Source organism: Mesoplodon bidens, assembly GCF_964165515.1.
Source record: "Mesoplodon bidens genome assembly, chromosome: 7".
NCBI lineage: Eukaryota > Metazoa > Chordata > Mammalia > Artiodactyla > Ziphiidae > Mesoplodon > Mesoplodon bidens.
The window spans coordinates 46,461,069-46,605,247 of record NC_138164.1 but is presented as its reverse complement, the minus strand read 5'-3'; the positions used below and the strand labels follow the sequence as shown (position 1 = coordinate 46,605,247).

Here is a 144,179-nt window from a genome sequence, read left to right as displayed (position 1 = left end):
GAAAGCTGAAATTTAGCACAAGAATGCTGGGAGGGTATGATGGCGGAGAACAAATGTTTCAACCAGACTCTGCTTTACTCTGTGAGCTGGTTAAGATTGTCTTGGGAAGAAATGTGTACCTGTGGTATCAGGAGGCTGGAGGCCATGGCCCCCTCAGTTGCCCCAGCCTTGCCCCTTCATCCAAAAGGGAAATTTTAAAAGTCATTGGATTTCCCTATAGAAAAAGGGGTGATGCATGTGTAATATGGCAAAGATAGTGGGGGATCCAGAGGACATCAGAGCTGGTCCTTCTGATAATGGCACCCTGGCTGGAGCCTGAGGACTGTAGTAGGGCAAGTAAGGTCCAGCCCAGGGAGCACCACCTCAGGAGTTTCGCCTGGAGTGCTGACAGGAGAAAAGCAATGTGAGCCGTGCATTGAAGATACAGGGAAGTGATCTCCAAGACAGATGCAAACAAATCATGGAGACATGATAGATAAGATGTTGGAAGATGGTAAATAACAGTCAGGAAGGACGTGGGCCTTGTGCTCAACTAGTAATCCAGAGAAGAATGAGAATGAAGAACTTCCAGTTTGTTACAAGACTTGAGGAAATATGAGTAGGACATTAGAAAGAAGCACACTGGCCCAGGAGGAAGCAAATCAGGGGAGGATTACACTGGTGTCTGGGAATCATTGTCTTAGATTAGAGCTTGTCAAAATTAGAATGATGCCTCTTTCTGGGTCTGAGTCATATTTTATTTCTCGTAGGTGTAATGAGATGAACACGTAGGGCAGATAACTGTCTAGAGGATTTCTTGGTCCCTTTGGTTCTCATCCAGGGCAAAGCTAAGCAACATTCAAATATTCCCAACACAGTTTACATTCCTTGGGAAAGATGGGGTTCCCTGTGGTCCAGGTAGTCCAGGTCCCTGACTTGGTCTCATGAGTAAACATGGTGGGGTGAAGGGGCCGTTGTCAACCATCCACAGCCACTGGTCACGAGGGTGCGTGGAGGGCCACTCCAAAGAGGACTGCTGTGCTGTCCACACCCCTTCCGCTACTTTCCTCAGGGCAGAAATCATGGGCCAGTGGTCACATCCTGTTGCACTTCTTTTACTCTCTTTGGAGGCATTCATTGCTGGAAATCCACTCCCCACTTTCTCACGTCATTCAGTCATTTCTTCTTTGATAGAATCATTAGAGAGCCACAAGTGCAATTTCTAGACACCAAGTCAAGCATTGCAAGTTCTCTTCCTTTGTTACTTTAGGTACTCTGTCTCCCTGGAAGGGACACAGTTCCTTGCAGGGCCATGCTCAGAACAATAGACAACAGTAACGGTCAGCTCTTTTCACTTTTTTCTCCTGCAAAAGAAAGCCATCCTGTCATGGCGATATCAGAATCTTCAAGCCTTAAATGTATTCCTCAAGAGTCTCCCATGAGTCACTGTGTCCTGGTTTGCAGAGATAGTCTCTGTTAGTGCCTATTGTCTCAGATTAATTGTTAACAGTCAGTGACAATTAGCAAATAGTTTTATTTTTGAAAGTGACCTGGCTTACATAGTAACTTATATGGTACCCCCTACCTTAAAAGCCATGTGTAACAAGGCTATTGAGAGGCCTAAGTGATCTCCATTTTTTCTGTTACAATTAATATAAGTGGAAGAGAAGAACACCAAGTCTATGAAGAATCAGAAAACAGAACAAACGAAGAACGCCCCACAGGATACCATGACCATGAGTAGCACCTGAGGCCTAAGCCGCAGACTCAGAGGGACAGCGGGAAAAACTCATGAGCAGTTCCATGAATATAAGTGAAGAAAATAATGGTACCTACCTCATAGAGTTGTTTTCAGGATTAAATGATTAATGTTGAAAGGGGCTTGGATCAGTTCTGGGCATGTGTAAAGTGCTTAATACATTTTAACTCTTCTGGCTTAACCAAGAAAATTCATAATAATTTATACTTTTCAGAAGACAGAAAGATGAGTTAATATATTATTGCCAAGGCCACACATTATTAACACATTAATAAGTAAGATTACCAGTCAGAAATACAGTTTTAAAGATCAAGGTTTAATTTTATACCTTATAAATGATATAGCAAAAATTTTTTGAAGTCTGTGTGTCTTTCAAGATTCCTTTGTCAGAAATAACTGTTGCAAGGATAGTTTTGATGTAGAAAACCATCTGTATTTGTTGCAGCTGCAAGAGAAGAAGTGATAGTCTCTGCTTACCTTGGCAGGACTTCTTTCACCAGCAATTGGGAGGCCGTGTAGTTTTTCTAAGGCTAAGCCCTGTAATTCCACTACATAGCACTGAAAGAAAGAGAGACGGGTTTGATAAGTTCTTACCAAAAGGAAAAGGAAAGGCCAAAGTAGGATAATGAACATGGAATATTGAGTGTATAATCTTTTTTATCTAAAGTCCCCCATTTTGTTATAGTTAATACTTTATCTGAATTTCTATCTGCATGAGTTCCTTTTTGCCTTACTCTTCAGATTTCTCTGTCCAATATGAACTACCTGTTTAGTATCCAGGTGAGAACATTTGTGGGATTCTTTAAGGTTACAATTCATGCACCATTTTAAATATCTGAGGACTTCCCTGGTGGCGCAGTGGTTAAGAATCTGCCTGCCAATGCAGGGGACACAGGTTTAATCCCTCGTCTGGGAGGATCCCACATGCCACGGGGCAACTAAGCCTGCGCGCCACAACTACTGAGCCTGCGTTCTAGAGCCCGCAAGCCACAAATACTGAGCCCACGTGCCTAGAGCCCGTGCTCCACAACAAGAGAAGCCACTGCAATGAGAAGCCGATGCTTGCCACAACTAGAGAAAGCCTGCGTGCAACAGTGAGGACCCAACGCAGCCAAAAATAAATAAATAAATAAATAAAGGAAGGGTGTTTTAAAAAAATAAAACAAAATATTTGAAAATCACTATTATATTTAGCATCTTTACAATACCTTTTTAAAAAATTTAAGTGCTCATGGATTGGAAGAATTAGTATTGTTAAAACGTCCATACTACCCAAAGCAATCTACTGAATCAGTGTAATCCCTATCAAAATTCCAATGCCATTTTTCACAGAAATAGAACAAACAATCCTAAAATTCATATGAAACCACAAAAGACCCCAAATAGCCAAAACAATGTTGAGAATAAAGAATAAAGTTGAAGGCATCACACTTCCTCATTTCAAACTATATGACAAAACTATAGTAACGAAAAGAGTATGGTGTGGACATTAAAAAAAGACACATAGATCAATGGACCAGGATAGAGAGCCCAGATATAAACCTACGCATGTTTGGTCAATTATTTATGACAAAGGAGCCAAGAATATATAATGGGGAAAGGATAAATGGTGTTTGAAAACTGGGCAAACTTTCTTCCAAAAGAATGAAACTCGATCACTATCTTATACCATTAACTTAACTTGACTCAGATGGATTAAAGCGTGAATGTAAGACCCAAAGCCATAAAACTCCTGGAAAAAAACATAGATAGTAAGCTCCTTTCGGTCTTGGAAAGATTTTTTTGAATTTAACACCAAAAAGCAACAAAAGCAAAAATAAACAAGTGGGACTACATCAAACTAAGTAGCTTCTGCACAGCAAAGGAAACCATCAACAAAATGAAAAAGTAGCTACCAAATGAGAGGAAATATTTGCAAATCATATATCTGATAAGGGGTTAATATCCAAAATATATAAAGAACTCATTCAATTCAATAGCAAAAAAAAAAAAATCTGACTTTAAAATGGGCAGAGGATCTGACTAGACACTTTTTCTAAAGAAGACATATAAATGACCAACAAACACATGTGAAGGTGCTCCAACATCACTAGTCATCAGGGAAATACAAATAAAAACCACAATGAGATATCATTCCACTCCTGTTACAATGGCTCTTATAAAAAAGACAAGAAATAGCAAGTGTTGGCAAAGATGTGGAGAAAAGGAAACCCTTGTGCACTGTTGGTAGGAATATAAATTGGGAGAGCCACTATGGAAAACAGTATGGAGGATATTTTAAAATTAAAAATAGAACTACCAAAAACATTAGTTCTAAAAATAGAACTAAATGATCTAGCAATTCCACTTCTGGGTATTTATCTGAAGGAAATGAAAACATTAACTTGAAAAGATATATGCAGCCCCATGTTCACTGTAGCATTATTTATAATAGTCAAGACATGGAATCAACCTAGGTGTCCCTTGATGGATGAATGGATAAAGAAAATGTTATTTATATACAACATATATATATGTGTGTATATGCATATACATATACACACATATACACACAGTGGAATATTATTCAGCCGTAAAAAAGAAGGAAATTTTGTCATTTGCAACAACATGGATGGAACTTAAGAGCATTTGGCTAAGTAAAATAAGTCAGATGGAAAAAAACAAATACCACATGATCTCACTTATATGCTGAATCTAAAAAAAATCAAAAGCTGGGGCTTCCCTGGTGGCGCAGTGGTTGGGAGTCCGCCTGCCAATGCAGGGGACACGGGTTCGAGCCCTGGTCCGGGAAGATCCCACATGCCGCGGAGCAGCTGGGCCCGTGCGCCGCAAATACTGAGCCTGCACTCTGGAGCCCACGTGCCACAACTACTGAAACCCGCAGGCCCAGAGTCCGTGCTCTGCAGCAAGAGAAGCCACCGCAATGAGAAGCCCGCGCACCGCAACGAAGAGGAGCCCCGGCTCGCCACAACTAGAGAAAGCCTGTGTGCAGCAACAAAGACCCAACGCAGCCTAAATAAATAAAATCTATTAAAAAAAAAAAAAAATCAAAAGCTGAACTCATGGATACAGAGAACAGATTAATGGTTGCCAGAGGCAGGGAGTGGGAGATGAGTAAAAGGAGTGAAGGGCGTCAAAGGGTACAGACTTCCAGTTATAAAATAATTAAGTCCTGGGCTTCCCTGGTGGCGCAGTGGTTGAGAGTCCTCCTGCCAATGCAGGGGACATGGGTTCGTGCCCCAGCCCAGGAAGATCCCACATGCCGTGGAGTGGCTAGGCCCGTGAGCCATGGCCGCTGAGACTGCGTGTCCAGAGCCTGTTGCTCCGCAACGGGAGAGGCCACAACAGTGAGAGGCCCACGTACCACAAAAAAATAAAATAAAGTAATAATAATAATAATTAAGTCCTGGGGATGTAATGTACAGCATGGCAACTATAGTTAATAATACTGTATTGTGTATTTGAAAGTTGCTAAGAGAATAAATCTTAACAGTTCTCACCTCAAGAAAAAAAATTGTAACCACGTGTGGTGATGGATATTATCTATACTTCTTGTGGTGATCATTTCACAATACAGTTGTCCCACAGTATCTGCAGAGGATCCATTCCAAGACCCCTGTGGATACCAAAATGCTCAGATGCTGAAGTCCCTTATATAAAATGGCGTAGTATTTGCACAGAACCTAAGCACTTCCTCCCATGTACTTTAAATCATCTCTAGTTTACTTATAATACCTAATAAAATGTAAATGCTATGTAAATAGTTGCCAGAGCACAACAAATTCAAGTTCTGCTTTTTGGAACTTCCTAGGAATTTTGGTTTTCAAATATTTTAGATCCAAGTTTGGTTAAGTCCTCAGATATGAAACCGTGGATATGGAGGGCCGACTCTATATACAAATATTGAATCATTATGTTGTACACATGAAACTAATATAATGTTATATGTCAATTATATCCCAGCATTAATTAATTGAACATGTTACCTTACAGGGTACAGAAAGAATTCGGCACCATGGACCCTTTCTTTCTCCCCTTATTGGGACTACACATCATACAACAATTTCAATTTGATGGGTAAGTATTGAAGAGTACACTGCTACCCCATGTCAAATCATGACACAGAAAGGGCACCACTTGACTAGTCTCAGCCGTGTCAGACAATACACACATCAACTAAAAAATCAACAAAATATTTGGAAATTACTAGAATGATTTAAGAAACAATGTGTGTATAACCAATTCACTTTGCTGTATACCTGAAACTAACACCACATTGTAAATCAACTATACTTCAATAAAAAATTTTTAAAAAGAAACAATGTGTGCTATGACCATATCTTTTGTTGAGCAGTTTTAGAATTTATGTAATTTTGTTCATTTGAAGGATCAGTGGCAGAATAATTAAACTTAATATATTACTTTACCATCTAAAACTTTTAAAGTATCCCCCCTCTGGAAGCCCCCCACAAGCAACCCAGGAAACAGGATATTACTAACACCACAGAAGCCCCTTGTGTCCCTCTCTCTGCTGCATGCTTCTCCCTGCCCTTTCTCCAAAGGTAAACTCCTTCCCAAACTTTGTGTTATCATTCCCTTGTTTTTTTTAAAATTGTTTTTTTAATCACATATGCATATCCATAAACAGTATATTTTTAAGATTTTTCCGGTTTTTGAACTTTCTGTAAATAGATTTCTATTGTATGGATTCACTAGTCATTTGTTTATTTGGGTCAACAATATGTTCTTTAGACATAGGCATGTTGATGACAGTTTCAGGATTTCTTTCATTTTCAATGCTGAAGACTATTGCCAAGAATGAATGTATCACAGCTTATTTCAACATTTGGGTTTTTTCTGTTTTGCTATTACAGTGTTGCTTCTGGCAATCTTGTGCAAATATCCCAGTACAAGAGTTCAAATGGTACAGACCTAGAAGTGAAATAAAATATGATTATGTTGAACTTTAGTTGGTAATACCAAATTATCTTTCCAAACTGGTTATATATATATATATATATATATATATATATTTACAATACATATTTATATATTTTATATATTTATATTCCCACAAGTAGTGGATACATGGCCCCCTTGCTCCACATCCTAGGTCATATTTGTTTTTTATGTCAAGTTGGTGAGTGATAAATAGTATCACGTTGTAGGTTAAATTTGCTTTTTCCTGATTGTCAGTGAGATTCCCCATTCTTACATATTGATGAGCCATTTGTACTTCCTCTTCTGTGAAACTTATATTTATTTCTTTTTCCTTTTTTATTGATTAGTAGGAGTTCTTTATATACTTCATATAAAGCCTTTTGATTATGTATGTTACAAATATCTTCCCCCAGTTTGTGGCTTTTATTTTCATGTTTTCAGTCATTTTTATGGGAGTAATGTATTTGGTTTTATATTTAACAAACTTATGATTCAACAAAATTATAATGTACAGGTATGCACTAATTCTTTTAAAATGCTTTATTTCCCTTTATTTATCAATTTTTAGAGTAAAAAGTTTAATCCCAGCAACTGCAAAGTTGTCTAATAAATTTGCTTTTTTTAAAAGTTTCTTTATGGTATCTTTTGATGAACACTAATGCTTACCTTTGTTGTAGCTTTTTTTCAATTAAGAACCATCTTTTAAAGTGGAAAATTATCTTATTCATTCTCTGACAACCAACTTCTATAACTTATTAATGTATTTGCTCAAGGTACAGAATATATATAACCCATGACATAGCTATCTTTGCAAGCACTGTGGGAAGTAAACTTTAATTTTTCTCTCAAGAGAGTTTTCTTAAAAAGCCAGTACTTTTTTTTTTTTTTTTTTTTTTTTAGGCCATGCTGTGCGTTCATGCAGGATCCTAGTTCCCCAGCCAGGGATCAGACCCTTGCCCCCTGCAGTGGGAGCTGAGAATCTTAACCACTGGACTGCCAGGGAAGTTTCAAGCCAGTGCTTTTTAAAAGAGTTTGGTTTGCTTCCTATTTTCACCTGGGAAATCTTTGAAACTTTCAACTTAGTTTCAAAGGTATAGCTGGTAGTCTGTACCCTTTGGAAGTGGATTACCTTCTGGTGTGCTGGAATCAGCTCATACTAGCTCAGGAGAGCTAACTTAAATTTTCAGGGATTTTGCAAGGCAACTGTTAAGTCTCCGTCATTTGAAATTAGCCATGGTGGCAGTATTTACACCATGGAAATTGACAAACACTTAAGTCAGGGTTTTTGTTTTTTGTTTTCTGTTTTTTCTTCCAGAGAGCCACCTCTTAATTCCCAGCGCATGCCTGGGACTACTTCTAATTCCAAGTTCCACAGGTCCTTTCCTTTGTTCTTCTAGGCACTGACAAACCAATCCTTGAGGCAAGGGCAGCTTCTGCAAATACACAGCTTCAGCACCAGAAAGGCTGGATTCCCCATTCCCTATCCTTCAGTTCACTCAGGGAGATTAAAAGAGAATATTACCTTCAAACAACTTAAGAAATATTAAATTCTTGTGTACACTCTTGATTATATGACTGCATTTTCTCCCCAAGAAAACAAACATGGGGGGCAAATGCATACATCAGAAAAGGAAACATTTTTTACACAGCTGCTCTGAGCTTCCTGAGACCAGGACCTACACTTACCTATATGTTTATCTGGTAGAGGGCAGCAGCTCCCTAATACTGAGGCGAGGCAACCTGCTAGGAGGTGGGTGGTTTCTGCTCTGGGGGGCTCCTCACTCTTCCCATGCTCCAAGAGTGCGGGAAAACACCCTCCACTGGACTGCAAGTATCATAAAGAAATGACCGACTTCCTAGAATCACACACAAGTCTAACACAACTCACTATCAAACCTAGAAACAGCCATTTAAGAGAACAGATCTACCACGTTTCTCCTCTCAGTCAACCACTGGTGGCTCACAGGTAAGACTGCACCTGCATTCTTCTGGCAGAAACCACAAGACAGCAATCAACAACAACAATGACTGGACTTCCCTGGTGGTCCAGTGCTTAAGACTCCATTTTTCCAATGCAGGGGATGTGGGTTTGATCCCTGGTTGGGGAGCTGGGATCCTACATGCCACATGGCGTGGCCAAAAAAAACCAACAACAATAACTGCAACACAACCAAACCCAATCATTATCCTACCTTTAAACGACTATAGCATTTCTCAGCATTTCTCAGCATAAAAGCATTATTCTGAGCTGGTTAGAACCAGTTCACAGAGACAGAGAGATTCCCTATATAGACCCAAATAAGATTAATCTGAGTTCCCCTTTCCTTGTTCAAATTTGGGCTTAATACAGAGTCACTGTTCTCAGATCTTCATATAATCAACTTACTGGTGACACACCATTTGTTAATTTAGATGAACTAACACCCTCAAGGTTATCTGTTTAAGTAAGCATCCTTTTGATGCAAAGAGACATAGACATCTTTAGGAAAACAAATAAGTATTAGCTAAGTTGAAGTGGTTGTCAAAGATCTCTCCTCCCAGTATCCTCCACTAAAGCCAGATGGTTTTTCAAGACAGTCTGCTAAAATCTCAGGGGACAGTTAATTCTAAGTTACACAGATTGTTGTAGAAAACAGATAAAGAATGAAGTTGGGCAGCCATTTTAAAGAAGCTAGAGTAACTTGGTTCTAAAACAAGAGATGGACAATACAAGAAAACAATAGTCCCATTTCAATTCCAAAGGTGCAAAAAATTCAAAACACAGCATAGTGTTGCCAAACCAAATATGAGCATTAAAAGTGCCTCATAATTGGTGAGGTTTATTCTTGGAATGCCAACATTCCAAGAATCAATGTAATTCACCACAATGATGGCTTAAAGGAGAAAATAATATTATCTCAACTGATTTTTAAAAAGCATTTGATAAAGCTGATGGCATATTTATGGTTTCTTTTTAAAAATCCTTTAGAAAACTACATATCAAAGTGAAATTTCTTTATTTTATAAGGTTATTTGCCAAAAAGCTACAGCACATATTTTATTTAATGGAAAAACCTTTAATTCATTGCCATTCAGGATTTGGAATGAGAAAAGGAATGCTACTATCACCACTGTTGTGTAACACAGCTCTGGTAGCCCTGGCCAATGCCACAGAAAATTTCTAAAGAGATACAAGGATTGGAAAGGCAGAGACGAAACTGTCATATTTGCAGTTAGTATAATCTTCAACCTCAAAAAGCACACAAAATCAACAAACTCTAGAATTACTAAGGAAATTTAATAAGGTTGCCCAACACTTGATCCAAAAGCCAAAAGCATTGCTCCATAGCAGAAATAACAAAATGGAAAATATGATTAATAATAATAAACAATTCATGGTAACAACATAACTATAAAGTTCCTAAGGACTGTTTTCACCAGTAATACACAGCACCACATGGAGATTTCAAACCTCTAATAAACACCTTAAAAGATTATTCAAACAAATGGAGAGAAGTTCCTGGCTCACTGATGGGATGACTTAATATTGTAGACATGTTGATTCTACCCCAAATTAATCCAGAAATTTAATGCAATTCTAATGAAAATTCTAGTTGAATTTTCCCAGAACTGAAGAAAATTACTCCAAAATTCATAACAGAAGTAAAGGTTCATGCATACAAAAGTCAATCCTAAAAATGGAGAATATTAAGAAGAGGCACTTACCATACGAGGTGTTAAGACGTACAGAAGAGCACAGTAAAAAACAGTAGTATTTGCTCAACAAAAGATATATTGACCAATGGGATAGAATAGAGAGTACAGAGCTAGGGTCACACATATAGGACATTAGTATACCATCAAGGAGACATCACAAATCATTGAAGATAGGATGGGTTACTTAATAGTTTTGGAAAGAGAAAAATAAAACTGGATCCTTACCTAATACGTATACAAATGTTGACTCCAGAAGTATTAAATATGTAAACATGAAGGTAAAACTATAAAGTTAATAGAAAAGAATATCAAATAATATATTTGTGATGTGGAGATGAGGAAAAAATCCTTAAACAAAACTTCAAAAGCACAAAACATAAGACATAAAATGCTATTTCATTACATGAAAATTAAGAATTTATTTTCAGATAGAGAATGGGAAAAGACAACGTCTAAATTACGGCAAAGGATTAATATTTCAAATATACAAGGAACTGCTGTGAATCATTAAGAAAAAGACGGCAACCCCAATAGAAAAATGGGTGAAAGGTACACAAAAAATAGTTTACAGACAACACACAATAAGTAATAAGCTCACAGAGGGATGCACAAATCATTAGTAACCAGAAAAATGCAAATGAAACAAGCAGACGTTACATGCATTAGATCAGAAAAAAGATGACATCTGCAATGTGCCATGCATATCAAAGGAGTGATATTGCTGGTGTGCATATCCTTGTTTTCACTGTGAAGTGTCACTCTGCTGTCCAGGAGGGCAGCCCTGCCCACATGCCCTCCAACAGTTTTGAGGATTTCTATAGCTCAGTGCCATTGCCTTGGCATGACCCAGCTATCCGCTTTTCCAGTCTAAAAGCTTCCATCAAAAAAGAATTTTGCTTCAAATACACAGATTAATGTCTAAATAATAAATAAAGTGTTACAGGGTTGCTCTCACAGGACACAGTGACAATCTCTGATGTCTCTTTTGTTGTTGTTTTTTAAAAAAACTCCCCTGTTAGAAATAACTTTTCTGGATACAGTTTTTGTGATCCTATCTGCTATTCTTGCAGCTCCAGGAGAGAGGGAATATTTTCGATTTCTTATCTTGAGGAGACTTCTTTTGCCAGAGACGAGTAGGGCCTGTAGTTTTCAAGGTCAAGTGCTGGAAACACATTGTTTAACACTGAAAGAGATGCAGTCCTGAGAGAAAAAGAAATCATATGGAAAAGAAAAGGTCAGAATAGGATTATTAACAGATGGAATATGGCACATGAAGATTAGGAACATCTTTTTTCCTCTTATCTTCCATTATAAATTTTTTATGTGACTCTGACACGTTTATCGATTCTTATCTTATAATTGTTGTTAATTTGGGTGCATTATTTATGTGTACGTATGTGTTTGCATATTTAGTGTTGTTGTGGTGAGATGTGTGTGTAAAGAGAGAGAGGCATATACAGGTCAACTATATTATAAATAGACATTTGCTATTTTTCCTTATCTCATCCTTGGAATCCCAATCAGGACAGGAACTGGGTTGTTGGTTTCCTTCATCATCATACTCAGTACCTAGGAAAATGCCTAGACACAGGCAGACTTAATGAATCTTATTGGACAAACATGTTCACTGAAGAAAATCGAAAATTTTTAAATAAGTATAAAGATGAAAATAAAAGCAATACTAATTTCATCAGCCTAGATGGGGCAGGGGCGGGGGTGGGGGTGGGGCCGGAGTGCAGGAAGAACCTCTGTAGAAATGTCATGTTTCCAATCTATTGTCTCAGTGCATGTAGACATATGAACCCATAAACAAAAACAGGGTGTTATAATACTATCATTTTATGTTCTGCTTTTTCACTCCACAGCTTATCATAATCATTTTTGCATGTTACTACCCTTACCTACCACAAAGTCAATGGCAAAGCCGAAATTCAAATCCAGCCTGTGAAGACTGAGCATTTGGATTCTTAGCCATAGGTTATAGAGTTGACACCTGAACTTGGCAGCCGTTATAGCACATAAACAAATAACTGGACGATATATTTTAATTCAATTTCATTAAATACTGATTAGCTTAATAATACCTCTCCAGTGGAATGTTACCCGCATGAGAGCACTGATCTTGTCTATCTCAGATTCCCAGGGCCCAGAACAGTTCCTGCCACATACTGGGGGGAATCATTAAACGGGTGTTGAAGAGTGAATAAAAGGACTAACGAGTTCTGTAGGCATCTTTACTGGAAGAATAAATTGAGGTTTTTAGAGACTCTTTGTTAGACTATTTTGGACAGTCCCAAGTCCATCCTGCAGAGAATAAAGGATGATCTCAGTGCACTGGCTCCCTCCCAGGTCAGATGGTTCAGGAACTAGGCACGCTGGCCAGCCTGAGTTATTGTCCATTTGCCCAACCCTTTCAGGAAACGTATCAGTGGGTCATTGACGGGAGATTTTGCAAATATGGTTTCAACAGAGTGGTTTGACAGGACTCCACAGGTAATAAATGTGTGTGTAAACCAAGCACACTATTCTCAGAGAGGACCTGGGTCTTCTTTCCCATAATTACAGATTTCAAAAAGCAAACCTGGGAAACTAGAGAATGGTGAAAGTGCTCCCTACGCACCCGAGAGTGAAAAACAGGCTGTTGAGTGATGCTTCTTTTCCATCACCCACAGCTGAGGACACAGTGGCTCCAAGTACCCCACATCCTAGAGAGGGCATCCAGGAAGCAGGGCCAGACCTCATGAAACTCCCAAGGCTGACAAAGAGGCAGCAGTGCCGGCCTCTGCAATCAACATCTCTCTAACCCATTCCACCTCTGGTCCACTTAGGAAACGCCAGAGGAAAGGGGGGGAGAGACGGCAGTGTTGCCAGTCTTGTGGGGAGTGCAGTATTTGTGGACATAGGTGATTTCCTCAGATTGGTTCAGGGTGCCAAGAAGAATAGAAGAATGCCTGTTCAGTTCTCAGCTGGGTGCATGCTCACTGCAAACGCTCCCAGCTCATTCTGGTGCCCCTATCAAAGCAGAAGGGAGTGTGGTGAGGGAGTTCTTGAGAGAGTTGACATGTGTAGGAGCCGGTGACTGTTCTGGGGATTTCTAAAGGATGGAGCACCCATGCCAGCAGAGTTTAAAGAGGCAGTGGTGGAGTGTGACTAGGAAGGAGATGGGGTGAGCTCTTTCCCATCTGCCATCTCTGCAGGAAGAGAAGAGGCCCTCAGTCATTCTGGGGGCTCCACTGGAATCCACTGGAAAGACCCCTGAGGTTAGAGTAAAGGCAGTGCTGCGCCAGGTGAGGCGACACCTCAGCTAGGGAGGGAGCTTGGAACATGGACCGTCATCAGGACCGGTTGTGGATAACCTGCTCCTCTCTGGGGAGGTCCTCCATAGCTGAAGGGCTGGTATGAAGCTGAACCTCACCTCAGGAGCACCCCCATCACACCTGATGATTAATAATAGCTCAAAGCTTATTATTATTTCTTCTCAGTAAATATAGTGAGAGAGAGAGAACTTGCATAGGTTTACACTTAAGTCTCATATTTCATCATTTCTAAGACACACGTTTCTTGATTATACGTTTCTGAAATTAGGACGTGCCTTACATTCACTAATGACCAGGCAGCATTCATGAAATTGTTGTCATTGTTTTAGGATTAATTTTGTGCATGCTTTCCTTTTTGTTTATACACAAGAGTGATGTAAGATTAAAATCTGTGTCTAAGTTTAAAAGAACTCTCTCAGTAAGTGTAAAATAAAAATTCAGAGTGATAAGAAAACATTATGTCTGAATCTAAATGGTAGCATCTTTTTTCTTGATAGTGTATAAATAGTAACACATCTTTCAGTCTAGGGGTCTTAGACTCAGAGAAATACAGTGTGTCCTTTTTCCCCTCCTCTAGTCTCACAGAGTGTTCTCTGCTAACTTGCCCCTCTGATAATCAGCACAGTACTTTGGAAATTCAAAATATTCATTTATTTCTCCCAAGGCTTCTCATCAGCTACCACAATGTCTAACAGTTTATTTGCACATGGCATTTCTAATTTTCATTTCTATGAGAGAGTGTGCACAGTATCTTTGGAGAAAACTAAATATTTTCTATGATGAAGTAAAATTACATCGTTTTGGCTGGTGTCCGTATGATATTTGTACAGATTTAGTAGTCACCTCAAAGTGACTCATTACCACATTCTGCAGATCCAAACCACATCCATACTTTCTACAACTCCCAAACCCTCCCCCCCAGTTCTGTCCACTTCTGAACAACACTCTTCTCAGACTTTATTCATTCATTTCAACAAATATTTATACAGCAGCTACTATTTGTGAGGCCCTATGACAGGCACTGTGGATACAATGACAACACACAATAAAAGAGACAGGCCTTTGCCCTTGGGTTCCCTACCTACTGGCTCTAAAGACAGACAAGAAAACAGGCAAACACACTGGAGTGTGACGAGTCCTGGGGACACTCACCTACAGCAAGAGCAGGTACAACCAGATTCCTGCAGGTCCCTGTCATCCATCTCAAATGTGCTGCATCCCCTGACCCCACTCTCTTCACCCTCATTCCTTTCTCAGAGCCAGAGAAGTTTCTGCTCCCCTTGGGGTTAACCATCCTTTGTGGGCTTGATCCCTCTGCCTCTTGCTTCCCCTTGACTCTGCTCTTATTCCTTCTTCTTTATCTTTATTATCTCCCTCTTCCTTAGCTCCTTCCTGTTCCTTATAACTAGCCTGAACGTCTTTGAAAGAAAACCTTTCTTGTATTAGTAAAATAAAAAATTAGGTCAAGTTATTCATTTATTTGTTTTCAATAAGCATTTGTTGAGATGCCATTATATGCCAGGTACTGGATATTAGGGGTGAATAAGAGAGAAATGGTCACTTCTCTCACTGATTCTATAATACAAGGGAGGAAGATGGACCAAAAGAAAATCCAAACAAAAATCAGAAGAATAAGCCAAAAATTTAGTAAAAGAATCCCACATGTTAAAAATTGGTAAAATGTAGGGCTTCCCTGGTGGCGCAGTGGTTGAGAGTCCGCCTGCCGATGCAGGGGACACGGGTTCGTGCCCTGGTCTGGGAAGATCCCACATGCCACGGAGCGGCTGGGCCCGTGAGCCATGGCCTCTGAGCCTGCGCGTCCGGAGCCTGTGCTCCACAATGGGAGAGGCCACAACAGTGAGAGGCCCGCATACCGCAAAAAAAAAAAAAAAAAAAAAAAAAATTGGTAAAATGTAAAGAATAACCAGAGTAGGTCAGCCAGGATGATCAGGAAGTCCTCTCTCAAGAAAGAGTGAATTCGGGAGAGCCACACAGGTGAGACACTCCCATCCATGTGAAAAGCAAGCAGAGGAGTGTGTGGGCAGAGAAAATGTCACCTGCAAACGTTCTGTGCCAAATAATATCTTGGTTTGTTGGTGATACTAGAGAGTGGGGAGCTTGGGAGGGGGTAGCGTGAGATGCTGCTGGAGGGTGGCCAGGGACAGATCACACTGGGCTTTGTAAGCCATGATAAGCACCTGGATTATATTCTAAGGGACATGGGAATCCATGGAAGGATTTTAATCAGGGGAGAGACATGATCTGAGTATAGTTCGTATGCTAGACTGAGAGGTAGGGTCACTACATGCTCTGTTTTGCCCAGGACAGTTCCAGTTTATTGCTGTCATCCAGGTATAATTATCAATAATGCCCCTTTCACAATGGAAAGTGACTTGGCTTAGATGATAAAGTATACAGTCACACTTAAACAGAGGCAGAAGCCATGAAGATGGGGAGACTCCTGAGACAGCTGTTGCAGGAACCCAGGTGAGAACAGGTGCAGCCAGGGGCACTGAGGTGCACATGAGACCAAGCTAATGGGCTAGAGGTGAATTTTGGAAGTAGAATCACAGGGCTTGCTAGTGGATTGGATGTAGAGGTAAAAACAAGGGAAGCATCAAGCACATTTCCCAATATCTGGGGTGAGCCACAGAGGGAAGAGTTGTGTCATTTGATGAATTGGAGGGGCCTGGGGGTGAAGAGTTCTAGAGGGAGATGAGTGTTCCCTTTGGACATGCAGAGTGTGAGATCTCTGGAAGCCATCCAATCAGCGGTTTCAGGAGGCCAATCAGATCAACAAGCACGGAGCTCGGAAACCAGGTTCTGAGGGGGAGATATAAGTTTCAGAGCCGTCAGCATGTAGATACTATTTGCTGTGTTTGTTGGGGAGAATACAGAGAAATAAAAAGTGCGAGGCCAGAGCCAAGGCTGAGGGACACTTAGAGTCTGGGGAGATGAAAAGACCCAGCTAAGGAGATAAAGGAAAACTGAAGGGAAGCAAAAGGAGAGTGTGGTACTATGAAGCCAAGAGAGAACCTTCCAGGAAGGAGGGAGAGGACAACTGGGCTGAGCACGGCTCAGAGGCCTCCTGATAGGAGGAGAGAAACATGTCAGTTGTTTTGGCAACATGGAGGTCAGTGGTGACCAGAGCTGTTTGGCTGAGTGGTGGGGACAGAGGTCAGGCTGGTGGGGGTTCAAGTGTGAGTCAGAAGCGAGGAATCAGAAAGTGCAGATGGGCAGGTTTTCAACAAGTCTGACTATAAAGAGGAAGAGGAAAACGTGCAAGAGTGAAGAGTGATGTGGATTGAAGTCAGGGTTGTCAATGTGGTGCTTTATTGGGAAAGCTGTTACTGACGGTCTGGACTCTGCAAGGTTTTGCCCATGTGAGGAACAAGTACATTCTCCTCCCTGGCGTGAGTGTCACTGGGTGTCCTGTGCAAGAGAAGACCACCACAGGAGCTGGGCGGAAGGAAAGCACAAACCAGGAAGTGTTTGAGTCCTGCAACGTCCCTCCTGCGCCCTCAAAGGACAGAGATTAACACCGTGCCCAGCTGGCACAGGAGAAATGTTCACAGGGTCCAGTTCCAGTATCCCAAGCGGGGCAAGGAAGGGTGGATGTGGAGCTCAGAGTAAATAAACTGATAACCGGCACACACTCCTGCTCTGAACGTGGGATTCAGGAGCACTCCTAAGGGGAGACGATTCATGATCTCTGTAGGGGAAAGACAAGTTTAATTTCCTTGTCAAGGAGGAAGAAAAAGTGTGTCTATAAGGTAGTTAGTCACAGGAGAACTTTCTCATACAGGTCCCATCAGAAGGCACTGTCAGAGGTGTACGTAGAGGAGGCTTAAGGAGGATTCAGGCTGTGTCTCAGAAAAGTGGGCCTGACAAAATAAAGCAGGAGCAGGGTAACTGGGATTAGGGAGAGTGCGGTGGCAGATTGGCTGGCGAGAACAGGCTCACAGCACTGCTGAGTTTAGGGTTCTAGTGGTAAAGTCTCAACAGACCCCACGTTGTAAGGAGACTCCTGTTATGACAATGTTCACTATTAGATTTCTATCCCAGGTGCTGAAGGTATGGATTTTTGCAAAATGAGGGGAAAGAAAGGAAAAGTAGGAGAAAGGATGACTTGAAAGTTTGGATAAAGCAAGTTCTCCAAATTATTGTAAATAGGAAAAATTTAATAATCACCCTTTTTATTACTTGAAATAAAAGTTGGATACAGAAGTCTAGTCACCATTCTTTTTTTTTTTTTTTTTCTTTTTCGCTGCATTGGGTCGTCATTGCTGTGCGCGGGCTTTCTCTAGTTGCGGCGAGCAGGGGCTACTCTTTGTTGCGTTAGGCAGGCTTCTCATTGCAGTGGCTTCTTTTGTTGTGGAGCACAGGCTCTAGGCATGTGGGCTTCAGTACTTGTGGCTCGCAAGCTCAACAGTTGTGGCTCACGGGCTCTAGAGCGCAGGCTCAGTAGTTGTGGCGCACAGGCTTAGTTGCTCCGCGGCATGTGGGATCTTCCCGGACCAGGGCTCAAACCTGTGTCCCCTGCATTGGCAGGTGGATTCTTAATCACTGTGCCACCACGGAAGCCCCTATTCACCACGCTTTAAAGTGTTAGATCATTTTAGTTCTTGGAATCTGTAATCTGAAAAAACCAAACACCAAAACCAAAGTTTTTATCCAAGGAAGAAGGTTATTGGTTTATCTAGGAATTTGTGATTTATTGAGTCACTCATAATTCCTGTGCTCTAACAGGCCCAAACCCCTTTTATTAGACACTGTTTTCCTCAATAAGAAGTAACATGCTGGGACTTCCGTGGCAGTCCAGTGGTTAAGACTTGGAGCTTTCACTGCCGTGGGCCTGGGTTGAATCCCTGGCAGGGAGAACTAAGATCCCACAAGCCGTGCAGCATGACTGGAAAAAAAAAGTAACATGCTGCTGGCTTTCCTCTGTTGGGAAGGGTCCAGGGAGAGAAAATGACTTCTTCTCAAGGACCTGATACATATCCAAGGCAATACAAAACCTCCTGATACTTGATCTTGATGTTGTGCCTATGCCTCCGTTTCTTGACATGTTTATTCCTGGACACTTGCATAAGGCAAGGAATATAGAGTGAAGGGAAACTGCTTTGGAGGCACTTCTGGATGGCACAGACAGAAATTGGTTCATAGATGGATTTGTAGGTGTTGCTGAGAAATGAACAGAAGATCAAGGTGCAGTTGCTGGAGCAGGATTCCACGATCCAGTCCTCCCGAGGCTGTGTCCCCTGCCCGCACACAGACACCACTGAGGACGAACTAAGGGGACTAGACCCCAGGGCAGAGAAGCTGACAGGACACAACTGCCAGGGCGTGAAGAGGCCTGAATACAGAAGGGCCTAGAAAGAGCACCACTGTAACCAGAGGGGCCTGGAGGGGAGCGGGTCTGATTAGGGGAAGGGGTGGAGCAGGGTGTCTGCCCTGTATGATGCTGAGACTGTGGCCCCGACACCCAAGACACAGGCACAGACTCGGCCTTCATGTGGGTGTCCAGCCATCACCCCTTGGGAACTAACAGGCTGTCCTTATATCAAAGAATAACACACGGTTTTCAACATTCAATCTCTTAAGCATTTATTAGACCTGCTGGCTTCTGTGGACAGAGAACACACTAGCTCAGCGTCCCTGCCCTTGGGGGCTCACAGCCCCATCGTCTCCTGAGCAGAGTGAGAAGTAGCTCAGTACTTGTCGGGCAGGCCTGCAGGTCTGAAGTGATTGGGGTCTTTGCCGCTCCGGCCCCATTTATTGGCCTCCTGGTCGGCCCTCGAGTCCTCCAGTCCGTGGCCACTGTCTCCATGCTTAAAAAGGTCTGTGACTCTCTGAATATTCTCTCTGGCATCACTAGAATGGAGGAGGGCAGGTAGGGGATTACTCCAGGGCTGACGAGCAACAGCCCACCCTCCCCATCTCTCCTCTTTCCAAGGAATCAAGGACTCTGACAGGAGCTAGGAAGGAGGGGATGAAGCCTGAGGCTGCCCGGGCTCAGCCCACCTCAGCCCTGCGGGTCCCCTTATGCTGGGTGAACAGCACCCGTGCGGGAGGCTTGGGAATCGTCTGTGCCACCAGCCTTGCTCTGCTCTTCAGCCACTCAGACCCCACACAGGACACAGAGGGTGAGGGTGGATAAGAGGAGGAGAGGCCACAGCCCTACAGGAAGTCCTCCAGGGCTTCGCCCCTCCTGCCTGTCCGAGGCTCTCACACTCATCCCTGCATCCTCAGGGCCCCTGGTACCTGATCACTTCAGCAGCCCAGGCGCCCCCAGGTCCCCTTCGGGCAGCATCATAGTTGCCCCGGGCATGGAAGTACTTGTCTGAATTTTTGTAATTGGCTTCTCTCATGTCAGAGTAGGCTCTCCACATGTCTTTAGTCCCTGGGAGGAAAGCACATAGAGAAAGGATTATCAGGTGGACAGAAAACTGTGCCACACCTCAGAGAAGAATCAAGGAATGAAAAATCTTCCACTGACTCAGTTTCATCCTGTGGCTAAAGCACCATGAGTGCCATAGGTTGAGAAGAGCATACTTCGTGCCTAGTTTCCTGCTCCTGGTAACTCGAATGAGAGTCGTTACAGGGGGAGGAGCACAGCTGTGTTGGACCTGGTTGTTGGGCCCCGATGATGCTCTCTCTGGACTGCATCTCACTCAGGGCTCTATGTGATACGTTTAAAGGAGAGAAGGGAGCTCTCATTATAGGGCAGGATTCCTCAGCTTCATACTATTGAAATTTTAAGCCAGATAATTCTGTGTTGTTCAGGACTGTCTGGGGTATTGTAACACATTTAACAGCATCTCTCACTTCTACCCACTAATGGGCAACCTATTCCCCAAGTGTGACAAACAAGAACGTTTCCAAACATTGCCAAATATCTCCAGGACACAAAATTGCCTTGGCCCCGAACCACTGTTATAAAAGGAAGCTGCATAGGCTAAGATCCAGGGGACTTGGGTGAGTGAGCAGGTGACATGGAGGACAGATTCTGAGAAAGGGGCAGACGTGCAGCACCTCTGCCCTGACGCCTAAGAAATGTATTTCTGCTGCACGAATGCACTAAATGTGACTTGATTCCCCTGCCTGTTAGGCATGTGAATGGCATCCTGAGAATTTTCTAGTGGCCGGTATTGATGATGTGGGCTGCCTGAGGAAGCAAGCCCTCGAGCAGTGGGTCTTTTCCTCAGCCTGGTTACACTTTCCAATCAGCTGGGAGATACTGAAAGTCCCATGAGACCTACCTCACACCCCAGGCCAGTTACCTCACACTCTCTGGCGTGCGTCTCAGGCATCAATAGTTTTCATTGCTCCCCAGGTGAATCCAACATGCAGCTGTGATTGATAAGCCCCCAGCTTGAGGAAGTGGTACTGGACAAGTCTGCCCAGCAAGAGCTTTGGCCTCATGCACAGCTGGGTTCAAACTTCTCTCCTGCCACCTGCTGACTGGCTCTTAGTCCCTGGGCAACAGACTCGGCTGCTCTAAGCCTTGGTTTTCTCCCCTTCAGGTGGGGGAAGATGCCTCCCTCACGGAGGTATTCTGCAGGTAAGTAGGTGACCAACTGTCCCAGCCTAACCAGAACTGCCCCTGTTTTCCTGGAACTGCCCCAGTTAGCACTGAAAGTGTCCTGGAAAACTCCTCAGACCTGGGCAAAGCAAGAGAGTTGGTCACCCTGAAGTGCATGTAAGGGCCGAGTTCCTACTGGAAGCTTGATATATGTTATTAGGTTCCCCCCCACCGCCCCCGGTCACACATGCTTTTTTTTGTTTTGTTTTGTTTTTTTGCCAGTTAAAAGGCTAGAAAAGAGTAGGAAACAGACTAAACCAGGGACAGTGTCACTGAGTATAGGAAGCAGGAGCAAGAGCTAAGCTGAAGGTCCCTGAATTATCCAATTAGGAAGTGGAAGGTAAGAAGGAAGAGAAGAAGAAGAGGGAAGGAAGGAAGGAAGGAAGAGAGCAAGGGAGGGAGGAAGGGAGAAATGAGTGGAGGGAGAGAAGAAGAGAAGGGAAATAGATGGATAGCTTTCATCCTACTTCATGCAATTGGTCTGAGGGAAATGCTGTACCATTTCAAGACTTATTTTATGTCTTCCATTCAAACTTCCATTTCAGCTGGGAATGATGACTGTTCTTCCTCTAGTAACTGATAAACATAAATCCTGTGGTTTTTAAACAGTCTGAAAAAAAGCTCCCCAAACACCTGGCACATTCTACCACATAGGGCAGCACCGCCTAAGACAGTAGCTCCAACCCTTAAGAGTGCTCATGGTGAATCTCAGAGGCCCTTGGGTGTCATCCCCCCTCCACCAGCCTTACCTTCATAAGCCTCACCAAGGAAGGAAAACCATCCGCTGTGGACTTCCAGCACCAAGGAGCAGAGAATGAGGCCTGTGAAAAGCTTCATTGTGCTGAAATGAAAAGAGAGGGTCAGGGAGACACGGACAAGCCTTGTACACCCACCTTGGGATTTGTATGTCAAGGAGAGCCCGGCTGTTCTTTCCACTTGTTCTCATTAGACTCTCAGTGGTCCACCTAGGGAACATTGCAGTAGGACCTCACTCGGAGCCACTAGCCCTCAGCTCTGAACCCACCAACCCTGAACCCAAGACTGTCTAAGAGGTCACCAAGGTGTCTATGGTGGAAGAGGAGGGCAGCTGGGACCTAGTTGTGTCTTGCTAAAGCAGCCTGTAATTAATCAAAAAGCATTTCCCATGCACCACTCTGCCAGCACTGACCTCATACAGGACAGATACAAAACAGAAGAACTAAAGTAAGTGTGTTCAAAGAAATCACTCCTTGGAGAAGTTTCTCACCTGAACCAGGTGGAGCAGACCTGCTGGGGACAGGTGGCTGTATTTATACTGAGCCATCCCTGCTGGGGTCATGGGGTGAGAAGGAAAGCTGGACTGGTGCCTGGGGGAGAGTCCCTGCAGGTCATTTCTCCTACAAAACTGAAAAGGGTAACTTACTGGAGACCAGTGGCTGTCCTCATCCACAGGTCATATTTCTCATTGTGCAACCCTGAGAAAATAGGTAGGCCTGTTCTGCCTGGTGGCCACTGTCAGGGGTGGAGGGGCTGAGGCCCAGGCCACCTGGGCTGTGGAGAAGAGGGTGTGGAGCTCCAGGAAGGAGGCCCCCAGGCTGCTGGAAGGTGTGTGGTTAGAGGATACTCCTCCAGCCTGGACCTTGCTTTCCTGGTCGTTTCCTCAGGATGGTCCCTTCTGGACCAGACAGCAGCTGTGTCAGAAATTAAATCCTTTGAACTCATGTGTAAATACCTTGAGCTTCAAAACTGACAGGCCACCCCACCGAATGTCGTGGGTGCTCTGAGCACTTTCCACCACTCTGTGTACCTGTGCTGAGCTTTCAGCTCCAAGGCAATAGAGAGCCCTCTCAACCTCCTAGCCAACAGGAGGTGTATTATCTAAGCTGGCTCTTGAGATGGGGGTAATCCTAGTAGAGGGGAGTTCCTGCTAGTTCCTGCATCCTGGAGATGCATCATAGTGGGAGTGAGAGTGTTTTGGTGCAAGGGGCTAGTGTGTAAACTCTAAGAAACCTCTAATAGGACATAGGGGTGTAACAGCTGTTATGGAAAATGGCAGCCCAAATGGGGAAGTGCCAGGCTCCTAGTCAGGGGAATGGTCGAGGTGTCTGCTGTATTTTCCTGGTAGGGGTGTATGTGGGGTGTCACTGTGAGTCAAAAATATCAGCAGGGTCCTCCCAGCAGATGAGGCCTGTGTATGTATGTGCAGAGCTTTCAACTCTCAAGAGAAAATCCCTTGTGCCTCATCCTCACCTGGGGATTAAAAAGAAACGAAATTGAGTTATTTGTAGTGAGGTGGATGGACCTAGAGTCTGTCATACAGAGTGAAGTAAGTCAGAAAGAGAAAAACAAATACCGTCTGCTAACACATATATATGGAATCTAAGAAGAAAAAAAAATGTCATGAAGAACCTAGGGGTAAGACGGGAATAAAGGCACAGACCTACTAGAGTATGGACTTGAGGATATGGGGAGGGGGAAGGGGAAGCTGTGACAAAGTGAGAGAGTGGCATGGACATACATACACTACCAAACGTAAAAGAGATAGCTAGTGGGAAGCAGCCGCATAGCACAGGGAGATGAGCTTGGTGCTTTGTGACCAACTGGATGGGTGGGATAGGGAGGGTGGGAGGGAGGGAGACATAAGAGGGAGGAGATATGGGAACATATGTATATGTATAACTGATTCACTTTGTTATAAAGCAGAAACTAACACACCATTGTAAAGCAATTATACTCCAATAAAGATGTAAAAAAAAAAAAAGTACAAGAAATGCAAACAATTTCTCAAGTCCAGTTGCCTTATAGGACTATTTTAAAAAACCTCTTCCAAGGACCAATTTAAATTTAAATGAACACAAACCATGTCTGTCTTGTCACCTTTGTACATGTAGTGCTTATCATGCTATCTGGTAAATAACAGGCACTCTTTCATTACTTTATTCATTCTACAGTTACTTGCTGAGCTGTCCCTACATGCCAGCACTCACCCGGGTGCTGGATGTCTCTAGTCACATGGCGTTTATGTTGTAGTGATTAATCAATAAGTATATAACACAAATAGTGACATCCCTCATTATCTAAATCTAATCCATTCCTGACAGTGTGTTGCGGAGCAGTGGTTTTTTAGGGGTCAATGGTAGCAAATTTTTGAATATCAATTATATTACAAGAGAAAAAATAATAATCCCTCCCTAGCCAATTTTTACAAATAATATCAGAAATACTCAAACACCTGTTTAACAATCTATCAATAATATCTACACAATATAAAACAAAATACCAATTGCCTAATTTTTTAATAATTAATAAGCCCATTTGTTGGTGTTTTGTGTGAAATCCACGCTAATACTCTAGAAAGGTGAATACAAATTCTGTTTTCTTCCTATACGGCAACAAATATGCACCATAAATCTTAAAAATTAAAAAATTTTTAAAGATAATGTCAATAATTTTTGTATAATAAAATATACAGGAATATTGGCGACAGAATAACTTTAAAAATACACATCTAAGAGTAATCTCTGTCCAAATTCAAGGAGCTGGGTGACAGTCTTTTCTACCTGGCACTGGAAATTCTGTATACACATGGTTGTAAACAATGGTCTGAAGTTATAGGTGATGCAATTATTGAAACACACACACACGCACACACAAACATGTTAAATGGACGACTGTTTATATTGCCTTTACTTTTTACCACCCTGATAATATGAGACTGTGTTTGCAGTTAAATTTTTGAATAGTCATTAATGTTTAATGTGTCTTGATCACTCTGGCATTGGGCATCACTGTTGTCTGCAGGGTCTAAACCTAAGGGTGGCCTTAGGTAGTGATATTGACACACATCACACATATCACATACCAGAGAGATAGCAGAGTATCTGGGAATAAATGCAGGTAAGTCAGTGGATTTGGTGGTGGGACCTTGTGGAAGTTCATTTCTTTTTTTTTAAATAAATTTATTTATTTTATTTTATTTATTTTATTTTTGGCTGCATTGGGTCTTCATTGCTGTGCGTTGGCTTTTCTCTGGTTGCAGCGAGCAGGGGTTACTCTTCGTTGTGGTGCACGAGCTTCTCATTGTGGTGGCTTCTCTTGTTGCAGAGCACTGGCTCTAGACATGTGGGCTTCAGTAGTTACGGCACATGGGCTCAGTAGTTGTGACACACAGGCTTAGTCACTCCGTGGCATGTGGGATCCTCCCAGACCAGGGCTTGAACCCGTGTCCTCTGCATTGGCAGGTGGACTCCCAACAATTGCGCCACCAGGGAAGCCCTGGAAGTTCATTTCTGATTGCTTTTATTTTTCAGTGAAATATGGAGCAAAGTCATCAACTGAGAGGAGGATGGAGGAGGAATAGGTGTTGGAAGTTTCAGGAGAGAAGTGAAAAATCATCATCTAGGAGAACGGCACAGGGAATGAACTGAGGAAGTGTAGTCAGATTGCAAGGCAGCTCGAGGTTAATGACCATGAATTGAAAGTGAGGCTAGTCACTGTGGTTGTGTGTTTTTCTCTGACCACATTCAGTTGCCAAAGTGTAGACTTGAAGTAAGTGGGGAATTGGATATCACCACTCATTAAATACTTGTTGAATTATTGGATGAATTAATACATGCAAAGGTCAAAGGAGGATTCATTTAAAGATGAGGGACGGTTAAAGTATAGAGGGAGAGAGTTAACAAAGGGAGAGTGAGGGACTGAGAGTGAAAGATGAACATAACAGATACTCCAAGGTCCAAGAGTCCACAGGACCACTAGGGATGTGGTTGCCCAGGTGTAGTAGGAGCAGGTCTTTCTCTAATAAGGGAAGGAAAGGAGAGAGGATGAGGAAGATGTATTTTGTGATGGAGGAGAGAGAACTGAGGGAAACCAGGAACACCTGTCTTTACCTGTCACAGGACTCATCACTCTCTACCTGTGTGCATTTCTGAGTTTGGCACCACAGTGCACAAAACCCAGGGTTAAGAACCTTGTCTGACTTATTGACAGGAAATCTGCTGTATCTCTAACACCTAGCACAGCACTCCAACTATAACAGGTTCTTTTTATTGATTGAATGAATCAATAAGTGAATGAAGGAGGAGACTGTTAGAGGTCTTGTGTAGGTGGAGTTTGGAAGTTAAGAAGAATGAAAAAGCTTTGAAATGATGCGCACTGTGTAGTATCAGTCATTTAGAGATGAATACGGACATTGTTTTTTTTTTTTTTTTTTTGCGGTACGCAGGCCTCCCACTGTTGTGGCCTCTCCCGTTGCGGAGCACAGGCTCCGGACGCGCAGGCCCAGCGGCCATGGCTCACGGGCCCAGCCGCTCCGCAGCACGTGGGATCCTCCCAGACCGGGGCACGAACCCGTGTCCCCTGCATCGGCAGGCGGACTCTCAACCACTGCGCCACCAGGGAAGCCCCCGGACATTGTTTATGTGCAGTGAAAACCCAGCCTACTTGAATGGCTGGACTTACTGTCAAAAAAATATATCCAGAAAACAAACCCTTCTCACCACCTCTACAGCTTCCAACTCATTATTCTGCACCATCATCTAGATTATTGTGATGAATCCCTAACTGGCTTCCATATTTCCACCCTGGCTCCCAACTAGTCTCTTCTCAATACAGCAACCAGACTGTTACAACACAAGATAAATCATGTCACTCTCTGCTCAAGAGGATCTCAGTTTTACCCATAGCTGAAGCCAAAGCCCTGCAATGGCTTACAATACTCTGCTCTGCCTCACGCACACCTCATGGCCTATGTCTCTCCTCTCACTCCTTTCCCTCCATCCACCACACTGGTCTCCTCCCTGATCTTTAAACACTCCAGGCGGGGCTTCCCTTCCCTGGTGGCGCAGTGGTTGAGAGTCCACCTGCCGATGCAGGGGACAAGGGTTCGTGCCCCGGTCCATGAGGATCCCACATGCCACGCGGAGCGGCTGGGCCCGTGAGCCATGGCCGATGAGCCTGCGCGTCCGGGGTTGTGCTGTGCAACGGGAGAGGCCACAACAGTGAGAGGTCTGTGTACGGGGGGGGGCGGGGGGGGAACACTCCAGGCACATTTCACCCCAGGGGCTTAGTTATTTATTCCTTTCATCTGGAACATTCTTTTCCCAGATATTTGCATATTGGGGCTTTGGGAAGAGCAAGATCTTAAATTTCAGGATGCAGGAAGGTTCAACGATATAATTAACGGTCACTAAGAGTGCTGGCAGCAAATATGTTGAAATGAGGGTTGTAAGTGACATGAGGAAATTTTCCAGGAAGGTGGGAGAGGACTGGGGAGATCTATCAGCAAATATAATAGAGACATGCTTTGCCCTCAAATATTGCTAATCAGATTGTCTATTTCAGAAGCATCCTGTGGGCGTTTGAAGAATGCAGAGTCGTGGGCCAGAATCTTGAAGGTTCTGATTCAGCAAGTTTGAATGCCTGTGTTTCAAAATCTCCCTGTTTTGGAAATCACTTGTGTAGAGAACATTGGTAAGGCTGGAGAGAGAGCAGTAAAGAATTTGACAGGGACTTTGGAGAAGACACTTCAAAGAGCATCGGGGGTAAATTCTGTGGAAATGGCAGTGGAGGAAAAAGAGGAGGGAGACCCCCCTCTTTCCCATTCTATTGTTCCGGAATTGCAGGAGGTGTACCCCAGGGGAGAAGGTGACAATAAAGTGGAATCGATATGGGAAAGGCAAGTTTCAGGTTTTTCTAACAGGGAAAAGAAATAGGCAAAGATAAAGGGGAGTACTCACCACAGAGCCTTCTCACCCAGGGCTCAGAGGAAAGGCAGGTAGAATGTAAAGAGGTCTGAGGCTGACCCATAGAGCAATTAGTTTTTGTTAAGTGAAAGAAGGGACAGGATGACAGGGGTAAAGGAAATAGTGGTTTAGCGTATTGTTTAGTGACGGCAGGCTGGGATCATTTACTGCTTTGGGCTGAGTGCGCAGTGCTGTGCTGTGGAAGGCTGATACTTATGAGCCAGTAGAACTGCCCCCCACTCCAAAGTCCAAAAGGACTGTAAAATGAAACAATGGGGTTGCCTTTCTGATCTCCCCCTCCTACTAATAACAGAAGTTCTAGAGAGAATAGAACAACAAAGAAGCAGGGTAGGAAAGAGAGGTTAGAGAGAGTAGGTAAGGTATACTCCCAACACATGTTTACTATGAAATATTTATGAGAAGTTGGTCTTTCAAGTTGACCCACAGTGTTCAAACTTAGTGTCCATAGGCCTAATAGGCCAGGTCTTTCTACCATCCGAGATCTCTAATTACTGGGAAGAGGACCCCAATTTTCTCCTTAGGACAGGGGTGCTCTATTTATTTATAAATTCATCTTTTATAGAGTCACAGCCAATTCATTCTTTCTCACATGTATACCAGGTCTCCTGGGAATGCCTCTCTTTTACTCATTAAGAAAACAATCCACTTCCATACAAATGAACTTATCTACAAAACAGAAATAGTGTTACAGATATAGAAAACAAACTATGGTTACCAGGGGGTTAGGAGTGGGGGAGGGATAAAATTGGGAGATTGGAATTGACATGTACACACTACTATATATAAAATAGATAACTAATAAGTACCTATTGTATAGCACAGGGAACTCTACTCAATACTCAGTAACGGCCTATATGGGAAAAGAATCTAGAAAAGAGTGGATACATGTTTATGTATAACTGATTCACTTTGCTGTACACCTGAAACTAACACAACATTTTAAATCAACTATCCTCCAATAAAAATTTTTTAAAAAGAAAGAAACAATCCACTTCCAAACTCCTTTCTGATGGAGAAGCTGTAGAGAATATAAATGGCTTACTCAAGTACCAGAACCAAGAATGCACACAAAGCCTTGGCCGGTGCCCTTTCTACTCCAGCCCCTTGCCTCCATAGCTAAACAAATTCTCTCTTCTGAGAACTGGCAAACCTCTTAAAAATATGATGGATGGTTTATGGTAATTCCAGGTTGCATTATTTGGTTTGGGAGAACGCCACTGGACACAGCAATCTGAGCTTCTGGCAGTAGAAACCAGAACTTTGCCCATTGCATCTTTCCATGCTTATCTCGGATAGAAAGATTCATTACAAAACACCAGAATACCTTCCCAGTAGAGATTGTGGCACTGAGTTCCCATCACAGACCCTAAAACCCAGCCACCTGGACTTAGAGGCAGTGTTAAGAGCCAAGCCCTGGATTTGGATGCACCTAGCATGACTTCTGCTCTGTCATATACTCATATTGTGGAAGAGCATTTACTGACCTGGAGAAGCATAGTTAACATCTAAGGAGAAAATAATGTAATAGAATATGATCCCATGTTTGTTAAAAGACATTCTCTCACTGTGAAACATAAGCTAGGAAGTTGTATATCAAATGGTATCCATGTTTCTAGGTAGTGAGAAGTGTTCATCTTATTCTGGGTTTTTAGGATTTCCTACAATATGTTCATCAACTATTCAACCTTCAATGCAACAGCCACTACGCTAGATGTTGGGCATATATTGCAGGGAGAGGGGACAAGAAATAACCAGGTCCAGGCTATGCCTTCATGAAAATGAGACTTATAATTGGGGAGAAAAATGATTATACATGCATAGAGAGAAAGCTCATACTTATTTTATGATAAAATCAGTAAGATTCCAATAAATAAAATGGAAAGACTATGTACAAAAAGTATAGTGAAAGAAAAGAGAAGGCAAGGTGTCACTCATCCCCCTAAGATTGTTATCTCCCCCAAAGAACAACAATCCTCAGATATTAACTTCATGACTCATTCCCATCCTTCCTCCTTAAAATTAATAAAATCAGAAATGGCTCAGGTGTCAAAGGTTTCCTGCCCCTTTACTTCCTCCAGCCAGTAGGCTCTCCATTACTGCAGTAGGGAGGACAGGGGAAATGATTTTCCACCTGTTTCTTCTACTTAACATGCTCATCATTAAGCACGTAAAAGGACCAACAATTTTTTTTTGATAAATTTATTTATTTATTTTTGGCTGCATTGGGTCTTTGTTGCTGCACACAGGCTTTCTTTAGTTGAGGTGAGCGGGGGCTACTCTTCGCTGCGGTGCATAGACTTCTCATTGCAGTGGCTTCTCTTGTTGCGGAGCATGGGCTCTAGGTGCTCTGGCTTCAGTAGTTGTGCAGGCTCAGTAGTTGTGGTGCATGGGCTTGGTTGCTCCGTGGCATGTGGGATCTTCCCAGACCAGGGCTCGAACCCGTGACCCCTGAGTTGGCAGGCAGATTTTTAACCACTGCGCCACCAGGGAAGTCCAGGACCAACAATTTACTTAAGGATATGGACTCCTAATTCTGTTTGGTGTGTGTCCCTTCTTGCAAAGCCCACACCCCTCATTAGAGAGAACACTCTCCTACTAGCATAGAGTTTCCAGTCTGCATCCTCCAGGCACCAGGAAATCCCGGTTTGAACCTGTCTGTACTTAGTTCTGAGTCTCTTCCCCCAAAGGCTGTTGTATTGCTCCTCTGAAGCCTCCTGGATTCTAACTGATGGAATGGATCAAGATAATGGACGTGCAGGGGAGCATTGTGGGGTTATGTCACCAGCCCCCTGTTAGCAACAGCAAGGCCACCCTCAGGGCCGGCAACTGGTGTTGTCAACATACCAAAAAGCTCTGCACTGTGTTTTAAAATATTTTATTTTCTTTCTTTTTAGACACTTGCAAAAGGAAGTACTGAATCATAGACAATGCAAAGCTCCAAATCTCTTGTGGAATTGTGTAATATTGGTGAAACTAAGAACTCATTTGGGGAGGGGATAATTTTGTTGTTGTTGTTTTTATTGAAGTAGAGTTGATTTACAATATTGTGTTAGTTTCTGATGTATGGCAAAGTGATTCAGTTATACACATATATATTTGTATATATACATATATTCTTTTTCATACTCTTTTCCATTATGGGTTATTACAGGATATTGAATATGGTTCCTATACAGTATACAGTGCTATACAGTGTATACAGTAGGACATTGTTGTTTATCTATTTTATATATAGTAATGTGTATCTGCTAATCCCAAACTCCTAATTTATCCCTTCCCCCACCCCCTTTCCCCTTTGGTAACCATGAGTTTGATTTCTATGTCCGTGAGTCTGTTTCTATTTTGTAAATAAGTTCATTTGTATGATATTTTAGACTCCATATGTGTGATATCATGTGGGAGGGGAAATTTTTTAAGTCCCAATAATTCTTCTTATGTTTAGTTTATCTTTCAAGTGATTAACAGTAAGTATATCTTATGAATCATATTAAACCTTCTGTACTTGCTAGGCTCTTCAAATTGTTAAGCATGTTTTTCAATTTTATAAAATAGAAAAGCTTTTCATTTTAGATGAACAATAAAATGTTATGTCAAAAAGAGAGTCCTTTTCCTTCTACATTCATTGGCAGGAAAATCCAACTTGGGAAATTTACTGCTTATGATTGAGCAAAGTCAAACATTTAGATTTACGGGAGAGTCTGTCTCAACCTGATTAACAAAATAAGGAGTGCTTGTTTAGCTCTCTGTGTCCTAAACATCCTGGCCTCCCTGGTTTCTCTTAGTCTTTCTTCTGAGAAATGTGACTTACAACACAGTGAGTGGTTCAATAAACAAAGTATGTCCAGATCCAAGTGATTTGCCTTCCAATTTTCTTTGAACTAACTTGATTCTCTGCCTAAATGGAGACTCACATCTCTCTTGATACATTGCGTCTTTCCATACTCCCAGCAGTGTATCCTCTGGTCAGACTTGCTGGATGAGCATACTGCCCAGAAACAGAGACCCCACTTCTCCGAAGCCCCCAGCCTGATTCAGGAGCTCCAGGCTCACCGGTTACTTCCAGGGATGGGGAACTCACAGCATGGAGAACTGACCCCAGGTCAGAAGGGAAGCTGGGGCAGGTGCCACTCAGAGAAAGACTGGGGATAATGATGTGAGCCCCTGCTTGGCCTACCTGCCCTTCTTGGCGCACAGACCTACCCACCTCCAGGACCTGTACACTTGAGAAAGGCCTGGAATTACTGGCATTTGGACCAGTCAGAAGGTTTTAGGGTCAAGGAAAAACAGTCATGGCTTCCTGTGGTCCAGCTGGCTACCGCATGTCCTAAAATGTGCTTCCCAACTTCCACCAAGACTTCCCTTTTCCCCAACTCTAATCCTGTGAGATCCCTCAGACAGATGGGGAGTCATCAACTGGGGAAGGAAATACGTTGTGCTTCCTCAGACCTTCACCCCAATCCCATCCCAACTCCAATGAGATTTATAAGCCCTAAGAATCTGAAAAAGAATAGATACATGTATATACATAACTGAATCACTTTGCTGTACACCTGAAACTATCACAACATTGTTAATCAGCTCTACTCCGATACAAAATAAAAAGTTAAAAAAAAATAAATCCTGACTTTTTGTAATGCGTCAGGGCTAACACCTCACCCAGCCTCTCAACTAGTATTCCCGCCTGGCTGACTCAGGATGCTTCCTATCCCTCTGATGATGTGTGTGGGGTTTTTTGTTGTTGTTTCTGTTTTTCCTGTTTTCAACATTTTGGCTTTCTTTTCTTCTTGAAATACTTGTAACAATAAGACGATTTCTGTTTAAAATATAGGTTTTGGGCTTCCCTGGTGGCGCGGTGGTTGAGAGTCCGCCTGCCGATGCAGGGGACGTGGGTTCGTGCCCCGGTCCGGGAGGATCCCGCATGCCGCGGAGCGGCTGGGCCCGTGAGCCATGGCCGCTGAGCCTGTGCGTCCGGAGCCTGTGCTCCGCAACGGGAGAGGCCACGGCAGTGAGAGGCCCGCGTACCACAAAAAAATAAAAATAAAAAATAAAATAAAATATAGGTTTTATTATTATTCAGGTATGGATGGTAAGGCCAACAGATCAGGAGACAACTGCCATTAAAAAGACAGTTTGTTAGTCACAGATCCCCAAAGAAGGGGGCACATCACACCAAGGGGGACGGGGTGGCCACACGAGGAAGCACCCAGGGTGGGCCAGGGGACAGAGAGAGTGGGAGGAACCATGACAAACGCCTTCATTGTGGTTTCTGTGGGAGGACCAGTGAGGCAGGGTGAGCGGGTTTAGGACTGGCTCCTTGGAATACTTTCAGATCTCGCTCGGCATAGGGGCTGGTTCCCAGTTGTCTGGTACCTGGCTCTGGTGTGATCAGGGCAGGTGGATAGTGGCCCAGAGCGTGAGGGAGCAATAAAGGAGGTGGTTGAAGTGTGAGCTCTGGATTGGTTGGTTTGTATTTGAAAGGCTCACTCATCACAGGTTAGTTTACCATCAATCTGTAAGAATTGGCTACCTCTGGGAGCAGCAGGCCCTCCAGGGGCAGGGAGGCCCCAGGATGCAAAGGCATCAAAAACACAGGTACAGAATATGGAAAACATGTTTAACACAACTTCTGAGGCATCCTTGGAGTGGCTCAGGCATCCCGCTGCTGTCAGATGAGCCGGGCTGCATGAGGCTCTTGTCAGTGGATGTTGGATCCTTGCCTGGCTTGCTTTATCTTGATGTGAATCCCTGTAATCTCTACTCTTCTACCTAAATGTCTCCAGTCTCAATCCACACCCAGCGGTCCACTCTTCCCCCTCGGCAGAATGGTCGAGGACCTAGTGAACGCCTCAACGGCACGTTCAACTATGCTCTAGAGTTCTTGTCAGTCAAAGCGCAAGTGCCTCCTCCTTTCTCGGCTTTTACACATTGTTGTCCCCAGCCTGCCACTCCACAATCACAACCCAAAAAGTGCACTCTCTATGTCCTCCGCCACCCTGCGTCCATCCCGCGGAAGCTTCCATTCCTACATCCTCAGTGTGTTCCATCCACTGTTCACACTCTTCTTTCCCCGGTCTGCACCACACCTCAAGTAACAATCCGGTCACTTTGATGCCACAGAGCACTGGCTGCACTACTTGTGCCTGTGCAGGGAGGATGAGATCGGATGCCCATTGGGTCCTCACCATCTCTGCCACATCTCTCATGAACCGTCCCCAGGTGCAGTCCAACACCATTTTAACATTGCCTGTAGGATGGTGACATGGAGGATGGTACACACACTTCTCCATGGGTACCCATTGCTTGATGTGAAATTGTTTCATCCAGACCTGGGTTAAGGACGATCTCCAAAGCTGTATGGCTCTACTTCTCTGGTGCCTATTATGGACGTAACTGGTGCTGCAAACATCTCTCAGTTCTCTTGGTCCCTGGGGATGCCCTCTGGCCCAAAGACAGAGACAGCAGTCACAGTTGTCCCCCTCCTTGGGGTAAGTCCCAAGATCACGCATCTTAGAGACCAGTGCATGTCTTCTCTTGGCCCTTACTTTTTTAAATGTACTTATTCACGGACCTTTATTCATCCATAAAAAATAAATCTGTTGTGTCCCTAAAAAAATTCCACTGGGAATTTTTGATTAGCATTGCAATGAATTTATAAATTAATCCAAGGAGAACTGATATCTTTACTAAGTTAAAACATCCTCTCCATGAACGTGACATACACCCCCCACTTTTTATCCTTTAACAAACTTAAATTTTCTCTGTAAATATTTGTGTATTTTTAAAGTTTTCCCTAGATAGTTAATGTTTTTGGTACTATTTTGTATTGTATTTTTTTAACTGTTAAGAATTGGTGTTGGGACTTCCCTGGTGGCGCAGTGGTCAGTAATCCGCCTGCCAACATGGGTTTGAGCCCTGGTCCAGGAAGATCCCACATGCTGTGGAGCAATTAAGCCCGTGCGCCACAACTACTGAGCCTGTGCTCTAGAGCCCACGAGCTACAACTACTGAGCCCGTGAGCCACAACTACTGAAGCCTGCACACCTAGAGCCTGTGCTCCGCAAAAAGAGAAGCCACCGCAGTGAGAAGCCTGTGCACTGCACTGAAGCGTAGCCCGCGCTCGCTGCAACCTAGAGAAAGCCCGCAGGCAGCAAAAAAGACCCAACGCAGCCCAAAAAAACAACAAAAAAAGAATTGGTGTAGTGAAACTCAATTGATTTTTTATGTGAAACATGGCAATCTCACTGAATTCTCTTAATGGCTTCATTACTGTGCCATTTGATTCTGATGGGTTTTCTACGTAAAATGCTGCATCATTTAGAAATAATGATAGTTTCATTTCTTCTCCTCCATTTCTTATCCTCCTCATGTTTCTTGTCTTAGCAATGGGCAGGTCCTCCAGGAGAATGTGAAACTGAGGTGATCAGAATAGGACATCCATGTCTCATTCTTGGCCTTCTTGAGAACGCACCTAAAGTTTCTTCTTTACACATAATATTTGCTGTAGAGCAATGATTCTCAAGCTTTTTTGTCTCAGGGTCCCATTATACTCTTAAAAATTATTGAGGACCTCAAAAAACTTTTATTTATCCTGACTCTATCAGGATTTAACACACTGGAAGGAAAAAATGTTTAAGCATTTAAAAACACAATAATATATTGTGCTGTTATGAAGTTTTATGAGGATTGAGTTAATTTATGAAAAACCCTTTGCAGAGTATCTAAAAAATGGTCAAATAAATAAATGAATAAATAAAAACACAATAATAAATCCATTATGTTAACATAAATAATATATTTTAATGAAAATAATCTTTTTCCAAAACAAAAAAATTAATAACAGAAATAGTAGCTTTATATTTTTGAAAATTTTTAAATATCTAGCTTAATAGAAGATAGCTGGATTCTCATGTCTGATCCTGCACTCAATCTGTCACAATACATTATTTGGGTTGAAGTATACAAAAAAGTTCACATCACACAGATACAACATATAGGTAGAAAACAGGAGAGCATTTTAATAGCATTTTAAGATAATTCAGGCAATTCTTTGATACGATACCAAAACTTGACTAGTGGTAGTTTCTTAAAGGTCAGTTGCAATGTAGAAATCTAAAACCATATCAATGAATATTTCATACCCAGTACACTCATGAAAAAAAATGAGAATGAAAAAGGAAAAGAATATCTTAGTGCTACTGTGAAAATAGTTTTGATCTCACAGACTCCCCTGAAAGGGTCTTAAGAGACCCTCAGGTTTCCCTAGAACACACTGTGAGAACTGCTGCTATAGATTATTGGTATTTAACCTTTATCGAGTCAAAAAACTTCTCATTATTTTAGAATACCTCTCTTTTTTTTTTTGTCATAATAGGTGTGAACCCTTATGAAATGCATGGCTGAGAGGCTGAGAGGGCTTTCTCTGCCCTGGAGCGGAGAGCTCAGCACAGGTACACAGAGTGGTGGAAAGTGCTCAGAGCACCCACGACATTCGGTGGGGTGGCCTGTCAGTTTTGAAGCTCAAGGGATTTACACATGAGTTCAAAGGATTTAATTTCTGACACAGCTGCTGTCTGGTCCAGAAGGGACCATCCTGAGGAAACGACCAGGAAAGCAAGGTCCAGGCTGGAGGAGTATCCTCTAACCACACACCTTCCAGCAGCCTGGGGGCCTCCTTCCCGGAGCTCCACACCCTCTTCTCCACAGCCCAGGTGGCCTGGGCCTCAGCCCCTCCACCCCTGACAGTGGCCACCAGGCAGAACAGGCCTACCTATTTTCTCAGGGTTGCACAATGAGAAATATGACCTGTGGATGAGGACAGCCACTGGTCTCCAGTAAGTTACCCTTTTCAGTTTTGTAGGAGAAATGACCTGCAGGGACTCTCCCCCAGGCACCAGTCCAGCTTTCCTTCTCACCCCATGACCCCAGCAGGGATGGCTCAGTATAAATACAGCCACCTGTCCCCAGCAGGTCTGCTCCACCTGGTTCAGGTGAGAAACTTCTCCAAGGAGTGATTTCTTTGAACACACTTACTTTAAATTAATTCTTCTGTTTTGTATCTGTCCTGTATGAGGTCAGTGCTGGCAGAGTGGTGCATGGGAAATGCTTTTTGATTAATTACAGGCTGCTTTAGCAAGACACAACTAGGTCCCAGCTGCCCTCCTCTTCCACCATAGACACCTTGGTGACCTCTTAGACAGTCTTGGGTTCAGGGTTGGTGGGTTCAGAGCTGAGGGCTAGTGGCTCCGAGTGAGGTCCTACTGCAATGTTCCCTAGGTGGACCACTGAGAGTCTAATGAGAACAAGTGGAAAGAACAGCCGGGCTCTCCTTGACATACAAATCCCAAGGTGGGTGTACAAGGCTTGTCCGTGTCTCCCTGACCCTCTCTTTTCATTTCAGCACAATGAAGCTTTTCACAGGCCTCATTCTCTGCTCCTTGGTGCTGGAAGTCCACAGCGGATGGTTTTCCTTCCTTGGTGAGGCTTATGAAGGTAAGGCTGGTGGAGGGGGGATGACACCCAAGGGCCTCTGAGATTCACCATGAGCACTCTTAAGGGTTGGAGCTACTGTCTTAGGCGGTGCTGCCCTATGTGGTAGAATGTGCCAGGTGTTTGGGGAGCTTTTTTTCAGACCGATTGAAAACCACAGGATTTATGTCTATCAGTTACTAGAGGAAGAACAGTCATCATTCCCAGCTGAAATGGAAGTTTGAATGGAAGACATAAAATAAGTCTTGAAATGGTACAGCATTTCCCTCAGACCAATTGCATGAAGTAGGATGAAAGCTATCCATCTATTTCCCTTCTCTTCTTCTCTCCCTCCACTCATTTCTCCCTTCCTCCCTCCCTTGCTCTCTTCCTTCCTTCCTTCCTTCCCTCTTCTTCTTCTCTTCCTTCTTACCTTCCACTTCCTAATTGGATAATTCAGGGACCTTCAGCTTAGCTCTTGCTCCTGCTTCCTATACTCAGTGACACTGTCCCTGGTTTAGTCTGTTTCCTACTCTTTTCTAGCCTTTTAACTGGCAAAAAAAAAAAAAAAAAAAATGCATGTGTGACCGGGGGCGGTGGGGGGGAACCTAACAACATATATCAAGCTTCCAGTAGGAACTCGGCCCTTACTTGCACTTCAGGGTGACCAACTCTCTTGCTTTGCCCAGGTCTGAGGAGTTTTCCAGGACACTTTCAGCGCTAACTGGGGCAGTTCCAGGAAAACAGGGGCAGTTCTGGTTAGGCTGGGACAGTTGGTCACCTACTTACCTGCAGAATACCTCCGTGAGGGAGGCATCTTCCCCCACCTGAAGGGGAGAAAACCAAGGCTTAGAGCAGCCGAGTCTGTTGCCCAGGGACTAAGAGCCAGTCAGCAGGTGGCAGGAGAGAAGTTTGAACCCAGCTGTGCATGAGGCCAAAGCTCTTGCTGGGCAGACTTGTCCCAGTACCACTTCCTCAAGCTGGGGGCTTATCAATCACAGCTGCATGTTGGATTCACCTGGGGAGCAATGAAAACTATTGATGCCTGAGACGCACCCCAGAGAGTGTGAGGTAACTGGCCTGGGGTGTGAGGTAGGTCTCATGGGACTTTCAGTATCTCCCCAGCTGATTGGAAAGTGTAACCAGGCTGAGGAAAAGACCCACTGCTCGAGGGCTTGCTTCCTCAGGCAGCCCACATCATCAATACCGGCCACTAGAAAGTTCTCAGGATGCCATTCACATGCCTAACAGGCAGGGGAATCAAGTCACATTTAGTGCATTCGCGCAGCAGAAATACATTTCTTAGGCGTCAGGGCAGAGGTGCTGCACGTCTGCCCCTTTCTCAGAATCTGTCCTCCATGTCACCTGCTCACTCACCCAAGTCCCCTGGATCTTAGCCTATGCAGCTTCCTTTTATAACAGTGGTTCGGGGCCAAGGCAATTTTGTGTCCTGGAGATATTTGGCAATGTTTGGAAACGTTCTTGTTTGTCACACTTGGGGAATAGGTTGCCCATTAGTGGGTAGAAGTGAGAGATGCTGTTAAATGTGTTACAATACCCCAGACAGCCCTGAACAACACAGAATTATCTGGCTTAAAATTTCAATAGTATGAAGCTGAGGAATCCTGCCCTATAATGATAGTTCCCTGCTCTCCTTTAAACATATCACATAGAGCCCTGAGTGAGATGCAGTCCAGAGAGAGCATCATCGGGGCCCAATAACCAGGTCCAACACAACTGTGCTCCTCCCCCTGTAACGACTCTCATTCGAGTTACCAGGAGCAGGAAACTAGGCACGAAGTATGCTCTTCTCAACCTATGGCACTCATGGTGCTTTAGCCACAGGATGAAACTGAGTCGGTGGAAGATTTTTCATTCCTTGATTCTTCTCTGAGGTGTGGCACAGTTTTCTGTCCACCTGACAATCCTTTCTCTATGTGCTTTCCTCCCAGGGACTAAAGACATGTGGAGAGCCTACTCTGACATGAGAGAAGCCAATTACAAAAATTCAGACAAGTACTTCCATGCCCGGGGCAACTATGATGCTGCCCGAAGGGGACCTGGGGGCGCCTGGGCTGCTGAAGTGATCAGGTACCAGGGGCCCTGAGGATGCAGGGATGAGTGTGAGAGCCTCGGACAGGCAGGAGGGGCGAAGTCCTGGAGGACTTCCTGTAGGGCTGTGGCCTCTCCTCCTCGTATCCACCCTCACCCTCTGTGTCCTGTGTGGGGTCTGAGTGGCTGAAGAGCAGAGCAAGGCTGGTGGCACAGACGATTCCCAAGCCTCCCCCATGGGTGCTGTTCACCCAGCATAAGGGGACCCGCAGGGCTGAGGTGGACTGAGCCCGGGCAGCCTCAGGCTTCATCCCCTCCTTCCTAGCTCCTGTCAGAGTCCTTGATTCCTTGGAAAGAGGAGAGATGGGGAGGGTGGGCTGTTGCTCGTCAGCCCTGGAGTAATCCCCTACCTGCCCTCCTCCATTCCAGTGATGCCAGAGAGAATATTCAGAGAGTCACAGACCTTTTTAAGCATGGAGACAGTGGCCACGGACTGGAGGACTCGAGGGCCGACCAGGAGGCCAATAAATGGGGCCGGAGCGGCAAAGACCCCAATCACTTCAGACCTGCAGGCCTGCCCGACAAGTACTGAGCTACTTCTCACTCTGCTCAGGAGACGATGGGGCTGTGAGCCCCCAAGGGCAGGGACGCTGAGCTAGTGTGCTCTCTGTCCACAGAAGCCAGCAGATCTAATAAATGCTTAAGAGATTGAATGTTGAAAACCGTGTGTTATTCTTTGATATAAGGACAGCCTGTTAGTTCCCAAGGGGTGATGGCTGGACACCCACATGAAGGCTGAGTCTGTGCCTGTGTCTTGGGTGTCGGGGCCACAGTCTCAGCATCATACAGGGCAGACACCCTGCTCCACCCCTTCCCCTAATCAGACCCGCTCCCCTCCAGGCCCCTCTGGTTACAGTGGTGCTCTTTCTAGGCCCTTCTGTATTCAGGCCTCTTCACGCCCTGGCAGTTGTGTCCTGTCAGCTTCTCTGCCCTGGGGTCTAGTCCCCTTAGTTCGTCCTCAGTGGTGTCTGTGTGCGGGCAGGGGACACAGCCTCGGGAGGACTGGATCGTGGAATCCTGCTCCAGCAACTGCACCTTGATCTTCTGTTCATTTCTCAGCAACACCTACAAATCCATCTATGAACCAATTTCTGTCTGTGCCATCCAGAAGTGCCTCCAAAGCAGTTTCCCTTCACTCTATATTCCTTGCCTTATGCAAGTGTCCAGGAATAAACATGTCAAGAAACGGAGGCATAGGCACAACATCAAGATCAAGTATCAGGAGGTTTTGTATTGCCTTGGATATGTATCACGTCCTTGAGAAGAAGTCATTTTCTCTCCCTGGACCCTTCCCAACAGAGGAAAGCCAGCAGCATGTTACTTTTTTTTTCCAGTCATGCTGCACGGCTTGTGGGATCTTAGTTCTCCCTGCCAGGGATTCAACCCAGGCCCACGGCAGTGAAAGCTCCAAGTCTTAACCACTGGACTGCCACGGAAGTCCCAGCATGTTACTTCTTATTGAGGAAAACAGTGTCTAATAAAAGGGGATTGGGCCTGTTAGAGCACAGGAATTATGAGTGACTCAATAAATCACAAATTCCTAGATAAACCAATAACCTTCTTCCTTGGATAAAAACTTTGGTTTTGGTGTTTGGTTTTTTCAGATTACAGATTCCAAGAACTAAAATGATCTAACACTTTAAAGCGTGGTGAATAGGGGCTTCCGTGGTGGCACAGTGATTAAGAATCCACCTGCCAATGCAGGGGACACAGGTTTGAGCCCTGGTCCGGGAAGATCCCACATGCCGCGGAGCAACTAAGCCTGTGCGCCACAACTACTGAGCCTGCACTCTAGAGCCCGTGAGCCACAACTGCTGAGCTTGCGAGCCACAAGTACTGAAGCCCACATGCCTAGAGCCTGTGCTCCACAACAAAAGAAGCCACTGCAATGAGAAGCCTGCCTAACGCAACAAAGAGTAGCCCCTGCTCGCTGCAACTAGAGAAAGCCCGCGCACAGCAATGACGACCCAATGCAGCGAAAAAGAAAAAAAAAAAAAAAAAGAATGGTGACTAGACTTCTGTATCCAACTTTTATTTCAAGTAATAAAAAGGGTGATTATTAAATTTTTCCTATTTACAATAATTTGGAGAACTTGCTTTATCCAAACTTTCAAGTCATCCTTTCTCCTACTTTTCCTTTCTTTCCCCTCATTTTGCAAAAATCCATACCTTCAGCACCTGGGATAGAAATCTAATAGTGAACATTGTCATAACAGGAGTCTCCTTACAACGTGGGGTCTGTTGAGACTTTACCACTAGAACCCTAAACTCAGCAGTGCTGTGAGCCTGTTCTCGCCAGCCAATCTGCCACCGCACTCTCCCTAATCCCAGTTACCCTGCTCCTGCTTTATTTTGTCAGACCCACTTTTCTGAGACACAGACTGAATCCTCCTTAAGCCTCCTCTACGTACACCTCTGACAGTGCCTTCTGATGGGACCTGTATGAGAAAGTTCTCCTGTGACTAACTACCTTATAGACACACTTTTTCTTCCTCCTTGACAAGGAAATTAAACTTGTCTTTCCCCTACAGAGATCATGAATCGTCTCCCCTTAGGAGTACTCCTGAATCCCACGTTCAGAGCAGGAGTGTGTGCCGGTTATCAGTTTATTTACTCTGAGCTCCACATCCACCCTTCCTTGCCCCGCTTGTGATACTGGAACTGGACCCTGTGAACATTTCTCCTGTGCCAGCTGGGCACGGTGTTAATCTCTGTCCTTTGAGGGCGCAGGAGGGACGTTGCAGGACTCAAACACTTCCTGGTTTGTGCTTTCCTTCCGCCCAGCTCCTGTGGTGGTCTTCTCTTGCACAGGACACCCAGTGACACTCACGCCAGGGAGGAGAATGTACTTGTTCCTCACATGGGCAAAACCTTGCAGAGTCCAGACCGTCAGTAACAGCTTTCCCAATAAAGCACCACATTGAAAACCCTGACTTCAATCCACATCACTCTTCACTCTTGCACGTTTTCCTCTTCCTCTTTATAGTCAGACTTGTTGAAAACCTGCCCATCTGCACTTTCTGATTCCTCGCTTCTGACTCACACTTGAACCCCCACCAGCCTGACCTCTGTCCCCACCACTCAGCCAAACAGCTCTGGTCACCACTGACCTCCATGTTGCCAAAACAACTGACATGTTTCTCTCCTCCTATCAGGAGGCCTCTGAGCCGTGCTCAGCCCAGTTGTCCTCTCCCTCCTTCCTGGAAGGTTCTCTCTTGGCTTCATAGTACCACACTCTCCTTTTGCTTCCCTTCAGTTTTCCTTTATCTCCTTAGCTGGGTCTTTTCATCTCCCCAGACTCTAAGTGTCCCTCAGCCTTGGCTCTGGCCTCGCACTTTTTATTTCTCTGTATTCTCCCCAACAAACACAGCAAATAGTATCTACATGCTGACGGCTCTGAAACTTATATCTCCCCCTCAGAACCTGGTTTCCAAGCTCCGTGCTTGTTGATCTGATTGGCCTCCTGAAACCGCTGATTGGATGGCTTCCAGAGATCTCACACTCTGCATGTCCAAAGGGAACACTCATCTCTCTCCAGAACTCTTCACCCCCAGGCCCTTCCAATTCAGCAAATGACACAACTCTTCCCTCTGTGGCTCACCCCAGATATTGGGAAATGTGTTTGATGCTTCCCTTGCCTTTACCTCCACATCCAATCCACTAGCAAGCCCTGTGATTCTACTTCCAAAATTCATCTCTAGCCCATTAGCTTGGTCTCATGTGCACCTCAGTGCCCCTGGCCACACCGGTTCTCACCTGGGTTCCTGCAACAGCTGTCTCAGTAGTCTCCCCATCTTCATGGCTTCTGCCTCTGCTTAAGTGTGACTGTATAGTTTATCATCTAAACCAAGTCACTTTCCATTGTGAAAGGGACATTATTGATAATTATATGTGGATGACAGGAATAAACTGGAACTGTTCTGATCAAAATAGGCCTGTCTGTCTAGCATTCAGACTGATCTTTGCAAACCAAAATCTGATCATGTGTCCCTTCTGCTTAAAACCCTTTAGCAGATCTGGTCCCTGGTCACCTTCCAGCATCATCTCATGCCACACCCTCCCAGCTCACTGCTCTCCAGCCACACTGGTCTTCCCTCAGTCCTAACAACAAGTCAAGCTCTAATTTACCAGGGTGTCTACACATGATATTGCCTTTGCCTAGAACACTCTTCCCACCTCCCCTTCACATGGCTGCTTCCATCTTCCCTGTACCTCTCACTTGAAATCCCTCTTCGGAAAGGCCTTCTCTGACTACTCTGAGTGACCTACCATGACTATTCTTTCTTTCTTAGCAATTATCAATATGTGGGATGATTTTATTCATTTCTCGGTTTACTTTTTCTGTTATTTGGGTGGTTTTTTGGTTTTGATTGTTTTCTTGGTCTGTCTTCCAGCCTAGATTGTAACAATTTCTGTCTCATTTATCTAGCACCAAGAAAAGTATCTGGCACATAATAGGACTTCAACAAACACTTATTGAATACATGAACGATTGAGAGAATTTATTTTTTAACTTACTAGTAAGAAGGGAATTTTTTCAAGGTAAGAGAAATGCATTATATTTCTTATAAAACATATTTCCATTATATATATATATATATATATATATATATATATATATATATATATACCACATTTTCTTTATCTATTTATCCATTGATGGACATTTAAGTACTTAGGTTTCTTTCATATCTTGGCTGTTGTAAATAATGCTGCAGTTAACATAGGGGTGCATGTATCTTTAAAAAAATTTTTTTAATTGAGGTATAGTTGATGTATATTATGTAAGTTTCAGGTGTACAACACAGTGATTCACAATTTTTAAAGGTTATACTGCATTTATAGTTATTATAAAGTATTAGCTACTATTCCCTGTGCATCCTTATAGTTTTTTTTTGTTTTGTTTTGTTTTTGCATTACATGGGCCTCTCCCGTTGCGGAGCACAGGCTCCAGACACGCAGGCTCAGCGGCCACAGCTCATGGGCCCAGCCGCTCCACGGCATGTGGGATCTTCCCGGACCGGGGCACGAACCCGTGTCCCCTGCATCGGCAGGCGGACTCTCAACCACTGCGCCACCAGGGAAGCCCCATCCTTGTAGTTTTATACATAGTAGTTTATACTTCTCAATCCCCTACCCCTATCATGCCCTTCCCTCTCTCTACTAGTAACCACTAATTTGTTTTCTATATCATGAGTCTGTTGGGTTTTTTTTTTGTTGTTGTTATATTCAAGTTTGTTTTATTTTTTAGATTCCACATGTAAGTATATAAAAGTTCTCATCACAAGAAAAAAATTTCGTCACTGTGTATGGTAATTGATGTTAATTAAACTTATTGGGGTGATCATTTCACAATATGTACAAGTATCAAAACATTATGCTGTATAACTGAAACTAATGTAATGTGCTAATTATATCTCAATTAAAATAATAATAATAATAAAGGCCATTCTAATCAGCATCCAGAATCACTGGAAGAGAGGGACCAGAGAGCCTGAGCTTGTGTTTGATCCAGCTGGAGTCAAGTCCCCAGGCACAGAAAGTTTATTTAAGTCTAAATAAACTGAGAACAGAACAAGCTGTGAGACTGTCACCTGGGATCCTCCCAGAAATGCAAAATCTCAAGTTCTACCTCAGATCTACTATGCAGCCAGGACCAGTTACATAATGTGTGGTACCAGTGACAAATAAAAATGTGTGGACCTTGTTCAGAAATTATTAAAAATTCTAAGATGGTGAAAGCAGGGTATTAACCAAGCACTGGGCCGTGCTAAGCATGGGGCTCTGCACAGCTGCACAAGCCTCATGCCACAAAGATGGGCAGTTTCCTAGGAAAAGCTACACAGACAGCCAGGGGATTAAAAACTCTGATACAAAGTCACTAAACCCAGGCTTTGCCTATTAGTATCAGATAAAATCATGCTTAGATTGCTAGAAGAATATATCAACTTGAATATTCAGATTGATTCAGAGTCGTCCATCTGGAATAATGTATTATTACCTGGGGAAGATGGGAAAACTACAATCAGGGAAAACATTCTCTGTACTTAGGACACGGCGGTGCCAGTTAGTATTTTTCTGAACCCTCTAGGAAGAAATGCCAAGCAGGAATTTTCCAGGCCTCTCTTGTGGTTTGTATTTGATCCACTAGACCGGGGTTGACTGGAAACTCCAGGCTGGTCGCCTCTGCACAGCAGCGTTGTGTTGTAATTCTGTACTGTTACTCAAGAAGTTTCATTGTATCCAGATTTCTTCTAAATGAAGAGGAGGGAAAAGCTGGGTTTTGCTCTGACCTTACTCTAAAGTTACTGTTCCTGGCGCAAGGGATGATTTCAGTCCCTTGTTGTGCCACAGAATCGTTAAAATGGTAAATTTTATGGTATCTGTAGTTTACAATTTAAAAAAACAACTTGACATGTGGAACCTGAAGAAACAGAACCCTGGTGGAATTTCAGCAGGTGGGCCCTGGGGCAAAGGGCAGCTCAGGGTTGATTGAGCAGGGGCACAACTGGAGGGCAAGTGCAGAGCGTGTCCAAGAACAGAGAGCCCAGGATGAGAGACAAACTTGGCCTCTGAAACTGAAAACAAGAGTCCGGGAACAAGTCACAGAGGGTCTTGTCGACAAAAAAATTTTAATCAGCAGTCAATCTAAGAAAGAAATAGAGAATTTTATTCCAGCCAATATGAAGATTATAACTCAGGAGACAGTCTTTCAGAAAGCTCTGAGGGGAATTCCCTGGTGGTCCAGTGGTTAGGACTCTGCTCTTTCACAGCCGAGGATGTGGGTTCGATCCCTGGTCAGGGAACTAAGATCCTGCAAGGCGTTCCACCCATTAGAGGTCAAAGCAGTTATATAAGTTTTTGAGGCAAAGGGTTATACATCAAAGTGACATATTGACTATGTAGTCCAACAGGCAAGCAGTGGGTCATTGTGACTCCTTACAGGATTAAAAGGAAATGTTAACTCCTAAAGAGTTACCTTGCTGGGGGCTTCCCTGGTGGCGCAGTGGTTGAGAGTCCGCCTGCCAATGCAGAGGACGCGGGTTCGTGCCTCGGTCTGGTAAGATCCCACATGCCACGGAGCGGCTGGGCCCGTGAGCCATGGCCACTGAGCCTGTGCGTCCAGAGCCTGTGCGTCCAGAGCCTGTGCTCCGCAACGGGAGAGGCCACAATAGTGAGAGGCCCGTGTACCACACACACAAAAAAATAAATAAAAATAACTTTTAAAAAAAGGGTTACCTTGCTGGTGCCAGGAGGAAATTGCTTTTTTTTTTCTTTTTGGCAAGTAGGCATTCCTGTGTCTTTTAAGGGAACCTAGGTAATGTGTAATACAGATGCACAATGTACACTAAAGGGGAGGGGATAGTGGTTCAAAAAGCAGAGAAAATTTTACGTTAGATTTTTTTCTTGTCCTGCCTTAAAATAATTTTGTTTCATCAGTTTAAATGTCAATTTCAAGGATTTGGGCTTTATTTTGAAAGCAGAGGAGAGCCACCGAAAGTTTCTGATTGGGAAGTGGCTTAAGGCTGTGCCTCAGAGGACAAGGATTCTGACAATATATCTCCAATTAACTTCCCATGAGACCCAGGGAATCACTCTTTCTCAGGGGCCTAGGTTTATCTACAAACTAGGATAACTCTACATCTAAATTTAGGAATAACGTGGGGGTAGGAGACAAGCTGAAGGAGGTTAAATTAGTCCTTAGATCTACAAGTTCCAGGTCTGGGGCAGGATCCCAGCGTCTGTATTTTTAAAGAGCTCCTGTGATGATTCTGATGCATGGCAAGCTCATGAATCACCTGACTGGGCGGTACCTAATGCTGGTTCCATTGTGATGTGCTGAGACTCAGTGGTGGTGGTGGGGAAGGCAGCCTTTAGAAGTGTTAACGAGAAAACCACAGGCCCAAAATGGTGCCACTTGTGCTCTCATACCAAGCCTAGACTTAATACTTGGCTTAGTTGCAGTTTCAACCCTCCCCAGAAATGTAATCTTAACCAGTGGAATTTTCTGGTCGGCACCAAAGAGGTAATCTGCATGTGGGCCCTCTCCATCCACGCACCCCCCCACACCAGAAGAGGTAACATGCATGATAAAAGTTTTGATGATCCCTTTCCCCCAAAAAGAAGATATCCTGACCTAGAAATAATCTTTTTTCTTTTGTTAATAACTCCCTTGTCCCACCTTTCTTCCTATAAAAGCTCTCTGTTTCGTACACCCACTCAGAGCATTCTTCTAGTTGCTAGATGTGATGCTGTTTGATTCATGAGTCGTTGAATAAAGCCAACTAGATCTTCAAATGTACTGTTGAATTTTGTTTTTTTAACAGAAGTGAAGAAAGTTCCCTGAAGACTGATGTAATTGTCTCGGCAAGAAGTAATGAGAATGTGGGATGGTGGCAATAGAGAATGGAAAAATATATGACTAATGGAAAACACTACCAATGTAGAATTGAGGGAATTTACCTAGTAATTGGAAGTGAGGGTTGAGGAAGGGGGCAAGGATGATGACAAGGTTTTGAGCCTTGGCCAGAGCAGTGACAAATTAAACACATGCAAGGAAATTATTTCAATTTTGGTCTTCCCACTCTCTTTCATTCATGAAAACCAATGTACATGGGTCTGATCACTACTGGGTGAAACGATATTCCAAATCTTTCAAATGACAACTAATATTTATTACCCAGGCACTATGCCACAGGCACCATGCTCTGCATTTTAGTCTCATTTAATTGTCACTATGAGGTACCTCTGGTTCACATTCATTATCTCATTTAATCCTCAAACTACCCCCAAGGGGACTGCTACTATTATCCATATTTGACAGATGAGGAAGCTGAAACTTGGAGAAACAAAGGAACTCACCTAAGATCATCTAGATAAAGAGCAGACCTTCAAAGCCACTCTGCCTCAGAACCTGCCAACTAAAATCTGGCATTGCCATCTACCTCTACAGGGATTAAATCATGAGCCACTGTGCCTGCTGACCTTCAACACCCCCTGAAAGGAGGTCAGGGTGGAGATCAGGAATGAGGCACTCTGTGATCTGGGAAAAACTGGCAAAACAGGTCTTCATATAGTTAGATATTTTCAGGAGAAGATTTTATGAGCTCCAATTCTTGCATCTACTCACATCTAGAAAAGTACTAAGATCATTAACTGTGACATCTGCTCCTCCTGACTAGCAGCAAGCCTCTGTCCAATTGCATGCTTGACTGCACGCACCACCCCCTTTCACTATAATCATTTACAACAGTGACCTTCCCCCAACCTCTTTGGAGCAGTTTCTCAGAGATATCTGAAATGCAGTCTCCCGGGCGGTAGTCCTCATTTTGCCCCAAATAAAACTTAACTCATGGGCTTCCCTGGTGGCGCAGTGGTTGAGAGACCCCCTGCCGATGCAGGGGACACGGGTTTGTGCCCCGGTCCTGGAAGATCCCACGTGCCGCGGAATGGCTGGGCCCGTGGGCCATGGCCACTGAGCCTGCACATCCTATGATACCCTGAAGCCCTGTTAAACACCAGTCAAGTCTGGATGCAAAAATAAAGTGAGGCAACCATGAATCAATCTATCATTTTTAGGCAAGTGAAAGATTACAAGTTGTATTTGAAAACACTGCCTAATATCCAAGTAGACTGTTCAAATTTAAATGTTTAACTGAATGGGATTTTTGTTTGTTTTCCTTAGAAAATAAATTCAGATGATGTGGGGTTTCTGCGGGGTGTTTGTTTTGTTTTAATGCTAGATAATTCTGTTACCCTTTAGGTAAATGAGGATTGCTGTAACACGCCCTAGAAAGAACTGTTGGGAAATGACTGCACAATTGTGCCAGTTCAGGGTGTCTCCTCCTCCTGAGATTTCCTCCACACCCTCTTTTGGACAGTCACTGTGTAATGACAAAAGCTGAAAGTGACAGGAGGGCTCTCACCCTTTACCTTAAACAGACTCACAGTCAACTTAATCCAATACAGCCACAATCCAGCTGAACTAGTGGGAAGGTGTGATATTGTGATAAGAAATTTATATTTGGTCTTCATCTCCTTTCCTGGCACAGAGTTCCTAAAACCCTTGGAATTTCCAAGGTGATGAGAGGGAGAAAAGTGTCTTTCGTTAATGAGGTGAGTTTTGGACCACACCTAAAGATGGGGGCTGGCTGCCAGTGGAGCCAACCATGTGATTAGAGGGTTGGAACTTTCAGTCCCACTCTTGACACTGGCCACTGGCAACTGAACTCAACCTCCAGCCCATCTCCGCTCTCAATGCTGCCGCTGCTTTATCTAGAGCTTCCAGTTGGTGAACATGTGGAGACTGGTCTACAGTGGCACTGGGAGAGGGCATGGAAGCTCCTTGCCCCTTCCCCATACCTTACCCTTCCAGCCAGCTGTTCCTGAGCCTTTTATAATAAACTGATAATCTAAGTAAGTAAAATGTTTCTCTGAGTTCTGTAAGCCACTCTAGCAAAGTAATTGAACCCAAGGAGTGGGTCACGGGAACCTCTGATTTATAGCCAGTTGGTCAGAAGTACGGGCATACCTTGGAGATATTGTGGGTTCGGTCCCCAGACCACTGCAATAAAGCGAGTCACATGAATTTTTTGGTTTCCCAGTGCATATAAAAGTTATGTTTACACTATACTATAGTCTATGAAGCGTGCAATAGCATTGTCTTTAAAAATGTATATACCTTAATTTTTTTTTTTTTTTTTTTTGCGATACGCGGGCCCCTCACTGCTGTGGCCTCTCCCGCGAGGGAGCACAGGCTCCGGACACGCAGGCTCAGCGGCCACGGCTCACGGGCCCAGCCGCTCTGCGGCATGTGGGATCTTCCCGGACCAGGGCACAAACCCGTGTCCCCTGCATTGGCAGGCGGACTCTCAATCACTGCGCCACCAGGGAAGCCCTATATACCTTAATTTAAAACTGCTTTATTGCTAAAAAAAAAAATGCTAACCCTCTTCTGAGCCTTCAGCAAGTTGTAATCTTGTTGCTGGTGGAGGGTCCTGCCTCCATGTTGATGGTAGCTCACTGATCAGCGTGGTGTTTGCTGAAGTTGTGGCAGCTGTGGCAATTTCTTAAAATAAGATAACAGTGAATTTTGGCAGATCACTGACTCTTCCTTCTCTTCCTTTCACAAATGATTTCTCTGTAGCATGCAATACTGTTTGATAGCATTTTACCCACAGTAGAACTTCTTTCAAAATTAGAGTCATTTTTCTCTCAACCCTGCCACTGCTTTATTAACTAAGTTTATGTAATATTTTAAATCATTTGTTGTCATTTCAACAATCTTCACAGCAATCTTCACCAGGAGTAGATTCCACCTCAAAAACCACTTCCTTTGGTCACTCATAAGAAGCAACTCCTTGGGCTTCCCTGGTGGCGCAGTGGTTGAGAGCCCGCCTGCCAATGCAGGGGACATGGGTTCGTGCCCCGGTCCAGGAAGACCCCACGTGCCGCGGAGCGGCTGGGCCCGTGAGCCATGGCTGCTGAGCCTGCGCGTCCGGAACCTGTACTCCGCAACGGGAGAGGCCACAGCAGTGAGGCCCGTGTACCGCAAAAAAAAAAAAAAAGCAACTCCTCATCCGTTGAAGTTTTACCATAAGATTGCAGCAATTCAGTCATATCTTCAAGCTCCACTTCTAATTCTAGTTCTCTTGCTATTTCCACATGTGCAATTACCTCCTCCACTGAAGTCCTGAGCCCCTCAAAGTCATCCATGAGGGTTAGAATCAACTTCTTCCAAACTTCTATTAATGTTAATATGTTGATCTCTTCCCATGAATCATTAATGTTCTTAATGGCATCTAGAATGGTGAATCCTTTCCAGAAGGTTTCCAATTTACTTTGCCCAAATCATCAGAGGAATCATTATCTATGGTAGCTATAGTCTTACAAAATGTATTTCTTAAAAAATAAGACTTGGGCTTCCCTGGTGGCACAGTGGTTAAGAGTCCGCCTGCCAATGCAGGGGACGCGGGTTCGTGCCCCGGTCTGGGAGGATCCCACATGCTGCGGAGTGGCTGGGCCCATGAGCCATGGCTGCTGGGCCTGCACGTCCAGAGCCTGTGCTCCGCAACAGGAGAGGCCACAGCAGTGAGAAGCCCACGTAGTGCAAAAATAAATAAATAAATAAGACTTGAAAGTTGATATTACTCCTTGATCCATGGGCTGCAGAATGAATGTTGTATTAGCAGGTGTGTAAACAACACTAAACTTAATGTACAACTCCATCAGAGCTCTTGGGCAACCAGGTGCAGTCAGTGAGCAGTAATATTTTGAAAGGAATCTTTTTTTCTGAGCGGTAGGTCTCAGCAGTGAGCTTAAAATATTCATTAAACCATGTTGTAAACCCTTGTGCTGTCATCCAGGCTTTGTTGTTCCATTTATAGAGCACAGGAAGAGTAAACTTAGCATAATTCTTAAGGGCCCTAGGATTTTCACCATGGTAGATAAGCATTGGCTTCAACTGAAAGTCACTACCTGCATTAGCCCCTAACAGGAGAGGAAGCCTGTCCTTTGAAGCTTTGAAGCCAGGCATTGACTTCTCCTCTCTAGCTATGAAAAGTACTAGATGGCATCCTTTTCCAATAGAAGGCTGTTTTGTCTACACTGAAAATCTGTTGTTTAGTGTAGCCACCTTCATTAATGATCTTAGCTAGATCTTCTGGATAACTTGCTGCAGCTTCTACATCAGCACTTGCTGCTTCACTTTTATGTTGACGACTGCTTCTTTCCTTAAACCTCATGAACCAACCTCTGCTAGCTTCAAACTTTTCTTCTGTAGCTTCCTCACCTCTCTCAGCCTTCACAGAATTGAAGAGTTAGGGCTTTGCTCTGGATTAGGCTCTGGCTTATGGGAATGTTGTGACTGGTTTGATCTTCTATCCAGACTACTAAAACTTTCTCCATATCAGCAATAAGGCTCTTTCACTTTTTTCTCATTCTTGTATTCACTGGAGTAGCACTTTCAATTTCTTTCATGTACTTTTCCTTTACATTCACAATTTGGCTATTTGATGCAAGAGGCCTACCTTTCAGCCTATCTCAGCTTTCAACATGCCTTTCTCACTTAGCTTAATCATTTCTAGTTTTTGATCTAAAGTGAGAGATGTGTAACTCTTCCTTTCACTTGAATACGTAAGAATATTGCTGTGTGTCAGGGAATAGGGAAGCCTGAGGAGAGGGAGAGAGATGGGGAATGGCCAGTTAGAGCAGTCACAACACACGTTTCTCGATTAAGTTCACCATCAAACATGGGTGCAGTGGTGCCACAAAACAATTACAATAGTAACATCAAAGATCACTGATCACAGATCACCCTGACAAATAATGAGAGTGAAAAAGACTGAAGTATTCCAAGAATCAGGGAAATGTGACAGAGACACAAAGTAAGGAAATGCTGTTGGAAAAATTGTACTGATAGACTTACTGAACACAGGGTTGCCACAAAATTTCAATTTGTTAAAAAAAAAAAAGAAAGAAAAAGAAAAAGAAAAAAACAGTATATGTGAAGCACAATAAAGCAAAGTACAATAAAAAGAGGTATGCCTGTCCGGTTAACAACCTGGACTTGTGACTGGCATCTGAAGTGTGGGCAGTTTTGTGGTTCTGAGCCCCTAACCTGTGAAATCGGATGCTATCTCCAGGGAGATACTTTCAATTGAGTTGAATTGTAGGACACCCAGCTGGTGTTGGGAGAATTGCTTGGCGTGGGGAGACATACCACATACACTCTGCCACACACTGGTGACCAAAATTGTTAGGTTTTCCACACTTCCCAAAATGCTAAGAAGCTTTGTGAAGCCTCCCTTCTCTGCTCATCTCTTCAACTAATCTGGTTACGTCATATCCAAATGTCCCATGGAAGTATGACAGCAATTTGTGTCTACAGTTCTCTGGCTGTGTTATAAATGAAAGAAAGAAGTGAATCATTCAATGTACCCAACCCTTTGCTTATTCCACACTGAGTTTACACCACACCTTCCTGCAAATTGCTCCTATAAACCTCATGTCTACATTCTACTCAAATAAATTTTTAGATTAGATTTTACATTTATTATTAATATAACATGCTGTGTAAGTATACAGGCGCCTGAAAATGGCAATCTAGTACTTGGCTTAAATAATACAAGCACTTGCTGCAATCTTTATCAGTACTCAGCCTTCCTTTATTATGGCTTTTAAAAAACAAATTTTAAAAGTGCATGATTCCTTTAAGCTACTGTTTAGGAAAGACTGGAGTAAAACATTTCCAGTAATGAATTAGCTGTATATAGGTTCAGATTAGAAAATGTCAAGCACTGGAAAAAAAATACATTTTAAATTAGCTCAATTTAAATATGGGGCCATTTCATTTAAACATCTGATTTGCATCTTCAGTGTTTCACTCATTTTATGTGTTAATTCCATTATACCAGATCTTACACTGGTAATTTCTCAAGTGTCCCAGAGAAGATAAAAAAAGAATTCAATTTCTGTCAATTACATTGTATGTCTTCATGTGACCAGGATGAGAAACTTCTGCTCCCTACATGGCAGTCAGGATGAGAAAAGAATTCCCCCAGTCCGCCAGCAAGGAACAAATAACACTGTGGTTCAGAATAAGGACTGCATAGCTGGGGATATTCACATTCTGATTCCTTCCAGGGCACTTCATTTCAGCAAATAAGGACTGATTCCTTTCAAAATTCAACTTCAGTTGAAAAACACTGAGGTACAGATAGAGCCACAAATGCAGAGGTTACAGACACGGACAAAAGTGCTCCCAATAAGGTGGCAGGGATCTCAGGTGGGGCCTTTCCTTCAATAACAAATGCATTCAGAAGGTTCCGGAGCACGATTCCTTTTTTCTCAAAATGTCATGACACCCTGCTGAATCTTCTTCAATTAGGCCTGCTGAGACCAGAGAAACCGATCACATTTTTCAAGCATGCTTTGTATCAAGGCTCTGAAATCCCAAAGAAAAGAAACAGGCAAATTTAGCTGTCATTGTTCATTCTTTTCAGAAGAAAGGATTACAAAGGCTGACTGACTCTGTGCATCAAAAGACACAATCAGGGGCTTCCCTGGTGGCGCAGTGGTTGGGAGTCCGCCTGCCGATGCAGGGGACACGGGTTCGTGCCCCGGTCTGGGAGGATCCCACATGCCGCAGAGCGGCTAGGCCCGTGAGCCATGGCTGCTGAGCCTGCGCATCCGGAGCCTGTGCTCTGCAAGGGGAGAGGCCACAACAGTGAGAGGCCCGCCTACCGCAAAAAAAAAAAAAAAAAAAAAAAAGACACAATCAACAGAGTGAAAAAGCATCCTGTGAATATGGCATCCTGTCCTATACAACAGGAGAAAATATTTGCAAATCACATATCTGAGAGGTTAATATTGAGAATATGTAAAGAGCTCATATGACAAAAAACAAATAATGCAATTTAAAAATGGGCAGAAGACTTGAACAAGTATTTCTCCAAAGATGACATTCAAATGGCCAACGAGCATATGAAAAGATGTTCAACATCAATAATCACTAGGGAAATGCAAATAAAAACCACAGTGAGTTATCACTTCATGCCCATTAGGATAGCTACTATCCACAAAAACAAAACAAAACAAAAATCAAAACAAAAAAAACCCAGAAAATAACTAGTGCTGGTGGGGATGTGCTATAATTGGTGGGAATGTAAAATGGTGCAGGCTCTATGGAAAACAGTATGGAGGCTCCTCAAAAAATTAAAAATAGAAGTACCATCTGATCCAGCAATTCCACACCTGGGTATATTCCACACCTGGGTATATTCCACACCAAAAGAACTGAAAGCAGGGTCTCAGAGATATCTGTAAACTCATGTTCATAGCAGCATTACTCACAATAGCCAAGAGGTGGAAGCAACCCAGGTGTCTATCAACAGGTGAGTGGATAAATAAAATGTGGTTACATACATACAATGAAATATTATTCAGCCTTAAAAAGGACGGAAACGCTGACAAATGCTATAACATGGACGAATCTTAAGGACATTATGCTAAGTGAAATAAGTCAGTCACAAAAAGACAAACACTGTATGATCCCCCTTATGTGAGGTACTTAGAGTAGTCAAAATCAGAGACAGAAAGTAGAACGGTGGTTACCAGGGGTTAGGTGGAGGGAGAAAGGGGGAGCTGTTGTTTAATGGGTATAGAGTTTCAGTTTTGTAAGTTGAAAAAGTTCTGGAAACTGACTGCACACTGATATGAATATACTAAACACTACTGAACTAAGTAGTTAAAAACGGTTGGCAGGAAATTTTATGTTATCTGTATTTTACCACAGTTTAAAAAAAAACAAAAACAAAAAAACCCCTGACTGAGACAATTAGGTATGCGGTACCAATAATATTCTTAAAAAATTGAGTACACGTGAGATTTGGGTATTCACATTAACCTAAACAGTGTTTTGGTCATGACTGTGGACCAAATATTACTTTAGCCTCTTCCCTTAATCACCTTCATCAACAGAGGAGTTTCTGTCCCCTCATCTATGAATGAGGGGTTGGGACTATGTGATCTCTATAGTCCCATCCACGTCTGAAAATCTGTGCAATTCTACATTCCCCAGGTGCCTGTGGATAGGGCAGGACAGACAGACATTACCTCTGCCTTTTCTCGGCAATCCTCAGGATATCACAGGTTCTGGTAAATCTCTCTGACAGCTCAAGGGTCAAACCACATTCTTGTAGCAGTGACCAGGCCCGGTCTGGGCCCATGGTCTTAGCTAACAGGAGAGCCACATTCTCCACGTTGATAGGGGAAGGCCCATCGCTGAAGTTCCCATTTGGTGACTTCTGGGGGGCTGGCTTTGTGCTCTTGTTCTGTACCAGATGTAGGAGAAGCTTCCATTCCTCCACAGTCTCTGGGATCCAACCTACTCAAACACAGAGAAACAATGTGGGCTCTGATCACTCTTAGCACTCTGCCTGCATACAGGAGAAACCATTCGTGAAAATGTTTCATACCAAAACATAAAAATATTAAAGAATATAACCTCATTACCCCCAACACAGAACTGTTTTCTGAACATTTGTTGAACAAATAGCTCACGAAAAGGAGAAGCCATAAAATTAGCTTCAACACTCCTTCATTTGCTCACGCAGTAATTAATTACCCAGGGCACACTCCATACTAGGCACTGAATGTGAATGAGGAACAAACAGACATGATGAGCCCTGCCTGCACTCCTGTGGAACTCAGGGTCCAGTAAAGGAGACAGAACTTAGACAAACACATAAATAAACCTATGCTGATAAACTGTGCTAAGTGCTTGCTATAAAGGAAAAGATCAAAGAGCCATTAGAGAGATTGGCAGGTTTGGGTTGTTTTTTTTTTCTGAGGCTCAGAGAAGGGCTCTATGAGAAGTGACAGTTAAGCAGAGAGCTAAAAGGTGAGACAAGTTTAGTGAGCATGTGCTTGTGGCCCATACGTGCAGGGAAGGTGTCAGGCATGGAGGGTGAAGGAGCCTGCACTTCTGACAAAGGAAACATGGAAAATGACTCGACACAGGAAGGAACTAGGTGAGTTCAAGGAACTCAAAAAAGGCCTACAATGCACAAAGGTGGCAGTGAGGAGTGAGAATGAGATGACAGGGCCAGGCCATAAGGGAACAGCTTAAGAATCTGGATTTTATTTTGAGTCCAATGTAAGGGGCTTCAAGGAGGAGAGCCACATAATCCAATTTTTGTTTAAAAGAACCATGCTGAGAGTCAGCAACGTGGTGGAGTGAAAGGCTACCTTTGTTTCTCTCCTTAATCTACAACCAGTAAAACATCCACAGCACAACAAAGGTTCTTGTGTCTGACACACCAAGAAACCAGAGAATTCTCCACATATCTATACAACTAAAGGTGATGGACTGGAACACATAGAAGAGGCAGAACCAGGGAACCAGTGGAGGTGGTGTCTGCAGACCCAGCCCTCCAGCCCCAGAGAAGCTGATGGTAGCAGGGGAAGCAGTGCACATGACCCCAGCCCCCAGCCCCCCACTCGAAGTAGCAAGCCCATGAATCTTACAACGCTGGACATGGCAGGGCCACCTGAGCAATCCTAGCTATTGCCCCCGCCCCTTCCTCCCCAACAGCAGTGGAACTTGTCGCTCAAGGGCTCCTGGACAGGAGGGAGCCCACCATCCTGGTGCACCAGGTGGCAATGCTAGCAACACTGGCAGAAGTAAGGCGACCCTGCAGGTACAGGAAGTGATAATGCAGGCATCGGGCCACACCACAGATGGAGATGGTAGAGGGCACAAAGTGCAGACTCTCAAATATAACCAGAGGCAGCTGACGTAAGAGAAACCCAAAACTTGTGCTATGGCGCCACCTACTGGAAAACAAAAGAAAGGCCTCTAATTTCTAACCTGTTGGATCATTAGAATCAAGCAGAAAGGTACTTGCTACTTTGAATGTGTGGCAGAGGAACAACTTCATCAAACACAGTGAAGAACCATAGTGACACTGTACCACAAAAGGAAAATGACAATTCTCCAGAAACCAAACTTAAAGTCACAGAATACTGTGGTCTAACTGATAGAGAATTCAAAATAGCTGTCATGAAGAAAGTCAAGGAACTACAAGAAAACTCAGATAGGCAGTTCAATGAACTCAGGAACGAAATTAATGAACAGAGTAATACTTTACAAAAGAGATTAAAACTCTAAAAAAGAAAAACAAATTCTAGAACTAAAGAATTCAATAAATGAGTTGGAGAATACATTAGAAAGCACTGAAAATAGAGCAGATCACATGGGACAGAAAATTAGTGAGCTTGAAGATAGAACTCTAGAAATGACACAAGTAGAAGAAGAAAGAAATAAGATATTTTAAAAAATGAAAAAATTCTATGAGAAATATCCAACTCCTTAGAAAAGACAACATTAGGGTAATGGGTATCCCAGAAGGAGAAGAAAGGGAGAGGGGAGCAGAGAGTTAATTTAAAGAAGTAATAGCTGAGAGCTTCCCAAACCAGAGAAGGAACTGGATATACAAGTCCATGAAACTAAGAGAACACCTAATTACCTCAATACAAAAAGACCTTCTTCAAGGGACTTCCTTCCCTGCTGGTGCAGTGGTTAAGCATCCGTCTGCCAATGCAAGGAACATGGGTTCGTGCCCTGGTCCAGGAAGATCCCACATGCCGCAGAGCAACAAAGCCCGTGTGCCACAACTACTGAGCCTGCGCTCTAGAGCCCGCGAGCCACAACTACTGAGCCCATATGCCACAACTACTGAAGCCCAACCACCTAGAGCCCGTGCTCTGCAACAGCAGAAGCCACCACAATAAGAAGCCAGAGCACTGCAATGAAGAGTAGGCCCCGCTCGCCGCAACTAGAAAAAGCCCGCATGCAGCAACGAAGACCCAACGCAGCCAAAAATAAATAAATAAATAAATAAATAAATGTATTTAAAAAAGACCTTCTTCAAGACATATTATATTAAAACTGTTAGGGCTTCCCTGGTGGTGCAATGGTTGAGAGTCCGCCTGCCGATGCAGGGGATGTGGGTTCGTGCCCCGGTCCAGGAAGATCCCACATGCCGTGGAGCGGCTGGGCCCGTGGCCGCTGAGCCTGTGCGTCCGGAGCCTGTGCCCCACAACGGGAGAGGCCACAACAGTGAGAGGCCCGCGTACCGCAAAAAAAAAAAAAAAAAAAAAAAAAAAAAACTGTTAAAAGTCAATGACAAAGAATTAAGGCAGCCAGGGGAAAAAGGAAGGGTAACCTACAAAGGAACCTCCATTAGGCTATTAACAGATTTCTCAGCAGAAACTCTACAGTCCAGAAGAAAGTGGAATGACATTCTCAAAATACTGAAAGATAAAAACCATCACCCAAGAATACTCTATCCAGCAAAGTTATCATTCAGATATGAATGATAAATAAGGACTTTCCCAGACAAACAAAAGCTGAGGCAGTTCATCAACACTAGACCTGCATTACAAGAAATGTTGAAAGGAGCTCTTTACCAGAAACAAACAAACAAAAAAAAAGCAAAGTACACAAATCTTTGAGTAAAGTGATAAGCAGACAGAATCTTTAAACTGCAACTCTTTATCAGAATAGGTTTTTTAAACACTTTAACTACAGCATAAAGGTTAAAGGGCAAAGATGAGTAGAAAAAGTAATTATAGCTACTTCAATTTGGTAACAAACTCACAACATAAAAAGGGATAATTTGAGGCAAGAAAAATACAAAAGGGGGAGAGGAAAAGGGTGGAACTCATACAGGTACATAAAGATAAGATGCTATAAGCAGAAAAAGGACTACTTTATCTATGACATGTTTTATACAAACCCCATGGTAACCACAAAAAATAAATCTAGAGCAAAGGCACAAAACATTAAAAAAGAGGAAAGTGAGAAAAACATCAAAAAAAACCCACCAAAGCAAAATGGCAGACAGAAATACAAGGAAAAAGAAATAATGAAGATATAGAGCAACCAGAAAACAAAAGATAAAATAGCAGTACCAAATCCTCATCTGTCAATAATCATCCTAAATGTAAATAGATTGAATTCACCAATCAAAAGACACAGAAAGGCTGGGTAGATTAAAAAACAAGAGCCGGGCTTCCCTGGTGGCGCAGTGGTTGAGAGTCCACCTGCCGATGCAGGGGACAGGGGTTCGTGCCCCGGTCCGGGAAGATCCCACATGCCGTGGAGCAGCTAGGCCCGTGAGCCATGGCCGCTGAGCCTGCGTGTCCGGAGCCTGTGCTCCGCAACAGGAGGGGCCTCAACAGTGAGAGGCCCGTGTACCACCAAAAAAAAAAAAAAAAAAAAAAGCCAACTTTATGCTGCCTCCAGGAGACTCATCTCAGAGTTTAAGACAATTATAGGCTCAAAGTAAAGAGATGGAAGGTGACACTTCAGGCAAATGGCAGCCAAAAGAAAGTGGGTGTAGCCATACTTATATCAGACAAAATAGACTTCAAGCCAAAAAAGATAACAAGAGACAAAAGTGGATAGTATATAATGATAAAGGGGATAATTCATCACGAAGACATAATGTTATTAATATATATGCACCTAACACAGGAGCACCAAAATATATAAAACAATTATTAACAGACTTAAAAGGAGAAATTGACAGCAACACAATAATAGTAGGTGAATTTAGCAGCCCACTGACATCAATGGATAGATCATCCGGACAGAAAGTCAACAAGGAAGCAGCAGCCTTAAATGAAACATCACACTAGATGGATTTGATAGATTTGTACAGAACATTCCATTCAATTGCACCAGAATACACATTCTTCTCAAGTGGACATGGAACTTTCTCAAGGGTAAACCATATGTTGGGACACAAAACAAATCTCAGTGAATTTAAGAAGACTGAAATCGTATCAAGCATCTTTTCCAATTTCTATAAAACTAGAAATCAACTATAAGAAAGCTGGAAAAATTACAAATATGTGGAGACTGAAGAACATGCTACTGAACAACTACCAAGTCAATGAAAATCAAAGAAGATATCAAAAGTTACCCAAAGACAAATGAAAATATGACATACCAGAATCTATGGGATGCAGCAAAAGTGATACTAAAAGGGAAGTTTAAGCAATACATGCTTACCTCAAGAAACAAGAAAAATCTAAAATAAACAATCTAACCCTGTACATAAAGGAACTAGAAAAAGAACAAATGAAGCCCCATATCAGTAGAAGGCAGGAAATAATTAAGATCAGAGCAGAAATAAATGAAATAAAGACTAAAAAGACAATAGAAAAGATCAATAAAACTAAGAGCTGGTTCTTGAAAAGATAAACAAAACTGACAAATCTTTAGCTAGACTCACTAATCTTAGAGAAGGCTCTGATAAATAAAATCAGAAATGCAAGAAGAAAGATAACAATGGATACCACAGGAATAGAAAGGCTTACAAGAGAATATTATGAACAGCTACATGCCAACAAATTGGACAACCTAGAAGAAATGGACAAATTCTTAGAATCATAAAACCTTCCAAGACTGAATCATGAAGAAATGAAAAATCTAAATAGCCTGATCACTAGTACAGAAATTGAAATAATAATCAAAGCTCCTAAAAAACATGAGTCTAGGACCAGATGCCTTCATAGGTGAATTCTACCAAACATTCAAAAGATTTAATACCTATTCTTTTCAAACTCTTCAAGAGAAGGGAATGCTTTCTAACTCATTTTACAAAGCCAACAGCACCCTGATACCAAAACCACACAAAGACTCAAAAAAAGAAAAAATTACAGGTCAGTATCTCTGATGAACATAGATGCAAAAATTCTCAACAAAATATTAGCAAACCGAATACAATACATAAAAAGAATCATACACCATGACCAAGTGGGATTTATTCCAGGGATGCAAGGATGGTTGTATCCACAAATAAATTCACGTGATACACCACATTAACAAAATGAAGGATAAAAACCATATAATTATCTCAATAGATGCAAAAAAAAGAGCATTTGACAAGATTCAACACCCATTTATGATAAAACGAACTTTCAATAAAGTGGGTATAGAAGGAACATACCTCAACATAGTAAGGCCATATATGACAAACTCACAACAAATATCATTCTCAATGGTGAAAAACTGAAAGCTAGCCCTCTAAAATCAGGAACAAAACAAGGATGCCCACTCTTAACCACCCTTATTCAACATAGTACCAGAAGTCCCGGCTAGAGCAATCAGGCAAGAAAAAGAAAAGATATCCAAATTGGAAAGGAAGAAATGACTCTGTCACTATTTGTGGATGACATGATTTATATATAGAAAACTATAAAGACTCCACCAAAGAACTACTAGAAATAATAAAGTTGCAGGGTACAAATCAACATTCAAAAATCTGTTGCGTTTCTATACACTAACAATGAGCTAGCAGAAAAAGAAATTAAGAAAACAATTCCATTTACAATCACAACAAAAAGAATAAAATACCTAGGAACAGATTTAACCAAGGAGGTGAAAGACTTGTACACTGAAAACTATAAGACACCGCTGAAAGAAACTGAAGACACAAATAAATGGAAAGATATTCCCTGCTCATGGACTGGAAGAATTAACATTGTTAAAATGTCCATATTGCCAAAGCAATCTATAGATTCAATGTAATCCTTATCAAAATCCCAAAAACATTTTTCACAGAAATAAAACAAAAAATTCTAAAATTTACATGGAACCACAAAAGACCCCAAATAGCCAAAACAATCCTGAGCAAAGAGAACAAAGCTGGAGGTATCACACGCCCTGATTTAAAACTATATTATAAAGCCATAGTAATCAAAACAGCATGGTAGTGGCAGAAAAACAGATACACGTGTCAATGGAACAGAACTGAGAGCCCAAAAATAAACCCATACATATATGGACAATTAATATACAACAAAGGAATAAGGAACATCCAATGGAGAAAGGATAGTTTCTTCAATAAATGGTGTTGGGGACACTGGACAGCCTCATGCAAAAAAATGAAAGTAGACCACTACCTCACACCATACACAAAAATCAACTCAAAATGGATTAAAGACTTAATTGTAAGACCCAAAACCATAAACTCCTAGAAGAAAACATAGGCACGACACTCTCTGACATCAGTCCTAGGAATATCTTTCTAGCTAGGTCTCCTCAGGCAAGGGAAACAAAAGCAAAGATAAACAAATAGGACTACATCAAACTAAAAAGCTTCTACACAGCAAAAAAAAATCCACAAAATGAAAAGATGACCTATTGAATGGGAGAAGATATTTGCAAATAATATATCCAATAAGAGGTTAATAACCAAAAATACATAAACAACTGGATGAAAAAATGGGCAGAGGAGCTGAATAGACATTTTCCCAAAGATGACATACAGATGGCCAAGAAGCACATGAAAAGATGTTCCCCATCACTAATTATTAGGGAAATGCAAATCAAAACCACATGGGAGGACTTCCCTGGTGGCGCAGTGGTTGAGAGTCCGCCTGCCGATGCAGGGGACACGGGTTCGTGCCCCGGTCCAGGAAGATCCCACATGCCGCAGAGCGGCTGGGCCCGTGAGCCATGGCCGATGAGCCTGAGCGTCCGGAGCCTGTACTCTGCAACGGGAGAGGCCACAACAGTGAGAGGCCCACATACCGCAAAAAAAAAAAAAAAAAAAAAAAAAAGAATCCGTATGCCAATGCAGGGGACACGGGTTCGATCCCTGGTCCAGGAAGATCCCACATGCCGCAGAGCAACAAAGTCCATGAGCCACAGCTACTGAGCCTGCACTCTAGAGCCTGCAAGCCACAACTACTGAAGCCTGTGCACTTAGAGCCCGTGCTCCACAACAAGAGAAGCCACCAAAATGAGAAGCCTGTGCACCGCAACAAAGAGTAGCCCCTGCTCACTACAGTTAGAGAAAGCCCGCATGCAGCAACGAAGACCCAACGCAGCCAAAAATAAATAAATAAATAATAATAAATTTATATAAAAAAAACCCACATGAGATATCACCTCACACCTGTCAGAATGGCTATCATCAAAAAGTCTACAAATGTTGGCAAGGATGTGGAGAAAAGGGAACCCTGTGCACTGTTGGTGGGAATGTAAGTTGGTGCAGCCACAGTGGAAAACAGCATGGAGGTTCCTCAAAAAACTGAAAATAGAACTACCATATGATCCAGCAATCCCACTTCTGAGTATTTATCCAAAGAATATGAAAACACTAATTGGAAAAGATATATGCACCCCTATGTCCACTGCAACATTATTTATAATAGCCAAGATATGGAAGTAACCTAAGTGCCCATCAATAGATGAATGGATAAAGAAGATGTGATACACACACACACACACACACGTAATGGAATACTTCTCAGCCATTAAAAAAAAAGAAGAAATCTTGCCAGTTGTGACAACATGGATGGACCTTGGGCATATTATGCCAAGTGAAGTAAGTCAGAAAGAGAAAGACAAACACCATATGATCTCACTCATTTGTGGAATACAAAAACACAATAAATGAACAAACCAAACAAAAACAAACTTGTAGATGCAAAGAACAAAGTAGTGGTTACCAGAGGGGATGGAGCAGGGGCAGGGTGAAATGGGTAAAAGGGAACAAACACGGTGACAGATGGAAACTAAATTTTTAGTGGTGAGTACACTGCAGGGTATACAAAAGTGGAAATATAATGTTGTACACATAAAACTTATATAATGTTATAAACCAATATTATCTCAATAAAAATTTTTTTAATTAAAAAAAAAAGAACCATTCTGGCTGCTATAAGGAAAATCGGTTAAAGATGGGCAAGAATGGAAACCAGAAGGCCAATCATAAAGTTATTGCAATAACCAGGCAAATAGCTGGGATCAGAATGACCGTGGTGGAGCCAAAGAAAGTAGATAGATATGAGGTATATATTTGGCAGCAAAAGCAACATTCTTTGAAGTGAAATATAAGTTAGGAGAGAAAAATGTCAAGAAAAGACTCCCATTTAATATACCCAGGGTAAGAATAGCTATTATTATTATATTAACAAAATATTAAGAGTACTTTTATCTGGATGGGAAGAATTTTAGGTGGTATCTTCATTCTTCTTAGATTTTCCATTTTTTTCTATAACAAACATCATGTTGTAACTTTAAAAGCATAAATCATTTATATCTTAACTTTTCTGGTTATTTTTCCAAAGTGAACTCATCTATAGTTCTACAAAACCATGTGACCCTCTTGTTTCATTTTTGAAACAAAGATGATTCAGTTATTATTGCTGTAACTGTGACACCTGAGGCTATCTCTTTGCCAGTCATCTGGTTTCTTCGCTTGGTTGTAACTTTTCTTCTTCTACAGCAATAGGGCTGAAAAAGGCTGTAGGTCACACTGTTAGATGAAGGATCCTGATGTCATGCTGCTGGCGTCTCTGCATTGACACGAATAAAGTAACACTACAAGACAGACCAAGACCACCTCTCTGAGTGCAGGATGAACTCCCAGACTTCAGAAATCAGTGTGTCAAAGTCCTGGCCTCCTAACTCCCATTTTATCTGTATTGAATTGACGAAAATTAAAACAAAAACAAAAACCCTAAGTACCTGTAAAGGCTTAGGAAAATCTGACTGCTACTCTACTGTAAGTTCGTCTTAGTGATACCTAACTTTGGGCTGTGTAAAATGGCAACATATGCAGATCAAAAAACCTGAGCACAAGCTTTAGAGATGGTCAGACCTGGTCTGAACACCAGCTCCAGCATTAACTAGTTGTATGACTGTGGGGAAACTAATTATCCTTTTTTCTGGGCCTCAATCATAACTTTTTTAAAACTGAAATAATAGTAACTATCCCACAGGTTTAATATCTCATTTAAACAGCATATGGAAAAGCATCAGGTATCAATATAATGCTTCACACGGTAGGCACTCATGAAACAGAAAAGTTGCCTGTAGTTTATTTCTAGTTATGATTTCATGGTATACCAAGTAGTACAGATCAAAAACAAACTCCAAAAATGTGACAGCTAGCTAGAATAACATAAACGATCATTGAAATATTTATCAAATTTCTTTTTTTTTTTTTTTTTTTTTGCGGTACGCGGGCCTCTCACTGTTGTGGCCTCTCCCGTTGCAGAGCACAGGCTCCGGACGCGCAGGCTCAGCGGCCATGGCTCACGGGCCCAGCCGCTCCGCGGCATGTGGGATCTTCCCGGACCGGGGCACGAACCCGTGTCCCCTGCATCAGCAGGCGGACTCTCAACCACTGCGCCACCAGGGAAGCCCATCAAATTTCTTTACTGAATAGTCTGTAGTGACTTCTAAAATACTATAACCAAGAATAACCGATTGGGATTTACATACCATTGTCCCCTTCCATCAGGCTCATATCATTCAGATACACAATATTCGTGAAGGCCTCTCTTCTTCTCCCCAGCTCCAAACACAGAATAAGATATCCAGGCCAGAAACTTCAAAGAGAGCAAAGTTGGAGAGAGGAATAAAAGGCAGTGAATTTATCTGGAGCTGTGTGGTCCAATACTGTAGATATTAGCCACATGTGGCTATTTATATTTAAATTAAATAAAATTTAAAAGTCAGTTCTTCGGTTGACCAATTCATATTTCAAGTACTTAATGGCCACATGTGACTAGTGGCTACCATACTAGACAGCGTGATAGAATATTTCCACTGCCTCAGAAAATTCTATTAGACAGCCCTGATCTAGAGCATTTAAGAAAATAAATAAATAAAGCTAGCGATAAGTACTGACATTTGAGGCCAAGCCCCAATTATGAGACATTTAAGCTTATACACTTCATAAACTTTAAGGTTCAATAACAAACTAGCATATTTCTTCCCCAAGTATGCAAACTTTGGAAGTTCTCCTTGACTCCCCCTTCCTTCATTTGCTATACCCAGTATCTACAGGTCCCACTGCATTTTCCTTTGAAATGTGCCATTAGATGTGCTCCTTCTGCTGACCTAGAATCAATTTGGTCATACCTGAATTACTGAACCAGTTTCCTAGCTGGCCTTCCTTTCTCGTCTCCAATCTTTCTCATGTATGAAACCAGAAATGATCTCCAGAAACCTCCATTTTATCATGTCATTTTTTGTACCAAAAAGGCTAAAAGGGTCTCTGCTTAAATTCTTCTAACCACCTTTCAAGGTCCTATATGATCTCATGACCCACAACCTGGCCAGTCTCATCCCTCATTATCAGTGAACAAATATGTACCAAGTGCCTACCACTTTATGAAGTATGCATCATTAGGGAAAAGGAGAGCACATGTCCCTATCTCCAAAAGACTGTAATCCAGATAAAGCCATAAGATAACATCTTCAGGCCATGAATAACTGATGAATATGTGGTACAGATAAAAAGCAATGTCAGTTTTTCATGGCCTTGCTCTTGCTGTTTCTCTCACCTGACTTGCCCTCCTCCTGGCTCCTGTTTGAATACAAATCCTACCCAGCCTTAGGGCTTACCTCAAAGTCTCACCTCCTCCCTGAGTCCTTCACCAGCCATTCTACTAAGCCCATTCTGATCTCTCCCTTCTCCGAAACTATATCAATTATAACTGTATCACACAGTCTGGTGCTTAATTAAATAAACCTGAGAACTGGGGCTAACAACTAAGCAAAAGGGGGAGAGAGGAATGAGCAAGGACCAGTCTCTTCCACACACAAAATACACTCAAAATTTAAGACAAAAAAAGATGTTTATTATCACTTAAAACAAAAAGCCACCTTTATGCAGCAAAAAAAAAAAAATCCCAAATGACACAGCATATCCGTTCAGGCCCCTAACTACAAAGTTACTAACTAAAATGATTCTAATCTTAACTTCAGCTTCTAGGAAAATTCTCACTTACCCATGAGACCTACAGATGTCAGTCGCTTTCTCTTTTGTTGTAAAATCTGCAGGAAGTTTAATTAGATGAAGGATTAGCTGACTGTAGCCCCAGGAAAACAAGTGGGAATGAGGCCTGAAAAATGAAAAACATATCAGTAAATTAGACAGGAAATAAACTCTACAAAAATGCTTATTTGTCAGCTGATAGGTAAGATCAGAGTTTAATTATATTTTTTCCATTATTATATTTTTCAAACATTTCTACTTGGCCTTTGAAAAATTAAAACAGCTATTTTTCCAATGACAAATACCTGTTTATTTTTTTAAATTATATATTTGAGTAATAAAAAGCAAAAGAAAGAAGCTCATAATTCCATCACTCACAGATAGCCATTTTATATCCTTCCAGACCTTTTTCCCTAGGCATATAAGATAGGCATTTTGAGAGCTTTTAAAAAGTTTCTCCTGGAGGAAAACACAAGGAATATTTCTGATAGATTACAAGTAACAGTGTGTATTTTTTATGAATTCTGTTTTTTTAAAAATCCTAATCAGGGACTTCCCCAGTGGCGCAAAGGTTAAGAATACGCCTGCCAATGCAGGGGACACGGGTTCGATCCCTGGTCCGGGAAGATCCCACATGCCGCGGAGCAACTAAGCCCGTGCTCCACAACTACTGAGCCTGCAAATCTAGAGCTCGTGAGCCACAACTACTGAGCCCATGTGCCACAACTACTGAAGCCCATGCACCTAGAGCCCATGCTCCTCAACAAGAGAAGCCACTGCTCACCACAACTAGAGAAAGCCCGTACACAGCAACGAAGACTCAATGCAGCCAAAAAATAATTAAAAGCTTTAAAAAGTACTAGAAAAGCTTTAAAAAAAAAAGAGTCCAAGTTAAAAAAAAATCCTGTATCAGGTTACATCTAAACATCCCTTGGCAAATTTCTAGGAAGAAAACACACACACACACACACACACAATTTTCTAACAATTTTCTTCTAACACAGGTTTAGTCACCAAGGTCTCTTAATGTTGGTCCATGAAAGAGTTTCAGTAGCCCAGTTTAATTCTCTGCAATCATGTGCAAAATTCTGCATAAATGTGCATTTTTCTGAGAGGAATCATCAGATTCTTAGAGGGTCTGTGATTCAAAAAATGTTCAGAACCACTAAGCAGTACACTCAATCTGATTACTACCATGACTTGAGTCAGTCGCTTCCATAGGTGTTCCTGAAGTAAGCCCAGAATGCTCTATGTGAATAAACTGGTGGTTCCATTCCAAAGGAGCAGCAGAGCTTAGAAACAGGACTCCTTCTATACCTGGGGTCTCCTTCATCGTCCATAGTGCTGGTGCTTGAGGGAGCATCATGGGACACTGCCAACAGCAGCCAATCCAATCTTAAAGACTCTGGTTGTAGGAGGGACTCAAGGAAGAATGGCCTAAGAGAAAGTTGGGGAAAAAATCACCAATATTCATGCTGAGAAAGGAAAGATAAAATGTGCAGATGTGAAGAAAATGTTATTAAGGGATCAAGACAGTGGATGAAATAACTTGAAAACTCTTCTGCTACAAAATGTAAAGAAATGCTGGTGAAAATCTAACAGCCTTTTAACTGAACAGTTGAGCTTCAAGATAATAAGGAAAATACCAAAGGGCCCCCCAAAAAAAGGAGAAATAAATACCAGTATAGCAAATGTGAACCAATCAGAAGAAACAGAGGGAGGAAGTTGCCATTCTCAATAACCAAAGGACGTGTGTGTTTCCTGCCATGTGGAGATAGGAAGTGAGGCCTCAGCCCAAAGAAGTTAAGAGCTGTAACTGAGATCCACCCACAGAAAGCTGGGATATATCACCAACAAAAAGGTGGCAGAAAATCCACTCGCTGGCAGAGACAACAAGGAAGCTTATCTTTCTTAGCCTAGGCCTTGAAACGGAGTTTAATTTTACACTGTTGATCTGAGAATCTCTGAGAGGGAGAGAGGGAGGAAAGAGAAGTGTGGGTTATGCGCACATTTGTGGTGTGTGCTGTGAATTGTGAAAGAATGGAACATAACTGCCAAAATCCTCCTCTTCCATACCAGGTGCCTCAATCCTGTGGCAGTTAATAGTAAAAATGTTCCAACTGCTTATACTAGAGAAACAGTGCCCTACCAAAAGAGAGTCCAAAAAAAAAAAAAAAAAAAAGGAAATATAAAAGGAAAAGCAAATATTCTCTCCTTCTCACCGTTGATCTTCAGGCTTTGATTTTACCAGACTGTCTAAATAAGCCAAAAACTGAGCAGGATGATGATGACAAAGTTGCATGACATCTGAAGGCAAAATGGATGGATAAAACCTGATTAAGGATCGAAGGGCAGATTCTCCAAATTTCTCATACAATCTGCATTTAAAAACAAAACATGTTAGTCTCCAACTTCAGTAAGATAATATAACTTGGTTACATTATCTACGTATTTACTAGAAATGAAAATAAATACACTAACAAGAAGCTGCTCAACATGTAACAAAGTAAAACTTTACAGACTGAGACGAAGAAAATGTCTGTGCTTTAGTTCACATTAACAACATACAGGACCACTCACCGGGTAGCATAAGCAATCAACAAAGGACTGTCAAAAGAGACCAAGTCATCCAATAACTTTAATCTTGTTGGAAGGTCTCCTTCTTCCATCTTTATATATGTAGGATTGGAACTTGCCATTTCTAAAAGACAAAGCACACCCCTTTCCCTTCATCTCATAGCGGTAAATATTTTATTCATGAACACATTAATCAACAATCATTAGTCATGCACCGACTGTGTGCAAGTCCCAACATTTGTAAAGCATCAGAGGAGAGACAAAAACAGAACAAGAGACAAGCTCTGCTTTTAAGGACTTTAAAATCAAATTGGGTAATCAAGACAGTATGGCACTGGTACAAAAACAGAAATATAGATCAGTGGAACAGGATTGAAAGCCCAGAGATAAACCCACACACATATGGTCACCCTATCTTTGATAAAGGAGGCAAGAATACACAGTGGAGAAAAGAAAGCCTCTTCAATAAGCGGTGCTGGGAAAACTGGACAGGTACAGGTAAAAGTATGAAATTAGAACACTCCCTAACACCATACACAAAAATAAACTCAAAATGGATTAAAGGCCTAAATGTAAGGCCAGACACTATCAAACTCTTAGAGGAAAACATAGGCAGAACACTCTATGACATAAATCACAGCAAGATCCTTTTGGACCCACCTCCTAGAGAAATGGAAATAAAAACAAAAATAAACAAATGGGACCTAATGAAACTTCAAAGCTTTTGCACAGCAAAGGAAACCATAAACAAGACCAAAAGACAACCCTCAGAATGGGAGAAAATATTTGCAAACGAAGCAACTGACAAAGGATTAATCTCCAAAATTTACAAGCAGCTCATGCAGCTCAATATCAAAAAAACAAACAACCCAATCCAAAAATGGGGAGAAGATCTAAATAGACATTTCTCCAAAGAAGATATACAGATTGCCAACAAACACATGAAAGGATGCTCAACATCATTAATCATTAGAGAAATGCAAATCAAAACTACAATGAGATATCATCTCACACCGGTCAGAATGGCCATCATCAAAAAATCTACAAACAATAAATGCTGGAGAGGGTATGGAGCAAAGGGAACCCTCTTGCACTGTGGGGGGAACGTAAATTAACAGAGCCACTATGGAGAACAGTATGGAGGTTCCTTAAAAAACTAAAAATAGAATTACCATACGACCCAGCAATCCCACTACTGGGCATATACCCTGAGAAAACCCTAATTCAAAAAGAGTCATCGGGCTTCCCTGGTGGCGCAGTGGTCGAGAGTCCGCCTGCCGATGCAGGGAACACGGGTTTGTGCCCCGGTTCAGGAGGATCCCACATGCCGTGGAGCAGCTGAGCCCGTGAGCCATGGCCGCTGAGCCTGCGCGTCCGGAGCCTGTGCTCCGCAACGAGAGAGGCCACAACAGTGAGAGGCCCACACACCGCAAAAAAAAAGAGTCATGTACCAAAATGTTCATTGCAGCTCTGATTACAATAGCCAGGACATGGAAGCAACCTAAGTGTCCATCAACAGATGAATGGATAAAGAAGATGTGGCACATATATGCAATGGAATATTACTCAGCCATAAAAAGAAATGAAATTGAGTTATTTGTAGTGAGGTGGATGGACCTAGAGTCTGTCATACAGAATGAAGTAAGTCAGAAAGAGAAAAACAAATACCGTATGCTAACACATATATATGGAATCTAAGGGAAAAAAAAAAGTCATGAAGAACCTAGGGGCAAGATGGGAATAAAGACACAGACCTACTAGAGAATGGACTTGAGGATATGGGGAGGGGGAAGGGTAAGCTGTGACAAAGTGAGAGAGTGGCATGGACATATATACACTACCAAACGTAAAAGAGATAGCTAGTGGGAAGCAGCCGCATAGCACAGGGATATCAGCTAGGTGCTTTGTGACCACCTAGAGGGGTGGGATAGGGAGGGTGGGAGGGATGGAAACTCAAGAGGGAAGAGATATGGGAACACATGCATATGTATAACTGATTCACTTTGTTATAAAGCAGAAACTAACACACCATTGTAAAGCAATTATACTCCAATAAAGATGTTAAAAAAAAATCAAATTGGGAGGCAAAGCATATTGGAAGTTTTAAACAAGATAAAGGAACAGATAACCAACACGTGACTATTACCATTGAAAATGTCCCCTTTATATATGTAATATATGTATTACATATATAAGCTATTATATATAAGCTATTATATATGCAAGCTAATATATATATAAGCTATATTTCTACCATCAATACCAAGTTCTTCAGTTTTTTTCTAGAACTGATATCCCTAATCCATCTTTTGGAACAAAATAAGTTAATTAAATTTAATTTAATTAACTTTAAAATATTTGACCTATTTTTTAAAAACATCAGTTATAGCAAATCTTCCTCCAAAGGAAGATCTGACTTTGGGGAATAGCCAAGTCATTTAAAGCCAAGTGTGTAAATAAAGTGAGTGAAGATCTAGTTAAAACTACTTGTAGTTAAAAAATATATGTTTACATATATATGAATCTAAAGTAAAATGAGTTTTTTCAAGAAGTTTTCAACTAGCTCTGAAGATAAATCCCAAAGAACAGTTCCAATGCTGTTTTCATGATTACAACATCATTAGAAGAGTAGAACCTGTTCAGTAGACCATTTCTAAAGAGCCAAACCTTCCATTTCCGATATATTTGTTTAAAAAATATATCAATTTTTCCCAGTTTCATTATTTCCAATTTGATTGGGTCAGACAGTAAGTATTTAAAGGGATTCAGAGGAGAAGGTCATCATTTAGAGCATATGAAGTGAGGGAAAGAAAGCCTTATGATTGGGTGGGTGCTAAGCCAAACTTATCCCCTTAAATTCAATTTGGAAGCAGCTGCATCATCTCAAACACCCACCACACTTGCTCCAGCCAGCTCCGGCAATAAGTTAACCACTCAGGTTGATGAAGTGGTTATTTTTTTTTTGCCATTTTCCTGTAACCAAGGTTGGGTACAATCACATAATAGAGACAGATATAACAAATTTCCAGTAAGTAATATCAAACATTTGAACTTATTCGAAAAGAAATAACTCTTCTTACTTCAACAGAAAAGACAGTCTACCTCAATTCAGAAAAAGAAGCTGAAATCATTTCTTATGCTTTTAACTGCTAAATGTGAATTGAGGTAGAACTGTAACCAAAGATCCTTGTTTCTAGAAACCTTAACGATCTTTAAGTCAGATAATATAAAAATGTATCTCTACTTGTGACTACTCACTTTTGGTAATGAATAAAAAGTTTGCTTAAAGTCTACATCAATTATTAGAAACATGACATCTGTTATTCAGAGTTTTGAGTTAAGAAAATCCACCCGTTCAAAAACATGGGACTATGTAGTAGAAAGGCCAGGCATGGCCTCTAGGGTATGAAAGCTGGTTTCTACACGAGGATGACCAACAATGTAACCTTCAATCAAGTGTGAAGTAGAGGCTGCTGACTGCCCACCAAAATCTCTGAGGCAGACATGCAAGCTCCTGACCCATGTCCATCCTCTTCCTTCTAGACACCTGGAGAGGTCATTCCCCAGACTCCTTTGCAGTTAGGTGGGGCCATGAGATAGAATTCTCACCAACAGAAGAGATGTAAGCCACTACCAGGCCACACCTCCCTGTAAGAGCCTGTCTGCCTCTTCCACATGCTTCCCCCTGGACATAGCAACCCAGTCTTAATCATCAGCCCTAAGGGAGGATAGAGATCAAAAAAATGGAAGGAACTTGGAACCCTGAGTTACCACATGCAAGAGAGCTGCCCGCTGACCTGGAACATCTGTCCTGGGCTGATATATGAGCAAGAAATAAACTACCATATCTGAGTTATTATATTGTATCTGAGTTATTATGAGATATTACAGCAGTTTAGCCTACTCAACTATTATAATCTCTCTGTGCCTCAGTTTCCTTACCTATTAAACAGAATAACACCATCTACTCCAAAGTGTTGTAAGGACGAAATGAAAGAATGCTGGCAAAGTGTTTAGCATATTATCTGGCACTTGGTGAGTACTCAATAAATGGTATATATTATCTCTATATTAGGAAGTTACATGAGGGATTTTCTGGTTTTCATATATCTGCATTTATAAAATTTTACTTAAACCCAACTTCTCCAACATTGCTGTATCATTTTCTGAATGACTGTGAGAGAAATAAAACTAACTTCTTATAATAGTTGCAAGAACTATTACAAACTAAACTGAGTTGTAAATCAACTATACTTCAATTAAAAAAAAAAAGTGAGCAATCTCAACGGGAAAAAAAAAACAACAGAAGACTAAATTGAGTGGAAAACTGAATGGATGGTTGACCAGAACAGAGGTGACTTTCTACTTAAATCTTCTTCTTTAAACTCAAAAACGCCAAGATGCTACTGTCCTCTATATAAACTTCTATCTTTGGTAAGGCAATCTGATTATTACCTTTCAGTCCTTCAATAAAAGTATCCCAAACACAAGGACTGTTAGTATAACTCAGCTTGATGCTCTCCTTTGCTCTTTTCAAGTCCAGAAGAAAAAAGTACTTCTTTAGGAACTGACAAGCCAGAATTTCAGGAGAGCACTGTTGCAAAGTGTGGTCTACATGTCTACTTGCACTTTTGATCTCAGAATTCAATACATTCAGTTCCAAACACAATGTTATCACTGCAGCCAGGTCCTTCTGAAGACTGCCTGGGATACTGCATGGAGAACATACTTGAAAACTGTCATCATCCAGGGACTCCCTCAGACTATTTACAGACTCACATGCTGCTTGATCAACAGTTTCTTCATTGCCTAAAGAGTCCCTTTTTTCTTTTTCATCTTCTTCGTCGAATATTCCCTTTGTTGACTCATCAAGCGAGAGCATGCCCTGGTTTGATTCCATGGATGAGTTGCCAGTATCTGAAATGCCTGCAAAGTCCTTCATGGCAAATGTCTTTTCTAACTGTGAAAGCCACTCCTGTAAAACCATTTTCAGAGACTGTGGTTCAAACAATACCAGTGGGTCCTGTAGCTTGGTCCTACATAAGACAGACAAGTATGAAATTTATGTTTTACGTGGTTTGTCAAAAACAAACTGTTTCATGCTAAATAAGCCTAACAGACACAATATTGCTTATCCAGAATAAATGTTACTTTTCAACTCGTTAAATAACAATTATCTCAGTAGCAAGACAACAACACAGAGGACATTACCTTTGTATTAATTCATGAATTTCCATTCCAAATGAAACTGCCTCTTGCCCACACTGTCTCAGGACTACTACTAATGATCTCAAAAAGTCATTCCCACTCACTATAAAACTTTCTCACCCATAAATACTCACATTGCTTCTGCTGTTGCCATTTTGAGCTCTTGAAACTTGTCCTCTTCTGGAGGTTGACTAGTTACTTCTTCTTGTCCCCTAGAAAAGTGTGAGAAGAGTTCAAGGGGATTAGAACCTTCTTGGGCAAATATTTCTAAGTGCTCACTAAGTGGTAGGTATTGTACTTAATGATACGTGAAACAAACAGATGAGTATAAAAAACGGTCCATGGCTTCAAGAAGAGTAAGTTCAAGTCAGAGTAAGCCCTAGTCAGAAAGAAAGGCAAGAAAACAACTGTAATATAAAAAAGAACAGAATGAATGCTAAAGAGCAGCACAAGCACTGTGATCTGAAAGGACAGAAAAAGGAATAATTATTCTGACTAGGCAATCAAGAGAAGCTTTCCTGAGGAGGTGTATCTGCGTTAGGAAAAATGGGAGGAAAACACTGCAGGTGGGAGAAACAGCATGAAGAAAAGTAGTGAGGTATACACACCCACTTCTCTGCCAGGACTAGAATTTAGAGTGCTCAGAAAGATGTGGTTGGAAATGAAGCTGGAGAGGTGGGCTAACGTCAGACTGAGGGCTGCCTTAAATGCCACAGCACTATCTACACTTTTTTCCCGATATACATATGGATTCATAACTAAGTTACTCTAAGGGTAACACACCTTTTTTCTCATCTGAATGTCCAGTCAGTATACACTGGCCCTGTGGGTCTATCTCAATTCCTGGGTGAGTGCTGAGCTTGCCTGCCTCCAATGTCCAGGTCCCCTGAATTATGAGAAAAGGCAGAGACCAGACGGACAAGATGCTTCACACTGGGCTTCCCTGGTGGCGCAGTGGTTGAGAGTCCGCCTGCCGATGCAGGGGACACGGGTTCGTGCCCTGATCTGGGAAGATCCCACATGCCACGGAGCGGCTGGGCCCGTGAGCCATGGCCGCTGAGCCTGCACGTCCGGAGCCTGTGCTCTGCAACGGGAGAGGCCACAACAGTGAGAGGCCCGCGTACCGCAAAAAAAAAAAAAAAAAAAAAAAAAAAAGATACTTCACACTGTGCCAGACCAAGGGCTCTGCTACAACTCCACTACATGAGGACTATGCCACCAGCATTTCATAGGAAGGCACGTGACAACATTAATGCCAATGCTCTCATCTTACAGGCCAGAGGGCATTAGTCACCAACGTCACATGCTAGTCAGAAGCAGAACCAGAACAAGGCCTATATCCTTGGTTATCCTACTCTTACTCTAATACTCCTTCTCTAACACTGCAGAAGTTTGAAGAGATTTGGAGGTGAGGGAAGTCGTTCAGGGAAAGATGGAAGAAGAGGTGCTAAATTAAAATTCTGTCTCAACAGACTTGTTATGGGTTGATGTAATTTTCCAACACTTACTCCGTGGTATTCACAGTTTTCATAAGCTATGCAAATAATCTACAATGAACAGAGTCATACATGTGTCTCCTTCAAGAGGACACGGTTTATGGCTCTCTTCAATCCGACAACTGTGTCCTCTAGAATTTACACAGATTTCTCTGCAACGGCTTACTCAGTGTCTTCCTCCTTTGGGCAAGTGACTGGACCCACATCCTCTTCACATGACTGCTCATCACCCCTGGGTTCTGGTCTCACTTTCATATCAGGGCTCGTATGAAGGGTGCCAATCTTCTCAGTAGTTTTACGCACAAAGCTAGAAACGCTGGAAGTCAAATACCAATAAACTAATATGAAAAGAATCTCATTACTGCCAAGAATGAAAATTTCAGTATCTGAGTTCTCTATGTTCCTGTCAGTCCCTGAAGGCAGCTTGGACCTAGCAAGTCTTTCTTTACTTGCTATAAAGAAAGACTCTTTACAGCAACTTCCTTAATCAATTACATATTTCACATAAGGCCCATGTAAAATTTATAATAAGGATTTACTTCATTTACTAAACTATTCTGATTCAATCCTAAAGAAAAGGTCTTTAATTGCAGCTGTGCCTGCAATGTTTCTGTCTACTTAGGCAAAGAAGGCCATGTGAAAACCTGCCCCATCCTAGCCAAAGAATTTCTTCAGGAAACTCAGCTGCTGATTTGTCACAATATATCCTTTGAAAAAGCAAAATCTGTATCCAGTAAAACTCCCATTAGCAATGAAGGAGCTGCAGAAGTCTTCTCTTTCAAACTCAAATGTCTTTTTTTTTTTTTTACAGAAATCATTAGTTTATTCATAATACAGGGACTCAATGACACATTGTATTGTATTAAGTTATAATTATGAAGCCTTTATCCTATTATGGTAAAACGTTTAAGTGGAAAAACTTGGACATAAATTCATGTAAGTCAATTCTGGGCCCATGGAGTAGCTAGAAACACTTCTGAAGAGTCTTCAATTCTGAGCCCAAACTAAGAAATGACTAATGATATATGGAAATTGTTCCTATCAGGGACGAGGAAAAAACATTGTTAAACTTTCGCTCAGCCTGAGGGGAAAAAAAACCACATTTGTAACAACTCAAATATCCAGGTACTCAAACAAACAGGGAAGATAAATTCCCCAAGATTGAAATGAGAAGTAAACGGCTTCGTATAACAGGCTATATGAGGAATAATCTAGAGACTTTCTTTTTCCTCATTTAAAATGTCTTTCCATTCTCAGCGCAAAAGTGCCTAACATGACAACTGAAGTAAAACCAGAAGTGGGATTAAATGACAAGACTAATGAGTTTACCTTTCCTTGACAGCCTGAAGAGACACAAGAGGAGATGGAGAACGAAATGACAGTGGAATGCCGAAGGGGAGAAAAGTTTCATTCTTATCTGTCTCAAACATCACTGAAGCGTGTGAAACACTGTCTGATGAATGGAATTGGGGAGAAAAAACAAAATCTAATCACATGAAGTGTTTTTTAACCTTTAAAGAAATTCTGAAATGAATAAAGCAAAGGAAATGAAGGATTCAATACCAAAATCACAACTGACCCAAATACAAATGAGTGGAACACAGGTTTACAAGATGCACAGGATGGTCCACATATAAAACACTTGGACAGGTACCTTCATTTTTCCTACTAACCCTGAATCCCCATAAGTCAGAAAGGAAGCTTAGAGTCGCTATTAATCTCTTCTCAACAGTTCGGTCACAGGAATACTTGAACAAAAAAAAAGTGAAGGCAATGACCCCCAAAACTGTAGTAATTTTTCATTCCGAATGGAAAATAATTTGGTTAGGATAAAATCGTTCCACTCTTTTGGTTAATGACCTCCTTTCTTAACCTTTCCAGCACTTTGATGCATGATAATAATTAGGTACTTTACCAATGTTAGCCTAAACAGGAGGGGAAAAAAACCCAACTAAACATAAATCCATTCTTCTAATGGTGAACAGATCAATAGGTCTGGATGGAAAGTCTAACAACTTAATAAAAATTATTAACACCTTGTAGAAAACTCTATGCGTGAGAAAATCTTGGCAAACAGAAGTCACAGAAAATAACTGCTTCACATCAGCAACCAATAAAAGACACATTCCTCACCTTCATTTCCGTGTGAGCCACAACACTGATCTGGTTGGTCCTCTTCTTGATGTGAGGTGAATTCTTTAAGTCTCTCATCTTCTGAGAGGGTTTGGCTGTGAAGGGAACAAGAGTCTTCATCTGACTGACTGCCTCTTCTACTATTAATGATACGATAAATACCAGAGTCCAAGATGCTGAAACTTTCCTAAAAAGAAAAAGAATTAAAGAAAAGTTAAACTTTTATAACACGATATAGCTTTTTAAGAGAAAAATCAACACTAAAAGAAACAAGTCATTCACGACAATTATGGCTTATTAGAACAAAATGGTGAGCAAGGTCTAGGCTCCTGGCAGCCAGGTCCCTCTCACCTGCTCATGGCATCATGCTACCATATTTCTCTAGTGGGTCTCCATGAAGTCTGGCTGTGAGAATGTGAGAATGAGGATTAAATGAGACAATCCTGAGCTGCACTGAGACTCAAGCTGGCATGAAGCATCTGAAATCACATATTAGGGGTAACTTAACTTGTTCTGGAGGCTATATGAGGTATATTTTCAAACAGAATATAATAAACAATGACAAAACAAAATACGGCTCTAAGACACACCTAAATGAAGGCTTCATAAGGTTGTCCAACACCTGAAAGAAAGCCCCCTCTTCACCACCCCCCCCAAACAATATACAACATGGAAAGGAAGGTAAGTTTTGGGATACTAGAGGTAAATGAGCACAAACTAATGTAGAACAATCTTACTGTACAGCAAAACCCTTTTAAAAGTGAGAATACCTACATGTGATGAAATGGAGCTTCTTCTACTGCTACAAGCTGAATCCAAAGGTTCAAATTTTAAGATCAATTCTTCCAGTTGGGAAATCAGATCACCATAGGTTGTTAAGTCCAGCTGAGATTTCAAATGTTCCAATTTATCTATAGTCAAAGTTTTTCTTCCCTAATGAAAGGATAAGTAGAACCAATAGGAGAGCTTTCTGTTTGTAACTAAATCTATATTCAAATGGCCAATACATTGAAAGAGGTCAAACATAGAACATAAAACCTCAAAGGTGCTTTCAAAGGGCTTTAAAAGCTAGTAAAAGACTTAAGAATTCTCTTAGGAATTAAGAATTTAGAGTTACTGTACATATAATAATTTCACTTAAAACAAGGCCTTGGGCTTCCCTGGTGGCGCAGTGGTTGAGAATCTGCCTGCTAATGCAGGGGACACGGGTTTGAGCCCTGGTCTGGGGGGATCCCACATGCCGCGGAGCAACTAGGCCCGTGAGCCACAACTACTGAGGCTGCGCGCCTGGAGCCTGTGCTCCGCAACAAGAGAGGCCGCGACAGTGAGGGGGCCGCGCACCGCCATGAAGAGTGGCCCCCGCTTGCCACAACTAGAGAAAGCCCTCGCACAGAAACGAAGACCCAACACAGCAAAAATAAATTAATTAATTAATAAACTCCTACCCCCAACATCTAAAAAAAAAAAACAAAAAAAACAAGGCCTGAAATTCAAATAAATTTGTGGGTAAATTTGATTTGTTAAATAGAAAGTATACAGTTTTTCTCACCCCCATCCCCACTCCAGATTTATCTGTCATGCTTCCTTTGGGGATTTACTGCTGCTTAATCTGCAGGCTAGTAAAGACAAGCAACTGTGTAGCACAATCCTGCAAGCTAGAATGGTTTTAGCAACCCAGATGAACATGTAAGCTTTCTGACTCACTCTGCTGGCAATGACAGAATTCTGGAAAAGACAGCAAGTTTGAGCAGCCAGGTTCCACAGGCCTCTCCTTAGCAGGCGTTCCACACAACGTTCCACAGATAACAAGGAAAGATGGGAGACCTTCCCATTTAGGTGCAAACAGAACAGCTCATTCTTACAGACAGCCACATCCTGAATATCTACAAAAACCACAGGGGTGAACACACAGGACATTAACCATGTACTCCTTTTCCATTTTTGCGATGGCTGAAATTATTCTAATAAATTCATTTTCTATATAGGGTTTGGCTTGATTGAATTTCACCTCTATTTTTATACTTGCATTTCAATGAAGAAATCATATCTTAGACACTATTCTTTTAAAAAAGATCAAGAATAAAAGATACAGAGAAAGAAATGTCTCTCTGATCTAAAATCCTGTTTTTAAAAATGCTATTTTTTGTGAAAAGAAATTGGGACTAAAGAGGGCACTTCGGAGGCCAGACTATCACATTTCTGAGTTACAAATCTGATACCAGTAACAGATTTCAGTGCAGTGTGTAAATCAACAAACCCTTCATGAAAAAACACCTGTCTTGGCAGAACACCATGAAATGACCTAAAAAACTAGTTTTCACGTGACACCCTTAGGAAACTTAATTCACGAGAAATCAATGTTGGTCAGATCAGTAAGTAATGGTTCCTTCATCTTTTTTATGTTTTTACAAAGTAAGAAAATGACTCAAAAGTCAGGATACACTCTCTGAGCAGTCATGCTAAAAATCCTAGATTTATTTCCTCCATTTCTGGTTTAAACCAGAAGAATACAGAGATTGACTTTCTCTGCCTCAGCCACATAAAATGGCTATTGTTCCCACAAGGACTTTTCAACTCTAAATTATTAAGACACAAAACAGGAGTTAAAGCAAGACTTCTAACAGGGATAAAATTCAGGGTAAGTAGAGGGGAAAATTAACCCATTCAATCCTTAGCAGTGGTTGCTAATATTTAAGAATAAATGAAAATTGTATGTAAAATAACTAAATAACTATACATAGATTCACAAATGTATACTTCTGTAAGTACCTTATAATGGGATACATCTATGATGTTAATCTTTAAAAGAAATGTCACCTCATTCTATTTTCTACTTCTTACAGTGCAAGAGAATCCTCCTACAATAATTAAATCTTTCACAAGCATGCGATTAAAAATTACATAGGAAGAAAAACACAATTACCCTTGACTTCACTCCAAAGAAGAACTTGAACATTCTGAGGAAGGAAAATATAAATTCCTCTTTCTGTCCAAGTCAGCACACAGTGCTCACTGCAAGAGAAAATGGAAGAGGTCAAGAGAATTCTAGTTTGCTCGGAATCAGAAGTTTATAATTCCCTGATTTCAGACCCTCACATTAGCTATTAAAGCAAAATCAGCCTGTACAAAGCAAACAACAGTTGATCCAGCCAATCACATCCTACCACCTCTTTTCTGTCTGTAACAACAGGCCAGTAAAAGATAGCATAATATGACACCAAAGTGGGAAAAATTCAGATACACGAAATATCTTCTAGAAAAATAAAAGGCTGGTATCTTACCTGACGTTTGTTAAAGTATCTAAACTTCCCATATCTGGTATAACATCTAAAACAAAGACTAAACATCACATCTAACCACCAATCACTGCTCTAGTGAGCCACTTTTAGGGAGGATAATATACATATATTTTTAATGTGTTTATTTATTTATTTGTTTTTGGCTTCATTGGGTCTTTGTTGCTGTGTGTGGGCTTTCTCTAGCTGCGGCGAGCGGGGGCTACTCTTCATTGTGGTGTGTGGGCTTCTCATTGCAGTGGCTTCTCTTGTTGTGGAGCACGGGCTCTAGGCCCGCGGGCTTCAGTAGTTGTGGCTCGCGGGCCCTAGAGCGCAACCTCAGTAGTTGTGGCGCACCAGCTTAGTTGCCCCGCGGCATGTGGGATCTTCCCGGACCAGGGCTTGAACCGTGTCCTCTGCATTGGCAGGTGGACTCTTAATCACTACGCCACCAGGGAAGTCCCAGGGAGGGTAATATTTTGATGTCCTTAGTTGTATGTGGGCAATAAAAGGTTGAAAACTACCAGTCAACTATGGGAGTTTATTTTTTTTCATTAAAGGCTATACCTATATTATCTAACCTTGTAGCATCTCATCAAGACACGAGTGTTATCCCTATTTTATAAAAAAGGAAAACTGAAGCCCAGAGAGATAAATAACATGTTGAAGGCCATTCAGCATGAATACAGAAGAGACAGAATTTATACCAAGGACTGTCTGGCTCCAAAACCTGGACTTTTTTCTCCATACCTCACAGAAGCTACTTCTACCCTAATTTATCCTCACTGACCCACCCACTGTTATCTGGAATCCTGATCATCCCACTTAACTACATTCTTGGAAAGTCACAGATCTCCTAAATGCCAAACCCAATAACCTACTTTCTCATCTTCCTTCTTGATCCCCAAGCAGAGGCCAACTCTGCAGACTGTTCCTTCCTTCCTGAATCTCGCCTTCCTAGACTCTGGACACTACTTCTTGGTCCACCTTCCTTTCCAGTCCTCTGGTGTTCTCCATCTCTGCTCATCTCCTTCTATACTCCTTTGCTCATATATCTCATTTACTCTCTCGAGGCTGCTATTATTTTTTTATATACCACTGGTAATCCCCAGTCAGAGCATTCCCCATATATAACAGTCTCATTCTAGCCACCACTTAAGCATCAGCAGCAGTTCTACTGCCCTTTGAAATCCTCCCCGACAGCCCACAGCACTCTCCCTCCTGTATGCAACCTATTTCTCGTCAACCCCGCTCAAACAGCACTTAATCATGTACTGCACTGTCACAACTCTTATTTTTTATTGTTGTTAAACATTTTCTAGAAATAAACTACATCTCTCCAATGAACTATCTTGAGAACAGGGACTTTTTTTTAAGTTTATGCCTCCAAGAGTACTAAAAAAGGTATCATGTGGCGATGAAACTAAGGGCGATATTTAACAGGAATTCGTTCCTCACACAAATGTTAAACATTTTGCCAATATAAGATCAGATCACTGTCCCTATGGGAAAGTAATCTTTGTCACAAAGAAGGAAGAAATGGTCAGAATCCTAGTCCAAAATAAGTAAAATTGGAAGGCTGCCTTTAGGAGCCAGAGGGGAAAAAAAACGCAGAGGCCAGAAGATCCCTGAATAAAGAGACACAGGATCAGGATTTTGACGCTGAACTTGACATGCAGCTTGGAAAGATTCCTTAAGAATAGGTGGGGGGGGGGGACTAATATCAGAGCTAAGACTTGGTAATTTACACACCCCTCATCCCCTTCCCCTTCACTGATAATAAACAGACAGGGACATAAGTCTAACAACATTGTTTAAAAAGTTAAGGAAGAGAAAGTGACACCAGTGTACCCCAAAGAAAATGAAGCATACAAATTTGCTTCCCCGTAGAATTTGTGGGTGTAACAGTGAAGGTTACCAAAACACAAGTGTACACATGGGGAAAAAAGTAAAGAAAAGCCCTCTTACTCATGTTTTTTCAAAAAAGTCTTTGTGAAACTCTTTAATTTAGCCATTATTTGAGAAAATTCTATGTGCCTAGCACTGTGCCCATAGCAAAGGAGTTGACAATCTGGTACTGGGATGGATATTCATAGTACAGTGAAACAGGGTGGTGACAGAGAAATGAACAAGATGTGACAATAGTGCAAGGGAATAAGTGTCTAACGTGAGTCACTGGAGGAGTCAGTAAAAGCTTCAAAGTGGCATTAATTATTGCTTAAGCTGAGGAGTAGGCGGAGCCAGATCATGCAGGGCTTTGCCTGCTATGGCAGGGACTTGTATGGGAGCTTTAAATAGTTTAACTCAAAGGAAAAACACTACCAGGAGAACCAAGCAGACTGGCCTTGCCATTAGAAAACATACTCCTGGGTAGGGGACTTCCCCACACCCCACATATCACACCACAGCCAACAAATGTTAAGTGTCTATGATGTGCCAGGCATCATGCCAAACACTGAGAATAACACAGTGAACAAAACAGACATGATGCCCTCAAGGGCCTTACTGTCTAGGAGTAAGAGAGGCATAAATACTGTTTGAATATGTAATTATAAACTGTGATAAGTGCCGTAAAGAAAGAATTTTTAATATGCTTTATCTAACTATGGGCAAATAAATAGTGGTCTTTCTCCAGTAACTTTTAGGATGAATTATGGACTTGTGAAAGAGTTATACTGTTTACAATGTATTTTCAAATATTGCATTATAGGTAGTGTGACATACACATACGTTAGTTAGGGGCAGTTAGTTAACATTTCAAGTGTTTTTTAAAATTACATTCAGGGTTTCCCTGGTGGCACAGTGGTTGAGAGTCTGCCTGCCGATGCAGGGGACACGAGTTCGTGCCCTGGTCCAGGAAGATCCCACACGCCGCGGAGGGGCTGGGCCTGTGAGCCATGGCTGCTGAGCCTGCGCGTCTGGAGCCTGTGCTCCGCAACGGGAGAGGCCACGGCAGTGAGAGGCCCGCATACCACACAAAAAAAACAAAAACAAAAACAAAACCTTCACTTAAAATTACATTCAAAGCACGGTTAGTTAGCCTTTGAAAGAACTTGATCAGGAGCCAAACTCCAGGGTACCCTATACCAGCTCTAAATAACATTCTCTGAATCTGCATTAGGGATCTTATTAATTAGCCTAAGAGATATTAGAAATAATATTCTGCTGTTGAAATAAGAAGAGTTCAAGACACACAGATTGACTGGAAATCACACACTGGCATGCCCATGCTTGTAGAACAAGTTGTAAGAACTGGCAAGCCCAGCAGTTGATAGCTTTAAGTGGCTCCCTGTGCTGCCACTTAATAGTGGACTTTTTTGTACCTAATCCAACTAGAAGGCTAGCTGAACTCGGATGTTAGAATATGGCTGGCTGGATCCACCTTGAGCAGATCTTTCATGCAAAGTACCTGAAGAATAGAGAGCTGAAATTTCACCAAGCTTACAACAACAAGTTCTACAACTACTTTTGTGCCTGCCTGCTAAGAAACATACATATGCAGCAGACTTCAGTCTGAGACTTGCTTTCATTGGAATATCCCACTAGGGAGAGGTTATGAAAGAATGTGTATCTACAGCTCTGAGCTCTATTTGTCAAAAGTTCTCAACAACTGTGAAGGGTCCAACTGGTTTTGGCCAGTTCAAAACAGAGGGCTTCCCTGGTGGCGCAGTGGTTGAGAGTCCGCCTGCCGATGCAGGGGACACGGGTTCGTGCCCTGGTCCAGGAAGATCCCACATGCCGTGGAGCAGCTGGGCCCGTGAGCCATGGCCGCTGAGCCTGCGCGTCCGGAGCTGTGCTCCGCAACGGGAGAGGCCACAACAGTGAGAGGCCCGCGTACCGCAAAAAAAAGGAAAAAAAAAAAAAAAAACAGAAAGGGAAGCGTATTTCTATGCTTTTTTTCATTCCTCTTATATGTAGAACACTTCACATAACACAGTCATTTCCTAATTTTCTAAAAATCATTTAGTACAAAAACAAACTTGAAAAGCTAACTACCTTGAACAAGAAACAAAGAGGAAAAGTTAAGTGTTCATTTTTTTTTTAAAGGATCGAAGGGAGAAACTTACCTAAGATATAAGAGTTTGGGGAAAGACAAAGACTGGGAGGATCCAACTGTATGATCATACTGAGGTTCTGATCTAGGAAGTAAACATGATTCATAATTTAATCAAAATATAAAAGTATCTTTTTCCCTATATAGGAAAATTTCTGCCTCCAAAACAAATTCAAGAGCCTAACTGCATTTGCCCTTATTGAATTTGCTTTAAGCATATGAAAGATAATTGATTAAAGACTTTTTGGTTTCTCTGAATCTTTTAATAAAAATTCTACTTCACTCTTAAAAGGCATGATAAAATCTTTAACGCATGCAGAATATCAGAGGTTTCAAACCAAACCCTCCCTGTAAGTTCCTCAAATACTCCCTACTGGCCATACAAATCATTACCTTGGATTAATCACAGGAAGAGGTGGTGATGAGAGGAGTTTCTTAAACTGATGTGTACTTATAACTTCTCCATCAAAGTTCACTTCCCACATCCTGGAGCCAGGGCGAGCACAGTATATTAGGGGCTGCTGGCCGGCAGAACATCTTCCAGGGAAGAAACAAGCTCCGTATTCTCCATCTCTTTCCTTGTTTCCAATTTTCCAAAATTTTTCTCTAATACCCAACCCCCGCAGAAAAGAGAAAGCATGTTTACTCACAAAAAAAGTAAAAAGCAATGGCACTACATATCGGCATGGCCATAATAACCCCACCCACAATGTCCTCTCTCTCCTCATATTAGCAATTTACTGGAAAGAACAGAATGGAAAGGTCAAAATAGGGTTCTAGCTCTGATTTGCCATTAACTATTTCTGTTACAGAAAGCAAATGACTTCAAGTTAGTACTCAGTTTATTATCCACAGAATGTGAACGCTCTTTTCAAAACTAAGAAGTGCTACTAAACCATTTCCTACATCCTTAAATCCTACTGACTGCTTCCCAAATCACCTTGTTCTTCGGCCACTCCATGGAGGCTACTGATCTACCCTGTCTCCAGGCCACTCCTCGGCCACATATACCCAATAAATGCCTCACTCTTTCCTCAAAATGCTAAGTCCTTCTGGAAGTCTGTACCTTGGAACATTCTGTTCCCTAAGGGTTACCTGAGCTAGATATATAAAAGAACTGCATATATAAAACTTCCTGAGAACATGGAAGTTGAGAATGAGGATATCTCTTTCCAAACACTCCTTTACTTATTCTTCATAAATTAACTCCACCATTCCTCCTCTGACAGACTTCCCTGACCCCTATAAGCAGAAGGATATGCTTCCCATGCTATGTTTTCAAAGCGTTCACCACATTACATATGGTAGTTGTGACTATTTCAACAGTAGATTATGACTTGCTTCAGGACAAACGTCATTTCTTTTTCCTCTTTAGCTGAACTCCCAGTGCACAGCACAGTACCTGGCCCCCAGAAAGCACTCAGTGCCTTGTAGTGCTCCATATACTCAAACTCTTTATTTGAACAATGGCCTGATATGGTCTCTAGCATGAACTTACTACGTGACCTTAGATAATTCAATAAATATCCCTGTACTTATTTGCTTTATGAATAAAATATAACATCAGCTTTACTAGAAGAATATGGATATGAAAGTGCTTTAAAATGTATACAGAGCAATACAAGAAGTTACGGTTTTATTACCTATGTTCCTTATTTGGGAAATAAAATATATTTCTTGCTTATTTCACATCCTCTATGGTGCTTAACAACCGTGCCACTAATTCAGAGGAGTGCAATAAATATTTCCTGAGTAAACCAATACAGTCAACTCATTCTCATTTGCATGCTCATTAATCTTGCTTTCCACATTTTCAAATGACACATGACAGGCACAAGGCTAGGTATTTCCTATACATTATCTTAGTTAATCCTTAAAACTACCTCTACATTCTGGATGGGGAAACTGACATTTGGCAAGGTTTAAGAAGTGGCAGAACTAGAACTTAAAACCATATTGTCAGGCTCCCTTATCCAATGTTCTCTCTACTACAACATAATTCTTTGTTTCTGTTTGTTCTACTTCCTCCTGGGATCCACCCCGTTCATTAATGATACTGACAGAAAGTAGCAGGAAAAGCAAACTCATATCTCACTTCGATCAGTTATTAGGAGGCTTTGTTTAAAAAAGAAAAATGCTTCTTTGTTTGGAAGGGAATATACCTTGAAACAAAACTTAAAACATACATAAAATTTTTCAATTATTGTACTATCCATGTACCCCCAAACTGAATTCTAGCTAACAAAGTAGGCATTTCTAAAACATGTTATTTTTGCAGTTAGTTATTCTCATAACCAACTCTAGCCACAATCCTGTAAAATGGGAGTATAAATGATTAGCAACTGTACTGCACACAGGGAAAAATAAGCCTCCACTTATTTAGCTCTTTATACCATTTCACTAGATTCTCAAAACAACCCCAATAAGGTGTTCATTCAATTCAGTGTTCTGACCACTTGTCAGAATTTCAGCCAAATTTCTGAATTGGGCTGTTTGGTAAACTCGAAAACCTATAAATGAAGAATATTTAAGAAATTTGTGAAGCTAACAAATATTTTATCAAAATCTCAAGGATGGATTTAATGGCCAAAGGTCCAATGTCAAAGAATATACTAAAGGTAACTGAGGTAACAGGAAAGGCACAAAATCAAGACAGAAAGATTCTAGTCTGCCTCCTCCCAGCTGCATGATGTGAGGCAAGCTCTATCACTCACTAGGCTTTCTGATCTGCAAAAATGAAAGAGTGACACTACATGATCTCCAGTTCTGTAAGTCTAACTTCATCACCGATCTACAGTCTGAAATAAGTCAGAACCAAGTACACCATCCTTCCTACTAATTCCATGTAAACTGATCCTTCGCATCTCAAAGCCTTGCCCCTCTGCTGTACAGCTAGGTTCTCTGATACCAGACATCTGCAACCTACTATTACTGGTCTCCTTCCCACATACCTTTCCCATCCCAAGAAAATTTTTAAAAAGTGCATCCTCTCCTCATCCTTCCCTCTACTAACCCTGACAGTCAGCATACATTCCTTCAAAACTTTTGGAGTCCAGTCTCCTACTTTCTAGAATAGCAGTCTTCTAACTGAGATACAAGAACCCCTGGAAAAACATAAAAAGTTTCCAATCCTGGACAGTTCTAAGGGAATCAATTTCCAAACCCTGATTTTCTACATGTACACTTTCTTAAAATGATCTAAGAACCCACATACTTAATTAGTGTGACACTTAAGACTGTCACTCTCCACGTGGTGCTAATTTACCAATGTGATCTCCCACGACTCCCCTACTCAAGCCAGAGGACACATTCTAGAATATGCCTAATTCTTTCTCACTTTTCTCCAAGAGGCTGTTCCTTCCTGCTAGAATATCCTATCCCCTCTTACCTCTCTTCCTTCAAACTTCGCCTATTAAATATCCTCAACAAATTACTGAAGCTGGCTAGTGGGCTCACAGTGGTTTATTATGCAATTCTCTCTTCTTTTGTGTGTGCTCAAAATTCTCCACAATAAATTTTTAACAGAGGGCCTGGGTCCTGAGGAATATGGTAGCTGGACAGGGCTAATGGAGGGGGGAAAAATGCCCAGTGAATATTTCCCTGTGGTGAGAATGGCCGAAGAACTTAAACACGGCAATACACAACATTCATTTCAAACCATTTCCTATTCTGTTCTGGTATTTCACAGCTACCGCCAATATACTCCTTTGCCATTCATTGGACCTTTGGTTCCACTGTTGAGATTTCATTAAATATCTGTCAGCTTCATAAAGTTCTTATTTTTCATCCAATTTTACCCTATAGTAAAAATTCTATTAAATACACAAAAAATTTCAACAACAACAAACTCAATCAAGGAAGACTTCCCAATTCCCCATATAGAAACAGGCCTTTGTTCAGTCTTCCCTCATGACACTTAGACCAGGCTTCTTGGTAGAGTTAACTGAATATTTGTCTTAGTCACCCACTGGACTATGTCACTCTCCTCTACCTCCTCTCTACTCACTAACATCAGCTTGCACACAGCTGGTTCCTTATTAATATCTGTATAACTGAATTGAGGGGTTTGGGCGAGATGACTTCTAAGTCCCTTCCAGTTCTAAAATTCTGTATTTCCAATGATTCATGGTTAGTCAATATACCTCTCAGTATCACACAAGAAGCATCGAGTAAGTGAAGATATAAGTAATCTTCCATCCAAATAATCTAACTGGACAACAGAGGAGTCAACTGTTGTTATTGTCTGAACAGGAAACATCACAAAGGCAGCAGCCGCCTAGAGGGGATGTGACAAGGAAATAAAGTTTATTTATCTTTACGTATATACATAATCCCCTTCTCTTTACCTTTTACATGAAAACAGCTTAGACAGCAAAATAAAAACTTTAAATGGGCCAAAATTAATTTGCCTGTTAGAATATCAAGTTTCGCTCATTTAAGTTTTGTGAAATAATCTGCTACATAACTGCAGAAGAGAATTCTTAAGGCTCTGTTTGTGATTATCTATTCTTAGAAGTTGGGAAGAAAAAGATGAAGCAAGTTTTAGAATATGTGAGACAATTTTTTCACCTGTAGACAGTACTCCTCCCTTTGGAAAAAAGACAAATTAGAGCTATAATAAGTGTAGAATTCCAAATGTATATCAAAAATATGTTAGGAATCAAGTAGTAACCTTGATGGGTCATCGTGAATATTTAATTAATACATCAAGAATATTCTGATGTATTAATTAAAATAACTTAGCCAATAGTAGTTAGATCTCTTCTTCTCTACCAGGATCCTACATGCAAATAAGTCAATGAGAGACAAGTCCCCCATTTCTGATATCATAGCTTTGGAGGAGAGGGACAGTGAGGAGCAGGCTGGCTCTGCCTTAATGACAGACTGGAGCATTCTGTTAGGAGAACTTGAGACTCAACTTTTCTACTCCAACAACTGTGGCAGGAAGCCTGGGGACCCACACTGCTTAGCGTAATCCAGGAGGTGTCTTTAAGATTCCATTCACAACAAGTTACATCCATCCTGAGAAAATATACCTAGACCCATGAGTTTCTTCTAACCAGGGACCAGGAGAATAGGACCCAGGGCAATTGGTACCATTTCTATGTTTGCTATTTTATTCACACAACTAATAAACAGGCATCTTTTCTTTTTTCTTTCTTTCCTTTTTTTTTTTTTGGCTGCGCCATGTGGCATGAGGGATCTTAGTTCCCCGACCAGGGATCGAACCTGTGCTCCCTGTGTTGGGATCACACAGTCTTAACCACTGAATCGCCAGGGAAGTCCAGCCATCTTTTCTTTCTTAACAGCCTAGTATTAAAGAATGCTTTACTTAAATGAGCCATGCAGGTGAATTATGGAGTAATATAATAGACAACTGCCAATTACTGAAGTTAGCTCACAGAAGCCATTCTGTAACAGTGTCAAGCTAAACCAGGGTACCATATGTACTACATGCAAACAAGTCTTCTCAAAATTCATAGTCTGAGCTCTAGATCAGTCCCCAAGAGATACAGTAGGTCAAATTGTGTCTTTAATTGAAATTCTGTAAGACAACACCTTATATCTCACCTACATACACAAAGAACTGGACTGGTTCTCACCTTTGTTTGTTTAGAAGTGTTGAGTTTGATGGCAGAAACTTTCCCCATATGATCACCTATAAAAACTCTAAGAATAGCTGAATCCCAACAGAGAGCTGTAACTTTTCGGCCTTTGTGTTCTGAAGACACATAAATTCGTTCTGGTTTCCCACGATGCTCTTGATTTAATTCCCAAACAACTACAAGACCTTGACTGCAAGAATTGAGACACAAAAGCAAATTTTTGGCAATGGTGAAAAAGGTACAATTTCAATGCATCACAGTATCAACTATGTTAAATATATAAGCAAATTCTTATTCAGAAAAGAGGAAGTAGAAAGCCAAGGTATTAATTTCCTTGCTTTAGTCCACCAATCCAATATAATAGGAGAACTTAGATGTTCTAAATTATCCCTGTTACCTTTCTCTTTTAAGGTCACAGAAATGTTGTTGCCTCATATTAGTGTTTTCCACAGACCCTAGGGTGACCAACTGTCCGTCCTGGTTTGCTTGCGTCTAAGAGGTTTCCTAAGACATGGGACTTTCAGGGCTAAAACAGGGTCAGGCCCAGGCACACTGGGATGGCTGGTCACCCTAACAAACACACAACTCCATTTGTCAACTTCAAATGCATTTGGAAAAGATCAGAGAGTTTTAGAACACTTTCTTACCTGGTAGCCACAGCAACATAATCATCATCATGTAAACAACAGGCGACCTGAGAAATTGCACCTTCCTAGAGCATAAAAGGAAAAATATTAAGCAGCTCCTCAAAAATGGGTAATTTTTTATTTTTAAATCTCAAGTTTTACCTTCTTCTTTTAGTCCAAATGATCATTCATAATAGAGAAATTCAAATTTATGAAAGATACTCTGGATGGTACATGACAGGGCTACCCTTAATCTTACCCTGTGCGAAAGAAAAAGCCTGTGCTTCCATCCTTCTTTCTGAATGAGATTGAGTCCTCCTCCTGAACTGCCCAAAGCCAACCATTTTCGAGACACAGCTATGCTCGTGCACTAAAAAACATGGCAACAGACAAGTGTGAAACTGTCACAGTCATTTAACAAATAAACTATGTACTGGAAGTAAATACTGAGGATCTGTGTCAGGTTCCTCCCCACACCCGCCACACCCGCCCAGTTAGACACCACATAATGGCACTCAAGCTCTTATTCTAGATAGTGATAGATACAGAAGAAAGAACATTTTGGTTCTAAATTTTTAATTGAATCTCAGAATTGCTGAATAGGCTCAATTGTATAAATGAGTAATTTTCCCTTGGCAAAGGCCAGTTACTAGCCCATTCATCTTCTGTGCAATTCAGCTAGGTCATTCCAATACTGATCACAATGATGGAAGATCAAGTAAGTCTCTAGGGGATAAAGCAAACACTTCAATCATCTGCTCACATAAATCACTTCTAGTCTGTATAATCAGCACAAAATGTCCACAGCTTTGAGAGCAAGTGACACTGCAGAGGACGCAAATGCAAGTCACTGTACTATTACGTCTCCCCACACCTTCAGCCTACTGATTCTTCTCCTTACCCACCAGAGAAAGCAGTGGCCAGGCTGTGCCCAATACCCTGTAACAAAAATTACTGGTTGGTGAACGAACAGGCATTCCCAATCCTCTTCGACCTTGTTGCTTTCTACTGTAGAAGCTGGAAAACCTAAATCTTCACTTACCCAGTTTCTTTTGCAGCTAGGGGGAGCCCTGTGACTCAAATCCAGCTAATAAGACTAAGCCCTACTAGGGCTTCCCGGAAAGCTTTGCCCTCCCAGATAAATGGCTGAAGCTGAAGAAAAAAAAGCCTTTGTCCTCGGCCACCTCTTTCTTGCTTGAGATGCTAATGAAGACATCAAGACTGGAGCCAGGACACTTATCTTGCAACTGTGACCAACAGTCAATATACAGATGATGGTAGAACAGGAAAGATGGAGAGCCTGGGTCCTAAGGAATATCAAAGGCCACTACACTAAACCCAGAAATGATAACCTCCAACCAGGTTATAAACACCTTTACTGCTTAAGCTATTATTGAGAAGGTTTTCTGTAACTTGCAGCTAAAACACGTCTGATATCAACCCTCTTAATTGTTGTCCATATTACTTTGCCTATTACTTCCTATTCTCCCTTTGCTCAGAGGCTAGAAAGGTGCTTTGGGGTGGGAACAAAAGGATAAGAATGAAATTATTTTGGAATTGGTTATGAAACTGTTCTTTACCATGTTATTCCTGAGTTTATCAAATGAATTCAGGGTTTGAGGGAAGCACATACTCCTTCCCACAGAGCTAATTTTTAGCTAATTTTGTAAAGCTAATTTTTAGCTCTGTTCCCTAAAACAGAGGGGGTACATCAAACTCCTTGTTTTGGAACGAACTTAGTTTAATAGCAATGGTTCGTGTTGCTCAAAATGCAATGGGGTATACTCATTTATACTATTTCATTTTCAATTGAATACATTACTTTCTGAGAGACGACAGCAAGATTAGAGGTGGGAAAATTCAGTAATCTAAATCATAGTTTCCAAGGATGGGAAAGAAGAATTCAAACGATTGCTTGAAAAATAAATCAAGAAAGCACTATGAACATACTACTTCTATGTGAAGTATTACTAGCACAGGTAAGAACACCCAAGATTCTATAAAACATAAAGAACGGGGGGTTGGGGGGGCACGTAACTGAGAGCACACAAAAATATGAACGTGAAAATAAAACTGATAAAAGGATCAAGAAAATCACCTTTAGACGAGCAGAGTCCAGCCTCAGGGCTGAAAGTAATGGATCCAGAGACTCAAATTCTGCAAGAACATGGTTGTAGGACTCTGGTATCACTGGCACGAAAGTCATTTACCCAGAAAGATGAAACTACGTTGAGGGATAGGCACGGTATTCCTGAATAAAACCTGCAAAAATATAATTTAAGAAGCTCACCACTCCTTCAGCAAGCATTTAATGAACAGGTGGAGAAAACAGGGAAACATAAGAAAGGGACAAGGATCCCTATTCTGGAGCTCCTTGGCATCTAGATGGAAAGAAAACACACTGCAGGTGACATTATAGGTGACCATCAGCTTGTACTGATTATTCCTTGACTCCTAAAACTCCCAGAGAATGAAATCCAGATTCTCAAGGCCCTCCACAATCCTATCCCATTCTATTTACCTAACAGTGTGAACAGATAGAATAGACGCTTGCAGGATATAAGGGGAAATTTTGTCAAGCTCCTCTGTGGTAAAATAGCACCTCCAGCTGCAATTCTTTGAGCTGTAAATCTTCTGTTTTTAAGTCTCTTGTTAAATTCAATGGTTATCAGCCCACATTTTAACCGTGCTTAATAGGAAAGGGCCTCTGGATAGCTTTCTCCAGCCTGTGAATAAGTGAAAAGTCAGGCATAGGGAATTAGGCAGAGAGAGGAATAAGAGCTTCAATAAGAGGCCTGATAGGAAAAAATAGGAATAAGAATACAAGGTACCAAATGCCAACTACCTAGTGAAGACTTTGTAAACTAACACAAGAGTTCTTACCTGTTCAACAACTCTCAAGTGTACATTTTTGTCAAATTATACCAGTTTCCAGAAGAAAGCAGAATTTAAGAAAATTCTATCCATTAATTTTAACTTTTCCTCAATCCTTTGTTACCTACCAAATTGAGAATAAAAAATACTACAAAAAAATTCAGAAACAATTGTTTATGCTTAATTGTTTTTAATTTATACTTTGTGGTTTTAATTTTTTTTTCAGAAACACATGTATTCACTCACTCATTTATTCAGCAAATATATACTTAGCACCAACTATGTGCCAGGCATTGTTCTAGGTCCCAGAGATAAAACAGAGGACAAAACAAAGTCCTAACGTTCATGGAGCACACTTTCCAGGGGCAAACCATATCTAAGCTTACAATACTTTTTACTGCATACACGTAATATAGTCTTATTTTCTGCTGGTAATACAGCTTATCTCTGTAAGGAGAATGGTGTTCTGAAAAAACAAAATTCTTTAGTAGTCCTCCTATACTCAAATATTTGAGAATTCCTAATCTAAGAAAAATCTTCTCTCATCCTTTTCACTCATTCATTTTATTAAGTACTGTAGATACAGAAAAATCAGGATTGCTAAGACAGTTTTGCTCACCATCCAGTTCTACAAGGGTTACATCGTAACCCACTACAGTTGCTGACCACCAGTGCACTCTGAGAGGAAATTAACAACAGGATGAGGCCCTCTGCTTTGGACAAAGCAGGCCCTTTGTAGATGTATATCTCAGGAAGAACTTTAATCACCCCAGATTTTTGCACCTTCCCATACACAGAAAAGCACTAAAATCATTAACTTGAGATATCTATTCTTTGTGATTAGCAGTAATTTTTTACCAAGATGTAGGCTTAACTGCAGTTATTTCCTAGCCAAAAATCATATATAAACTTTCTTCTCTATATACACTATTGATAGTATGTATAAAATAGATAACTAATGAGAACCTACTGTATAGCACAGGAAACTTCTACTCATTGCTCTGTGGCGACCTGAATGGGAAGGAAATCCAGAAAAGAGGGGATATATGTATATGCATTGCTGATTGACTTTGTTGTACAACAGAAACTAACACAATATTGTAAAGCAACTATACTCCAATAAAAATTTTAAAATAAAATAAAATAACATAAAATAAACTGTCTTCTCCCCTACCTCTTCAGAGCAGTTTCCTCAGGGCTGAGTGGCTGTTAGCCGGGCTATAGTCCTCAGCAAGACCCTGAATAAAACTTAAACTCACAACTCTCATCTTGTGTGTCTTGTGTCTTTCTCTGAGTCAACAGTTTCTGGTAAAATATGAGGCACAGTGGTGCGAACAAGACAAATTAAATAATTCCAGAAATCAGTCATTTTATAATCAACTAGGGAGAAAAAGACAAATCACACACACACACACACACACACACACACACACACACACACACACGCCGCCACCGCCACCGCCACCCCCACCCCCACCCCCATAAGGGAAACGTAAGCAAGGTCTTATGTCGGAACTTAGAGGACAGAGGGATCACACTGAGTTAAAAGTAACCATAGAAAGCTTCCTAAGGGAAGTAGCACTGGAGCTGAGTAGGTTTTATCACAAAGAAAAAAGAAAGGGTAGCAGGTAGGGCAGCAATAAGCAAAGATACAGAGGATATATTTGGAGAATACAAATTTAGTCTTTGGTTGAAACACAGGACACAAGCAACAGAAAAATGAAAGATAAAGCTGGAACAGTAATTCAGTCACAAGGTACAAGGCACTGTGAATCTCAAACTAAGGAACCTGCACAAATTTTAATTTGGTAGGCAACAGAAAGGCATTGAAGAATTTGGTGTTGGGAGATCACATAATTTCTGTGAAGCACTGTGGGTAGACACTAGAAAACAAAGACTTGAGAAAAGGTGGGAGGGGTGGTGAGGAACTAAAGACAAGGCCTTTCAATTACTCAAGAAATCTGGTGGAGAAGGAGAAAACCTCTCGACCTTGTGAGCAGGGGAGACGTAAACAGATTTGTAGGTAGCAGCTAAAAGAAAAGGCTTTAGAATGAAAGGGACTGAAGGGACTTTCCTGGTGGTCCAGTGGTTAAGACTCCGTGCTCCCACGGCAGGGGGCCCAGGTTTGATCCCTGATCAGGGAACTAGATTCCCGCATGCTGCAACTAAAGATTCCACAGCCACAACTAAGATCCTGTGTGACCCAACTAAGACCTGGAGCAGGCAAATAAATAAATAATTTTTTAGAAAAAGAAAGGGACTGAAGATACAAGAAAAAGAAAATAAAATCACTGTACAAGATCCACTGTACAAGAAAGGAATGACATCAGGACCACAGCGGCTATCTCTTCCACTTGCAATCTTAAAACAATCTCTGAGATGGATAGACCATTTGGTCTCGATCTCAGTGAAGAGAGAATGACCTGGAAATTATGACCTAACAGGGTAAAAAACCTAGTAAGTTTCTATTTTTCTGAAAAAGACTTAATAGAGATGAGAATGAAAAAGGAATAGCATAAACAATGTCAGTTCTCAAGAGAAGTTGCTAGTGATAGTGTTAAGCCAACTCCAAATTTATATTTTTCTTTGCGTTACTCTCTGAAATGACTCCTTTCCCTCCAGATCTACTTACTAAAATCTGCCCAGCCTTTCAGGCCCAGCATAAGTCCCACTTCCCAGAATTCTCAAAGTGGAAGACTCATAGGTAATTCAGTGCACACATCCACGTAATTCAGGAATTAGTCTTGCCCTGGATTCCTGAACATTTTCAGCAAGGGAAAGGAATTGCTCCCTCTCATGAAGCTGCCCATTCCACTCCTCCACAGCTCTCACTGTCATAAGGTACTTTTTCTACTATTGGGCTGAAACCTGATGACTTGGAGCTTTTATTTCCAACTGTGGCTTCTACAGTTTAAGGAAATAAGTTCACTCCTTTCAAAACAGTCCTTCAGTATTTGAAGTGTTATGAGGTCTTCTAAAAATTCATCAACCCCAGTTCTTCCTGACCTGACAATTTCCAAATTCCTCTCTGTTCTGATCAGCCTTCCACACAGAGCTTTAGCTTGCCTAAAAATGTGGTCTCCAGAACTGAACATAAAACTCCTTAAGTAGCTGGATACACAGAATAGAGTAGAAACACTAAATTCCTTGACCTGGACACTGAATTTCTATGTTACATCCTAAAATAGTATCAGACTTTTTTTCCAGATATGTTTTTAAAGTAGCCATGTCACACTTTTTTTTTAAACATCTTTATTGGAGTATAATTGCTTTACAATGTGCCATGTCACACTTGTGATTCAACAGAGTAAGCAGTTAACTAAAACCCAAAGAAATTTTCAAATAAAATGAATATAATCTTCCTAGCCAGTACCTAGATACAGTAGAATCGAGCTCAAATTGAAAGCTGCCATTAATCAAATGTGATAATGGATATAAAAAGTACCTAGAAAATTTAAAACTGTTCAAACAAGAACAGCATAATGCTGATAACTGTTAAAGTTTGGTTAGGTGTACATGAGGGTTCGTTATATTATCCTGTCTACTTTGGTCTATGTTTTAAATTTTCTTGAACAAGATTTCTTATTGAAGTATAGTTAATTTACAATGTTGTGTTAGTTACAAGTGTACAGCACAGTGATTTCATCATACACATATACATTCAAGATTTTGTTAAGTACGTGTTTAACAACAAAAAGCTCTGTACAAACCTTTCATTCCATAAACTTTCTGTGCCTCTATGGTTTAATATATGCTCTTCCTTGAATCTTCCTCCATCTAACAAAACACTATCTTCCTGCAGAACCGAGTTTAACTATTACTTCTGTTAAGTCTGTCACACTGTTAGCCTAACAAAAAACTAAGCAAATAGAAGGTGGTCATAAATGCTTACCAAAGTCAATGAAAGAAGTTTTTGAAGTGTTGGCTTGCCCAAGGTCACAGAGCTCACAAGTAGAGCTGAGACTAGAATCCACTAATCCTGAGTCCAAATCTAATTACCTTTCCATTTCCCCACACTGCTTGATGGTAACTAAAGGAGCAGTAGGATCAAGAAAAGGCTTTTCTCTTCGTCCTAGTACTAATTTTTATTCATTTTAATGGACTCGTGTTTGCTGCGCAAACACCCAATGCAAATCACAGCTTTCTTTCTTCCCCACTAGGGGCGTGGACGGAAGAGGAGGCAAAAGAGAAAAGAAAGGAAGCAAAAATTAAAGATATTATGCGGAGGGGAAGTATGAGATTCCCTCATTCCCGTAACGGGGATCTTTAAACCCAAGTAACATAGAACAACTCTCCACCTCAGACCAAGAAATGGCGACTCACTCATTCATGCACTCAGCATGCCTTGCACACCCCACTGCAGACAGTTCCTGACCACAAGCTCCCTGACTAGCGGAACTCCTAACTTTTTAACAGCAGTAACTTTAATACTATACTCAGATCTCTTGAAAGGTGCCTCGGTAATCAAGTTTTCAAAGCCAGGCTCACAGCCTGTAGGTCTCAGCCCCTCTCCAACATCTCCAGGTCGGTAGCCCCCAAATTCCAACGGGTCACACCCTCTCTCCCGGCTGGGTGCCGTTAACACTCACCGCGCACTAAGAGCCGCACCTGAGCTTCAGGCTCCCCTCCTGCTCCACCCCTCCCTGGCTTACGTCATCCCAGAGCGCCGGGGACGCTGGGACAAAGCTGTTAACTGTACTTCCTCGTCACGTGACAGGTCACGCCCCTGTTGGCGCGTGGTCCCTCCCCCTCGGGCCGCGCTCGCGATTACGCTCTCTGTGGCCTGCAGTAAGCGGGCCGCTGCCGGCCGAAGACGCAGCGCCGATCGGGAGCGGAGGAGCTCTAGGCCAAAGGGGTGAGCCAGGCAGGATCCCGGGACCTTCACCGCTTAAAGCCGGCGAGAGGAAATGAAACAGGCGGGCACCGGCGGGGAAGGGAGGGAACTAGCGGAAGGTGTCATGGCGGCCGCGCTCTGGGGTCACGTGCCCCGTAGGCCCGCCTTGGTACTTCCGGTCACGTGCCTTCAGAGTTCTCGCAGCCAGCGATGGAGGCGAGACCCCCTGGTAACAGAGGCGGTGGCGACGGCGGCGGCTGCTGGGTTTCAGCCTCTTCCCGGCAGCGTCTCTAAGAAGCGCAGCGGAACTGGACTCGACCTAACTCAGTAACTTACTCCTTGCCCAAGGCCGTAGCTCCCACCTGGTAAGTTTAGACCGAAGAATGGGGGTGGGCGGGCGGGTGAAGAGCTGACAGGCCTGGGGGCCGCAGGACGGCGCGTAATCTGCCCCTTTTTCCTGTGTCCCTGTCGCCGTTGCCACAACTCCCAAGCCTGCGGTCTCGTAGCCCTTTATTATTCTGAAGCGAGGAAGAGGCGACCCCTAATCTACTTGTCTGTAGGAAGCCTTACCTCTCCACTGAAAGCAGGGACTCGAAGATTTATTCAAAGCCGGGATCAGACTTGGCTCATGAGGATGAAGGACGCGGAGGCCTCTCAGGGGCTGAGGAGCCCTTCCCGTTAGAAAATGTGCTGTTGAGTCTTTCGGTTTCTGTAAGGGAAAAGCTTTTATCCTAGTGTCCACACACCTTTTGCTTTACCTGTCAAACTTACCACTCTTAAAAGCTTCTTAACACGTGTGCCAGACCAACCCCCTACACACACATCACATTTTGGTCTGTGCCCAATTTGATCATCTTTAAGCACCAACACATGGAAATAAATAATTATTTTAGAAATTCCCCAGTGTTCTCAGAGACTACATTGTCTAAGGAAGAGTATTCAGTTGACTCTTAAATGGCCGCTTTAGGGTCTGTAAAAAGGGGGGCGGGAGGAGAGAGATAAAAACAACCTTTTGCCCATCAGAAGACCCCATTTTAAAAACATACAAAAACTAAGTGGTTTAAAATATACCTTGCGGTGAGTACTGATTGCATAAAGGAGTGAAACAATTTTTCCCGTTGAATTCTTACCAGAAACCCCAACATAGAAAGCAGCATGCCATGGTGGAATTGAGTTTGGGAGCGCTCAGCCTCCCCTCTTGGAGCACAGTGTGAATATCATGAACTGGGCTTTGGTAACTAAGCCAAAGTTGCCAACCCTAAGATCGATTTTAAAAAATCAAAACTAGAACAAATGAGATGGAGAGGTCACAACAGAGGGGAAGGTAACCTCTAGTATCAGGCTTATGGCTTGCAAAAGATCTAGACTCTGGAAAGAACTTTGTACCTTTTAGCAAACCAAAATCTGTTATTTGGAAAGAAGGGAGAGAATTTGGAGGCATTAAACCTGTTCTGCTACTCTAATTCATCTAACACTTGGCAGTGCATCAGACTGATGAGCTTTGAGTCTCTCCTAGGTGATATTAAATACATATAGTAGTGCTAATGTTAAAAAAAATCCACACAAATGCAGAGAGAGCTCTTTAAAAATACTAGGAAGGTTGGTGCAAAAAGAGGAATCGGTTAAAAAGAATGCACCCAACGATCAGCTTCAGTCAGTTGTGGCTGCTTCCTGTACGAACTGCTCTCAAGGCTTATATCTTATCCCTGCTGGGCTGTCTTTACACCTTTTAGCCCTGCTTTTCTGTGCTGCTGGTTTTTCCCTTACCATCAGAATGTTGTCAGGTGTACCTTGAGCTTTCCTAGCATTTTGACCACTATTTTTACTTCATGGATGCTGCTACTAGAAGTGTCTTTGGGGACTTGCTTGGTTGTCCAGTGATTAAGACTCCCTGCTTCCACTGTAGGGGGCATGGGTTCAATCCCTGTTCAGGGAACTAAGATCCCACATGCCATATGGCACGGCCAAAAAAAAATTTTTTTTTAATTAAAAAAAAAAAAAGAAATGTCTTTGTCCCTTCCTCCTTTCTCTCTTTCCTGCCTGCAATGTGACAGTGTCAGGCATCCATCTAATAGTCCCTCCTTGCTCCATTTATGATTACCAACTGATTGCTCCTCTCTCAGTTTTGGTATCGTAGTCTTTGTCAGCATGCAGTATTTATTGGTGAATATGAGCATACTCTTCCCTCTATCTTGCGTCTCTGTCACATTTTCCTCCTCCTGCCTCTCCCATCACTGCTGTAAAATGAAAAAGTGCTCAGTCTTAAAATTGCTACCTTAGTTATTCCCTTTAATATCTTCTTTATGTGTGTATCTATCCTTAAAACAGTACATTTTGGTCACTTTTTACATACTTCCAAGGTCTTATTCCCTGTAGTGCTGAATTGTTAGCATTTTTTAGGATTGCCCGATGGCAAGCAGCATTCCAGTCTCCATTTTGTATGCTGGCAGACACAGAAGCGCTTTCTCTAATAACAATCCTCCTTTTAGAGAGTGATAAGGAGTTTATATTTCACTTGTTGCCTTTTTTTCGTCTGCCCCATTTATCTCTGCACATTGGAGAAGGAGATGTAGGTAATGGAAATGCAGAGACATGAGATGTAGGAAATGGAAATTTAAAGATTTCTCCTGAATAGTTTCAAATTCTTCCTATCCCTGTTTACTTATAAGCCAGTTATTGGAATCTGTGAGGAATGGTACTGTGATCTGTGAGTTGAGAGCTTTAGCGCTTCCTGGAGTTTAGCCGAGGATGTATGTACAATGGTTTCTTGTTATGTCTTAACCAAGACTGTATTCTTTTAACAACAGAGATCTTAACTTGATGTCATAGGTATTTATTGGACTATTCCTATGGACTAAAATATGCTGCTGAGCTCTGTATTGCCATGAACACAACACATGCAGCCTCTGCCCTTCTTTATGAAGCTTGCAGTCTTTCGGGGAGAAAGGCATTAAAAGAATTTCTTTAAAAATTTGGGCTTCCCTGGTGGCGCAGTGGTTGAGAGTCCGCCTGCCGATGCAGGGAACACGAGTTCGTGCCCTGGTCCGGGAAGATCCCACATGCCGCGGAGCGGCTGGGCCCGTGAGCCATGGCCACTGAGCCTGTGCGTCTGGAGCCTGTGCTCCGCAAGGGGAGAGGCCACAACAGTGAGAGGCCCGCGTAACAAACAAACAAAAAAATTAATTGCAGGGACTTCCCTGGTAGCGCAGTGGTTGGGAATCCGCCTGCCAATGCAGGGGACACGGGTTCGAGCCCTGGTCCAGGAAGATCCCACATGCCACGGAGCAACTAAGCCTGTGCACCACAACTACTGAGCCTGCACTCTAGAGCCCATGAGCCACAACTTCTGAAGCCCATGTGCCTAGAGCCCGTGCTCAACAGGAAGAGAAGCCACTGCAATGAGAAGGCTGTGCACCGCAACGAAGAGGAGCCCCTGCTCGTGGAAACTAGAGAAAGCCTGTGCGTGGCAACGAAGACCCAGCGCAGCCAAAAATAAATAAATTAATTTAAAAAAATTAATTGCAGGGCTTCCCTCGTGGCGCAGTGGTGGAGGATCCGCCTGCCGATGCAGGGGACACGGGTTCGTGCCCTGATCCGGGGGGGTCCCACATGCCGCGGAGCGGCTGGACCGGTGAGCCATGGCTGCTGAGCCTGCGTGTCCGGAGCCTGTGCTCCGCAACGGGAGAGGCCACAACGGAGAGAGGCCCACATAATGCAAAAAAAAAAAAAAAAAAATTAGTTGCAGCAGTGATAAGTGTTGTAAAGGGGAGAATACTAGTAACTTTGAAACTTAGAGTACACAGAAAATGAGTAAAAGCTAGTTGATGGAAAGGGAGGAGAATGTGCAGAGGCTCCGCACAAGGCATGCATGTGCCTTTAGCCTCAAGCAAGTAAATATTTAACTGCAAATGAATAAATGCCTTTACTGGAGGATTTTGCTGTTTAAAGAAGTCTTGTGGCAGATTATTTCATAAAGTAAATAATCTTTTAAGTAAAGCTAGATCTTCATCAAGCTGCTTTGTTTAAATATAACTGCACCGATGTTTTGCATAAAATATTCTGTGGCTCTTACAGAGTTCTACTAGAAAGAAGTTTTTGCCACCCAAGGAGCCACCTTCAAGAAAAATCTAGAAATCATAGAAGCCATTGTAGGATGGTCCTACTGGTTCTATCAAACTTCCTAAAACTGGTCCTTGTACAATTAACAGAGGTGCTACAGATGACCAGGGAAATTTGCCAAGCAGGTTAGCTGTGAGACAATTCACTAGTTATTCCCAGTGTTCAATAACTTATCTCTGATTTATTTTTAAAGCTCCCTCTAAATAGATTTTAATATGAATGGTTTTACATGGTATGCATAAGAGGCTATGTTTTTCCCCAATTGATTTAAAGTAGCCAACTCTAACAGTTCTATTAATCTAATTTATTCTCCACTTTACAGTTTCTCTGTCTTCATTCATCTTTCTTCCTTACCTTCCCATCTCAGAAAGGTTTTTTTGTTCTTTTCCAAAGTTAACACTTTTTATTTGTGCCCGTAAGCCCAGTTAATTGGTGACTTGCTCTGTCAGCTGTAACCTTGTGTTTCCTCCATATATGGACGTATTTAAAATTATCCTGTAATTATCTACTTATCCCCCTCCACACACACACCTCTCCTATCTTTCTCAGATTTTAATTCATGTTTCATAAAATGTGGCTCATAGGTATGCAGTTTAATTTTACATAGTATAGACAGGTTTTTTAATGTTTTTAATAGTTACATGTTTATTATAATGAATATTATAAAATTAATATTAAAATATTTAATGGTTCCATAGATGTTATAAAAATTATTATAAATTAAAGTTTTAATACTAAATAAAAATAATACTTATTACAGAAATTGAAAATAACAGTTTTAATTCTTACCAACCCTAACACCTTCCCATGTTACCTTATAGATGTGGTTTGATAGAGAATAAACTCCTGGAAAGACATTTTTAGTAACTGCTTTTCTCATTACAAAATACATATTTATTGCAGATAGTCCAGAAAACAAAAAGAACATCCAAATCATCTGTAGTCCTATCACCATAGGTAACCACTGTTAAATTGGGTGTATGTCTCTCTAGTCATATATATTTGCAAAATAGTATAATGAAACTCTAAGGTCAGACTGACCCAGATTCAAACCCAGTTCTACTTCTTGATGCTTTGGGAAAGCATCTTGATCTCTCAGACCCAGTTTCCTTTATCTGCAGAATAGAACTAATAATAGAACCTACCTCAGGATTGTTAACTGGGGACTGAATGAGCTAATGCCTGTAAAGAACTTAGCCCAATGCCTGGCACATATTACAAGCATTCAATAAATTTTAGAAGGTTTTTTAAAATTTAAGAATATGGAATCAAACTACATGCTTTTTTTGCTTGCTTTGATCACCTAACAGTTTATCTTTTCATGTCATTAAATAGTCACTTAAGGAATTCCCTGACAGTACAGTGCTTAGGACTGCGCATGTTCATTGCCGAGAGCCCAGGTTCAATCCCTGGTCGGGAAACTTAAATCCCACAAGCTGCGGCGCAGCCAAAAAAAAAAAATAGTCCTTTAAAACAGTGGTTTTCAAACTTTTTAAGCGACAGTAATCCTCTAATCAAAATCTTTGGAGGACATCAAATAAGGAAATCAGTTAAAAGATGGTATTCTATATTAAGAATTTTGACCCTTTACCATATATAATGTATGGATATTAAAACTGTGGAGATAGTAAAGTAGCATGGGAAAATGTTTTCAATGACAAATAAACAAGATAATTGGCTGTACTTCATGATTACATTTGTAAGGTGGGTACAGATAAGCACAATATAAAATTAAGAAAATTGATGTTAAAGTTGTGAGATTGTGGCATTTTTTAAATCCCTTTTTGTTAACTGAACTTACTAGGCTCTGTCCCAACATTTATAAATGCCCACATAATACAGACTATTTCTACCTGCATGACTCAACAGCACCTCACACTCATTTTCAGAGCTGAATTCCTTGCCTTCACTTTCAAACTTGTTTTTCCTTGTTACTGTTTCTGTGAGTGGCATCACTGTACTCATGTGAGTTAGGCTTAAAAGTGGGGTATGAGCAAGCAGCTGTGATACCTCCTTCAGCACAGTGTCTATTCATCTTGCTTCCTCAGTACTCCTGCTTGTCTCTTCCTCTCCATTCTCACTGCCACCAGCCTGGTTCAGACCCTTTCTGGTCCTCTCTTCAGTCTCTCATATTGCCTCAGATTAATTTCCTAAAATACGAATCACTCCCTTATTCAAATCTTTAGATGTTTTCTGTTGTCTGCCACATAGGGGGGGTATTCTCCACTATCTGCCTCCATCTTAACTGTCCAACTTCATATCCCACTGATCCCCATCATGAACTTTGTGCTACATCCACAGTGGACTACTAACCATTTGCAGAGAGTCTGGAGCCTTTGCCCCAAGCCATTATCTTTGCCTATAATGCTTATTGCCTTTTCTCTGTCAAAACCCTCATTCAAGACCCAATTCATAACTAACTTCTGTATAAAAAAGAAACTACCGATACATGTAATAATGTGGTGAATTTCCAAAAACATGTTAAGCAAAAACCCAGAGACAAAAGCATACATAGTGCCTGAATTCCATTTATATGAAATCCTAGTACAGATAAAAACTAAGCTGTGGTGATAGAAATCAGGAAACAGTTGCTCGAGGGTGGGAGGTAGAGAATTGACTAGAAGGGGATGTGAGAGAACTTGGGGGGTGATGGAAATGTTCTCTGTCTTGTTTTGGGTAATCGTACACGGGTGTATACAGTTGCCAAAATGCATCAAACGGAACACCTAAGGACTATGCATTTAGTGATTTGCATTTTGTTTGTTCAGTTAATTATAACTGAATTTTTTTATTGCCCTAAGATATCTGTGACAAATATTTGACAAAGCCTCTCACGTGAAGAAGTTAATTGCCTCTGAGTCCTAATTCAGAACTGTTTTTTGTCTCCCTTTTGGGACTTTACACATTCTAATTTGTGTATACACACACACACACACACACACACTCATCTTGCTCACTAGACTGGAAGCTTTCTGAAAGCAGAAATCACTACTGGCAGACATTTGTTTGTCTTCGGGTAATCCCTAGACTCCTTGGCTCAGTACAGAACTATTGAATAAATGTGTTCACACTGACCCTTTTCCTTTCCATTTTTGGGGTGGAGTAGCCTGTAAGGAAACTAAAAGGGAAGATCTCGCTATTCAAAATTCAGGTAGTCGACTTCAGAGAAATTAAAATTTCACTCTTTTTTTTTTTACTTGTATTTTTGATTTTTAAATCACTGTTTCAGTGAATAAGAAATGTTACAATAAAGCTTCACTTGTTTGCTCAAATTTAATTCTTATGACACCTAGATATGCCAACTTCTCTGAAATTATAATTTGTACCTGAAGAAGTAAATATTTTTAAGTTATATTTTAAATCATTCCTTTGGGAATGAAAGCTAATGTCATAACTTCACCAGAAATGGCATATATGTGCTATTTGTGCCACAACTTTCCCCATCTCAGCCCATGGCAGACTTCATCAATCATGGCATCTTTCCTGTTGAGCCCAGACAGCCTCAAAATCCTTTTCAGCCTCATATTTCAGACAGCTACACTCAAGACTCAAGGATTTGGGTTGGGTGGTTAAGATTCCCAGGATGGGGTGAAGTTGGGGGGAGCTCCAAGCTGTTTCTTCCTAGGTAACAAATTAGCCATATACAAATGAATCTTCGGCCTAGACTGGAGAGCAGTTGAAGACATTTGATTGTTAAAAGATGGGGAAGATAGCATCTGAAGTGTTAAGTGTTAAATTCTTTCAGTTTTATTTTTAAGCATATTAGACCGGGTTTTAGATCTAGGAGTGGTTTTAGGAAGGTCACACAAACCCTTTGGCTTTTAGTTTTTTCATTTGAAACAAATTTGAACTAAATATCCAATAGAGTGCTGTGTAATTCTAAAGTTCTGCAATATAGGTTACAGACCACATATTTGTAGTCAAATCATGTGTTTAAGATTTAATAATATAACAGGAAAATAAAAATAAATTGAAAATACTCTGATTAGCATATGTGGAAATGGTTTGAAAACTGCCAGGTGTTGTCAGCTTTCAGTGTTGTGTAAATTCATACCTGTGGTATGAGCAAAATGAAATTTGATTTTAAAGGAATAACGCCATACAGCTTTATCTTCAACTCTGAAAGAGGGAAAAGACTTTTTTCCCTCCTTGTTACTCATTTTAGATTTGGAAGGGACTCAAGTCAACGAATCCAATCCTAATTGAGATGTGAAATCTTTTTGTCTTTTTTAGCGCCTTCTAGCCATCATGGCAACTTCATCTGAAGAAGTTTTGCTGATTGTAAAGAAGGTGCGACAAAAGAAGCAGGATGGAGCTCTGTACCTCATGGCAGAAAGAATTGCTTGGGCACCTGAAGGCAAAGATAGATTTACCATCAGCCATATGTATGCAGATATTAAATGTAAGTCGGCTATACTAAGTCTGATGTATGTCATATTTGTTAGTGACTTTATAAGAAGACTGCTTATACAGTCTTTGTGGGGTTTTTATTATAATGTCAAAAAATCAACTGTATAAAAATAATTATAGAGTAGGATCATTGAATATATATTCTGTAACCTGCCTTTTCTACAATAATAGAGTATGTACAGCTTTACATGTGTAAATCCACCTCACATAAACATCTTCACACATACCTTCTTTTAAAAGTTGCATAATAGTCCACTGAATGGATTTACACTTATGTATTTAACCAGTCCACAGTTGAAGGACATTTAGGAAGTTTTCAGAATTTTGTTATTGAAAACAATGTTGCAGTATTGATCTATGCACTAATATCTTTTTGAGGTTTTATGTATGGGATACATTCCTGCAATGGACTTACAGGTTCAAATGGTTCATGCATTTAAAATCTTGATAGATGGACTTCCCTGGTGGCGCAGTGGTTAAGAATCCAACTGCCAATGCAGGGGACATGGGTTCAAGCCCTGGTCCGGGAAGATCCCACATGCTGCAGAGCAACTGAGCCCATGCACCACAACTACTGAGCCTGTACTCTAGAGCCCGCGAGCCACAGCTGCTGAGCCTGCGTGCTACAACTACTGAAGCCCGTGCGCCTAGAGCCCGTGCTCCACAACAAGAGAAGCCACCACAATGAGAAGCCCGCGCACCGCAACAAAGAGGAGCCCCTGCTCGCCGCAACTAGAGAAAGCCTGCATGCAGCAACGAAGACCCAATGCAGCCAAAAATGAATTAATTAACTTATTTTTTAAAAAATCTTGATAGATGATGCCAGATTGCCCTTAATAAAATTGTATCTTTTAAGTAAAGTCGTCTAATTAATCTTTGGTTATGTGGCCATCCATCATCCGTTGAGAAAATAGACTTAATTTTATACTAAATGTAGATGGGAGGAATAAAGAGCATAATATTTTTATATCTTTTTTATGATTTTCAAGTATGAAGGCTAACATCAAAACCCCTTCTCTTTTCAAATTTGCAAAATTAACTTTGAATTTATTACCCAAAGGAAATGGTATTTTGTGGCTCAATAATAATTAGGTTTAAAGGCACCAAGTGAATCCTGGGATTTAGAACCTTTACTCTGAAAGGGATTTCTGCAATTCACCTAACTAAAAGACCTTGAGTAGGAGGGACCCCAGGGGAGTTGGGCAACAAAGCCCTCAACAAATTGTGGTATCTTAACTGTGACCATTAATATGGATTCATTTATTTTCCGAGATATGAGATTCTTCTCCTAGATAAAATCCTGAACAGATTTCAAGGAACATGACACCTCAAAACATAGACAATCCTCAACTTATAAGTGGTCAGTTTATAAATGTCCTTTGTGTATGAACAGTTGCCCTAAGGACTTAACCTCTAATTTGCTGCTGGAAACGACCAAGATCCTCATCTTTCTCCACTGAAATAACTTAGAATCTTAATTTTCAAAGGAAATACTGTTTAAAATTCATCATAATTCAGTACTGCCTAAGCTATCTGGTCTTTGTTCACTCTCCTGGTAACACTACTTTCTTTCAAAACTTTGTTTCTGTGGAGAAATGCCTCACCAAGTTTCTAATAGTAGTCTTACAAACTAACATTTGTTCTACAATAGCCTCATAAATTAGGAACTGCCTGTATTAGCATTTCTCTTAAACGGGAAGCTAGCCTTATACCTTTGCAAAACACATAATGTGATACTCACAGCATGCAATAAAGAATATGCCCATCTTCTGTATTTCACCAATTCTTCTCAGCTATTGGGGAGGAGAGCACATACCCAAATTTAGATTGCACCAGGTCAGTTTTCATTTAAAGCTGAATATTTGAAAGAATGCTCATTTCTGAAAGAAGCCATTGAAAGTTGTCAATAATACATTACTAAGGTGAAAATTAGCAGTTAGATAGTTAAACTTCAAAAGTAGGCCTCTCAGAGGCATGAGCTAAGATAGAGCAAGAATAAAGCAGTGACTGAGAAAAGATAGTAGAGAGGAGTGATAGTTTGTTTTGGAGGTATGGAATGATGGAACAGGCTGGCTGACAGTGTAAATTGCTTCCTATTGCTCTTTTTGGCAGTAAGGTATTTCATCTAAACTGTTGGTTTGGAAGCAGTATCTTCACTGGAAAAGGTTCTGTTTATTTAAGTGTTAGGTTGCTTGGAGCAGAGAGCTTCTAGGTAATGTGTTCATACTACCATTAGTCACCCATTTAGTGAGACAAAGGCCCTTCCTCTCTGTTTCCCTTATGAAGAAGACAAGCCATGAGGCCCACTTTTTAAGAATATAAGATCTCTATTGTGTAGGTATATTTTGACATTTCCAGCTCCAACTTATTATGAAAATCTTCAAAGTTACAGAAAACTTTAAAGAATAGTACAGTGTATACGTGTATATTGTATACCATCTAAATATTAGTTATTTTGCCATATTTGCTTTTTTATGTGAGTGTACACTTTGACTGCTTGTGACATTATGACACCAAGAAAATTTTAATAAATATCCAGACCACTGTTGCATTTCCCCAGTTGTCCAAAGTTTTTTATAGCTGTGATTTTTTTTTTAACCAATACCTAGTCTAGGTTCATGTATGTAGTTGTAGTCTCTTTTGTCTGTTCTTTAAGAGTATGGACTTGTAGAATATCACACATTCTTATTATGTCTGATGGTCTCCTCAAGGTTTTAATTTTTTTCCTGTATACCTGTATTTCTTATAAATTAAAAGTCAGGTCTACGGGCTTGATTATACTCAAGTTAGACATTTTCAGCAAGAACAACACATAAATGGTGGTGTTGCTATTCTGTCACCTCAGAAAGCCCATAGTGTCAGGTTGTTCCATTTTTAATGAGGCTAAGTTTGATCACTTGGTTAAAGTGCTGACACCTGATCTCTCAAATGTAAAATTACGTATTTTCCTTCGCAATTAGTAATTAAGCCATGGGCTATGTTTTGGAGTTCTTTGAATCGTGACGAATCATTTTTATTAATGATAATGTCAGTTGGAAGCAGCTGTTCAGGGTGGATTCAGGACTCTGAGTTGGCTGTTTAGAAAGCTTTAGAGAAAGCTGCCCAGTTGAGTGGAAAACAAAGCCCTTTAGTATCCATAGGTGGAAGCAGTGGGTGAGAAGTGCCACACAAAAAGGATACTGAAGAAGGAAGCCAGGTGTTAGCAGTGAATTTGTTGAACCATGCTCTGGTTATATGGGATTATTTGAGAATTGTACATTTCTGCTGAAGCATCAAGATTGGAATAGGGCAACTAAAGCCCAAAGGAAGCCTGAGTCTTGAGAGAAGTAACTTATTGTATGACTTTCCACAGTGTGAGTGTCCTTATCTAACTAGCCTCATGCTTCTTTTTAGGCCAGAAAATCAGTCCAGAAGGAAAAGCTAAAATTCAACTTCAGCTGGTCCTGCATGCAGGGGACACAACTAACTTCCATTTTTCCAATGAAAACACAGCAGTGAAAGATCGAGACGCAGTGAAAGACCTTCTTCAGCAGCTGCTGCCCAAATTCAAGAGGAAAGCAAATAAAGAACTGGAAGAGAAAAACAGGTGAAGGAGGAAAAGAACAGCCTTTTAAAGAGATACTAGGTTCTCACCAGTCAAGTAATAGTTTATTTCTCACCACTTGTGCTTTGACAGTGTAGTTTAGGAAAATACGGGCTTTGTTATCTTTACCTCTGTGTTTGGTTATTAACTTTAGCATCTTACTAGCGTTGGCTTTCGGCAGATGAGATAAACTCAGACGAACTGCCTCAAGCCTAACGTCTGATGAGGAACCGAACTGCGATTCGAAGGTGCTAATAAGGTCCCTTAATTCTCTAGTTCTCTGTCACAGAGAAGATACTAAATCATTAGAAGTGTGTATGTGAATAAGAAACCTGAAAGTAGTCATACTGTAAAAAAGTTGAGAAAACATCTAAAATAATGAGAATTTCTGATAAGATGAATTATCTTTCTGTGCTTATGGCTCCAGGTGCTTATTACCATGAAAAACTAGTTGCTAGAAAATCTCTCTTCCCCATTCACCTTTTTGTGAAAGAGAATACAGTACAGTACAAATACAGCCTTTGTATCACTGGAATATAGGGATGAATAAGACCAAATCCATGCCTTCAAAGAGTTTAGCCTTTGCTTCTTCAGACTGACTTCTATTTATCTGCACTTACATTTGTTCCTCCAAAAATGTTTTTTTGCTTTTAATTACTGACAAATGAACTAAATGACCTCTGCCGCTCAATCATCACAAAATGAAAGTTGGGTGTTTCACATGGCTAAAGTCTTTTTTGAATGTTACCTAAATGGTGTTTTATTCTAAAAGTTCAATATGTTCGATATATTCTATCACCAGAATGCTGCAAGAAGATCCTGTTTTGTTTCAGCTTTATAAAGACCTTGTTGTGAGTCAAGTGATCAGTGCTGAGGAATTCTGGGCCAATCGTTTAAATGTGAATGCAGCAGAGAGTTCTTCCACATCTAATCATAAGCAGGATGTTGGCATTTCTGCAGCATTTCTGGTATGTGACCCTTCTAGATTTCTAAAGGGAAAAAAACAATGGTGTATGTGTTAACGATGCCACTTCTTTTGTAAAATTTAGCATTTTCGTCAAGTAAATTAATGGATACTTCAGTATCCATGGTATTCTTCTAAAATAATTTTAAATATACATACAGTATCTTTTTTAATTTATATATTTTTTGCCAGTTATATTTTCTTAGTTTTTTGGACTTGACCCTAGTATGCTGGAAATCAAATGGACTTTTGAAAAAGAATCTTTTAGCAACTGGACTAATGCTTATTTCCCCTAATACTTTTAAATTTAGGGCTTTCAGCTACCTTTTTTTAATGATTGCAATATTTTACTTATAATGCAAAGTTTAAATGTATAATGACCACCAGGTTATAAAAAAGTAAGATTTGTAAAATGTATCTTAAGAGGAAAATTGAGACTACCTTATGTGTGGAATTAGAAAGTGAAATTCAGTCTATACTCTGGTAAAACCAAAGCAGTATTTATACATTTAACAAAAATTTGAGTAGCAGTTACATGTTTGGCATCTTTGTGAATGCTTAGCAGTGAATTGAATTAATAAGGCCTTCTTAAAGAAACCAGTCAGATAATATTTAACTACTTAGTAACCAAATAGTTAAATATTTGGTAACTGTATAAGTTTTATGTTAAAGCTCCACTAGATATCTGCCTTTGGCCACACTTAAATGTGCCTATTTGACCATGTTGTATTTTCAAAAAGCAGATTTTACAGTTCACTAAAATTATGTGAAACCAAGTCAGGCTTCTGTGAGCCCTGTCTCTATGCCAAAAGTATAGGTGAGGGACTTACCTCTGTCTCTGTATTTCATTCAGAGAGTCTGTTTTACCACCTTTGTCCAGTGTCCATTGGGTTCTTAGACATCTTCCCCCAATATTCTAACAAATACAGATATATATGTGGTCTTTATTTTAGGCTGATGTCCGGCCCCAAACAGATGGATGTAATGGTCTGAGATACAATTTAACAACTGATATCATTGAGTCCATATTTAGGACCTATCCAGCAGGTAAGAAGAATCAGTTCTTTCATATAGTTAAAATATTTGTTTGGATGAATTCAGTAATGTATCATTGAAAAGCCAAAGGCTTTACCTTTATTCCTGTGATGAAGTGCTATAAAATATGTAAAGTACGTTATCCAGTGCCTGACATGTGGTAGACACTAATGGCTTAGCATATAATGTGCTGTCATCAATCCATTGGTATGATGACTTTACCATTCTTTCCACCGGTGGTTCTTAAACTTTTTTTTTCTTTAATACTTAATATTTTTTATGTATATATTTTTAAATTTTATTTTATTTATTTTATTTTTGGCTGCATTGGGTCTTAATTGCGGCACATGGGCTCTTCGTTGCAGCGTGCAGGCTTCTCTCTAGTTGTGGCCTGCTGATTTTTCTCTCTCTAGTTGTGGTGCGTGGGCTCCAGAGCACATGGGCTCCAGAGTGTGTGGGCCCTGTAGTTTGCAGCACACCGGCTCTCTAGTTGAGGTGTGCGGGCTCAGTAGTTGCAGCATGCGGGCTTAGTTTCCCTGCAGCATGTGGGATCTTAGTTCCCCGGCCAGGGATCGAACCTGCGTCCCCTGCATTGGAAGGTGGATTCTTTACCACTGGACCACCAGGGAAGTTCCTAAACTTTATATACCCTTTAACATACACGAGTAAGACGACATGCTCCAGAGGCATCAATAAATGAGTCTCTACAGCACTAACTCAAATCATCCTTCATGCTGCCTCCCTTGCAGAAATCATCCTAAAAGTATAAATGTTTTGATTCTAGCTCTAGTGATTTACGATGTGCAGCCAAGGTTGAGAGCAGCTGCTTCAGTCATTCTAACTAAACAAAGCTCTCAAGCCATACACTATTCTCTCTTTCTACTTCCTCACTCCTGCCCCTTTAGTCCTTAGGAAACATCCCTCTCCCACAGGACTCAGCTCAGGCATCACTTCATTGCCACTTCTGTAAAATCCTGACTATCTTAGGCAGATATAAGCCCCCTCCCCATTCCTTCCATAGGGCTGTGTGTCTTACCACATTATAATGTAATTATTTTCTTATCTTTCTGATAACATAATTATGTAGTGTTTACTGTGTGCCAGACACCATTCTAAGGCCTTTATGTATATTAACTCATTTAATCATCACAGATAGTACCTATGAAGTAGGTACCTATCATTACCCCCATATTACAGATGAGGAAGCCAAGATAAAGAAAGATTAATTTGTCCAGCATCACACAGACAGTAAGTGGCGGACCTAGAATTTTAAACTTAGGCTCTCTAGCTTAAGAGACGTAAACCTCTTAATCTCTTTGCTTATTGAACAATGTAAGCATCTGGAGTGCCGAACTGATAGTCCAGTGGGTTATGGAGATCTTTATTTATTATTTCTCCAGCACCTAATACGGTGCCTTGGATTAAAAGTGTCCATATATAAGTGATCAAATAAGCAGACTCAAGTCCCACTCCAAGAAGCTTGGTGTTTCCACTAAAACTTTGAAACTTGTTAATTTTCTTGGTACAAAATAAGGTTCTGTGGGACTTCCCTCGTGGTCCAGTGCTTAAGACTCCGCATGCCCAATGCAGGGGGCCCGGGTTCGATCCCTGGTCAGGGAACTAGAGCCTGCGTGCTGCAACGACGATCCTGTGTGCCTCAACTAAGACCCGGCACAGCCAAATAAATAAATATTCAAAATAAGGTTTTGTTTGTAATTTGTTAAGATTCATAAAGGTAGTGCCTCACCTAATCTCCCAAGTTATGTTTACAATTATTACATACAGTTTCTAAAGTTGAATACTTTCATAATCTAGTTTTGCTATTAGTCTATTTTGAAACTAATTTGAGGGGTTTTAAGAATTGGAAATTCACTATGTAACTATTATGGGTTTTTTTCACAGTAAAAATGAAATACGCAGAAAATGTTCCCCACAACATGACAGAAAAGGAGTTCTGGACACGTTTCTTTCAGTCCCATTATTTTCACAGGGACCGGCTGAATACTGGGTCAAAGGACCTCTTTGCAGAATGTGCCAAAATAGATGAAAAAGGTAACTGTTTACCCTTGACACACACTAGCATTTATTTATTTATTTATTTTTAAAAGACATTTATTCAGCATCATGATCAGACTATTACATTTAGCAATCAACAGCATGGGTGCAAAAAAAAAAAATCTACATTAAAACCCTTTGTTGGAATGCTTTATACTTTCCACAGAACAGAAACTAAAATAACCTGTTATACAATTAGTCACAAATACAGTCCTCGAGGTTTTTTGCCTATACACATGAGCACTGTCTAAAACATGTCTTCTTTGTAGCAGCTAGGCCCTGCCACCACTGTGCTTGGCAGAGTTCACAAATCTGTTGTAACCTGTAGCTTCCCTGTCACTTCTCTGGCTCTCCTCTCCTGCTGAGCTTTGTTTCCTGGCAGTAATCAAAACCTTCTGCCACTGCCATAGCTACTGCTGCTGCTGGAACCACCTTGGTTTTGGGGTTTGGCAAAGTATTGGCCTCCACCACCATAGGGGCCAGAACTACTACCTCCAAAGTTTCCTCCTTTCATGGGTCCAAAATTTGAAGATTGATTGTTGCAACTGCCAAAATCATTGTAGCTTCCACCGCCTCCAAAACTGCTTCCATCATTACCAAATCCATTATATCCATCCCCACTGCCACCATATCCCCCACCACCACAGCTGCCACCAAAGCCACCTCGACCACTGAAGTTTCCTCCACGACCAAAGTTGCCATTCCCACCAAAACCCCCTCCACAACCACCACCAAAATTTCTAGAACCACTTCGACCTCTTTGGCTGGATGAAGCACCAGCCATCTCTTGCTTAGATAGCACTTTCCTTACTTCACAGTGTGGCCGTTCACTGTGTGGTATTTCTGAATGACAGTCTTGTCTACAGAGTCATGGTCATCAAAGGTTACGAAAGCAAAGCCTCTGTTTTTGCCACTGCCTCGATCAGTCATGATTTCAATCACTTCAATTTTCCCATACTGTTCAAAATAATCTCTTAGGTGATGTTCTTCAGTGTCTTTAATGCCACCAACAAAAATCTTTTTCACAGTTAAGTGGGTACCAGGTCTTTGAGAATCTTCTCTTGAGACGGCCCTCTTTGGTTCCACCACTCTTCCATCCACCTTGTGTGGCCTTGCATTCATGGCCACATCCACCTCCACAGTGGCATATGTGACAAACCGAAGCCTCTGAAGCACCTGGTGTTTGGATCCCTCGTTACCACACGGTCTGTGAGCGCTCCCCGCTGCTCACAATGGCTCCTCAGACTCGCATCGGTTGTTTCAAAGCTCAAACCTCCGATGAAGAGCTTCCACAGCTGTTCGGGCTCTTTGGGTGACTCTGACTTAGACACGACGGCAGTGGAGGCGGGGGAGACATCAACGATGCTTACTCGGCGGCGTCCATGGGCAGAAAGCACACTCTAGCATTTAATTTGCTGCTCTCGTCATTAATGCTGTTAGTGAATTTTTTTATTCCTGAGAAAGGAAAACTTAATCAACTTTTTGTTTCATTGATTTTCTAGGGTTAAAAACAATGGTTTCATTGGGAGTGAAAAACCCACTACTTGATTTGACAGCTTTGGAAGATAAACCATTAGATGAGGTAAGTAGTAGTAAAAGGATTTACGAGAGAAAATAGTCTTTTCCTAGTCTTCAACATTTGTATAATTTTAAAATTGCCTTGAATATAGATATTCTACTTGTTAGAAGGTAAAACAAACAAAATACAGTTATTTGGAGTGGTTTATCAAAAGTGCTTTTCAAGAGCACTGTTTATTATTAAGATTGCCTTGGAGAACTGAAATTTCCATATGAGTTGGTAAAACATTTTTTAAAAGAATTTTCTAGCTCCCCCATCAACAGTTGCCTAGGTATTAATGAAGGTTTAACACGATGTTTTTTATGCTGTATCTAACATTAATCTAAATAAATGTGACTAAATATTAGTATACAGGGAAAAGTTAACAAACATTGTTGGTTGCCCACTATTTGCCAGATCTTGAGCACGGTCATGACCCTTACCCTATATTAGCCCCAATATGTTTCAACAGCTAGACCATCAAGTATGAGCTACCTACCTCAGCATCGTGACTCCAGACTGAGAAGTTTATCCAATCACGGAGAAATAGGTGATCCCTTCTGATCAAGGCTAATTCTATCCCTGCCTCTATCTTCTAGGCTAGGAAGGAACCTGCTTTCCTCAGGTATTCTCTTGACACTGTTACCTTTTAATTTGCTTGCCCTTCCTTTGGCTACTATTCTGTTGGCCATATAAACATGCTCATTCCTTCCTTTCCCCCCCCACTTTTTCCTCTTAGTGTATGCGTGCACCAGGTGAGAAAACCAATGTTGAAATTGTGTCCTATAGTCTAAATTATTAAATTAACAGAAAGTAATCCTTGGTGTCCCAGTGAGTCATTTCCCTAATGAAATTCAGTTGTTTTCTTGAAAATTCTCACCATTCAGTCACTTCCTTGGTGAATCTCAACACATTACAAACGTAGCCCTCTTTAATCACCTGGAGAAAATGAAGCTTAAGATACAGCTTAAGGGACTTCCCTGGCGGTCCAGTGGTTAAGACTCCACGCTTCCAATGCAGGGGCCGTGGGTTCTATCCCTGGTCGGGGAACTAAGATTCCACATGCGCAGCGTGGCCAAAAATAAAATAAAAATATATTTTTTAAAAAGATACAGCTTAATATGATGGAGGGGAAATTTAATTTTTTTAAATAAAATTGGTGGTATGTTATGCATACCTTTCTTCACTTTTCCTGTTATCACTATCAGTCTGAGCTAAATATACCACACAGTTGTTAAGTACATAGACTTACCTGGCTTAAACTGTGGTTTAGAAACATTTTTCTAAGTTTTCTTGTAAAATGAGGTTAATAGTTCTGACCTTGGGGAGAGGTAGCAAAATTGGAGAGATGTTGTTTAAGGGTACAGACTTGCAACTAGTGTTCCCTTGTAGGGATATATAAAAATTTATATAACCAGTCCTTTTAATTAAAATATTGGTTGATTCAATTGTTCCTTAATGCCTCTTTTTCCCCTATCATCCTCTGGTAGTTCTGTCCCAGGATACAGACTTGAGCCTCCTTGTAAATACATTCTTTCCATTCCATTGCTTCAAATTCTAATTATGTAATGATGACTCCCAGTTAGTCCTGGTCTGTCTAACCCCAGAACTCCAAAATCATACATCCAGCTCCCTACTTGATATCTTCACTAAGGTGGTTCACAGACACCCTTCAACATAACATGTCCAAAATAGAACCTTTGATTCCCGTTCTCAAAAACCTATTCCTTCCTGGGTCATCCGTATGTCAGTTAAAAAAAAAAAAAAAAAACATTACCATGGACTCAGTTACTCAAGCCAAAACCTAGGAGTCTCCTTGATTCCTCCCCTTTCTTCATCTCCAACATTCAATTGATGAACAACACATCTCTGATCTGTCTACATCTCCTCTGTCTCCGTAGACACTTACACCCTCTTGCTTTTAGGGTACCGTTGCTTCATTGCTTGCATTAACCTCCTAATTGATCTTCTTATTTCAACTTTTGTTCCCTATAGTTTATTCTTCCCTAGCAGTAAGAGTTACAAATCAGATCATAATGCCCCCCTTAATGTAAAACTCTTCAGTGGTTTCTCATTGAACTTAGAATAAAATCAAAACTCCTACCGTGCTCTTCTTGATTTGGCCTCTGCCTACTTCTCCCTCAGTTGGGGTTGTTTCCACTCGATTCGTGCTCCAAACATAATTGCCTTCTTTAAGGTCCATATCAAGCTTTTTCTACCTCAGGGCCTTTGCACTTGCTGTTCCTTCTTCCTGCTCTTCTACCTAACTAGCTTCTACCCATCTTTTGGACATCTGTTCTAATGTTACTTCTTCAGTGAGACCTAGTTCCCTAACCTCCCTATCTAAAGTATCTCCTCCCATTCCAGTCACTACACTATGTCTTTATTTTCTCCATTTCTTTTCTTTATTTTCTTCATAGCATCTGTCACTTTCAAAAGTGGTCTTATTTTTACCTTGTTTTACTTGTCAGTTGTCAGTCTTCTATCAGTAGACTGTAAGTTCCATGAGGCTGACTGTTCCTATTACTGGCCTGTCCCCATCACATAGGAGGTATTAGGCACTCAGTAATTATTTGATAATCCTCTTCCTGAAATGTCTCCGTTTTTGCCTTGCAAGCACCTATTCATCTTATGGTGCTCCATGAAGCTTTTTTGAACCTACCCTACCTTCTGTGCACCCCACTCCGGTAGGAGTGACCACTTCTTCTTTCATAGCCCCTATGAGTTTTAACTAAGTATCCTGGCTTACAGCCCAGCGTCCTACTAACTAGTATTTTAATCTAGATCCAAAATTGCTCTTTAGGAAGAAAATGCAGCACTTAACAGTTAAGGTATTTTTGTGATACTAAAAGCAGTTAGTAGTATTTCTTCATTTTTTGTGTGTATAATGTCACTTATTTTTATATGTTTACCTGTAAGTATTTGATAATGCTCAGAATTAATAAAGTCCTGTCATCCAGAAAGTTTATGGCTCAACATGTCTCTCATAATAGATAAGAAAACCAGAAGTTTATTTTAATTTTTAATCTACTAAATTGTTTCTCACAGGGCTATGGCATTTCCTCTGTGCCGTCTACTTCTAATTCTAAATCCATAAGAGAGAATAGTAATGCTGCCATCATCAAGAGATTTAACCATCACAGTGCCATGGTCCTGGCAGCAGGTCTCAGGAAACAGTTAAGTACATATGCTAAGATGCAGTAACTGGGTTTTTCATGAAAGCCAGATGGAGTTTTGTTGTTGTTCTGCCTGTGGTTTTCAACATTAATTTTTTTTCCTTTGTTTTCAGAGAAGCACAAAATGAGCAAAATGGCGAGCCCAGCAGCATTGATGGAAATTCTGGAGATGTAGATAGCTTTCAGCCAGCAGTAAAAAGGGTATGGGTAAAAAGTCTGGGACATTTACAACTCACATTTCTCCAGATACCTTATGTAACTGCGAGTACCTTATGTTGACCCTTGATCAGTTCAGATGACTCAGTTCCTTCTGACCAAGTTGTTAAGCATTTGGCTTAAATTGTAGAACATTTTAAAGAGTACTTCCTCAGTTTTGGCTTGCCAACCTGCTTTCCATGGGCTCAAGTCTGTTAACTTTTTATTATTTTGTTTTATTTTTTTCCTTCACCTGTAGACACATACACATATTAACATACAGTTTTATTTTCTGGGAAAGAGTATTCAACAAAGACAATATGACAGAAAGAAAAAACTAAAGGTAGTGTATGTGATTTTAAAAGATAAGATTGGCCCTCATGTTAAACCTGGCATTTCAGAACTGGGAATGTCTTTCATTAAATACTGAAAAGAGGTTGTGGGGGAATATGAACAGTTACCTACTTGTATGTTTCTTCTCTCCCTGCAACTTTGCCAAGCTTCAGTATCCCTCAGTTTAAGTTCCTCCCTCCCTCGTTATAAAAATGTTAGGATAAAGCTTCCTTAGAGAGCAATCAGGCAATATGTATTAAATTTTTAAAGGTTTATACCCTTAATTCCACTTCTGGATAGTATTCCACTTTGGACATTTATTTTTTATAAAAAATAAAGATGTGTGCAAAGATTCAGATACAAATACTCATGGCAGTATTATAATTGAGAAAATAGCAACCATCCTAATATCCGTGATACATCCATACAATGGAGATTGATGCGTGCAACAATCAATGGCTTTTTAAAAGGATTAATGATATGTTGAATTAAAAAGAGTTCACATATACCATACGATAGTTCAGTTCATTAAAATTAAATTCAAGAAACCGTTTTTGAGTTGCCTTACATGCCATATTAGGTGGTGGGAAACAAAAAAGAATAAGATTGGGTTCTTGTCCTCAAAGAATTTAGTGTCTACAGGTAAAACAAAATCAAAAGAATAATTATAAAACAATTTGAAGTATAGTAATTGTGTGATTTACAATAGGAACCAAAGAGTGAGCAAGTAGATAAAGTTCGCAGAACAGACTAATATGATATAATTAAGTTTATGATTTTTAAAAGGGAATTATGGGCGAGTCTTTTATATATTTCAGTCACTTAATATGTTTCTACAGGGATATACACCTTTAAAATTAACAAAGTCAGTAAGATATTTCTTTTCTGAACTAAGCAAAGTGAATCTAAAATGTAAGTTAGAGATGCTAAAGAAGAAATCTAGGAAGTGAGGCTTTTCTTTGCAATATTGCACTAAGTACCTGTGATTCTTGGTAGTGAAAGAATTGTCAAAAATCATTGTGTGAATTTTCACAATATTCAATGATAAACTGACTCTAGATATTTTTTCAAGTCAATAGTTGTCTGCTGTGTGTTCTGCAAGCGATTTATAGAATGAGAGATCTAGAAGTATTAATAGACAGAGTCTTTATGTTCATGGAGCTTTCAGTTAAGTATGAAAGTTAGGTGAATAACTAGGCCTTGGCAGAGGCTTAGGATTTGGATTTATATAAGAGGTTAGGTTGGGACATGACTTCGGTAAGGCAACAGCAGAGGTAGAAATGAGCTTGACATATGGGAAAGGTAATGACATCAGTATGCTTTGAAGTTGGCTCAAGGGTATAGAGCTGAGAAAGTAATAAAAGCTTAGGCTGAGTCTAGGTAAGGTGGGACTGATTGATGTGTTACTCTGAATAGCATGCTGAGATCAGATTTGTTCCTATACTACAAGAGGACTATTCAGACTCTTAAAATAGGGGCAATTTAAAATACTGTTTTCAGATTGATCTTTTTTGAGGTATATTTAATATCTTAAACGTTTTGATCCTAGTCTGGGAAGCTACAGATGAGAGCTAACCAGATGAATTCCATAGCTCTGTAGGGATGAAATATTGTAAAATTGTTTTCCCAAATGTTTACATAGATTGTCATCGTGTCTTATAATTAATGTGTTTTTATTATAAGGCTATAGAAATATAGCATTTTGTTACTAGTCCAGGAGAAAACACATTAGTAAAACCAAAATAAAGAATCCAGAAGTAAACCCAAATATTTACATGGAGGGATTAAATGCATATATGATAAACATGACATTTCAGAATCAGTGGGGAAAGACATTATTCTACAAATGGTGTTGGGGGACTGATTAATAATTTAATATTTTTAAAAACCCTCAGATTCCCTACCTTACTACTTATTTCAAAATAAATTCTAAGTGGATCAAAGATTTAAGCAAAAAATTAACCCACAGAAAGAATAAGCATAAAGGGAATAATTAAAATTGAAAAACACCAAATTGGAAGAAAAGTATTTGCAACACGTAAAAAAATTAATTTTTATTTATTTGGGGGAAAAATAGTAAAATATACATTTTCATCTACCAGATTTTCAAATATTAAAGGTTCAGTAATGCTTAGTTTGGTCAGAGTGTAGGAAAACAGGTACTCTGTGTAAGTGGATGGTGAAAAAATGGGTTCAGCTATTTGTAGAGCAGTCATGTCTAGGAAGTGAGACTCATTTTGGGAAGACTTCATATTTTACCCTCTGTACAGTTTTGCTTTTTCAGTCATGTTCATTATTTTTGTAAGAGAATTTTACAATAAAAAGTGTTGTGTTGATAATTATAGGCGAAGTTACAAGAGTCCATTGAATATGAAGACTTGGGAAAAAATAATTCCATAAAAACAATTGCACTAAACCTCAAGAAGTCAGATAGGTAAGTTTGGTGCCTAATATTAAATTAACTTGAGACAGAATAGTTTTATATTACAAGTCATTGCAGAATATATTCTGCAAGTATAGAACTCAAGTTTTAATTAGTTTGTTACCATAAAATACAGTATCTTATTTCCTTAAAAATTTACTTTGTGCATCTCAGGAAAGGAACCTAAATGATGGAAGCCAAGAAAATAAATTTTGACTATCTGTGCTGTTTTCTTCCTATTGCCCTGACAGGAATTAAAATATCTTTAACTCTTTACTTTGGGGAGAATGTTGTCTTGAGACTGCTAAAATATTTGAAAGACAAATGTTGAGCACCTTTATTCTGTATGATTAGTAATTTCTTCTTTGCTAACCTTCAGGTATTATCATGGTCCAACTCCAATCCAGTCACTACAGTATGCAACAAGTCAGGACATTATTAATTCTTTTCAAAGTATTAGACAAGAAATGGAAGCTTATACACCCAAATTAACTCAGGTAGGTGACTTGTACTGTTTGAAAAACAGAATTCCCATTCCGTTTTCTCAGTTTATGAGCACATTCAAATTGAACTGTACAACTAATACTTTAATGGGGTTTAAAGACATATTTCTGCTTAATAAATTGAAAAAGTCAGAGGTAGAGAAAAGAGGTATTTGGCATACCTGAAGATAAGATGATGATGAAAAGTAAGATAATGAGTTTTGTGATTGCTGATTTTTCCTTCCATATACACAGTTTTATTGGAAAAATCTCCCAGATTTCCCCAAATTTCTGGACATCACTCTCTAGATACTCTTTATTTTTCCCTGCCCTCGTACATACTTCAGTGGATCAGCAAGTTCTGTCAACTCAGTATTTCTTGACTCCATTACCTTGACTTAGGCAAACCTGACTGGTTTTCTACATTGCCACTGCAAGTTATCTTGCTAAAAACATGATTCTGATCACATCACTCTGCAGCTTAAAAACCTTTACTGCCTCCCTTTGCTTTGTTCCCACAGTAATTGTCTGGATGTCCTTGTCTGACATGCCAAACTCTGTAATCTGGCTGTAACCCACATCTCCAGTCCCAGCTCCAGCCATGTCTCCACCGTTCCCTTCCCCACATAACCAAGAGTCCTATACTCCAACCTAACACACTATAAACTACCCAGAGTTTTTTAATCATGTCATCCTCATGCTTCCTGTACTTTTGCTCATGCTTTCTCTCTTCTTAGAATGCCCTTTTGCCTGTGTCTGGGGAACTAATAATAATAATTCAAGACAGCTCAAATTCCATTGCCTCTGTAAAGCAGTCCTCAATGTGCCCAGTAATGAGTTATTTTTTCTCTTTTCTTTGTTTTCATAAACACTGAGACACTGAATTCGTACTGTATTGTAGTGCTTATCACATATTGGGACTTACTTTTTGCTTTTTATTTTGAAATATCTCAGATTTACAAAAAGTTGCAAAAGTTTTCTGACGCATTTTGAGAGTAGATCCCTTTACAGCTAAATATTTCAGTCCATATTTCCTAAAACAAGACATTCTCATAACACAGTATGGTTATAGAAACAATAAGTTAACATTGATAAAGTATTATTATCTAACCTGTAGGTCTTGCAAAAATTTCACCAATTGTACCACTAATGTCCCTATAGTAAAAGAAAACCTTTATTTTTGGTCCAGCTTCCCAAGTCAGGTGCATGAATTGCATTCAGTTCTCATGTCTCCTTAGTCTCCTTTAAAATGGAATGGTTTTTCAGTCTTGGTCTTTCATGACCTTGGTGTTTGAAGAGTACAAGCCAGTTTTCTGGAGAATGCCCTCACTTTCAGCTTCTCTGTTTTCTCATGAGTGTATTTCATGTTATGCGTTTTTGGCAAAAATACCACCAGAATGATGTGTAAGTGATATGTTGTCCCTTATGCATCATATCAGGAAGCACGTATGTATTTGTCCTAACTTGCAATATTAACGTTTGATCAGTTGGTTAAGGTACTATCTACCGGGTTTCTCCGCCAAAAACTTACTATTTTTCCCTTTGTAATAAGTATCTTGTGGGGAGACACTAAATTTTTTATTTCCCATCAAACTTTTACCCACTAGCATTTTAGAATCTGTTGATAATTGCTGAAAACAGTTATTACCATATTGGTGGTTAAATGGTGATTTTCTAATTCTATCCTCCCATCAGTTGACCTTCTGAGCTTCCCTTCCTGTCTCCTGTATTTATTTATTTACATTTATTTATTTATAAGCATGGATTTTTATATTATTCTATGGGTTATTAATTGTTGCTATCAGTTTTTTCTTTTTTTAAACTAAGGTATAACTTACCTACAGTAAAATACACCTTTTCAGGCTATTCCTTGATTTTCAGTGTGCATGTACAGTTGTGTAATCACCAACATGATAAAAAACAGTTTTGTCAACCCAAAAAATGTACCCTTGCCCCTTTGTAGTCAGATGCTTCCCATGCTATTTACACTGGCTCTGGTATCTTTATGACAATATCTTCATCAATTTTTGAGCACCTCCTTACTTTATGGCACAGTGAGATAGATGTTCCAAATTCATCTTATCCTTTCCCTGCCCAGCCACAGAATCTTCCTTTAAGTGTTTAGATTTAGAAACAAAGATGCGAGTACTAGGTGTACTCATTACTGTTGGGATGTCATTTGCTACTGGTTTCATTATCCCCTCAGTGGACAGAGCAAGGCAATACGTGTTGTACATACTTATGCTCACGTAACAATATGGGATTGTTCGACTACATCTTTCCTTCTAGACTATACTTTTCCAACATCTGGCCCTTGGGCCAAAGTAGGTCCACCTAACTTTTTTAAGCTGTGGTCAGTCTTAAATATTTAGATTCTTCCGCACACCCCTAAAAAAGTGATTTCATTATCTGAGACACATGAAGAGGTCATCTGCCCTCAGATGTGTATACCTGAGTGTAGCCAGTGACCAGTGGGCAAGCTCAGCAGTCACTGAAACTTCTGATTACAATGCACTATAACATTTCTAACAAAAGGAAATAGGAATAAAGTGAACATTCATGTCCCCTTGACTCATAGTTGTCCTATAATGTGCTCTTTACACCAAGTTAAATATTTTTTCATCCAGCCCATACACACATAGGTTTCTACTTGTAAAAACTCCACTGAGACACACTAAACCTGTGCTTGAGCTATTCAGCAAATGATTTGTTCCTCTCCATGGCTATCCCTTGGTACTTGTTAGGCACTCAATGAAGAGATAGATCAGTTATGTCCCTAAATGTGGATAGGATACAGTGGGGAATGTGGGTTTTTTTCCCCTTTTGGCTAGGTGTATTCACTTCCTTGAAAAATGACAAATGATATATTTCTGCTTTGCTGGATTTTCTTATGTCAGCTGCCAGTAAGGATTTAACATTTGTTTTGTCTTTTTTTCTTTCCTTAAACTCAGTTTTACCTTCAGTGCTAAGAGTTCCTAAGTTAAGTTGGTACTTAAGTAAGGGCTTGGCTAAGACAGAGAAAGACAAATATTACATGATATCACTTCTATGTAGAATCTAAAAAATAGTACAGGGACTTTCCTGGTGGCACAGTGGTTAAGAATCCACCTGCCAATGCAGGGGACACATGTTCAAGCCCTGGTCCAGGAAGATCCCACATGCCCTGGAGCAACTAAGCCCATGCGCCACAACTGATAAGCCTGCGTGCCACAACTACTGAAGCCCATGCACCTAGAGCCCATGCTCTTCAACAAGAGAAACCACCACAGTGAGAAGCACGTGCACAACAATGAAGAGTAGCCCCCACTCACGGCAACTAGAGAAAGCCTGCATGCAGCAACGAAGACCCAACACAGCCATAAATAAATAAACAGATAAATAAATAACTCACTCCCAATCTTTAAAAAAAAAAATAGTACTAATGAACTTACTTACAAAACAGAAACAGACTCACAGACATAGAAAACAAACTTATGGTTACCAAAGGAGAAGGAGGGGTGGTGGGCAGGGATAGATTGGGAGTATGGGATTAACAGATGCACACTACCATATAGAAAATAGATAAACAATAAGAATTTACTGCACAGGGAGCTATATTCAGTATCTTGTGATAAACTATAATGGAAAAGAATCAAAAAAAGAATATAGATATATACATATACATGTGTAACTGAATCACTTTGCTGTACACCTGAAACTAGCACAATATTGTAAATCAACTATACTTTTAAAAAGGCAGGGGGAGGGGTGCTTCCCTGGTGGCGCAGTGGTTGGGAGTCCACCTGCCGATGCGGTGGACGAGGGTTCGTGCCCCGGTCCGGGAGGATCCCACGTGCCGCAGAGTGGCTGGGCCCATGAGCCATGGCCGCTGGGCCTGCACGTCCGGAGCCTGTGCTCGGCGGCGGGAGAGGCCACAACAGTGAGAGGCCCGCGTACCACACACACACACACACAAAAGCGGGGGGCTTGACTAGACAAAAGTGTGTGTATTTTGAGGTACCTATGGACTTGCCTGGTATTCCTGGAAGATTGGTAGGTATTCTGTTTCTACACATACTGTGTTTCTAGCCTTCACTCTGGTTGCTATAACTTACGTATTTATACAGGAACGAAGACTTATTGGACATTTTGCTATAGAACTGAAATGTTAAGTAAAAAGGGTGGCCAAAAAAGAGAAACCACTTTTTGTGTCTCAATTTCTTTCAGGTTCTCTCAAGCAGTGCTGCCAGTAGTACCATCACAGCACTGTCACCTGGAGGAGCACTGATGCAGGGAGGGACACAGCAAGCCATAAACCGTATGTGCTGGACCTCCTGTTGCTGTCCCTTTACCTAAATAACCTCAAAAGAGCAATTTGAGAAAAGTGCTAAGTTTTATTGGTTTCTCTTTGGGACATTTCTGGGATTTTTGTTTTGCTTTTATGCATCCAGATCCTGAAGCATATTTAGACAAGAGTTTATGTTTCAGTATTGTTTTAATATTACAAACAGTGGCACATTGCTGTGTCACACTAGTAATGTGTGACATTGCTAGTCACACATTTTTTTTTCCTCTCCTACCTCTTAAAGCAAAACCTGAAAATTCCTCCAAAACCCCAAGGAAATTTGAATCCTGTGGTCTGTGGGCCACAAAATCAGTAACTTGTCTCAGAATAGCACATCCTGGTTTAGTATTGGTAGAGTGCGCATTCATCTTTATTCTCTGAGTTGTCATTCTTTCAGAGACTACTACTACTACTACATGGGAAAATAGCTTTTATCTTATGGACCACTTTTTCTTTTGCAGAGATGGTGCCAAATGATATTCAGTCTGAATTGAAACACCTGTATGTGGCTGTTGGGGAACTTCTACGGCACTTCTGGTCCTGCTTTCCCGTTAATACGCCATTCCTAGAAGAAAAGGTCAGAACCGATTCCAAACACAGCCAGCTGTTGTAGTAGCGTAACTTAGTGAAGTGTTATCTTGAAGTTGGAAAATTGTATTGAGTGTTTACCATGTGCCAAACACTACTTTGCATATATTGTTTCATTTAAGCCTCACAGCATCCTGATGGAGTAGGTATTGACACCCATTTTGTATACAAAGAAACTTGAGATCCAGACCAGTTCTATAACTTAACAATCGTGCATCTTAAAAGTTAACCGAATCACTTTGCTATGCACCAGAAACTAACACAACATTGTAAATCAACTATAATTCAATTTTTTAAAAAAGTAGTAATAGCTTTACTATATAGATTGCTCTTATAAACAATCTTTAAGAGAAAGATAAATACCTCATTTAAAATAATAGGCAAAACACTTTTAACAGGCGATTCACTAAAGAATGCAAGTGGCCCAATAAACCTAAGAGGAAATTTTCATACTCAGTATTCAAATAAATTATCTTTAAAGCTACATAAAAAACGCATTTGTCATCTATAATTTGTAAAAGGATAAAAAACTTAGAATGATCAGTGATGGCCAAGTTGCTAAGAAGACAGTCCTTTCTTCCACTACAAGTACTACCTTTTTAAGACATGCTTTGACCCAGAAATTCAACATTTAGAAATTTAACCTAAGGAAATAATTAAGAATGAATGTATGCAAATATTGAGCCATAGAGATGTTTCTCTACCACTGTCTGTGTAGAAATGGTCTAAATATCTACCAGAAGGGGATTGGTTAAAGATACATCCATTTTAAATGACGACTTAGTATTTAATAACTTAAAGATGTTCCCGTTAAACCAAGTGGAATTTTAAAACAGTGTATACTGTATATTTTCTACATATGCATTTATACACATGCACAAAAAACATCAGGAAGGATATGAATTATAAATCAAAAGAATCTAAATATATTTGATATTGCTTCTCTGCCTGGTGGAGCCAGTTAATCTTAAAAAAAAGAAGAAGAAGAAAGAAAAAGAAACCTTATGTGTGTTTTTCTCTTGATCCCTGTAGGTTCTTTGAGAGTCTGTAATTCATTATTTCTCTCATCTATTTTTAGGTAGTGAAAATGAAAAGTAATTTGGAACGATTCCAAGTTACAAAACTCTGCCCATTCCAAGAAAAAATTCGGAGACAGTATTTAAGCACAAATGTAAGGCAACAATTTAATTTTGGCCTAATATTTTTCTCTGTGTGGTAAAATGATGACATTAGCTTTGTTTTCCTGTAAATGAGTATATATGTTGTTTTTTTTCTGTTGCTGGGAATACTGGGGGGTTTTTTTGGTTTTTTTAAGGCTGCTTTTTTTTCTTTTTTTTTAAGAGCATTTATTTATTTTATTTTTGGCAGCGTCAGGTCTTAGTTGCAGCACGCGGGATCTTCTTTGAGGCATGCGGGATCTTTTGTTGCGGCGTCGCGGGCTCTTCCTTGCGGCGCACGGGATTCTCTCTAGTTGTGGTGCGTGGGCTCTGTAGTTGCCGCGCACGGGCTTAGTTGCCCGGTGGCATGTGGGATCTTAGTTCCCTGACCATGGATCAAACCTGTGTCCCCTGCATTGTAAGGCGGATTCTTTACCACTGGACCACGAGGGAAGTCCCAGGAATACTGTTTTTTAATTGTAAAATGTGTCATACATTCAGAAGTGTATAAAATACATTTGCTCTTTTAAATAGTAAAACAAGTATCTGTGTACCCACCAATCATGGTAAAAATAGAACCAGTACCCTGAGTGTCCCTGTCCCACTCTCTCAAGGCCATGACTAACCAGGATTTGTAATAATCACCTCCATGCTTTTCTTTATAGATTTACAACCTATATGTACGTTCCTAAAGGTATTTATTTTGAAAACCTGAGTAGCAAGTACAAATGTAGCAATGCAAAGAAAGGTAGAATTGCCATTCTATGAAAGTAAGCTGAACAGTTCCTGGATTATGGTCTGCCTTCAGCTTCCCTGGTTGACAGCAGGGCAGGGCAGTGGGTAAGGCAATGAGAAGTGTCACCTTATGCCCAGGATTTTTAGCGTGGTTTTGTTTTTTTGTTTTTTTTTTATAAATACAGTTGTTTTTTTAATAGTTTTTTTTTTTTTTTAGATGTTGGGGGTAGGAGTTTATTAATTAATTTATTTATTTTTGCTGTGTTGGGTCTTCGTTTCTGTGCGAGGGCTTTCTCTAGTTGTGGCAAGCGGGGGCCGCTCTTCATCGCGGTGCGCGGGCCTCTCACTATCACGGCCTCTCTTGTTGCGGAGCACAGGCTCCAGACGCGCAGGCTCAGTAGTTGTGGCTCACAGGCCTAGTTGCTCCGCGGCATGTGGGATCCTCCCAGACCAGGGTTCGAACCCGTGTCCCCTGCATTAGCAGGCAGATTCTCAACCACTGCATCACCAGGGAAACCCTTTAGCGTTGTTTTTAATGCAAGGCTAGAGCAACCACACAAGATTGTTTCTCTATGTGTCAATGCAAGTTTTCTCAGAGATGACAGGGAAAAAAGTAGTAGGTACAAATTTCGAGTTCAGTGTTGCAGTAAGTAGGATAGTCAAAACAGAGTTTTACAGTTGAAAGTTGAAAAATCTTCATCAGTAATATTTTTAGTAAGTTTTTATTCCCTAAACATTCTAAGTGGTTTTTCTTAAAATATAACAATGTTATTTATAATCAGAAAAGAAGCTTGAAGTGTCTTCCCACAGCAGAGCAAGGGTGACAAATAGGTTTCAGTTTATGTGCCTTCTCAATTGACTGTACCTGCCTGGAGCACTATAGTCAAAAGAATTCTGAGGCCATGTGCAGCCTTACAGGAGGCTGTGGCGTTCATCTCTTCTAACTGGTTCTCTGGAGCCACTGCAGCCTAAGGAGCAGTGTAGTTCCCAGACAGAAGTAAATAACATAACACTCCCCCTTGTGCACGTGCACACACACACGCATGCACACACACACAGTGATAACAGGTGTGGTAAATAAGAGTTTATTTTGTTTTTAACTACCTCAGATTGAATCTAAGTTATTGGCATGCTACAAGGGTTTAGGACTTCCTGGTCTCTGTCCCCATACTGCCAAAATTGACTTGCAGACTTTTTATAAGACTTTTACTTCCAACCATGTAAATTACGCTGTCCACTTCCGAGGAAACAGATAATCCAAAGACACTCTGCCTTAGGGGTCTTTATCAGCTTAGATCAGTGTGGTCCTGCTGACTTCTAGTTATGTCTGTGACGAGGGTAAAATTTTTTTCTGCTCAAGATACGTAGTCCTGACCTAAGGCATGACGTCATACTTGTGTGAAGCTTTGAGACCATTTAGATTTTTCTGTAATCTGCTGAGTTACATTGAAATCCTGAAGTGTTAGGCCTGGAAAAGACCCTAAAGAACATAGAAAAGTGCTTCACAAGGTTGGCTGTGCAGCAGAATTAAGTGGAGGAGCTTTTGAAACTCAGAAGATTGCTGGGTCTCATCCCAGACCTCCTGCCTCAGAATCGTCAGGGCAGCGGGGCAGTTTTCAAAGTTTCTCTGAGTTAGTGTCAATGCTACTACCCCCTTGATCGTAGTCAAGAGACTAATGTTTAAACCTAGAAATCACCAGTTTAGTTCACCTTTCTCATTGGACAAAAGAAACTAAAGCCTAGAACACAGGATTTCATGTTGTCCTATGGCTGGTTAATGACAGGGCAGACATACAGTGCAGGCAAAGCAGGTGAATTTCCAGCCTCTACTATACCCCACCATCCTCTTACCTTTCTATACAAAATGTGTCTGATAACACCTTCACAGAGGACTTGTGTGTTGCCTCATTGGAGGAACAAAAAAGAGCTTGCGAACAACACTGAAGTATGTGCCAGATCTGAATCAGAAGCAGTAACTTCCCCAGGCTTTACCATTGTTGCCTAAGTGTCTTGCTCTGTTTTTCAGTTGGTAAGTCACATAGAGGAGATGCTCCAGACAGCTTACAACAAGCTCCACACGTGGCAGTCACGGCGTCTGATGAAGAAAACGTGAAGTGTCTGTGGCTCTCACAGGTTCTGTGAGACTGAGAGAACTGTGACCTGCAGTGACTCTGGAAACCTGGCCTGTCAGACATACAGGTGATCACACCTGCATGTGACAAGAAAGTGACAAGAAACATCTGTACCATGCCGACTCGGAGCTGATGCTATTGTACTTGCACATTGAGAACTGAAAAGAAGAGAACTATGATTAAACTAAAAGCTAGGGAGGTAAATTAAGGCAGAACCAAAATGAGCTAAGTTGCAAATATACATATATATATATATATATATATATATATATATATATATATATATATATATTTTAAAAAGACACTGTTTACAGCAGTTACTCAGGAACTGCTTTTGATTCACATTAAGCTGCTTTCAGGACTCTAAAAAAAAAAAACTTTTTAAAAGGGTGCATTGATAAAATCTGAGGATTTTTGGTTTTGTTTTGTTATTGTGTAAATTTTTTTTCCTAAGTTTATGGCACAGGGTACACCTTAAGTATTTCTCCTCCATCTTCCACTTGGATCCTCAAGTTTTGCTGAATTCTAGTTGTACCTTACATCAGCAAGTTAAAGAGAGTACTTTAAAATAAAGCAGAGGGAGACTGTTGCTCAGCCATCCAGAAACAGTTGTAGTCAGAAGACATCATTGGTCCTGTGTTTCCTACGGAAATAAGAAACAATAAATATTGCACTGAATGTTTGTGGTTTGGAGTCCCTAAAAGATAAAGAGGGGACATATTTGCAGAAAGTCGTGTGGGGTTTTTATGCAGAATTTTGTCAGAGGACAATGCGCTGCATGTTTTTCTTTGAGTGCAAATGTACATTGCTAAGATTTTTTTTTTAAGATGGCATGTGCTTTGAAAAGAAATTGCATTTTTAAGAGTTTAAAAATCTTATGAGTGAGAGATATAAGAAATCTTACTTATTTTCACCTCTTTAGAAAAAATAAAAGATGTTTCTCATATCTCTTTTTCTCCAGTATCTGACTGTTACGGTTCTTGGCGAATTGATAATCATTGCATAGTGACTCTAAAGCCTAAATGCAAAAAAAAAAAAAAAAGATATTTTCTTGTTTTTGGAATCTGTGCCATATTTTGTTCCTGATAGTATCAACTCACCGTTTATCTAAGACTTTAGATGTCTTGTATTAAAAATTAGAGAAGAAAGTAAAACTTTTTATAGATACTCTTTTAACTGTAACACATCTTGTGGATTCTCCTTATGTGTGGTGCTTACTTGGGTGGGCTGCTCGAGGGCCACTCGTTATTTTTTTAAGCCATTATACCAGCTGGTTATCTTTCATAAAATGGCTACAACAGGTTGAAAACCTGTTCAGACTTTGAACCAGTAAAAGAAAAGTAGCAACATCATTCAGTCATCCCATTTCTCCTTCAGATCAGTTTAGTAATGGTGTGTTACACTTCACAGTTTTACAAAGTGCATTTCAAATGAATTATTACCACAATTACTCTATAAGCGATAGCAATCGAGCAGATAGAAAAATGTTTGAAATAGAAGGAAGAGTACGTCTGTTGGGAAAGGCAGATGTAAAGAAAGAAAATGCTCTGTTGAGTGCTCTGTTAGAGATTAAGTGATAAATGGAACCTGAAGGAAGAAACCATTGGGGGAATTGGGTAGGCTTCACTAAAGAAGTAACATTTTAGCTAAGCCTTGAAGGTTGAACAGGGAAGTGCATGGTGAAGATGTGAAGACTTTGAAAGGCACCCCCCCTTCCGCGTGTTGGGACAAGAGTGTTTGTTGGATTGGAGAGTTGGAGGTGACAAGAGGCTGGGAAAACCAGTTTAATTCAGGTTTCAGATGGCTTTGTAAGGCCAAGGTAAATTCAGACCTTACCCATTAGGCACGGGGGACCTTGGAGAAAATTTTAAGCACATGAGTTGTTTTTCTGAGGGTATTTTGCTTGTTCTGTTTGGTTTGTTGGATTAAAAGTCCAGCAGTTGGGGATGCCAAAACCTAGAAGGCTTTGGAACAATAATCCAGACTAGGTCCAAATTAAAGTGGAATTCTGGTAAATAAAAAGGAGGGAACTGAATAAAGACTTTCATTAAGGTGTATGATTAAGTCTCATAAGGAATGAAGGACTTAAGGGAGATTTCACCAGAGGTAGCTCTAACTTTCAAGTCCAGCTTACATTTGAAATATTTGATCCTTGGAGTCCTTTCAAAATGAACGTTGGCAGCTGTTTAGACCTACTATGGCCCCACCTTCCCATTGTGGAAAATGATAGCTGCTGGTGATTGAGAGCTGCGATAAACCAGCACTGTTCCTAGCACCTTTAGAAATGGTTTTGATGTTAAGTAATTTACCCCAGTAAGTGTCAGAGCTTACTCTAAACTGCTAAGCTTCTGCAGTCACTGAGATGGGACAAGACGCTTGTGAAGTTGGAAGCTTTTATTCCCCAGCCCAGGCTTCCACTGCATAGTTTTTCCTTTGACTGCCCCGTCAGTCATTCCTGCCTCCAATTCTATTCTGTACTTCTTTCACGGAAAATCACATTATGGGGTTATTCTGCCTAGTGGGTCCCATTAGCCCAAAGGGCTGCAAAATACAATAGTATAGTGAAAGCATGTCATGCCTTAGGAGAATGAGTTTCTCCTGGAAAAACATAAAATCAGTAGTGCTAGTCTACTTTGGACTTAACACTGCAAAATGAGTAGGATACTTTGTGACATCTGCTTCAGTCTGGAAAGCAAAAGATTGCTTAAACACCTGTAACTTAGGAGGGTAAGCCACGCATCCAGGCTGAGGGTTTAATCCAGAAAGTGATTTCCTATTGGTGCATATATCATCTGGAGCCAACAGTGGCCCTGGTATGGAAAGCTGCCTGTTTTAAACTTAGATTTGCTATTTCCAGTGTCAGAACTTGCATGGGAGTCCTCAGTGCATTACCTCTGCCCTTTCCCAATTTAGCTTCTTCAAGACTCAGCTGTTTTCCCAGTTCCTGAGGCCAGGGGAGTCTTAGTTATTTTCAGCTCATAAACTGTCCAGAGCTGGAGCATTGCCTAGAACCTGGTTCAGGGGTGATCAGCCTTAGCTTGTAGTCCATATCCTCGATTGGGTGTGTATTTAAGTCACAGAAAAGACCTTGGAATTCAAACTTCGTAACCACAGAGCCCTGTTTTCATAGTCTTTTGCAGAATCCCTAATATTTATGACAAACATGGAATTAAACCTGTTGAGGTGGAGCCAGTGATCCAGCTCTTTCCACTCCCCCTAACAAAACAGCATGAAAAACCTACACCCTCGATGGCCACCTGGTAACCTGCTGTGTTTGTTGGGATGAATGATAACAAAAGTAGGCCGAAGGGAGTTCCCTGGCAGTCCAGTGGTTAAGAGTTGGTGCTTTCACTGCTGTGGGCCCGGGTTTGATCCTTGGTCAGGGAACTAAGATCCCACAAGCTGTGCACGCGGCCAATAAATAAATAAATAAAAATGAATTATCTTTAAAAAGAAAAGTAGGCTGAGATTGACGCATAAGATAAACTGGCTTGAATTTATTTATTTGCTTATTGGCCGCACAGCACGGCATGCCGGATCTTAGTTCCCCGACCAGGGATTGAACCTGCATCCCCACTGCAGGGTCTTAACCACTGGACTGCCAGGGAAATCCCTAAACTGGCTTAAATTTGAAACTTTACTCATCTGTAGTCATAGAAATAAATAGCAAGATAGTAGACTTAAACCCAACTTACTAGCAATTAAAACAGACTGAACACTCTAAAAGACAAAGATTGTCAGATTGGATTGAAAAACAAGACTCAACTACATGCTAGTTATAATCACAGAAATGTCTATACTTACCTCACTGGATTTGCCCTCCCCTCATGTCAAATTCAGGTTCACTAGGTATTAGAATTCAAAGACCTTTATTACTCAAATTTATATCTTTCTGGTTCGAGGACCTAAGTGGTGAACAGAGCAGTGAAAAAGGAATGACAAATACAAAATCAGTGACCATTAATGTCCATTTTTTTAATTATTACAAAAGTATAATATTTTTAAGGTTTGAATAGTACTGCCATATATAAAATAATAGAAAATGTTTCTGTATCCTTACCCCCAAATCTCATTCTCTTGAGGTAATGCTTAGTGTATTTTCTCCTGGACATTTTTCTATGTGCTTAAAATTATTTTTCTTACCTACAATCTAAGATCTTTCTAGCAAAGAAACACGTGTGCACACATTTATACCCTTTAAGATAAACCCTGACAATGGGGCTTATCTCCATAGAGAGCCCATTCATGGTCCCATTTCTGTAAGCTAAGTTTTTGTGAATTTCGATCTTATCCATTAGTGTGCTACTTCTGGCACCTGGTTATCCATAAGAACAGGCTATGTCTGGCCTGAATGCAAAAATTCCTTGGAATTTTACTTGTACAATCAGATTCTTATCACCCAAGAACATGTAGACCCACAGATACAAAAAGTAGAGAAAAAGTAGTGTTAGAACAGGCCCTCCCGGGATCGACTGCAGCCTCAGCAGCAGTAGAGACATGGTGTAGCAGAGCCATGAGAGCAGTCACTGGACCTACACTGGGTTCAGATCCCAGCTGCGTAGCTCCCTAGATGTGTGACTTCATCTGTGCCTTGGTTTCTTCTTCATCTATAAAGTGAGTGTTAGAGTACTTAACTGATAGGATTACTGTGAGGATAACCAATAGAGTATATATGGGGCACTTGGAGCAGAGTCCAACACCTGACATGTGCTGGGTGAGTGCTGTCCTTGATGCTGATACAGGTGTTCACTGAGCCACACGGTGAGAGGCAGCATCGTCTCGATCTCACTGTGTAGAAATCTAAATGGAAGACAATTCCCTCAAAGGACAGTAAAGGTGCTTGCGTTTGTACTTCTACCCCCCAAAAACTGCCCAAATCTAATATTCATGGCTTATCTTTAATAGATGGATTAATAGTCACTTTTTTGTGGTGCCCTGCATTCTCCAAATTACTTCAAAATATACATATAAAATTGCTTATAACTGATTTCACACTTCAGTTGCAGTATTTATGAAATAAATGCCATTCTTTTGAGAACGTGAGGAGAACGTTTCTGTGTTCTTCCCTGGGATGTAAAATACAGATCAAAAGACGACTGTAAGTTAAAAGATACTGTAAATTAGAATCCAAAATTCATTTGAAATTAATGTTTCATTTCATATCTTATGTTTGATATTTAGGGAAAAAAGCTTTCCTTTTTTTTTTTTTTTTTTCGGTATGCGGGCCTCTCACTGCTGGGGCCTCTCCCATTGCGGAACACAGGCTCCGGACGTGCAGGCTCAGCGGCCATGACTCACGGGCCAAGCCGCTCCGCGGCATGTGGGATCCTCCCGGACCGGGGCACGAACCCGTGCCCCCTGCATCGGCAGGCGGACGTTCAACCACTGCGCCATCAGGGAAGCCCTAGCTTTCCTTTTTTTTGGTGAGAAGGGGAAGGGAAGCACATCCTGTTATCTTTTAAGTACTTGCTAAAATTTTTTCTTAAAAATAGAGGTTGGGATCTATGTAGAAAACATACTTATGGTTACTGGGGGTAAGCGGGGGAAGGGATAAATTGGGAGATGGGGGCTGACATATACACATTACTATATATAAAATAGATAACTGTTAAGGACCTACTGTATAGCACAGGGAACTCTACTCAGTACTCTGTAATGGCCTATATGGGGAAAGAATCTAAAAAAGTGGATATCTGTATAACTGATCCGCTTTGCTGTATACCTGAAACTAACACAACACTGTAAATCAACTATACTCCAATAAAAATTAAGAGAAAAAATAGAGGTTGGGATCAAAGAAAAACAGGTTGAAAATATGCTGAGTTATCAGGAGAGCAACCTTGAAACTTGATAAAACAGGTGAAGGGGGTTCTCTTCAAAACAAGGTCACTAACAGGCTTCAGTGAGCACATCCCCAGACCTAAACATGGTGATTTGTCATCTGGACAGTTGCATATTACAAGTATAGCTTAGTTAGGCAAGAAGGAATTTCTTTAAAAACATAATAGTGATCAGTTTTCTGTGTTACATGAATAGTAAAAATCTAGTAAACGAGAAAGCACTCAAGCTCTACAGCTGAGCGACCTGGGTTCAAATCCCAACCCTGCCACTTAATAGTTGTGCAATTACTTCATCACTTCATGCCTCGGTTTCCTCACTTTTAAAATGGGCGTAATGAGAGTACTTACAGATTTATTGTGAAGGTTAAATAAGCTAATAAATGTAAGTGCTTAGAATACTGCATGGCACAAACTAAGCACTCAAAAACTGTTCTTTGTACCATTTATTATTATTTACCTTTACCTGGCTTCAGCTCAAAGCTTATTGACTCAGGCTGGCATAAAATGTCAACATTGATAGGGACCAGAGAGTAAGGGAAAAAAACTAATATTTATTAGATCTATTTGCCAGATATTTGCCATGTTATATGTACATTCTTAATCCTTAGGATTCACTCAACAATTATTTATTAAGCTCCTACTATACATCGGTCTACAGACCCCACTGTATAAAATCTCTGGGTCAGGAAAAGGCACTGTCCTAGATGATGGGTAAAATAGACTGTGCCTTCATGGAACTTAATAAAACTGAGTCTCGGAAGGGTGAAATGACTTGCCTAAATACCCTGACTCCAATTTGAGAGTGGAGAGCTAAGATTCAGGCTCAGCTCTTCAAAGCAAATCTGTGCAGCTGCGAACTATTGACCTTTCTCTCCCTAATCACCTTACTGTCTCCCCACCCTGCTCAGGCAGGTTGGAACTTTCTTTTCTCCCTGCTCTAAATAATGGAAAAAGGGAGATCTGTGCTATCAGGCCACACACTGACAAGCACATGTGGCTCTGAGGTTGGGAGACTGCTTCATTCTCCTGAAGAGCAGTGACGGACACAGATTCTTGGACTTGAAGCCCTAAGGGAGGGCCATCCAGGCTCCAACTCTGCTGTTGGTGCCTAAGCCTCTGTTATGTGCTGGGTCCTCAGAAGAATTCAACGGACCTTCGCTGTCCTGTTTTCTCCTGACATTTTACTTTTTAAAAATTAATTTTGGGCTTCCCTGGTGGCGCAGTGGTTGAGAGTCCGCCTGCTGATGCAGGGGACACGGGTTCGTGCCCTGGTCCAGGAAGATCCCACATGCCGCGGAGCGGCTGAGCCCATGAGCCACGGCTGCTGAGCCTGCGTGTCCGGAGCCTGTGCTCTGCAACGGGAGAGGCCACAACAGTGAGAGGCCTGCGTACCGCAAAAAAAAAAAAAAAAAAATTAATTTTGTTTTTTAGCAGAGTTATTCATGCTCATAATTTAAAAAATCAAAAACACTAAAAGGTGCATACCAAAACATCAAATCCACCAACTTCCCTCATCACAGAGTTAATCACTTTCAACTCTTTTAGCTTATCTTATACCATTCTCAATTTATCAATTTTGTTATTCTCCACTATTATGGTCATTAAGGATTTAGTGTTCTTATCATTATTCCCATTTCCCTCTCTCCAGCCTCCCAATATAGTTATTTCATGGTTTTTTGATGATCAACAGTGTTCACATTTTGATAATGTGAATATTGTTTGGTGCTTCAGTTAGGGTCCTGGCAGGAAATAAATGGCACCCTCAAATTGGGTGATTTAAGGAGCTTAATAAAGGGACAGTTTTCCAAAGTGTAGGCAGAGTAGAGAGAAACCATAAGTTATAGTGCGGTATCCTAGTTACCAGGCCTAGGCCTGATGAGACGATGGAGAGAAGTGGTTACCAGGAGAGAAGAGACCCTGACAGGAGTTAAGGGACACAACCCACCCACAGTCCCACAGGGAGGGCTCCATCTCACTTTCCCTCTCCCCCAGTCTCTGCAGGGAAGGCAGAGGGCATAGGGGCACCGTTGCTGTGTGGTTCCTTCAGGTCAGCCCCTCAGAACCCAGAGCAGGGTGGAGAAGAAGACAGTGGACCGGCAGGGCAAATAGAAGATATCCAGCATCACAGCTGAGCAGGGTACTAATGTTCCCTTAACTTTCTTGACCAACTTTTCTTTCACCACAGTTTCCAGTTGGCTTGATCTTCTAACACTCCTATGGCCACTTCACTCCAAACTCTGAACAGACTGTAAAACCCCTCAGCTGGCCCTTATATTTGAGCAAGTTATTTAACGTGGATTAGAAACTCCATGTGCACAGGCAGGTCTGTCGAATAGAGGACGTCCACCGGGGTAATGGGGGAAGCCGCTTTGCCAGCCAGGTCTCTCACATGTCAGTATTTGGGGAACTTTTCTCTGAGACCATTCTGTCTCTCCAGAGAAGGAGGCTCTGTGTCTCTACCTGCGAGTATAAGCCTGGAGACTAGCTTTCTGGGAATTGCCTCAGGAAGGGGGTTCTCTGTCTATAGACATTCTCTTATGCCTCAGTGCCTCTCACCACTGTGCTTGCGTCCTGACTGCATTTCCCCAAAGAGTAAACCCCTTACTTTCAGTGAGGGTGGAGGCAGGAGGCAGTCATTTTGTTGCGCAGGTGGGGAAGGAATCCAGGAGTCTCTGGTCTCTTAGATCCCTTGTTTCAGGCCCACACTGTACTCCTATCTTCCACAGAACTTGCTCCCTCCAGCTCCTGAGTCCGTCTAGTGCAAATCAGCTTCCATCTCTTCACCACCTCCCTCTGTGGCCACTTGGATTTCACTCTCATGTTAGTCACACTGATTTCAGCTTTCTAAAATGTGGTTGACAGACCTCAGCTGGGGTTGTCTCCTCTTCCAGTCTCTTGGTCTTTGTGTGATTACACGTTTGTATGTTCTTTTCCCATCATTTTAGTAGGATTTGGGGAAGGAACTAAGATAAACATATGAGTTCAATCTGCAGGGTTTAACCAGAGACCCACTAGTGTTGAATCTTGGTTATTTTAGTGTCGAGGTGAATGCTCACTATTTCGTGACTAAAGGCCCCGTAAGATGACTGCTCTAAACAGACTGAAAAAAAATGTGCAACCTAAAAGTTGAGAATTGTGTTTTATTCGGCAGACATGCTGAGGACTTAAGCCCGGGAGACAGCCTCTCATATAGCTCTGAAGGATCCTTCTGAAGAGGTAAGGGAGGAGCCAGAATATATAAGAGTTTTGCAAAAACAAACCAGGTAGTTGAACATCAAAAGGTTTCTGCTAATTAAAGAAAAAACAAACATCTCAAGTCAAGGAAGTTAGCGCTTTTCTCTGTATGGGAAGGTACAAGAGTCTGGGCTCACTGAAATCATTCCTTTGATATGCACCTCAACTATCTAGGGCCAGCATACTATTCTTTTACATCCTGAATCCACTCAGGGTGCACCGTTGGGGTCACCCTGCAGTGGCTGATGAGTTGATGGCCACAACATCCTTTGTTTATGATTTGTCCAGCAGCATTCTTTGTCCACAACCCAAACCCCTAGTAGCTATCCTCCGTTCCTTGTCATAGAGCAAGCCAAAGTTACTGAGCTCGTGCTTTTTCCCCTGGTGTGTGTGTGTGTGTGAGCATATCACATGATCCCACTGCTAAGCTGTTCACTAGCCCAGTGTTTTCTAAAGTGTGGTTAGCACACCTCCAGGGGGTTGAGTAAATATCAGATGACTGAGCATTTCAAATTTCTAATTGTATAGTTATATATTTTAATGTGTGTGTATATATATATATTTAATGTAACTGGCATATCAGGCACATTTTTGCTAGGGATGAAGCTAAGTAAAATGGGGAGTCAATTTAAAGAAGCATGTTGAATAGAGTAGTATGGGTGCTATTCAGGAATGGCAAACATTGTGACAATGACTGATATTTGCTAAACACAATGCTGCTGAGTTGCAGCTAGCTAGTGCTACATGATCCAGAAAGGAGACTTAAGAAGCACATTTCTTTCTAAAAAAGCCCTAGGGCCTGTGCTCTTCCCCCAGCTGGAATGGAAACTAAGGATTGTCCAGTGTGGGCGTCTCACTGTTTGTTTTTGTGGAATGGACATAGAAATCCTTCAGGTCTGGTTGGAGTTAGCCAGTTGTGAGTTGCAGAGTGTGGGCACTAGAAGAGCAAAGCTGGCCTTTAGAAACTGCCTCCTTCTTTAGAGCTGCATTTCTGCCACCAGAGACCCCCATTCCTTTGCACGTTTTCTCCTGCGGCTCTGAGATGCAGGGTGAGCACATGGGAGGGTCTGGTCACTGACAGAGCGTTCAGTTCTCAGCCTCAGGGAGGCCACTCGCTTGTCTCAGAACTGCCCCTGGCATAGCTCCAGCCCAGATGAGGCAGCGCAGGTGGGGCAACAGGTAGTATCAGAGGTCTCTCCCAGCTCCTGGAGGCCATCCCTCTTCTTAGATTGGGGCTCTTGAGAGCT

General features: G+C 41.1%; 3 protein-coding genes and 1 pseudogene across 10 annotated transcripts; 2 read left to right on the top strand and 2 right to left on the bottom strand.

The window, feature by feature from the left end:
• The first annotated feature begins 37,057 nt into the window (after positions 1-37,057).
• Positions 37,058-40,259, top strand: LOC308621197 (serum amyloid A-2 protein). The gene is made up of 4 exons (XM_081241453.1): positions 37,058-37,090; positions 37,418-37,509; positions 39,438-39,576; positions 39,967-40,259. Exons 1-4 carry the CDS (start codon positions 37,086-37,088, stop codon positions 40,127-40,129), a joined length of 399 nt encoding a protein of 132 aa, XP_081097579.1. The 5' UTR covers positions 37,058-37,085; the 3' UTR covers positions 40,130-40,259.
• Positions 40,260-53,395: 13,136 nt separating this feature from the next.
• Positions 53,396-101,182, bottom strand: HPS5 (HPS5 biogenesis of lysosomal organelles complex 2 subunit 2). Of its 7 annotated transcripts, none has more exons than XM_081238914.1 (25): positions 100,346-100,666; positions 96,727-96,767; positions 95,766-95,880; positions 94,981-95,144; positions 93,142-93,252; positions 92,904-92,968; positions 92,254-92,446; positions 90,793-90,926; positions 87,044-87,256; positions 86,664-86,735; positions 82,245-82,333; positions 81,026-81,204; positions 80,096-80,254; positions 79,322-79,508; positions 78,518-78,641; positions 77,355-77,504; positions 75,827-75,904; positions 74,940-75,520; positions 70,488-70,608; positions 70,130-70,285; positions 69,225-69,344; positions 67,921-68,034; positions 66,407-66,513; positions 56,212-56,482; positions 53,396-54,541 (listed from the first exon to the last, which is right to left on the bottom strand). In XM_081238914.1, exons 4-25 carry the CDS (start codon positions 95,086-95,088, stop codon positions 54,481-54,483), a joined length of 3,393 nt encoding a protein of 1,130 aa, XP_081095040.1. In that variant the 5' UTR covers positions 95,089-95,144; positions 95,766-95,880; positions 96,727-96,767; positions 100,346-100,666; the 3' UTR covers positions 53,396-54,480. The 7 variants fall into 7 exon arrangements, with proteins under 7 accessions (XP_081095040.1, XP_081095041.1, XP_081095042.1 ...); XM_081238915.1 differs by lacking the exon at positions 100,346-100,666 and adding an exon at positions 99,649-100,330; XM_081238916.1 differs by lacking the exon at positions 100,346-100,666 and adding an exon at positions 99,467-99,604.
• GTF2H1 (general transcription factor IIH subunit 1) lies at positions 100,785-134,804 on the top strand. Its single transcript, XM_081238921.1, has 15 exons — positions 100,785-100,955; positions 108,943-109,111; positions 112,513-112,705; positions 113,505-113,670; positions 114,620-114,713; positions 116,604-116,753; positions 118,259-118,338; positions 121,363-121,490; positions 121,604-121,691; positions 124,364-124,452; positions 124,820-124,937; positions 129,129-129,219; positions 129,708-129,823; positions 130,913-131,005; positions 133,753-134,804. The coding sequence occupies exons 2-15, from the start codon at positions 108,958-108,960 to the stop codon at positions 133,837-133,839; spliced, it is 1,647 nt and encodes a 548-aa protein (XP_081095047.1). The 5' UTR covers positions 100,785-100,955; positions 108,943-108,957; the 3' UTR covers positions 133,840-134,804.
• On the bottom strand, positions 116,839-118,247 carry LOC308620110 (heterogeneous nuclear ribonucleoprotein A1-like; annotated as a pseudogene). Its single transcript has 2 exons — positions 118,236-118,247; positions 116,839-118,156 (listed from the first exon to the last, which is right to left on the bottom strand). The product of its transcript is annotated as a heterogeneous nuclear ribonucleoprotein A1-like (transcript).
• Positions 134,805-144,179: the final 9,375 nt, after the last annotated feature.

Excerpts from the sequence above, each read along its gene's own strand:
- LOC308621197 (XM_081241453.1), top strand. Across the intron at positions 37,510-39,437 it reads CCTTGGTGAGGCTTATGAAG|GGACTAAAGACATGTGGAGA; the intron begins GTAAGGCTGGTG and ends CTTTCCTCCCAG. Across the intron at positions 39,577-39,966 it reads TGGGCTGCTGAAGTGATCAG|TGATGCCAGAGAGAATATTC; the intron begins GTACCAGGGGCC and ends CCTCCATTCCAG.
- HPS5 (XM_081238920.1), bottom strand. The coding sequence starts at position 95,088 with ATGACTTTCGTGCCAGTGATACCAGAGTCCTACAACCATGTTCTTGCA. Across the intron at positions 77,505-78,517 it reads CTTCAGGCTGTCAAGGAAAG|CGTTTCTAGCTTTGTGCGTA; the intron begins GTAAACTCATTA and ends TTTGACTTCCAG. Across the intron at positions 70,286-70,487 it reads TTGATTGCTTATGCTACCCG|ATTGTATGAGAAATTTGGAG; the intron begins GTGAGTGGTCCT and ends TTTTAAATGCAG.
- GTF2H1 (XM_081238921.1), top strand. The coding sequence starts at position 108,958 with ATGGCAACTTCATCTGAAGAAGTTTTGCTGATTGTAAAGAAGGTGCGA. Across the intron at positions 114,714-116,603 it reads ATTTAGGACCTATCCAGCAG|TAAAAATGAAATACGCAGAA; the intron begins GTAAGAAGAATC and ends TTTTTTTCACAG. Across the intron at positions 129,220-129,707 it reads GACACAGCAAGCCATAAACC|AGATGGTGCCAAATGATATT; the intron begins GTATGTGCTGGA and ends TTTCTTTTGCAG.